General features: G+C 42.3%; 2 protein-coding genes and 1 long non-coding RNA gene across 3 annotated transcripts; 1 reads left to right on the top strand and 2 right to left on the bottom strand.

Annotated features, from left to right (window-relative positions):
- Positions 1 to 7,464: 7,464 nt before the first annotated feature.
- LOC126213299 (60S ribosomal protein L18a) lies at positions 7,465 to 17,099 on the bottom strand. The gene is made up of 4 exons (XM_049940975.1): positions 16,966 to 17,099; positions 16,415 to 16,594; positions 15,049 to 15,225; positions 7,465 to 7,696 (listed from the first exon to the last, which is right to left on the bottom strand). The coding sequence occupies exons 1-4, from the start codon at positions 16,981 to 16,983 to the stop codon at positions 7,538 to 7,540; spliced, it is 534 nt and encodes a 177-aa protein (XP_049796932.1). The 5' UTR covers positions 16,984 to 17,099; the 3' UTR covers positions 7,465 to 7,537.
- An 11,748-nt stretch (positions 17,100 to 28,847) lies between these two features.
- LOC126212959 (cation-dependent mannose-6-phosphate receptor-like) lies at positions 28,848 to 120,504 on the bottom strand. The gene is made up of 7 exons (XM_049940487.1): positions 120,483 to 120,504; positions 107,593 to 107,744; positions 95,440 to 95,597; positions 73,015 to 73,130; positions 57,741 to 57,868; positions 34,835 to 34,961; positions 28,848 to 30,086 (listed from the first exon to the last, which is right to left on the bottom strand). Exons 2-7 carry the CDS (start codon positions 107,742 to 107,744, stop codon positions 29,952 to 29,954), a joined length of 816 nt encoding a protein of 271 aa, XP_049796444.1. The 5' UTR covers positions 120,483 to 120,504; the 3' UTR covers positions 28,848 to 29,951.
- Positions 120,505 to 121,364: 860 nt separating this feature from the next.
- On the top strand, positions 121,365 to 127,518 carry LOC126212960 (uncharacterized). Its single transcript, XR_007541014.1, has 2 exons — positions 121,365 to 121,457; positions 127,415 to 127,518. It is a non-coding gene; the product is annotated as an uncharacterized LOC126212960 (long non-coding RNA).
- The last annotated feature ends 16,661 nt before the right edge of the window (positions 127,519 to 144,179 follow it).

Raw genomic sequence — 144,179 nt, 5'->3', positions numbered from 1 at the left:
ATATGTCATTTTTGAAGAGATAGCCTGACAGTTTTTTCACGTATACTGCAACAGCGTAGTCTGTTAATTTGCGAACTCAGTGCTAGTCGCAAACATGGCGGCCGTGCTACAGAAGGGGACAGCTGTTTCGTGAAATGGCCTCCCGATTCACTCTGTGAGTTTTTGTCTGTGGGGACACATTAAAGATCTGGTGTATGTACCGCCTCTACCATGTAATGTAGCAGAGCTCCGGGAGATAACACGGCATGTGAATGCCACAATCGACGATGCCATGCTGGGACAAATATGGCAACAATTTGATTACCATACTGACGTCTACCAGGTCACTCGTGGTTCACATATTTGCAAAAAAAAACTTTCAGAGTTTCTCTTCAAAGTGCAATATGTATGACATCTGTAAAATGTTTAGTTCTTGTGCAATAAATAATTGAAAGTGTTCCTGGACTTTATGTACATCCTGTCACGCCTGGTAACAACGCTAACGTGAACAACACTAGCACACCCTGGTGGTCACTACATGTCACAGAAAACTGCTGTCCTAATCATTTACATACCTGCCAAATCACTGTACGAATGGCGAAAAACCTTAAGAAATCACGTAAATGGCCAGCACAATGCCTTATTTTCCACTAACTGTAAAACTGCCTCATTCCATGTCGTAACAAAACATGGCTATTACGATCCATGAAACATACTGCAAATAACTAGGACGTATGCACTGTGGTGACAAAAGTCATGGAATACCTCCTAACATTGTGCTGGACCTCCTTTCACCCAGTGTAGTGCAACGCGATGTGGCAGAGACTCGGAGTCATTGGAAGCCCCCTGCAAAAATAATAAGCCGTGCTATCTCTAAAAAAATGGCTCTGAGCACTATGGAAATTAACATCTGAGGCCATCAGTCCCCTAGAACTTAGAACTACTTAAGCCTAACTAACCTAAGGACATCACACACATCCATTCCCCGAGGCAGGATTCGAACCTGTGACCGTAGCAGTCGCGTGGTTCCGGACTGAAGCACACTAGAACTGCCCGGCCACCACGGCCGGCGTGCTGTCGCTATGGCCATCTGTAACTACAAACGTGTTCTTGATGCAAGAATTTGTGCAGGAACTGACCCTGTGACGGCTCGACCGCTTCAATTCTTTACTTGTTGTCCTTGGTATCGATGTACTGGCTGGAAAAAAAAGGGGTGGAAGTGCAACTACTGTCTACTGTAAATGATGTAACCATCAGGTGCACAGTTGTGTCTCACAGTCTTTTACTTTCACTGTTCACAACCCCTCAATAATACACAGTTATATATGGCCAGTGCACTGTTGTTTAAACTTTCCATAAGCCTCATTAATAATTTGCAGCCGAGCATCCACATACTGTTTGAATAGTTAAGTGTTGTACATCTGCTAGCAGTAAAAATCTAACCATAAAGTTCAAAGTTCTTGATGAATGGAAAGGTGCGTGTGGGGCAGACACTGTCATTGTTTTAACACATGGGCTAATCGTGTAACATTTATTTCACAGTTAAGATGAAGCGTTGTTGTTGCTCTAACCAACACAGGTTTCTGGTCTGAAGCTTGGCCGTGGACTGACTGTCTCTGGACCAAAAACCAGGTCCTTATATACCCTCACAATAATAGGTACTGAAACTACACATTGTTCGAAGCTAAATTTGCAGAAATTAATCAAAACTTAACTCTTTAAATTAACTGAATACATCAAAATATAGGTTCTTTTTAACAGTTTCTTCTACTACACGGGTTAAGCCGAATTATTTGTTTAAATGATGAAACTAACATATAGTCACGTAAACAACACTTTTGACAAAACTGTTAATTACTTTGGAATTAATTAACAGCTGGATTTGCTAACATGTTTTTGAATAGAGCCAAAGAAGTACTTAAAGAATGCTAGTGTTTCAATTTCCAAATATTTATAATTAGTACAGAATTTATATTTGTTTATAAGTCAACTAAAGAATGTAAGTTACAAAACAATTACTAATTTCAATCTATAACAAAAGATGTTAACTAGGAATGGTCAAAATGAATTAGGAAATTACATACACAAAACTAAGCACAAAATTAGATCTGGTGCTATATTCTTTAAAACTGAGGGCCAACCTTTCTCTTTCTCGAAACTGAAGATTATACACACGTATGTTAATAGTAATTAGTGAAAAAAAACAACCAAATTTAAGGAGGCAAATGGCAAAACAAAAGGGAAAGTAAAAAAATATCCCAGCTTGCTTTGTCACAACCCCTCATCCCACAAATGTTTGATGGGATCCGTGTCAAACAATCTGGGTGGCCAAATCATTCACACGAATTGCCCACGATGTTCTTCAAACCAGTCATGAATAATTGTGCCCCAGTGACATGGCACACTGTCACCTACAAAAATTCCATTGTTGTTCGGGAACACGAACTCCACAAATGGTCTCCAACAAGCGAAAATTACAATTTCCAGTCAATGATCAGTTCGGTTGGAAAAAGAGGACGCACTCCATTCCATGTACACACAGTCCACAGCATTGTGGAGTCACCACCTGCTTGCACAGCATCTTGTTGACAACCTGAGCCCAGGGTTCTTCACCAGACTCAAACCCTATTATCAGCTCTTACCAACTGAAATCAGGGCTCATCTAACCAGGGCACAGCTTTCCAGTCATGTAGGATCCAAACGATATAGTCACGGGCTCAGGAGAGATGTTGCTTTGCTGTTAGAACAGCACTTGTATGTCTTCTGCTGCCATAGCTCAGTAATGCCAAATATTGCCACACTGTGGGACATTCACTGTGTCTCACATTCACTTCTGTGATTATTTCACGCAGTTTCTTGTCTGTTAGCACTGTCAATTCTATGCAAATGTCGCTATTCTCGGTCGTTAAGTGAAGGCTGTCGGCCACTGTTATTGTCCACGGCGATATTTAACACCCAAAATTTGGTAGTCTCGGCACACTCGACACTGTGGAAAGTGCTACTCTACTCTGGGTGGGTTGGTCGATTTGGAGGGAGGGGTCCAAACAGCGAGGTCATTGGTCCCACTGGATTACGGATAGAAACAATACGGATTCCCCTAACAATTCCCAAAATTAAATTCTGATGCATCTACCTCCAACTACCATTCCATGTGCACAATCTCAATTCCCATAGTACGGCCATAATCACACCGGAAGTCCTTTCATGTAAGTCATCACCACAAATGGCAGCTCCGCCAACACACTGCTCTTTTGTGCCGTGTGTATGCGATACTACTGCCATCTGTATATGTGTATGGTAGGGCATATATTTCCTGTGAGACTTAACATACTCCTGTGTTATGAAAACCAAGTGCAGGACATTAAATTAATAATAATAATATTATCAGTGATCGCCAAACACTCCTGTGTTATGAAAAAACTAAATTTCTGCACATGCAGCCATGTCTCTCAGAGTGTACTTCAGTCAGTAAATGGCCATATTTGTTATGTTTTCACTTTTTCAAGAAGTAACTTTTCTCATGCACTTTCTTCTGTGTTATATTCCTCAGAGTTGCACATCTCATTTCATTTCCTTAAAAATGGTGAACATATATCTTCCTCCCCTGTTTTGTTTGAATTCACATATGTACTTCAAGCTTACCCAGCAGTGGCTGTGCAGCCTATTTTTAAACTATGAGCAGGTAGTAGCTCAAACCATTCTTGACTGAACAGCAAACAAGCATCCTGTGTTATTCAGTCTTGTTGAAGTTATCTGTGTGCAATATATTTCAGAAAAACTGCCTACAGTGAAAAAGTATTCAAGTGAAATTACAACAGTTCATACCTCAATGTGGTAAGAAAGTATTTTCACCTGACAAATGATGTAAACTACACAACGTAATAGTAACTGCAAGGAAGTCAGTCAACATTCAGAAGCACTGGGCAACAGAAAACAAACATGGAGTACAGTGGATCGAAAATGGAAAAACACAACAGGAAATGCTTTTAGGGGAATCCCACCAGTCTTATTCAACACAAAGTTAAGAACTTTATGCAGCTTTACTTAGTGCCAACATACACAGACTGAACCATCAAACATTTAATGAATTCTTAGATAAATACATATGAAAATCTCCCTCAAGCTACAAAAAAAGCAATGAAACAACTCAAACAACGGGTTGCAAATAAAAGAATATGGACATCAACTAATGAAACCACATAGTTTATGGGATGATGTATTGCATGTAGGAACTTTGGAAGGAGATGCTTCAGGTGAAAAGTTTCTACTACACTGAATATTTAGAAAAATTAAATTTTTCCACTATTAGTAAATTGTTTGACTGGTCTATGGTTGCCATATGACCCAAGGCATTAAGCATGAGAATACACTACTCTTCTACATCTACACTCCAATTCTCAATTAAGTGCCTGGCAGAGGGTTCATCAAACCCACTTGAAGCTACTTCTCTACTGTTCCACCCTTAGCAGCACACGGGAAAAGTGAATACTTGAACCTTCCCAAAAGTGCTCCAACTCTTACTTTATTATGATCATTTTTCTCTCTGTGTGTGGGCACCAACAAAATATTTTCACACTCTAAAGACAATGTGATTGCAACTGAAATTTCACAAAGGTCCTGCCACAGCAAAAAACTCCTGTTTTAATGACTGCTATCCCAATTATTCATAATGAATGCTGCACATTATATGGTGAAAGCTGTTAAGGAAAGCTTTATACAGTACAACAGTGTCAGCTAAAGTAGAATGAAGTTTCTCTTCCAACGTACAAGGCTCTGAACATATAACTACATGTTGACAAGAGCACATCTTTTTTATCTGAAAATTTGCACAAGGTATTAACTGTGTACTGCACATCAGATCTTATAAATTTTAGTAACAATGAAGGAGATTGAGGGGGGAAGGGGGTCGAGAGAGAGAGAGAGAGAGAGAGAGAGAGAGAGAGAGAGGTGTGTGTGTGTGGGGGGGGGGGGGGGGGGGATGGGCAGATAAGGGGAGGAGGTGATTACGATGTGTTGCAAATTCCTACACATATTTACCAATTGTAGGTTCACTAAGATCACATAAATACATAATAGGAACTTCAAGATAATAATTTTGCTTCAGTTCATTACTGCTTACCAGCTTCCACCTTGTGGGTTAGTGACACGCACTGATGCCCAAAGAGTATGTGTTAAATACTTTAATTTTATTTGAGAGAAAGGGAGAAAATTTGGTTTTCTCATTTCTGCGTGTATAAGTGACATAACCCCAAGTGGAGAAAGCTAGAGCTAATGAATGCTTTCAATTCTGACTGCTGATTATGTCAAGAACGAGGGGAGCTGACTATCACTACACCACAACTCCTTTGGTTATTCACTGACAAAAATTTTCACTAACATTATTAACAGTGCTCCTCACTAATAGGGCTCTTGACATTCACAGCATACATGGAGAGGCATATTGCTTAAAACCACAAATATCTTTGACACATCCAAAGATACTAGTGACTGTTCCCACTTGGGAAAACATAACTAACAGCTCTACGAAGGGAAAACAAATAACAGCTCTACAATCATCTGCAATTAATGGTCAATACCAAGAAAAGTTATCAAAGATCCTTGAAAGAGGAACAGTCTAACAACATTGAGGATCAATGGGAAATTATAAATTGTGCACTGGAGATGTCACAAAAGAAACACAGGGAACTGAAGCAAGGTACATAAGATCTCCATAGTTTGACATTGAAAGATATAGGAACAGTGAAGAGCAAAGCATGTAGAACATTCCAATCAAATTGCACAATAGTAGTGTGGGACTTTATGATGAAAAAAGATTGAAAAGCACATTCACCAACAAAGAGTGTGTGTGAATGAAAGCAAACATCAAAGAACTGGAGCTTATGGAGAGCCAGACTGAGCTGAGGAAATTTTGTAATAAGGTAACTGCTGCCCTTTTGCCTTTAGTGGAAGAACGAGCCTGGTGACGGATGAAACAGGAAAAATCGTAAGTGAGGGGATCTGTGAACGATGGCACTGACATTTTTATAAAGTCAGTGTACCAGATGGATACCAAGAGATCAAACTGACATGCAAGGATTAAATGATTCCAGAAGAGATAACTGCTCTGAAGAAACTGAAAATCTGTAGGTCACCAGGAACAGATAACATTCCAACATAGCTGTTCAAGCAAGGTGACACTCAATAGACTCTCCTAAACCTGTTCCGTTTCAATGTGGGATGAGAAGACAATGCCCAGCAGTGGAGAGATGGAATTATATGCCGTGTACAAAGAAAGACGATATGTTTTGAGTTCCACATTTCAGGAACTAAACTGCTAAACTTGGGAAGCACAGTATTATCCAACAAACTGTTTCGTTGTCTCCTATCAACTGTTTAGAGAGACTGGCTCACACCAATGTAGATTTCTCCCAATAGCTCACATCTTTACCCTGACAAATTTTAGAAAAAAATAATTGAATTTGGAGTTAGTTTGCATCACCTTTTTGTCGACTACAGGCCACTAAATTATAGCATAGACAGAGAGCTACTGTACTGTGCTCTGACTGAACTAGGAACACCTGGAAAATGGTTAAGACCTGTTAGAATGACAATGAATTAGTTACAGAGTACTATCAGACTGGAAGAAAGTGTCTGATCCACTGGACATAAGAAGCTCATTGAAAGCAAGATGGTGTGTCTAATGTTGCCTTAGAAAACATAGTTGCAAGAATTGTGAAGGCTATGAAGGAGATATTCATCACACTTCAGCAGGCCAGGACCAAAAAAGAATGAAAATATGAGTGCTGTTAAGAAATGCCACCCTCAGTAACTTTGAGAAAGTATGTTTTGTAGAGAATTTAGCAGTTTAAGTATCTGGTATGAATAGTCAACCACTCAAAATGACACCTCTTATGAAATCAAACAGAGTAATAGCAGCCAAAAGAGTTTATTTTGTATTAAACTATTTTTTGAACTCTTATGGCCTAACTATTGTTTGTAAATCTACACTAGTACTTAAATATGCCTAAAAATTTCATCATTAACATCAGAAGACACTTGAATGCCAGATGCCTTTGAAGGAAATATACATTGTGATTTTTAAGACGTCTTAAATACTTACACAAGCTGTGGAGCACCAAGCATATAATATTTTCACTGCATCACTAAATTTGTTGGAGACCTGAGCATTATCTAAGTTACTTTATTGACTACACCTTGCACTTTCAATATTTATAATGAAAAGTGCATTAAAACACTAAGGGAAAAAAAAATTGGCTACACTACAGATCACAGTTACTACCAACCTTTATGTGGTATTCGTATTTGTTGGCTTCAACTCTCAACTGAATTATCTATTTACAGTATAATCTAGAGCTTGCATTGTGCTGCAGATCAGTGTGTTCACAATCAAGATTTTGATACGGGTGCTAATATCACAGTAGCTCACTGAATCTCTCACATAATATGCACATTCTGCTTCAATAAAAGGTAGTAAAAATTACACCATTTATTCTTACAGTATAACTTTATTGTTTCACATCCAAAACTCAGAAACCCACAACAAATGTCCACAATATGTTTACATATAGAAGGTCCTGGGTTTGCGGACTGAAAACTTGTTCATGAGGTGGCGCTGCTGGATCCTCTTGGGCAGTGGGAAGCGGATCTTTGAGTCGTGGAACTGCTTCACCTGAGGTCGCCGGCAGTTTGAAGCCTTTACCTGCTCCACCTTGATTATCTGAGAACAGGAAATTAGCCGTTAAAGAAATGCAACAGGCTAAAGTGAACTTATGATGCAGCTTTTTCATCATTAACCACTGTTGATAATTCATTACTATCATTTGTAGCCAATGGGAATCACTCTGTCTTATAATCTTGGTTGTCACAAATATTTGTTTTTCCAACTATGCCACAATTTCATGGTGGTCGTTAGTTTGGGGGCAAATAGCTCAGCTTCAACTGCAGCGAGTGAAACAGAACACCCTTAATTTCATCTATTAATCATAGGAAATTACTAGTGAGCAATGCCATTGGCTACCCACACCTGATTCATGGTCCCTTGTGTTCACTTCCAGTCATTCATCATGCAAAGCATTAATAACAATACCATTCAACAGAGAACCCGTGGTACATGATAAGTGCACTTTTTCCAAGACATACTGTAGATATATAACTAGCATGAACTGAAAATACGAAGCTTGGAACTTTAATAGTGGCAACTATCTATTTACAGCTCCTACAAAATAGGTACGTGTTTCAAAGTTTTAGTGACCAAGAAGTCACCAGCATTGTGTATAAACTGTTGCCAGCAATGTGGAAGTCATAGGATACTCTTAGCACTGCCAGCTATGTTGACAGTTTGAGCAGTGTGGTCTATTGCCTGACAAATTTGTAGCAGTTCTGAAGCTAATGCTGTGAAGTGTTTCCTTCAGTTTAGAAATCGAGTTGAACTCACGAGGGCTCAAGTCAGGGGAGTGCAGTAGGTGGTATAGCACTTAGCAGCCCCACCAGTCAAACAAATCAGTAACAGCTTGCACTGTACGTGCTTGAGCACTTCCCTGCAAAATGACTAGGTCCTGCAGAAAGTGTCATCACTTCTGTCTCTAAGCTGGTCGTAGGCTGTGTTCCAAAAATGAACAGCACAGACACAGAAGTGACGACACTATCTGTAGGACCTGACCATCGTTTTGCAGGACAAAAGTCAAGCGCGTACAGTGGAAGCTGTTACTGATTTGTTTGACTGATGGGGCTGCTAAGTGCTATACCACCTATTGCACTCCCCTGACTTAAGCCCTCGCGAGTTCAACTATTTCTAAACTGAAGGAAACACTTCACAGCGTCCGCTTCAGAACTGCTACAAATTCATCAGGTAATAGATCGCGCTGCTCGAACTATCAACACACATTGCTGGCAACATGTTATACACAATGTTGCTGACTACTTTGAAGGTCAGCAAAAGTTAGAAATACGTATCTATTTTGTACAAGCTGTAAATAAATCATTCCCAGCTTAAGAGGACAGGCAGGAGATGAGTCACATAGCCAGCCAGCCAGAACGAAGAACCCCCACAATGTAGTGAAGTAGAATCTGAATCAGTACTACCAAAAGTTCAATGATCTGATTCAAAATGCAACAGTAGCAGATGTTTCTTTGAGTAGCTCTTCCGATCACATTTCCACAAATTCTGCTAAACGCACACAGAAATACTACTTTCCATTGAATAATCTTTAGTTATCAATACAAATACCAACCACACATACCTTTTTTTTAAATTTAGACTTCTTAAAATGTCATTTTAATGCTCTTCTGTGTATTTTATAAGTGCGAACAACACATTCGTACTGGTAAAAAAGAAAGTTCTATCTTACATCTCAAAATTCATCATTCTAGTTTGTCTTTGTCAGAAGTACCATGACTACTGTCACAAATCAAGGACTGCATATGTCTAGTAAAAAGCTGAACAGCATTGGGAAATTGAATGATTTCATTTAACTTAAGTCTGAAGATGAAAAACACTAAATCATTACAATTAAAGTAAAATTTTACATCTGGAAATGTTGGAAACTGAAGCTGCAGTAAGTGGAGAAATAAAACGAACAGGAGAAGTTTGACTTTGACGGGTATTACACCAATGTTAGGTTTCAAAACAGAGGAAGAAAAACTACTTATTGAAAGCAAAGATTCATTTAAACAGACTCCAATGTTCAAAATTCCATTACATAATTAGGTTTAACCTTAGATACAAGAAGACCTTTGATATAGCCAAAAGATTCTTCCTACGGGACATTATTATTAAATAAGAATATCCTCTGTATCTGTGTATGCCAAAAAGTTTATACTGAGGGGAGAAAAATAAAGTACCTGTGTACCAACTACAGAACAGTAATCAAAATTATGGCTTATTCCCCGTACTTTAAATATTTGCATGGCTGACAGAGTGGCAACTCAGACCAGGCTCGCAAATTCAAATAAATGAAGGCAAACTCTTAAATACAACACTGCACAAATTATTAATTTCTTACTTCAGAGATGTATTACCTTCCACAGGTCTTTGAGTGTAACATGAAAATATCAGTGAGAAAGAGGAAGCCTATAGCTTATAGAGGCAAATAAGCAGCAGGAGGAGAAAAGAAGAGGTGACTTCACAAATTAATGTAGTTTCAGAAAATTCAGAACCGAATTCTCACCAAGATCATTTCATACAACAAAACTTTTTGCCTGTGAATTCTAGTAGACCCTAAATCATAGCTCCACTGCACTCAAGGCGAAAGTAAAGGTGCACACAACAGTATCCACAGCAGCTGCATTGAGTGCCAATGTTAGTAATGACTTGCGTGATGAAAAACTGGAACTGAATACATGCCAAGAAGGCTTCCTGTAAGCGACCCGTGAATAGGTTGGCGTATGAAGGGGCCATCCTGGTACCCATGGCTGTTCCCTTTAATTGTTGGTATGTCTGGTCTTCAAAAGTGAAGAAGTTGTGGGTCAGGATGAAGCTGGCTAAGGTAATGAGAAAAGAGGTTTTAGGTAGGGTGGCAGGTGATCGGCGTGCAAGGAAGTGCTCCATCGCAGCGAGGCCCTGGACGTGCGGGATATTTGTGTATAAGGAAGTGGCATCAATGGTTACAAGGATGGTTTCTGGGGGTAACAGATTGGGTAAGGATTCCAGGCGTTCGAGAAAGTGGTTGGTGTCTTTGATGAAGGATGGGAGACTGCTTGTAATGGGTTGAAGGTGTTGATCTACGTAGGCAGAGATACGTTCTGTGGGGGGCTTGGTAACCAGCTACAATGGGGCAGCCGGGATGATTGGGTTTGTGAATTTTAGGAAGAAGGTAGGGGTGCGGGGTGTCGGTGGGGTCAGGAGGTTGATGGAGTCAGGTGAAAGGTTTTGTAGGGGGCCTAAGGTTCTGAGGATTCCTTGAAGCTCCGCCCGGACATCAGGAATGGGATTACCTTGGCAAACTTTGTATGTGGTGTTGTGTGAAAGCTGACGCAGTCCCTCAGCCACATACTCCCGACGATCAAGTACCACGGTTGTGGAACCCTTGTCCGCCGGAAGAATGACGATGGATCGGTCAGCCTTCAGATCACGGATAGCCTGGGCTTCAGCAGTGGTGATGTTGGAGTAGGATTAAGGTTTTTTTAAGAAGGATTGAGATGCAAGGCTGGAAGTCAGAAATTCCTGGGAGGTTTGGAGAGAGTCATTTTGAGGAAGAGGAGGTGAGTCCCGCTGTGACGGAGGACGGAACTGTTCCAGGCAGGGTTCAATTTGGATAGTGTGTTGGGGAGTTGAATCATTAGGGGTAGGATTAGGATCATTTTTCTTCGTGGCAAAGTGATACTTCCAGCAGAGAGTACGAGTGTAGGACAGTAAATCTTTGACGAGGGCTGTTTGGTTGAATCTGGGAGTGGGGCTGAAGGTTAGGCCTTTGGATAGGACAGAGGTTTCGGATTGGGAGAGAGGTTTGGAGGAAAGGTTAACTACTGAATTAGGGTGTTGTGGTACCAGATTGTGTTGACTGGAATTTTGAGGTTTTGGAGGGAGTGGAGCTGGAAGTGGGAGATTGAGTAGATGGGAGAGACTGGGTTTGTGTGCAATGAGGAGGTTGAGGTTTGCTGGAAAGGTTGTGAAGGGTGATTGAGTTGCCTTTCCGGAAGTGGGAAACCAGGAGATGGGATAGTTTTTTGAGGTGAAGGGTGGCATGCTGTTCTAATTTGCGGTTGGCCTGTAGGAGGATGCTCTGAATAGCCGGTGTGGATGTGGGAGAGGAAAGATTGGGGACTTTTATTAAGGATAGGAGTTGGCGGGTGTGTTCATTGGTTGAGTTGATGTGTAGGTGAAGGATTAGGTGGGTGAGGGCAATGGATTGTTCAGTTTGGAACTGGTATAGGGACTGATGGAAAGAAGGGTTACAGCCAGAGATGGGAACTTTAAGTGTGAGGCCTTTGGGGGTAATGCCAAATGTCAGACAAGCCTGAGAAAATAAAATATGCGAGCGTAATCTGGCTAGGGTGAAGGCATGTTTGCGGAGGGAATGTAAATAAAACTTAATGGGGTCGTTGTGGGGATGTTGTGAGGGTGACATGGTATTAGAAGGTGGAAAGTGTAACATGAGGTTGAAATGAAAATAACTGGAGAAAGTAACTGGAGATCTGTTGCGAAAAAAGGCGAAAAAGTATTGGTTTAAGCTGGGCTATGTTGATCCTGTGGTGAACTTGGGTTGGTAGACAACGATGTGCACAAAGGTTAGGTGGTTGCGTTGCCGCCAAAACACGTTAAGGGATGGAGAAATTCGGGAAAATTTCGAAAAAACTGCTAGTAAATGTATTAAAAGGCGTGGTTTTGTGGTGGCAGATTATGAAAATGAGGCTAACAATTGTCTGGCGAAGTAATAATGACGTTAAAACCCGTGGGAATCTGCTAAAAATTATCAGTGATGTGCGAAAAACGGAAATGGAAAGAAAGCGAAAGTTATCAGAACTAGACGCAATGGTTGTTTAATAGGTGAAAGGAACTGTTTGTGGACTAGACACGGTGGATTTTATAGCAGCGGTAGTGTTGAAAGCGGAAAAAAATTTTTTTTTCTTTGTTATGGTTTGGAAGTGGGTGATGTATTGTTGAGTATATATAGGCGGGATAAAATTGTATACTAGATTACGGTAAAAAGGAGAAGGTGAATACAAAGTGAAACTACTGGCAAAAACAAAAAGAGAAAATAAGACGACAGAAAAGACTGCGAAATGCAACAGTGACAATAACAAATGTAATTGTTGGGTTCAAATTAATGATATGAATATAATAGAAGGAAACATTCCACGTGGGAAAAATTATATCTAAAAACAAAGATGATGTGACTTACCAAACGAAAGCGCTGGCACGTCGATAGACAAACACAAACACACAAAATTCAAGCCCTCGCAACAAACTGCCGCCCCACCAGGAAAGACGAAAGGATGTGGGTTTTAAGGGAGAGGGCAAGGAGTCATTCCAATCCCGGGAGCGGAAAGACTCACTTTGGGGGGAAAAAAGGATAGGTACACACACACACATATCCATCCGCACATCCGTCTGTGTATGCGCGGATGGACATGTGCGCGTGTGCGAGTGCACACCCGTCCCTCGGGTCGATGGACACGCGGACAAGCAGAGGCATGCACGCGGAGTTCGGGCTTTCGCAGCAGACTGTTGCCTCGTCGGGGAGGGGGGGAGTCGTTCCGGTCCCGGGAGCGGAGGGACTTGCCTTGGGGGGAGGGAGGGACGGGTGTGCACTCTCACACATGTCCATCCGCACATACACAGACGGGTGTGTGTGTGTGTGTGTGTGTTTTATATATATATATATATATATATATATATATATATATATATATAGAAAGATGATGAGACTTACCAAACAAAAGCGCTGGCAGGTCGATAGACACACAAACAAACACAAATATACACACAAAATTCAAGCTTTCGCAACAAACTGTTGCCTCATCAGGAAAGAGGGAAGGAGAGGGAAAGACGAAAGGATGTGGGTTTTAAGGGAGAGGGTAAGGAGTCATTCCAATCCCGGGAGCGGAAAGACTTACCTTAGGGGGAAAAAAGGACAGGTATACACTCGCACACACACACATATCCATCCACACATACAGACCAACAGAAGGAGGAAATAAGACGACAGAAAAGATTTCGAAATGTAACAGTGACAATAACAAACGTCATTGTTGGGTTCAAATTAATGATATGAATATAACAGAGGGAAACATTCCACGTGGAAAAAATATATCTAAAAAGAAAGATGATGAGACTTACCAAACAAAAGCGCTGGCAGGTCGATAGACACACAAACAAATACAAATATACACACAAAATTCAAGCTTTCGCAACAAACTGTTGCCTCATCAGGAAAGAGGGAAGGAGAGGGAAAGACGAAAGGATGTGGGTTTTAAGGGAGAGGGTAAGGAGTCATTCCAATCCCGGGAGCGGGTAAGTCTTTCCGCTCCCGGGATTGGAATGACTCCTTACCCTCTCCCTTAAAACCCACATCCTTTCGTCTTTCCCTCTCCTTCCCTCTTTCCTGATGAGGCAACAGTTTGTTGCGAAAGCTTGAATTTTGTGTGTATATTTGTGTTTGTTTGTGTGTCTATCGACCTGCCAGCGCTTTTGTTTGGTAAGTCTCATCATCTTTCTTTTTAGATATATTTTTTCCACGTGGAATGTTTCCCTCTGTTATATATATATATATATATATATATATATATATGTCCTTTTTTCCCCCCAAGGTAAGTCTTTCCACTTCCGGGATTGGAATGACTCCTTACCCTCTCCCTTAAAACCCACATCCTTTCGTCTTTCCCTCTCCTTCCCTCTTTCCTGATGAGGCAACAGTTTGTTGCGAAGGCTTGAATTTTGTGTGTATGTTTGTGTGTCTATCGACGTGCCAGTGCTTTCGTTTGGTAAGTCACATCATCTTTGTTTTTTTATATATATTCAAGGATAATCTAAACATCAACCCATTACAGCAATGGTATTTTTATGCTGAGCATTTGCCAGCTTTGGCACCTCAAACTGTCACATTAGAACCTAACCCAGGCTTCTGGCTACCAGAACAACTAGTTCTTTCCATTCACACTGTAAACCATGTAATCAATTTGTATCTTCCATCAAAACAAAGCATCAGGTTTAGTGGTTCTCACTGACTATCATATACAACACCCAGTTGTCTGACACCAACATCAACAAACTGTCAACATCAGCACACAATGAAAGAGTCACAGGCACTGAACACACTAACGTTGTTAACAATCTGTCAATTTTTTTAAAATAAAAATCTGACAGTACTGGGGAACTTTTATGAAAGTTGGAGTGTTATTCTAGTTTTTTATACAAGATTTTGCAGAGATCTATGATCTTTTAAAACAAGCCTTGAATGCGGTAACATCATAGCATTATTAATGACAATATTACTCAAATGTTTCATAGCATGATTAGTAACAAATGGTTGTTAGGTGGTGCTCTACCGAAAGGACTACTGCTGCTCTCTGGCAATCAAAGGATTCTAAAAGCTGACAATCAACCCAATACAATTATACAAGTATCCTCACCTGAATGGAATGCGCTCTCGCTCTGTGGCGAGCGCCCATATCCCGATAGCACTGAGTGACTGCACCAGAGACACTCAGGTCCCTGTACTCACGGTACATGTTGTGGGTGCCAGATCGGGAGTCATAGCGTAACCAGATACCAAAGTTCTTAATCTTAATTGGGGACTTCTCAGGAATCTGTAGGAAAATGAGTCATTAATACATGCAAATTCATGTCGAATAGTAAAATCAAAACAAAAGATAAACAAGAATCCCAAATGGCAATACTTGACTATGCAACGATCAAAATAAAAAGCAGATTGTCATAATTGTTTGCAGGACAGCTACCAGAGCAACAAGTAAAAATGAGCTTGGTCACACTTTACATTCTATTCACTATCGGCATAGGCCACTGCTCTGCTATACTGGGCACCAACCATTACTCTGTAATACGACAACTGTTATTCGCTTTCATTTACTCTTGGTGCAGCGTGTTTATTTTGTGTGACACTGCCCTGTAACTAGTTGGGAAAGTGCAAAAAAAAGAAATGTCTTACCATCCTGCTAAGCACACCCAATCAAGAATGTTAATGGGCAGCGTGTGAGCATATCCTGAAGGGAAACGCTTAGCTGTTGCTGCCTCAGCAATATTATGTGCGCACACACCACTCACTCCCATCATTAACTGTCAATCACTGTTATTTTAATCATTTAATCAGAGTACAATCGGTGTGGCTTTATCTACCTTAGTCCTTCACTTCTGGAAATTAGATTCCCTAACCCATTCTTTGGGGTGCCTATTTCTTTCAGAATACAGAACTTCACTATATTTCCTCACACAATTTATACGAAGATACTAATAATTTATGAATTTATTCATTTCATGAATTTATAACCAACAAGTACAGTGGAAAAGTCTCAGTATTTGAAAACCAATGAATTTACAAGTAAAAATAAATAGTTATGACATGTGTCCGATCATAAAATTACAGGACCAAGTTTCCAATTACATAAATGTTATGGATTAACACATCTTAAGAATTGGTGCATAGATGTACATCATTTATCAACGTGTGCAAACAACTGCATACACATTCTTGTCTTGCACTTCATACTTCTCACAGAATACAAACTTCACCTTAGAGTGTTATCTGCATAACATGGCAGAAATGGGCAATTCTTTTCTGACCTAATTTCCTTGCAAATGCCTTGCTGCAAACACACAACTCATCAAAGACGTTTAAATGTTTGACTGGCAGTAACAGCATGCAAGTATTAATGTGGGATACTCTGCTTTAAACAGTAAGGACCACTTGTAAAACAACACCTATTACTGTTCACCCACAGAAGCAACACTTTGCAAGGAGCTAGCGGAGTTCCATCTCACCTGCTTGATTGATACAATTTCCCCAGTGGTCTTCTTGAACTTCTTTAGTTGCCGCAGGAAATACCAGAAGCGGGATTTTGCGACAATGGAATCTGGTGCAAATATTCTCATTTTGTATAGTGGAGTCACCTTCTGTTTTTCTGATGGTAACTTCCGGCCGATAACCTCAAATTCCTTCAACTGTAAACACCAAATAATTTTTGTTTTAGTAGGTAGATTACTGAAATACTGAATAACATTAACAAGGTTGCAGTCACCAAAAAAAACATTTGCACACTCAACACAAACTGCATGTCTATGAAATAGGTTAAAAATATTTTTTCACTGATGGATCGTGTTCTATAGACTCAAGTGTATATCATAACAACTTCTTCCACACGCTGACACTGCTGCCGGCGTTATATTCACTTAACAGACGTGTTACTATGACTGATACCAATATTAGGTTAGCAAATTAACTATTACATTACATGTACCACGTCAATCTCACAAACGAATTTTTCAACATATTGTTGAAACAGTCATGATAATTGTAAAAATGTCATTATTACCTCTCCCTTGGCTTTCATTTTCGCCTAAATACGCGCACGTGTATTCCCAATCCAATGGCAACTCCGGAAGGACCCTGTCTTTGGACGCAAGCACCTTAAACAAAGATATTATCATGGTTACTGTCGAAAAATAATCGATTAAGATTTTCAAATCGAGTTTATACCATAGAAAATTTATACAATACAAAATTTCACACCTTTCAAATTGCAAAATTGTGTTTATGTTCAACAAAAAATTTAGTCTGAAATTCAGATATGGGTTTACAAAAGCAAATATTTATTGAGAGGGGAAAGAAGTGCTGTAGAGGAGTGACCCAGTATCACCTTTTACTAGATTATTTCTTTATCTATTAATTTATTGTTAGAATAATTCAAAAAGTTTGGATGAAACAATTTCAAATGTTGGATAAAATAACTTATCGGGAGAAAAGCAGTAAGCGATATCGAAGCTGAAGTGGTTTACTGTAATGCTGTCTTCTTTGGGCGGCTGCGTTGTTTTGCTAATGCGTGGCAAGGAGGCATGTTGCAGCCTGCAGGTAGCCTTTAGCCGACTACCGAGGGATGGCTAAGCGTCTGCGCTGGAGAAATGCCTTTTTTTCCCATTACAAATGAAAATAATGTTATCAGTATAATATTAAAGCATTAAGCGGTCAACTGGATTAATATTTAGCAGCAAAGTCGCGAACTTCTGTCTCATACATTATCAATCGAACACACTGCTTCTCCTACACCAAGAAAATTAGAATAAATCATAAAAACGTGTAACTAAGATACGTTGGAAATTTGTGAACCACGATTTCAATCGAATTGTGTGTATAACTAGTGATGCACTGACTTCATTTAGACGTGTAGAGCAGAGTGGTAGAATTCTTGTTCCTAACGCGATGATGTAGACTGCAATGGGGAAAATAAGGCTATACAGGTAACAGAAACACAAACAGTTTGATTGTAGCTCATCTTTAGCAACAACAAAGTATATATACAGTATATGCTGTCAAACAAAAGTAGGGCCTACTACTGTATATATTTTTACACATATACCTCATGTTAGAAACAAATAGGCTTGCTGTTCCACAGCTGAGTGGACGACTCAATTGTAACAAAATGAAATACTCAATTTCACATAAAATTGTATTTGGGTGGGTGGTGGTAGGGGGAAAGGATGTACTAATTCCCTAGTCTGCAGGCACTGTCACTCTGTAGAGGCATTTACAAACAGCACAAAGGATATTTAATTCCAAAACCTTGCTGTCCGATTGTATGTACCACTGTATAAATAATCTGAGGATTCTTATTTTGCAAATGTTGCAGCTCTCACGTTGTTGACACCATGCAGCTTATTGGAAGGGTACTGCGGCTTCCCTTCAGTAAGCAAAAGATATAGAAATTGAGTGTATGTTTGGCAATCACTGATAATATTATTATTATTATTATTATTATTAATTTAATGTCCTGCACTTGGTTTATCATCTAATACCTTCTTGCTTCCCACTACAATTATGTTAGTCTGAATTACGAATAATTTTTGATACAATTTTAAAAGTTCTTTGTTCATGAGTGCACCAATTTTATGACACAGCACACATTCTGGAGACAACAGTATGAAGATCTTATGCAAGTGGGCTGCTAGTTTTAGTCAATTGGAATATGGCTACTGCTTCTCTTCTTGGTCCATCAGGTGCTGCTGAGTTGTCCATGATGTTTTTTTCAGATCTTTCCCTCTTATGGAATTTTGTTGGATCTTTTCAATTGTTCTTAAAATACCTTGTTAATAATGTAATTCACTATAAACTATAAAACGTTAGGATTTTTTTCCCCAATGTGTTTAATTTCTGTGCAGATTTTTCATTACCATCCAATACACAGTGAGATGGTATCCAATGATTTGGAGTTTTCTTGTTCTTCTGTAGTAGTAGTGTAATTACTTCCTGGACAACTTGAATGATATTTAGGTCTTGTGTGTTGATAAATGCTGATATTTTTGCTATGGAATCACAAAATATGACTGCTTTGTTGAATGTGTGTAAACAGTTGTTTTGCTGACTTATTGCTATTCTGACAGCTTCAGCTGCACTTACGAAATTGGAGTTGTATGGATCTTAAGTTTGATAGAAAGAGAAAATGTTGATTGGCAAGATGGGACTTAAGTGTAACAGATGTTCTGGTGCTACTGTATGTAATCACGTCGTGATGTTGTACATTGTAATATACTTTAAATGTTAATACAATTTATCAGAGTTATCTAGAGCCCAATGTGCAGAGATCACTAATTGCTTACCACTGTGGTTACCACAAATGCCCCTTAACTACACTCTCTGACATAAAGTTAATCTCCTAGAAAGAGAGCTAAGGAGCTGGAAAGGACTTTCATGCATTGAGAGGTTTTGTGGTTTTATTTAAATGATTACAAAATCAAGTTAAATGAGCCATGAAACTGGTGGTACAATCACATTGCTAGTCCATTAATAGCTGGCCACATAAGAGCAGATTTTTGCAACAGGGCAGAACCGAGAGCCGATTCTGTGGATGTGACTGATCCAGCCTGCCGATCTCGCACCTTTCATTTGCCACTAATGTGCATGCACAATCCATCAAATCTACAAATGTTCTGTAATCAACATCTCTTGCAGCCATCTGGATGAATTAATTTTTTTATTTGTGAATAAGTAAAAAATGTTGTTTAGTAACCATCAGATCTGGTGTCTCAAATTTGCACAGTGGCTGGGTCTCTTCATGTGTGGGGTAAACCGGCAGCTTTTCGTGAATTATCTGCAGGCCCAGGACTGCGGTGCATGCTCAACAGGCCACAGGCTGCAGATGTCCGATTTCAGGAGTTGTGACCGTGTCTCAACAAAATCATATAACACAGTGCAGTGTTTTTAAGGAATATTTTAGTGTCGTTTATTTTTGGGTTTTGATACTCTTTTATATTGTCAAGAGAAAGTGTGGATGATAATAGGAGAAAAATTGTGTAGGCCGTCGGTGGTCTGTATGCTGTGTATTCATATTTTTCTTGAAACAAAAATTGCACAAGATGGGCCAAAGAATGGATTCCCAAAAGGCAACATTTCAGCTGTATGGCTCTGGTTGAGAACTATGCATACTCCTCAGAGAATCATGAAAGTTTGATGTGCTAGGAAAAGGATGTGCTTGATCCTTTGTAATGTACAATGATTTGTATTATCTATAAAATAATGGATGTAACATCATTATGGATTACACAACAATGACCTCAGTACAGGCAACTTTTTACTGCCACTCACTATAGTGTTGGTTTATACATTTCAGCCTCCTGTCTGTTTTCCACTTCTTTTGGAGGCCTCCATCTTCCTGAAATCTATTTAAAATTTTGTGGCTTAGTTTTTATAACACATTGGTCTGCAGTTGGAATACCATATAACATGTGTTTCAACCATCTCTTCATATGCCCCACATACATTCTTGTTCGTGGAAAGTTCATTGGTCAATTTCCATAACCAAGAGCTTTTGCAGTACAACTATATAAATTATTTGACACAATCACAGGTCCACACCTTCACCATACTTGAAATAAATAGCACCTGCTGTCACGTGAAAACAAGCTCACGGACTTTGTGCACGTGGCCCATCAAAGAAACTCGCTTGCGTGTGGACAACAGGAGTGGCGGAATTGCCAGTTCCAGCCTGAATGTTGCGTCTCCACTAGTGCCACAGGTAGGGCCTATAGGTTTTCCAGAATCTGTCACCTGTCGTTAAAACCCACGTGTGTGGCCAGCTATTGGTAGGATGTTGCATGTCCCCCCTCCTCCCCTGGGCCTTATAGCATGCACTGATTTGGGTGTATCACCTCCTGAAACAAGTCAGCCTACAATTATGTTAAGTGACCACTGGTATTCTGGATATTGGCACTGGGACAATGCCAACATCCGAGACAGTCTTTACGTATTCTGTCAGGGGGCTCTCACTGGCTGCAGGAGTAACTCAACGTAACACAGGCAGTTCATAGACACAGATGATTTGTGTGGTTGAATGTTAGATACCAGGACATTGTCTCGTGACAAGTAACACATGAAGACAGAGGATGCCTGTGATGTACTGCTATGCCCCCAGAGCTTCCCAAGTCATTCACAGACATGGACTGAAGTCGCAGCCAGTTGTTTCTCACATCACATCGCAGGCATAATGAGACCAGGGCAAATGGGGTAGTGCCCGGGAGACCTTGAGATGAGGGACTCCCTGGCAGTGGGGGAAAAAAAATTAAGAAGCATTAAAGTTTTTTTGTCATTCTCTTCACAGTACTCACTTTCACCAGGCCACAATTAAATATTCTGTACACCAATGCCTCTTCTAACATTTGGCGAGCATTCTCTACTGATTTTAGATATTCCAATAACTTACTTGGGGAAAATGCAAAGAGAAGGTGGGAAAAATGAACAGAGGAGCAACTGCCCAGCAAGAAATAGATAAATCAGTTGAAATGGGACACCCCTTGCAGTGGGAAACCACAATGTTCTGTCAGATAAGACCTAGGATCTGGCTACCACAGGCAGATACTGCAGTACATTGAACAGACAGAGGTTACTACTCGAGTAAACCATTTTATTCTCAAAGAGGAATGTGTCAGCCTCAATGATAACTGTTTTTTGTTGCAAAGAGGGAATGCACCAATGGTGAATATACAGAACTTTTTTCTTGATGCAATAATTTACCAACAGCTGTATGTATTGTAGAAATTTATTTTATGAACTACTTATGTGCTACCAGTTTCGGCATTACATTGATGTCATCTTCAGGCCCCACAGGTCATAGTCATAAAATAACTATACACGGAAGGAGCCATATAACTGGATCCACGAATCAAATCGTTATGCAACAGCTGGCGCCACATAAGAAGTTCATAAAATAAATTTCTACATTACATACAGCTGATGGTAAATTACTGCATCAAGAAATACATGCCAGCCCCTGTCCCACAGTCCATAATGGATCAACAAAGATTATACAGAACTTGATTGACCACAGCACGCTACAATGACAGACTTCAAAAACTTGTGCTGTTATTTTAAAGATAATGTTAAAGCCAGTAAACCTAATACATCAGCCTGGGATATGATATCATCAATGTGCTTAAAGAAATATTTGTTGACTTCTTATGATTCTAGTAAATATAATTGTTATGAGTAAGAAATGTGATGAACAAAGTCTGTCCCAAAAGAAAAGAAAATTGTAGAGCTTTGTTACCCTTTTAATATTTCAGTGTAAAGCACTAGAAAAAATCAGTATCAAAGATTATGCAGTCTGAAAGTAAGGGCATGCAGTTGCATATAACCTCTAAGTGTACTATTAGAAACAACTAGTGTGAAAGGATCGTTTGACAAACTCCTTGATGAAATTTTAGACATCTGAGAAATGTATAGTGCTGAGGGTATTTTCCCTAATTAATAATAAAAGGTGTAAAGAGGAAAAGCAAAGGTAGTGGGCTGGATATGTGCCGATATAGCACAAAGAGAGAGAGAGAGAGAGAGAGAGAGAGAGAGAGAGAGAGTGGGTGTGTGAGTGTAATTTTTTGTAGTTAGCTGATTTCCAGCTGTTTGCTTCAACCACTTTCCATACTGTTGACAGTGACACTGGCTCCAGAACTCCTTTGACTTGGGGTGATTATCTATGCAATGTGAGCAAGAATCCCCAAAAGGAATTTCCACCTGCAAAGTTAGTACAGTCGTTGTCCCCCCTTGAAGACACACATTGTCCCACAAGATGACCCACCACATGAAAACAACAAACATACACTGAAGCAACAAAGAAACTGGTATAGGCATGCGTATGCAATGCAGATATATGTAAACAGGCAAAATATGGCGCTGCAGTCGGCAACACATATACAGGGTGAGTCACCTAACGTTACTGCTGGATATATTTCGTACACCACATCAAATACTGACGAATCGATTCCACAGACCGAACGTGAGGAGAGGGGCTAGTGTAATTGGTTAATACAAACCATAAAAAAATGCACGGAAGTATGTTTTTTAACACAAACCTGCGTTTTTTTGAATGGAACCTCGTTAGTTTTGTTAGCACATCTGAACATATAAACAAATACGTAATCAGTGCCGTTTGTTGCATTGTAAAATGTTAATTACATCCGGAGGTATTGTAACCTAAAGTTGACGCTCGAGTACCACTCCTCCGCTGTTCGATCGTGTGTATCGGAGAGCACCGAATTATGTAGGGATCCAAAGGGAACGGTGATGGACCTTAGGTACAGAAGAGACTGGAACAGCACATTACGTCCACATACTAATGCCTTTTTATTGGTCTTTTTCACTGACGCGCATGTACATTACCGTGAGGGGTGAGGTACACGTACACACGTGGTTTCCGTTTTCAATTACGGAGTGGAATAGAGTGTGTCGCGACATGTCAGGCCAATAGATGTTCAATGTGGTGGCCATCATTCGCTGCACACAATTGCAATCTCTGGCGTAATGAATGTCGTACACGCCGCAGTACATCTGGTGTAATGTCGCCGCAAGCTGCCACAATACGTTGTTTCATATCCTTTGGGGTTGTAGGCACATCACGGTACACATTCTCCTTTAACGTACCTCACCTGCACATTCCGCAATTAACACTAGGCTGGTCCTTGACAGGATGTTCGACGGGCGTTTCATAGGACGTGGAGGACGCATAAATTGGCCAGCCCGTTCTCCTGATCTTACACCTCTGGACTTCTTTCTGTGGGGTGCGTTAAAGGAGAATGTGTACCGTGATGTGCCTACAACCCCAGAGGATATGAAACAACGTATTGTGGCAGCCTGCGGCGACATTACACCAGATGTACTGCGGCGTGTACGACATTCATTACGCCAGAGATTGCAATTGTGTGCAGCGAATGATGGCCACCACATTGAACATCTATTGGCCTGACATGTCGCGACACACACTATTCCACTCCGTAATTGAAAACGGAAACCACGTGTGTACGTGTACCTCACCCCTCACGGTAATGTACATGCGCGTCAGTGAAAAAGACCAACAAAAAGGTGTTAGCATGAGGACGTAATGTGCTGTTCCAGTCTCTTCTGTACCTAAGGTCCATCACCGTTCCCTTTGGATCCCTACATAATTCGGTGCTCTCCGATACACACGATCGAACAGCGGAGGAGGGGTACTCAAGCGTCAACTTTAGGTTACAATATCTCCGGATGTAATTAACATTTTACAATGCAACAAACGGCACTGATTACGTATTTGTTTATATGTTCAGATGTGCTAACAAAACTAACGAGGTTCCATTAAAAAAAAACGTAGGTTTGTGTAAAAAACATACTTCCGTGCATTTTTTTATGGTTTGTATTAACCAATTACACTAGCCGCTCTCCTCACATTCGGTCTGTGGAGTCGATTCGTCAGTATTTGATGTGGTTTACGAAATATATCCAGTGGTAATGTTAGGTGACTCACCCTGTATAAGACAACAAGTGTCTGTCACAGTTATTAGATCAGTTACTGCTGCTACAATGGCAGGTTATCAAGATTTAAGTGAGTTTGAATGTGGTGTTATAGTCAGCGCACAAGCGATGGGACACAGTATCTCCAAGGTAGCAATGGAGTGGGGATTTTCCCATACTACTATTTCACGAATGTACCACGAATATCAGGAATCCGGTAAAACATCAAATCTCTGACATCGCTGGGACTGGAAAAAGATCCTGCAACAACAGGACTGACAATGACTGAAGAGAATTGTTCAGTGTGACAGAAGTGCAACCCTTTGCTGCAGGTTTCAATGGGCCATCAACAAGTGTCAGCCTGCAAACCATTCAAGGAAACATCATCAATATGGGCTTTTAGAGCTGAAGGCCCACTTGTGTACCCTCGATGATCGCAAGACACAAAGCTTTACGCCTCACCTGGGCCCATCAACACCGACATTGGACTGTTGGTGTCTGAAAACATGTTGCCTGGTCAGACGAGTCTCCTTTCAAATTGAATCGAGCAGATGGATGTGTACAGTTATGGAGACAACCTCATGGACCCTGATATCAGCAGGGGACTGGTCAAGTTGTTGGTGGCTCTGTAATGGTGTGGGGCGTGTGCAGTTGGAGTGGTATGGGACACCTGATACGTCTAGATACGACTCTGACAGGTGAGACGTGCGTAAGCATCCTGTCTGATGACCTGCATCCATTCATGTCGACTGTGCATTGCAACGAACTTTGGCAATTCCAGCAGGACAGTGTGACACCCCACACATCCAGAATTGTTACAGTGTGGCTCCAGGAACACTCTTCTGAGTTTAAACACTTCCACTGACCACCAAACTCTCCAGACACGAACACTACTGAGCAAATCTGGGATGCCTTCCAATGTGCTGTTCAGAAGAGATCTCCACTCCCTCATATTCTTAAGTATTTAGGGACAGCCCAGCAGGATTCATGATGTCAATTCCCTCCAGCACAACTTCAGACATTAGTCGAGCCCATACCACGTCGTGTTGCGGCACTTCTGTGTATTCGTGAAGACTCTACACGATACTAGGAAGGTGTATCAGTTTCTTTGGCTCTTCTTTTAATATTTCAGTGTAAAGCACTAGAAAAAATCAGTAGTATCAAAGATTATGCAGTCTGAAAGTAAGGACATGCAGTTGCATATAACCTCAAGTGTGCTGTTAGAAACAACTAGTGTGAAAGGATCGTTTGACAAACTGCTTGATGAAGTTTTAGAATCTGAGAAATGTATAGTGCTGAGGGTATTTTCCCTAATTAATAATAAAAGGTGTAAAAAGGAAAAGGAAAGGTAGTGGGCTGGATATGTGCTGATATAGCATCCAGCTGTTTGCTTCAACCACTTTCCATACTGTTGACAGTGACACTGGCTCCAGAACTCCTTTGACTTGGGGTGATTATCCATGCAACGTGAGCAACAACAAACATACACTGAAGCAACAAAGAAACTGGTATAGGCATGCGTATGCAATGCAGATATATGTTTGCAGATATAAGTTTGACGGGAAGCCTAAGCTTTGAACGGTTGTGTTGTTACAGACGGTTGATCAATGCAACTTAAGCAATGCAGTCATTGAATTCTTGACAGCAGAAGGTGTCACCCAAAAAGGAGATTCAGCAGAGAATGAAAGCAGTTTAGGGTGATTGTGTTGATGTGAGTACTGTGCGTCATTGGGCGAGTAATTTTAAAGATGTTGAGACGGGAACATCTGATCTGCATGACAAACAGAGTTGGACATCCTGTGACAGCAACCAGCGAGTTTCACAAGCAAAATGTTGACAGATCGATTCAGGGGGATCGTCGTATCACTCAGAGAGAAATTGTAAGCACAATCGGCATATCACAAGAACGTGTGGGTCGCATTATTGCTTTCCTTGGATATCTGAAGATATGTGCACGATGGGTACCCTGGATGCTGACTCCTGAAATGAAAGCGCACAGACTTGAAATTTGCCAGGAACTCCTCCCGCATTACAAGAATGAAGGTGACACCTTCCTCCATTCGATTGTGACATGTGACTAAACGTGGGTACACCATTACGACCCAGAGACGAAACGTCAGTCTATGGAATATCGACACAAAGACTCGCCCCAGAAAAAGAAATTCAAGACACACCTCTCAGCTGGAAAACTCGTGGCCACAGTGTTCTAGGTAGCAGACGGTGTTATCAATGTCGATTTCCTCGATCGTGGAACACAATAAATTCAGAGCATTACAATGCTGCGAACTCTGAAACGATGGCTAACAGGGGTCCGAAAGGAAAAGGGAAATGTTTTCCTGCAGCATGACAATGCCAAACCACACATTTCACGTGCCACCACAGCAGGACTTCAGAGATTGAATCTCACCACCATACGGTATCCTCCAAACAGTCCAGATTTAGCACCGTCCGACTTCCATCTGTTCCTGATAATGAAACACCATTATGCTTCTGATGAAGGCATTGAGAGAACTGTAAGACTGTGGTTGCGGGAACAGAGTGTCGACTTCTTCCGTGACTGCTTCAGAAAACTTGTTCATCGTTGGCAGAAATGTATCCAATTGGCTGGTGATTATGTGGAAAAGTGAATATTGGTAATTAAGTATCACATTGTAAGAATTATTTCTGCATTTGATTTATTAAAATATCCTCAATCCAAACCCAATTAATGAAGGTGGAGGCATTACTTTTCATTCAACCCTCGTACATTATCTACCCTATCAAAAATACGCAGACACCCTATGTAGTGCAGAACTGACCACTAGATGTCACAAGCGGCAGACCTGCCAGTATGGAGGGAGGTGAAGAGTACTGTGTTATCAATGGAGAAGCAGTAACAGCAGAACAGAAGGGCTGAGTGACAATGCAGATGGACTAGTCATTGGATGGCAGCTGAGTAACAAATCCATCAGGGACGTTTCAACCCTTCCAGAACTGCGCAGCTCTATCATTGATGATGCAAGTGTGAAACATGAAAGAACAACCACAGCTGAAATGAGACCCGGCATACCACATGTGCAGATGAAAAGAGGGTGGGCGAAAAGAGAGAGAGAGAGAGAGAGAGAGAGAGAGAGAGAGAGAGAATTCAGTGGAAGGGAACGTGTGTGTTCCAAAGTGTTACCAGCAGTCCAGCTAGCACAATGACTGTCAGGGGGTTTAAAAAAAGGTACAATGGCTGAGCAGCTTGTCATCAGCTGTGCATGTCAGGATGGTAGCAGGTGGGCATCTGGGGTGTTTTCCCTACATGTAAAACGATAAATGCCAGGATTCAGGGAAAAATGGGTTTTATTCTCAAGAACTACCACTAAGGGAGACAATGTTCGTGAAAACTGGCGACGGCCTCGGAATGAACCATACATGGTATGGAAAGGGCATTTTGCCCTCGATAGGAAGGACTGGTGGACACATCCAGAGGGTGAGGAAGCTGGCAGGCAAGAGAGCGACCTGTCGTCGGGGCCACTACCTCGCCGATCCGCGTGGTACGGGAAGGGCATTTCGTCCTCAATAGGAAGGACTGGTGGACACGTTCAGAGAGTAAGCAAGCTGGCAGACAAGGGAGCGACCCGTCGTCGGGGTCACTACCTCACCGATCCTCTCACGGGACGGCACCCGGTCCTCCCACTGGCGGGTTTGTGGCAGAAAGTTGGTGTCTCTCACTTGGCAAAAACGTGGTGGCGTCCGTAGCTCAGTGTAGTAGCCGGCCGGAAGTACTGCACAGTAGTTTACCTAACTGCTCGCGCCACTGCCTGAGGCTACGTTAAAATGATGGAAGTAGAATACAATAAAATTTGTTTACCATTTTTACCCGTTACCGTGTACTATTCCACAAATTTCTGTAGTCACTGGTAAGTGCCATTTCAAGTGTTGTAAGAGGCCGTCAGCAGAGTACTGGAAATGAGTGATTTGGAGTAATGATTCATGCTATACACTTTGGGAATCTATTGGAAGGTTTTGAGTTTGGCAAACGCCTGGAGAACGTTATCTCCCACCATGTGCAGTGTTGACAACATAGTTCAGGGTGGTGGTGTTATGACTGATTTAATCGGCATGACAATGCACTCCGTCACGAAACAGGATCTATGAGACAATGGTTTGTGGACGACATCCCTGAAATGGACTGGCTTGCCCAGAGTCGACCTGATCCCAATGGAACATCTCTGGGATGAATTACAACACGACATCACTCTACGTACCACTGTACAACATCACTAACTTACCTGGTTTTGGCTCTTCTGGAAGAATGGGCTGTCATTCCGCCAGAGACATTTGGACACCTCAGCGAAAGCATCTTAGAGGTGACGGGTTGACACACCCACATTAATTTCCACTGATAGGGACGGGGCATTTCTCTAAGGAGTCCTCAGATTAAAAGCTGTTGCCACACAACAGCAGGTAATGCACAGTAAATCCTTCGCTTCAACATTTTACGCTTTATTGAAAAGTACACATCAATAACATACAATTTATTTGTATTTGTACAACGCAAAATCAGGTTCAACACGTGCAGTGTGATATTAATTGGAAAAAGAACATGATATATTAATATGATTCCTTGTGCACAGGCATGTAAATTTTAAACGGGCGGAATTGTACGCACAGGCTCGATAAATAATGTCAAACTTTAAAATCTTACATGTTGTACAAAGACCAGTACAATACCAAAACAATAAATGCTTCATAGATTTGAAAATGAGACTTATCAACTGATTTTCTATACACACACTACACACAGAAAAACATGTTCTACTCTAAATGTAATGCAGAAAATTCTGGTAACATAAATAAAAGCTCATTATTTTATTCTCACACTTAAGCAATCCTGAACAACAAATCTGCAATGTGCACAGACTCCAGAATTTAAATTAAGCCTCAATTTGACAGGATAAACCCAAACTCATCTTTCACAGTAGCACAATTATTGTAAGGAACATCAAGCATGCAGATGCACGCAAAACACACACACACACACACACACACACACACACACACACACTTATCAGTCAATTATGAGATCATTAATGTACAGACAAATAGCAACATAACTGAAAATATTTTTCTCAAGAGACATTTCTTTCCAACAGAGCAATAGCTACTAATTACAAGCAAGCAATAATTACGAAGCAAAGTGCAAAACAAATGAGGTACTCTGAAATTACTGTCAAATGTTTTGTATAAAAAATCACATATATGGAATTGTAAGTAACATTTCCTCTGAAATACTACACTGAAAAGTAGGCAGAAAAAGTTACAGCATTCTTCATCTCGGACACATGTCCAACCACAAAATTTAGATGTAAACACCGAAGCTAAAAATGTGGACAGAGAATCTGTATTTCTGTCACTTTTAAGACACCCATATGATAGGAATACTAAGAATGAGATATGTGGGACACGGCCAGGTTTCCCTTCCGTGAGCAGTAAGCTGTAAAAGAAGAAACTGAGGGTGGCGTAGCAGTGGATCCGCCAGGTGACCTGGCAGAAAACACAGGACTAGACAGACAAGCACAGCAACTGTCATGGCTGGAGCGGCGCGTCGTCCCTGTCCGAGTCAGTGAAGCTGCCGCCGGCAATCTGTTGCCAGCCGTCTGAGCGAGACAGGCTGCGGCCGTCTGCAAAGTCACCACGCCGGCACACCAGGTTGCACCCGTCCTAATAATAATAATTATTATTAACAACAATAAACAAATTGCTTCTTGACAATATCTGGAAAACAGAAAAGATTCTAATAGAATGGAAAATATTATTAATCCACTTGTTACATAAAACCCAAAGAAAGCGAGTGTTGACAGATGTGAAAATTACTGAACTATCAGTTTAATAAGTCACGGCTGCAAAATAGTAACATGAAAGTACCACCATTAGACTGTTTTTTATTTGCAATGTTACATTTACACGATCACGATTTCGGCTTCAGAGTGACATTATCAAGTATTTTCTAGTAAAGCCTACTGCTTTGTTTTATCACTGAGTATACCATCATGAGTGAACGACAGTTGGCTAAGCCATCAGTCATTCAGTGACGATGGTTGAGCCACGATAAAAATTGTTGTTTTGAAGAGCGCACCGCAGTGCGTAGTGTGAAGCAGTCGCCCTCCATTTCTGGCGGTGGCGCCACTGTCGCAACGCAGCTTTGGTGTCTCCCTCTGGTGGGAAAGGGGAAAAGGTTGCCTGTTCACACGCATTTAAGGGGCACTATGAGCTAGCCAGTCGGTCAGTCGGAATGAGTCTGGGTCTGCTTCTCGTCCGCATTTTGAGAGGCGTTTAGTGTCTGTCTTTCGTTCGGATCAACCTTTAAAGCCGGCAAAATGAGAGTCTTTCGACTCTGCCAGTAGAGAACTCAGCGAGTGGTCGCCCGGCCAGGGATTAGTTCCTGCATCTGAGTCTGCGCGTTAGGCCGCGAGTCTGCTCGAGTTGCTCAGGCAATGGTCATTGCCGGTCGGATCGATCGGTTGGTCGGTCGCGCACTGAGACACGAGATGACTTGTCCGCCTCGAGCATCGGCGCATGTAAGGACACCACGTGAGTCCAGTGGGCTGCGCCGAATAGCAAGGGGAGTGGTTTCGCGGTCGACACGAGAGCAACAGGAGTCAACTCACGACATCAATCGCGCTGGTGTGAGCTGCGATGCCGTGGTGTAACTGGTTCTCTGAGTGCTTCTGGGCCCCTTCGGTTACCATCTTGTGGAGCTTGGCTCGGTCCTTTCCTGGTGCAGGGATGTCGTTTTGCCAGGGCGCATGTCCTCTGCACGGTTTGGTCCGACCCAGTATTTCCGCCGTCGCGTGCCTGAAAGCGAGTGGGAGACGCACCAGCAGTGCAGTCGCGACGGAGCAGCAGTCACAGACGGAGCAGCGGGCAGTCGGTTGGTGTGGACCAGGAAAGACGGGAGATTTTCGCGCCTTCCTGCATCTGTTGAAGCAGCTGGCAGTGGACGGTTCGTGAGAGCAATTTGGGGGTGCTGGGCCGCTCTTCTCCAGAAAGTGCAGTTTATTAGAAGTTAAGTGATTGGTGATATGTTGTGTGATTTACTCATGTTAAATGCTACCTGTTTTCTCGGTCAGTCTCTCATCCCCAGCTTGCTTGTCTGTCTCTCATTCGCATTTGTTAGGCAGTTAGTGTCTGTCTGTCTGTCGTTCGGAGCTGCCTCTGTCATATTTGTCGGATTCGGTGTGATAACGAATTTATTGTTGGAGTGTAACACCGTAATGCCTGAAATATATTTTTATCTTGCCTATCATTTTGAGAGGCAGTATATGTGTACTGTAGAGCATGTTAAATCGTTTGGCCAACCTTGTATAATTTTATAGAAAATTGCATTTCATGGGCTTTTATTTAAATGGTCATTTTAGTATATAAAGTTGCCACCCTTCCACCGTAAGACTTTTCTTAGAAGTTAAAATCAAGTTGCACCTTCAGTCTTTTAATTTTAGTGTTTTGTACCATTTCTATCCCTCCTACGGGGTGCACAGTTTGTGTGCTTGTGTGAATTGTTAAAACTTTTACTTTAAGGTAATCTGGTGTGTTGCAGATTTGCACCAGTGTGGTCTTTGAGAGGTTGTTGTGAGCGGTCGTGACTACAGCCGTGTCAAAAGGGAGTGGCCAGGTTCTCAGCCCGAAAGCTCATACGCTCAAAAATTTGTTTCTTTCGGCCTCTCAATAAATAGTAACTTGATACTTAGAGGGTGCTTTCTGCTTATAATTTTAAATCTGTTTCTTTAAAAAAATAAAATAAAAAAAAAGGCTTTTAGGAATGAAATTCCCATTTGTTAAAAGCAATTTCATTTCGATTTCATCAGTTACTCCCTGGCAACTACTTCCACGCTCACATAGTGTGATTAAATGTGTTAATGTTCTTGATGAATCGCTAGTAAATAAAGTAAATTCTTAAGAAAAAGTTTTGAAAGTAAATTCAATGTTCAATGGTATGCTCAGTGATAAAACAAAGCAGTAGGCTTTACCAGAAATACTGAACTTACACAATATGTCTAATAGTGTATTTTAAATACAGCAGTATGCCATATTAGGCACTGTATAACACTTAAAACACTTGATAATGGCACTTTAAAGCTGAAATCACGATCGTGTAAATGTAACACTGCAAATAAAATACAGTCTAACGGCAGTACTGAGAACCTAGCGTAAACCGTTGTGGTGTCACGGTAATTGGAATCAGTTTGTATTGCACAGTCTTCGTCCTAAAGCCTGTAACACATTTTGGTGTTGGCAGATGCTTGTGTGTGCACTGTGTTTTGTTGTTGGAAATGGCACATTTCCTTTGCAACTTAAGTTTATTGTGGTTTTCTTTCCCTCGTTTATGTTTTATTGTTGCAGCATTATTTTGCAGTAGCAGGCTAAAGTAAAATTCTTTGTTAGAGCATCGGACTTACAGTCAAAATTACAAAAATTTAACTGATAACTACCACAATGAAAAATTTCTGGAATTCTAAAAAATTCCCGTGTTTTTCCCAGTTTTATCCCGGAAAAAATTCCTGGGTATCTCCCAGATTTCCCGGTTGTCCTGGGACGTATACACCCTGATAGTGAAACAGTGTCACCAATTTGATCAAGGCCACAGCCACAGGTGAAATGTACAGGCAATCAAGGAACTAATTCATAGTAATTGCAGATTTTACATCAAAGAGAACGTTCACACAGCGGTTCTCAAATGGCTGCACGACCAAAAAGCAAATTTCTATTGGCGACAAACTGTACAAGAGATAGAACGTTCGGACCATAGTTTAGAGAGGCTCGGTGACTACCATATTTACTCGAATCTAAGCTGCACCTGAAAAATGAGACTCGAAATTCAAGGGGAGAGAAAAGTTTTAGGCCACACCTCCAAATCGAAACAAAGTTGGTCCATTGTAATATGAGACACAATTTAGATCGAATGAATGATGATACAGCTACAGTAGTTTGGTTCGAGTCGTAAGCTTAGCAGTTAAGCTTTACCAGGTAGCCATTGCTATGCATCAGAAGCTCTGTCCGTATTTATACGGATATCCTTCCTTTTTCGCGTGCTTCGTCTGGTTTGAATTGATTGCTTATTTTTCTTTGATCTGATAAGTGCCATTCTCTTTGTTATAGGTATTTACGTGACTCTAAGCTGAAAATGCATTACTGTACTGTGTCATGCATTGTTTGTAGCATTCGCCACTCATGGCAAGGCTAGAGAGAGAGAGAGAGAGAGAGAGAGAGAGAGAGAGAGAGAGGAATTGTCTCATTAGCCAGACAATGGCAAGAGACTGCTATTTGTTGTTACTTACACGGCTGCTTTCTTTGATAACCATCAACAAGAACCAAATAATAGACTGCGTATGATAGAACATGTTCTGAATGAGAGTTTAGCGAACACTTTTCTCCATTTGAAAATCTTTGCAGACACCTCTTTAGTACATTACATTCTGCACAGAAATTAGTCATCTTAGATTTAAAAATCTAGTCAATTGCCGTGCTTCATTTCTGACTGGATCACTAGTAGACATAAGAATAATACGATTATAAACATGACATGATATGTATATTCTTACGTGTTTGCTGTTGTCTCACTCTAGTTTCGTAGTTTATTAGGCAGACAGGATTTAAATGAGATAGCAGCAAACACGAAAGAATACATGGCAAAATGTTTATATTCATATTATACTTATGGTGAAGAGAATACTGCATGTGATTCACAATTCATAAAGTTCCTATTAGCAACCATCTCTTCTCACAGGTAGGAAAAAATTAAGAACGTAGAGTTGGCTATATTGACAAACATCCCAAACAGTCTTGCTAGTCAGATTTTCATAGTACATTGAAATGCTGCGACATTCGAAGATGAACAATACGGAATTTATATTCACTCCGTTGGATAATGTATGGAAATGCAGTGGTCGAAACTCGAGGCGGAGAAAAAAGCTTGTCTTCCACCTTTTTTTTTTTAATTTATTTACTGACGCAGAGGTTTTGGTGCCAGTATTTATCTTTGTGTCTGCAAAGTATGCCTGTCTAGCGCTACATATACTCGACGGTAGAAGTTAGTTGTGGCGGCACCTACCAACATTTTTCAGAACTTCCGCTTACTTTGCACTCGATTCTAAGTCGCAGGCGGTTTTTTGGATTACAAAAACCGGAAAAAACGTACGGCTTAGATTCGAGTAAATACGGTATATGCTGGAAAATAGCCAAGTATTTGTCACTTTGAAGAGTAGTGCAGGCTTTAACGACAGTTATACGGCCTGCCGCAACAATGTTTAACTTTCGTTCTGAAGTCTCCCCGTAGATCATAAGCTGTCCCGTTCCTTAGCATCATGATACAAATCAAACAAACCGTCCGTAGATTGTGGAACCAACACTAACCATTACTACAGTTGTTTTATTAGTGAGAGCACTCTACTGGGCACATTACTATTACTCACAGCTTGCAGATGTCCTAAGTTAATCCAGAAGTCTTTGTTGGGAATCTGGTCAAAGCCTTTGGCGCCACACACCAGCCGTCTATAACCGACACCGATAAGCAAATACGTTCCAGCTACTGCGGCAAACCTGCAAAACCACAAAATGTGACATGAAAATTTTGAAAAGTTCCTGCAGGACATAGCGGACTGCATAGGACAAAGGACAACAAAATACAAATCCATTGCAGTACAGATGTGTAGAAACAACTGCAAATAAGTAAATGAATAAAACAAAACACACACACACACACACACACACACACACACAAAGAACCCTTTATTTATTACTCAAGGGCTTGCAGCAACCACTTGAATTTTCAATATCAAATTTGTATTAATATCTTTTATCATTTTCACACCATCTATGGAAGGTTCACACAAAGTTTTATGTAATAAACAAATCATAGGACAACAGTAGTTTCAATTTAGTATCACAAAACTGGTCATCAACTGTATTTTTACTGGAAGTCAAAACATGTACTAATTCTGCGGTATGATAGTCTGCAATTTTAGATTTGATTTTTGGCTCCAGGCTACAGCGGAAGGCGTGGAACAGTACAGTAAAAACAAATAGTGAAATTCTGCTATATTTACTTTTTTCATGAGCAGATTTATCCAGCTATACAAAGGAAAAAGTGCTTCCAGTGAAATGCTTTTTCTCAACAACTACATACTCCTTTTACCATCAACATGGTTAATAAAGTTGATGTACACAAAGAAGCTGTGCACTGCTACAATTTAAATTTTCAGTTATCTGACTTAATTTTTACCCCTGTTCAAATTATGCCTACAAGAGCATTACAGATAATTGACTTCAGAAGTGTAATTTCTACTCAGCTTACTACACATTACGCTCGGATACTATTACGAACACTATATATCAGAAGTATATATCATGTCCATTATAATTATCCGGGCTGTTATGCCATGGTCGGTTGATGAATTCTGTGTCAATTCCCAACATTTGGTCCCAGTCTGCAGAGGATATCTTCAAGGGGGTCCGTAGCTCGATGGAAGGTGCAACACACCCACTGGCTCGCTACTGACTGCCGCTAAATTCCGTGTCCGCACGCTCCCGCGCCGAGGTGTGACGTCACGTGTTTTGAAAACGTCAGTGCAATTGGCCGCTGTCTGCTGCCGTCGATCGCTGTTGCCATCACCCAGTGGTGGACGGGTGGCACACATCTTATTCAACACTGGCATCCATATACCGTTTAATTTCACGCCCTCCTCCTTTCGATTGAAATTATTAGGGTGTCTGGCAATTTCGATCGCCTCCCTGTAGAGCCTTTCATAATATCCGCTTATGGCCGCTAGTACTTGCGTCTCCTCGAAATGAATATGGTGGTTATCTGACTGGAAAGCATGCTCCACAACAGCTGACCGTTCTGTTTCCCCTCTTCTACAATTGCCCTTGTGCTCTTCCAAACGTTTTGAAACAGTTCTTTTAGTGGTACCCACATAAACATCTCCACAGCTGCACGGGATCCTACACACTCCAGCTTTTTCCAATGGTTTGCGAGCGTCCTTGGCAAGCTTAAGGTATTCCTGTATCTTCCTGGTGGGCTTGTAAATTACGGCAATATTCCACTTCGTCAAGATCCTCCCTATTCTTTCCGTTACATTTTTAACAAACGGCAGGAAAACCTTAGATTTTGCAGTTGCCTGTACGTCACTATGGTTTCTGCGTGGCTGTCTCAACGCACGTTTTATTTTGCCGTACGAATATCCGTTCTTCATTAGTGCTTTGTGGAGATGTTCTATCTCAGTGTCGAGCAACTCAGGTTCACAAATATTTCTAGCTCTGTCCGCTAACGTCTTGATAACACCCCGCTTCTTTTGTGGGTGGTGGTTCGAATCCCGGTGCAAATAACGGTCCGTGTGCGTGGGTTTGCGGTATACTGAGTGGCCCAAACTATGATTTTTGTTCCTAAAAACAAACACATCGAGGAAATGTAATTTGCCGTCTACCTCCTCCTCCATTGTAAACTGAATTCTCGAGTTTATACTATTCAGATGTTCGTGGAACCGGCTTAGTTCCTCCCTGCCATGTCTCCACAGCACAAACATGTCACCCACGTATCGGAACCATACATTTGGTTTTTTGCTGGCAGTGCCTAAGGCCTGTTCTTTGAGTTTCTCCATAAAGAAGTTTGCAATTACGGGACTTAGGGGGCTTCCCATAGCCACACCATCTGTTTGTTCATAAAACTGTTCATTCCACCTGAAGTATTGTTTGACGAAACAACACTTAAACAGTTTTGAAATATCGGTAGGAAAAATTCGATCCAGCTTTTCCAATACATCATTAAGTGTAACCATGGTAAACAGCGATACCACATCGATGTGGTGCGGGACACGGAATTTAGCGGCAGTCAGTAGCGAGCCAGTGGGTGTGTTGGACCTTCCATCAAGCTACAGACCTCCTTGAAGATGTCCTCCACAGACGGGGATGAAACATTGGGAATTGACACAGAATTCATCAACCGACCACGGCATAACAGCCCGTATAATTATAATGGACATGGCATTTCCGGCCGTGAAAGTCTACATTTTAGTAGAAGTATATATTTAAAAAACACGATGCTATTCGACTACATCTTTTCCAATTGTCTCATACAAAACACAATTACATACCACTACCTCCTTACATAACACTAAATGAAAGAACCAATTACAGAAACAAATTTTTCTTTTACATGAAACATTAGATTATTCCTCCGAAATTAACTAACAGGAAAGTCTTCTAATTTAGATTATTTTTAAAAAAGTCCTTTCCTTTCTTTTTCGCCAAATGGTGTCCACCAAAGCTATATTATTCTTTTTATCACAGTTTATTTCTTTTAACATCTCTTTATATCACTGCTTAACATTGCACCCCACATACCGCCATCAGTCTGAAAATGGCTACAATGCGTCCTTCAAGCTTATCGTTACAGTTCCAATCATTGCCTACACAAGGCACTGCAAAAATGTCGCAGGTCCAGCACCAAAATATGACCTTAACTGGAGGGGAGGAAAAACCATAGCTTGTTAGCATAAAAAAATAAAAACATAATATAACTGTCAGTGGACAATACTGGTCCGTCACAATAGGATATTTTCAGCTCAAGTGATACTTCAGGTGGAAGGGCTTGCGTCCTGATCACTTGTTGAGAACAGTCGTGCTAGGGAGAACTATTCATATGCTGGCCACACCAGCTCCTTGCAACACATCTGATTTCGAGTCCACAGGCGGCATTGGCAAACCGTGTTCAAGTTGCGTAAGCCAAGGCAGAAATTGATTAAGAAACACATAACAAAGAGTGCCTTCCCCAAACATTCAAGTGTGCACCCCAAAATAAGGAGAACTGTTTTACAAAAAAATGTATATGTGACAGAACATTTTTAAAACTTAAACGCCTTCAAAATAGTGTCCGTCAGATATCAAACAATGGAAAATCCAGGATGAAATGTAACAATATTATGAAAAGGACAGTTGCCACTCACCATATAGCGGAGATGCTGAGTCGTATATAGGCACAACAAGAAGACTGTCACCAAATGAGCTTACGGCCAACAAGGCCGTTTGTTGAAAAAAAGATAAAAACAAACAAACACACACACACACACACACACACACACAAACATAACTATCCTTTTCATAATACTGCCCATCAGATATAATATAATGTATAATATAATATAATATATAATATAATATAATGTAATATAATATAATATAATGTTTTATTCCAGTGGTGGAAACAGTTTTTAAATATGTCTGAAATTATGCTGTTTAGTGCCTCCAGCATAATTTAACTCCCCCCCCCCCCCCCCACTTCTTCTATGTCTTGAAAATACTTCCCTTTCAAGTTTCTTTTCGTCAGTGGCAATAAAAAAAGTCACAAGGGGGCTAGGTTTAGTAAGCAGGGTGGGGGGGAAACTGTCATCATTTTCTTTTTGGTCTAAAACTGTCTCTTGTTGTGGTGAAAAAGCCGATCTCCTGAGTGCCACAATGTGGGTCTTTTCCTCTCGCCACTTCATTTCGAGGTAGTAATGCTGGTTAACTGTGGTACCCTGAGGGACAGATGCATGGATGACAACATCTATATCTACATTTATACTCTGCAAGACACCCAACAGTGTGTGGCGGAGGGCACTTTACGTGCCACTGTCATTACCTCCCTTTCCTGTTCCAGTTGCGTACGGTTCGCGGGAAGAACGACTGCCGGAAAGCCTCTGTGCACGCTCGAATCTCTCTAATTTTACATTCGTGATCTCCTCGGGAGGTATAAGTAGGGGGAAGCAATATATTCGATACCTCATCCAGAAACGCACCCTCTCGAAAGCTGGACAGGAAGCTACACCGCGATGCAGAGCGCCTCTCTCGCAGAGTCTGCCACTCGAGTTTGCTAAACATCTCCGTAACGCTATCACGCTTACCAAATAACCCTGTGACTAAACGCGTCACTCTTCTTTGGATCTTCTTTATCTCCTCTGTCAACTCGATCTGGTATGGATCCCACACTGATGAGCAATACTCGAGTATAGGTCGAACGAGTGTTTTGTAAGCCGCCACCTTTGTTGATGGACTACATTTTCTAAGGACTCTCCCAATGAATCTCAATCTGGCACCCGCCTTACCCACAATTAATTTTATATGATCATTCCACTTCAAATCGTTCCGTACGCATACTCCCAGATATTTTACAGAAGTAACTGCTACCAGTGTTTGTTCCGCTATCATATAATGATACAATAAAGGATCCTTTTTCTATGTATTCGCAATACATTAAAATTTGTCTATGTTAAGGGTCAGTTGCCACTCCCTGCACCAAGTGCCTATCCGCTGCAGATCTTCCTGTATTTCACTGCAATTTTCTAATGCTGCAACTTCTCTGTATACTACAGCATCATCTGCGAAAATCCGCACGGAACTTCCGACACTATCTACTAGGTCATATGTATATATTGTGAAAAGCAATGGTCCCATAACACTCCCCTGTGGTACGCCAGAGGTTACTTTAACGTCTGTAAACGTCTCTCCATTGAGAACAACATGCTGTGTTCTGTTTGCTAAAAACTCTTCAATCCAGCCACACAGCTGGTCTGATATTCTGTAGGCTCTTACTTTGTTTATTAGGTGACAGTGCGGAACTGTACTGAATGCCTTCCAGAAGTCAAGGAAAATGGCATCTACCTGGGAGCCTGTTTCTAATATTTTCTGGGTCTCACAAACAAATAAAGTGAGCTGGGTGTCACACGATTGCTGTTTCTGGAATCCATGTTGATTCCTACAGAGTAGATTCTGGGTTTCCAGAAATGACATGATACGCGAGCAAAAAACATGTTCTAAAATTCTACAACAGATCGATGTCAGAGATATAGGTCTATAGTTTTGCGGATCTACTCGACGACCCTTCTTGAAGACTGGGACTACCTGCGCTCTTTTCCAATGTCGTAAAAACAAACCGACACTGTCTTGATGTGGGATCTCACTGTCTTGCTTTCTTAGATCTTGGTGGTGAAGGCTGGATTCTTCCTCAGTTTCTGTTATATCTGTGACACAACGATTCGTCACCCGTGATGACTTTTGCATCAAAATCTGAATCAATTTCTAATTGTTCTTTCAATTCCAGGCACATATGCGAAGGACTGGTCATCAGAAAGCACATGCAAGATGAATTTTGCTGCAACATGTTTCATCTTCAGATCTCCAGTCAAATTCACAGAATGAACTCTAGGATATTTCAGTCATTTCCACCAATTCATCAACTGTTCTATGACAACCAAATATGACCGCAATACACAGTTTTTCTACGTTTTCATCTCCGTAATTCAAGGGAGGGGGGAAACACATTTTGGAAAGATCGTTGGTGTGCAGCAACACGTACGCTGCATTTCTTCGTTTTACGGAGGTATAAATTCGAATTCCACCAAACACTGCATGTTACTTTCCGAAGCAATGAAATCGAGATTACGACGCGCTTTTGTAAGCCAGTCATAGCTCACGTCATGTGATCTCACCAGCTGATGACAGCATAGGGCACGTGATGTAGTCAGCCAATAGCAAGATCACTCTTAAGTAGCGCGAAAACACAAAAAGAAAAGTTAATGGTTTAAATTAATGCACATAGTTTTGCTAGAAGAGAAACAAAGCTTGCACAAACAATATTGGTCTCTAAGATTAATAAGCTGTAAGAGAAGCTACGCTTCCACATATAATGCTGAACATCTGGCGCGTGTTTCACTTTAAGATACATCACACAAATGTGCCAGTAAAATTTTTAATAACGACGTAAATGTCTGGTCTTCTGGGCTCGAAATTCTTCTAGATGGTCGTCCTCAAAGAGTTGCTTTTTAAACGAGAGTCAAACGGTCTGTGATTTAATAATTTCATCGTACATTCTCGCACCTAGTTCATCTTAAGTAAAAGGAAATTTACTTTGAAAGTAACGCTTTTCAAACCACCATTCGCAATGTTTTCCCGTGACCTGTTAGAAACAGGTTCATTTCAGCAGTTGCTAGAGAGTGCCAGATAACAGGTGTCACTGCGCCTGCGCAGCTACGATGACACAGGAAGCACGCATGTTCGTAGGTGTAAAATATTAAAAGATCTTTCATTATGTCACAAAAGAAACAAGACATCAAAGGATACTTCAGGAGCATCGGAATTTTGTGAACTATACTAAAATGCATAATTCGGCTTAAAGTGCACAATCGCATGTCCGGATTCGGATGTAAATTTTCTGGAGTACCAGTACTGTTTTATCTCATGTTCGGTTCTTTATTATGGCATAATGCCATACGAGCTAGAAGATGAAAAACATGCACTTGAAATGCAGCGAACAGTTGAAACTGGCCAACAGTGTGAAATTAAACACTTTTTTTCAAATTAATTGACTGCCTCAGCGCAAAATATTAATAAAAGCCAGACATCATTAGCAAACCGACAAAAATAACTTCATTGTTCTGCAAGGTGATTAATGCTCGACTGTCAGAAAGGTGGAAATAAAACCTGAAACCAACAACATATTTTAGCCTTCCGTAATTATGCGAACATATTTTAATTCATTTGGTAGCTCCTGGCCACAGAAATCAGTTTTGTTTTCATTTAATGCGACAGCAATAAACGAAGAGGAAACAGCAAAATCACTAAACGTAAACACAGCTCACGTGGAGACTACCCTCCTGCAGACTACAATTCAGACTGCTCGGTGCGTCAGCCCTGGATCTACGATATTTCTGAACTGGAGCAATTTAGAAGGTGGCGCCCAGCCACACTATATCCAGAAGCGGGAGAAGGTACTACTAATAGGCGACTCAACTGCGCATGCGCAAGAGCCCGCCCGAAACTGCTCAAATGAATCGAATGTAAACAGCTGTCAGTCACGCTCATCGGAGGCAATTTGTTGTTAGGAAGCACTGCATATTCTTCCTAAAGCCTTTGAGACACTTTGGTTGGCAGACACTTGTATGTGCACCGTGTTTTGTTGTTGTATATGGCGCATTTCCTTTGCGACTTAAGTTTTATATTTTTTTTTTTTTTTTCTTTCTCTCGTTCATGTTTTTTTGCTGCAGCATTATTCTGCAGAAGCGAGATACAGTAGTATCTTTCATTAGAGTATTGGTTCTTACCAGCCAAAATCACAAAAATTTAACCTGGTAACTAAAACAAGGATCTCCCGGGTCATATACACCCTGACATTATAATTAACTAACAACACTGTTGGAGATGAAATTTTCTGCATGGAGTGGCCGTGTGCTTTGAGGTGCCATGTCACAGATTGCGTGGTCCCTTCCCATTGGAGGTTCAAGTCCTCCCTCGGGCATTGGTGTGTGTGTTGTTCTTAACATAAGTTAGTTTAAGTAGTATGTAAGCCTAGGGACCGATGACGTCAACAGTTTGGTCCCTTAGGAATACACACACACACACACACACACACACACACACACACACACACACACAGATGAAATTTCATTATTGTACGCGTCATTTCAGGTTGAACGACTAGAAGTGGGAAATGTGCCGTATTACTGAGAGGCCAGACTACTGAGGGCCATATCAGTGAGAGTTTAGTGTAAAGGCAAACTCGTCAGTATCTAGATAAACACCCATTAGGGCTTCAAAGATTAAAATAAAACACTGTATAAACCACAGACTTCAAGAAGAATATAATAATTCCAATACCAAAGAAAGCAGGTGTTGACAGATGTGAAAATTACCGAACTATCAGTTTAATAAGTCACAGCTGCAAAATACTAACGCAAATTCTTTACAGACGAATGGAAAAACTGGTAGAAGCGGACCTCGGGGAAGATCAGTTTGGATTCCGTAGAAATGTTGGAACACGCGAGGCAATACTAACCTTACGACTTATCTTAGAAGAAAGATTAAGGAAAGGCAAACCTACGTTTCTAGCATTTGTAGACTTAGAGAAAGCTTTTGACAACGTTAACTGGAATACTCTCTTTCAAATTCTGAAGGTAGCAGGGGTAAAATACAGGGAGCGAAAGGCTATTAACAATTTGTACAGAAACCAGATGGCAGTTATGAGTCGAGGGGCATGAAAGGGAAGCAGTGGTTGGGAAAGGAGTGAGACAGGGTTGTAGCCTCTCCCCGATGTTATTCAATCTGTATATTGAGCAAGCAGTAAAGGAAACAAAAGAAAAATTCGGAGTAGGTATTAAAATTCATGGAGAAGAAGTAAAAACTTTGAGGTTCGCCGATGACATTGTAATTCTGTCAGAGACAGCAAAGGACTTGGAAGAGCAGTTGAACGGAATGGACAGTGTCTTGAAAGGAGGATATAAGATGAACATCAACAAAAGCAAAACGAGGATAATGGAATGTAGTCAAATTAAATCGGGTGATGCTGAGGGGATTAGATTAGGAAATGAGACACTTAAAGTAGTAAAGGAGTTTTGCTATTTAGGGAGTAAAATAACTGATGATGGTCGAAGTAGAGAGGATATAAAATGTAGACTGGCAATGGCAAGGAAATCGTTCCTGAAGAAGAGAAATTTGTTAACATCGAGTATAGATTTAAGTGTCAGGAAGTCGTTTCTGAAAGTATTTGTATGGAGTGTAGCCATGTATGGAAGTGAAACATGGACGATAACCAGTTTGGACAAGAAGAGAATAGAAGCTTTCGAAATGTGGTGCTACAGAAGAATGCTGAAGATAAGGTGGGTAGATCACGTAACTAATGAGGAGGTATTGAATAGGATTGGGGAGAAGAGAAGTTTGTGGCACAACTTGACTAGAAGAAGGGATCGGTTGGTAGGACATGTTTTGAGGCATCAAGGGATCACAAATTTAGCATTGGAGGGCGGCGTGGAGGGTAAAAATCGTAGAGGGAGACCAAGAGATCAATACACTAAGCAGATTCAGAAGGATGTAGGTTGCAGTAGGTACTGGGAGATGAAGAAGCTTGCACAGGATAGAGTAGCATGGAGAGCTGCATCAAACCAGTCTCAGGACTGAAGACCACAACAACAACAACAACAACAACAAACAGTTTCCTCAAAACCAAAGTGATGTAAATGGTAGATTAGGTTATATTCTGATAGATTTACACATCCTAACAAGGGCGTTACGTGAATGCGTGTGTTGTAAAATATGTGGAGGGCCAGTTAGTTTACATGAAGAGAGTGAGGTATCAGATGGGCTAGCCCGGAAACTTATCATTAATTGTGCCAGTTGTAAATATACTCATTCATTAAGGAATTCTGATAAGTGTACAGGTAATTATTTTGAAGTAAATGTTAGGCGGTTTTATGGATTGAGAGCTATTGGCAAAGGACGCACTGCAGCAGAAACAATGTGTGCCGTGATGAACATGCCACTCCCACCTTGTAAAATTGACAAGAATGCAGAATTTATTGTAGCTGCTGTGGAATCTGTTGCATGTGAGTCAATTAAGTGTGCTGCAAACAAAGCTGTTGAAATAATTGATGGTATGACTGATATACCAGCAGCTTTTGATGACACTTGGCAGAAGCGCAGCTACAGTTGTAAGAATTCTGTTGCTGTGGTGATCAGTGTGGATACTGGAAAGGTAACAGATTTCCAGATTTTAACCAAACATTGTTATAAGTGTTAATCAGGGAATGAAGAATGACGTATCTGTGACACACAATCATGAAGGAGCAAGTGGTGGTACGGAGGCCTCTGCAGTTACTGAAATTTCGATCTGTGAACGAAAGGGGAGTGTGTTACAAGAGTTCTTAGGTGAAGGAGACTCAAAAGCATATAACAGTACAGTAAGCTGCTCAGCCTTATGGTGAGAATATTAGCACAAAACTGAAATGTGTTGGTAATATCCAGAAGAGGATGGGCACCAGGCTGAGGAAGTTGAAACAAAGTTTGAGAGACAAGATACTTTCTAATGGTAAAACCATAAGAGGCAGGCTGAAAGACAAAATGACTGATGAACTGCCAGTACTATGGGATGGCCATTAGAAATAATACTGAGGATTTGTTGAAAATGAAGCAGACAGTATGGGTTACCTTCTTCCATGGACTGTCAACTGATGAAAAACCAGTACACCAACTTTACCCTCCTGGACCTGATTCATGGTTCGATTACTGCAATGCCCAGTACTCAAACTGTTCATACAGCCATAATCATTCCATCCCAGAAGCAGTTGTGGATATCATAAAACCTATTTACAGAGACTTGGCAAATCCTGAATATGGGAATTAATCCTGGAGCAAACTGCATCAGGGAACTCAAAAGCATGGACAAGGTTCGCATTGATAAAGTAGAGTATGCAGCACAGTTGGCCACTAAGAAGTCCAGAAAGAAGAAAAACTTGGAAAAAGATCCACAGGATGATATACAGTATGGTGCAGGGTGCTTCAGAGTGACTAAAAATAAAAATAAAAAAAAAAAAAAAATAAGCATATATTATGTGGGTTACAGTCTTTTGAAACTTTAGAAGCCGTTCCTGAAAATTTACATTTTCTGTTGCATTTTTACCCAAAATCTCTGAAACCGTTTATAGCGGATTATTCTAATTTTCAGGGAGTAATAACATACATACAGGGTGGTCCATTGATCGTGACCGGGCCAAATATCTCACGAAATAAGCATCAAACGATAAAACTACAAAGAACGAAACTCGTCTAGCTTGAAGGGGGAAACCAGATGGTGCTAGGGTTGGTCCACTAGATGGCGCTGCCATGTAAACGGATATCAACTGCATTTTCTTAAAAATAGGAACCCCAATTTTTTATTACATTTTCGTGTAGTACGTAAAGAAATATGAATGTTTTAGTCGGACCACTTTTTTCGCTTTGTGATGGATGGCACTGTAATAGTCACAAAAGTATAAGTACGTGGTATCACGTAACATTCTGCCAGTGTGGACGGTATTTGCTTCGTGATACATTACCCGTGTTAAAATGTACCGTTTACCAATTGCGGAAAAGGTCGGTATCTTGTTGATGTATGGCTACTGTGATCAAAATGCCCAACGAGCGTGTGCTATGTATGCTGCTCCGCATCCTGGATGACGTCATCCAAGCATCTGGACCGTTCACCTGATAGTTACTTTATTTAAGGAAACAGGAAGTGTTCAGCCACATGTGAAACGTCAACCACAACCTGCAACAAATGATGACGCCCAAGTACGCGTTTAAGCTGCTGTCGCGGCTAATCCACACATCAGTAGCAGACAAATTGCGTGAGAATCGGGAATCTCAAAAAGATTGGTGTTGAGAATACTACATCAATATCGATTGCACCCGTACCATATTTCTATGCACCAGGAATTGCATGGTGATGACTCTGAATGTCGTGTGTAGTTCTGCCACTGGGCACAAGAGAAATTACGGGACGATGACAGATTTTTTGAATGTGTTCTATTTAGCGACGAAGCGTCATTCACCAACAGCGGTAACGTAAACCGGCGTAATATGCACTACTGGGCATTCGAAAATCCACGATGGCTGTGACAAGTGGAACATCAGCGACCTTGGCAGGTTAATGTATGGTGAAGCATTATGGGAGGAAGGATAATTGGCCCCCATTTTCTCAATGGCAACCTAAATGGTGCAATGTATGCTGATTTTCTACGTAATGTTCTACCGATGTTACTACAAGATGTTTCACTGCATGACAGAATGGCGATGTACTTCCAACATGATGGGTGTCCGGCACATAGATCGCGTGCGGTTGAAGCGGTATTGAATAGCATATTTCATGACAGGTGGATTGGTCGTCGAAGCACCATACCGTGGCCTGTACATTCGCTGGATCTGACATCCCCAGATTTCTTTCTGTGAGCAAAGTTGTAGGATATTTGCTACCGGGATCCACCGACAACGCCTGATAACATGCGTCAGCGCATTGTCAATGACGTGTGCGAACATTACGGAAGGCGAACTACTTGCTGTTGAGAGGAATGTCATTGCACGTATTGCCAAGTGTATTGAGGTCGACGGACATCGTTTTGAGCATTTATTACATTAATCTGGTATTTACAGGTAATCACGCTATGACAAGTTCACAAAGGTACACGTCTCACATTGGAACAACCGAAATAAAATGTTGAAATGTACCTGCGTTCCGTATTTTAATTTAAAAAACCTATCTGTTACCAACTGTTTGTCTAAAATTGTGAGCCATATGATTGTGACTATTACAGTGTCATTTCTCACAAAGCGAAAAAAGTGGTCCAACTAAAACATTCATATTTCTTTACGTACTACATGAATCTGTAATAGAAAATGGAGGTTCCTATATATATATATATATATATATATATATATATATAAAAACAAAGATGATGTGACTTACCAAATGAAAGTGCTGGCAGGTCGACAGACACACAAACGAACACAAACACACACACAAAATTCAAGCTTTCACAACAAACTGTTGCCTCATCAGGAAAGAGGGAAGGAGAGGGAAAGACAAAAGGATGTGGGTTTTAAGGGAGAGGGTAAGGAGTCATTCCAATCCCGGGAGCGGAAAGACTTACCTTAGGGGGAAAAAAGGACAGGTATACACTCGCACACACACACATATCCATCCACACATACAGACACAAGCAGACATATTTAATATGTCTGCTTGTGTCTGTATGTGTGGATGGATATGTGTGTGTGTGTGCGAGTGTATACCTGTCCTTTTTTCCCCCTAAGGTAAGTCTTTCCGCTCCCGGGATTGGAATGACTCCTTACCCTCTCCCTTAAAACCCACATCCTTTCGTCTTTCCCTCTCCTTCCCTCTTTCCTGATGAGGCAACAGTTTGTTGCGAAAGCTTGAATTTTGTGTGTATATTTGTGTTTGTTTGTGTGTCTATCGACCTGCCAGCGCTTTTGTTTGGTAAGTCTCATCATCTTTCTTTTTATATATATATATATATATATATATATATATATATATATATATATATAAAGCAGCTGAATTCCGTTTGACCTATGACAGTGCCATCTAGCGGGTCAACCATAGTGCCATCTGGTTTCCCCCTTCAAGCTAGACAAGTTTCGTTCTTTGAAGTTTTTTCATTTGACACTTATTTCATGAGATACTTGGCCCGGTCATGATCAATGGACGGACCACCCTGTATACTGAGTCTATTGAATTAAAAGAAGAACACAATATTGGTTTCAGTTCTCTGAGACTGCAGATGTGTGTGCAAGTTGCGTTTGTGTGTGTGTGTGTGTGTGTGTGTGTGTGTGTGTGTGTGTGCTGCTGACAAAGGCCTTAATGGCCGAAAGCTATAACTGTGTGAATCTTTTTGTTGTGCCTATCAAGACTCAGCATCTCCGCTATATGGTGAGTAGCAACTTTCCTTCTCTGGTAGTGTTACATGCAATCCTGGATTTTCCATTGTTTGAAGAACATAATGTTATGTATAATGGAAATTATTTTGGATGATGTAGAAAAAAAGCACACAAAATTTTCTTTGTGTAATTACAAAATCGTATTTCCGAAAGCAGTGGCAGAAATGTAATTATTTTAGTTCAGTAAAGTTAAAACATACAGTTTGTCCTGTAAAAGTTTCATGTCAATGGCTACAGTGGTTCCTGAAATGCAGGGAAGCCAAGTCATTAAATTTAACACTGTCGGGATAGGCCGTTCCAACTCCCCTTAAGCCTATTGCACACGGTAACATATTTTAATTATAATATGATTTTCGCCTTGACAAATGTTACACTGTCAATAATCGGGGTGGGGGGAACTGCTCACTTTAGACAAAAACAATTTATATATTATTGGTGAATAATTTAGTCAAGACTACCCTTTGTAACTCACCCATTTTTATACATACTGCTTGCAAAATGTTGGTTGGTTTAAAGGCGGGAGAAGGGACTAAACTACGAGGTCATCAGTCCCTTGTTCCTAATAAAACACTACCACAAGTGTGAGAATAAAACGGACGAAACATATAACACAAAATGGAACGAAAGGAAAAGCCACAAGAACGAAGGGAAGCCAACGAACACTAAAAGGAACAGAAGGACAAGAAAATAACAGAGAGACGCTAGAAACAGAAGAGAGTAAAACGTGAAAGCAGATTACAGTGGCTGACCAACCACAAGAATAAAAAGGGAAAGCCAGCCACTCTGCAACACATTTAAAACCTCCACCCTAAAAGCACTAGGGTGGCGAACACACAGGGACAAAGGACACGCGCTAAAACCTACATAGAAGCATAAAACCCACTCTCGTGGAAAAAACGTAAAACTAAAGCTGCTAAAGAGGCACTGTCACCCAACACTGAAGGCAGGGTGCTGGGAAAGTTAAAAGTCTGCCGCAAAGTGGCTAAAAGTGGGCAGTCCGGCAAGAGGTGGCAGACTGTCATTTGGGAGCCACAGCGACACAGAGGTGGGTCCTCACGACGGAGTAGGTAATCACGCGTTTGCCACGTATGACCAATGCGGAGCCGGCAGAAAACAACTGATTCCCTGCGAGAGGCCTACATGGAAGACATCCACACATTCATAGTCTCCTTAATGACACACAGTTTGTTGTTTGTGCTGTTATGCCATTCCGTCTCCCCAAGCTGGAAAACCCTGTGGTGTAAGGAAGAATGCAGGTCAGCTTCAAAGTGCCTATCTCCAGAAGTGGTTTCCACGTCGCCTGTTTGGCCAGCCTGTCGCCAAGTTCATTGCCGGGGATTCCGACGTGTCCTGGGGTCCACACAAATACCGTGGAACGACAGCGGGACTTTTCCAGGAAATAGATGGACTCCTGAATAGACACTACCACAGGGTGGCGAGGGTAGCACCGGTCGGTAGCTTGTCGGCTGCTCACCGGGTCAGTACACAGGAGAAATAACTCGCCAGGGCACGAGCGGATGTACTCGAGAGCAAGAGATACGGCCATCAGCTCTGCAGTGAAAACACTGCAGCCAACTGGCACGGAGTGCTGCTCAATATGTCCTCCATTAACATACGCGAAGCCTACGTGACCGTCAGTCATCGAGCCGTCGGTGTAAACCATTTCAGAGCCCCGGAACACGTCAAGAATCGAGAGGAAGTGACAGCGGAGAGCAGCGGGGTTAACGGAGTCTTTAGGGCCGTGCGAAAGGTCCAGAGGAAGCTGAGGCTGTGGCCAAGGTGTACACCACGGAGGCGTACGTGAATGGACCGGAAGTAGATGTGGTAAAGTGAAGGACTCCAGTTCAGAGAGAAGGAACCGCACGCGAACCGCAATCGTTAGCGCAGATCTGGGCCACCGATACGGGAGATGGACTGCCGTGGGCGGGAAAAGGAGACGGTAATTCGGATGCTCAGGAGAACTACGAATGTGTGCTGCGTAACTGGCGAGCAGTTGCGCACGTCTGATCTGCAGTGGAGGGACACCAGCCTCCACCAGTACGCCAGTCACCAGACTCGCTAATCGAACCCCACAGTGGTGCACACGTCTGAGTAAATGCAATGTTGAAGGCACTGCCAAACCATAAACCACACTCCTATAGTAAGTTTGGGATTGGAGAAGGGCTCTGTAGAGCTGCAGCAGCGTACAGCGATCTGCACCCCAATAGGTGTTGCTCAGGCAACGGAGGGCACTGAGGTGCTGCCGCACTTCTGCTTAAGCTGACGAAGATGAGGGAGCCAAGTCAATCGAGCGTCAAAAACCAGTCCTAGGAATTGATACGTCTCCACTACAGTGAGTGGATTGTCACTGAGGTAAAGTGTGGGTTCCGGATGAACCGCACGATGCCGACAGAAGTGTGTGACACACGACTTTGCGGCTGAAAACTGGAAGCCGTGAGCTAGAGCCCGTGACTGCACCTTGTGGATGACTCCCTGGAGGCGCCGCTAAGCAACAACAGTACTGGAGCAACAGTACGAAATGCAGAAGTCGTCTGCGTACAGAGAAGGTGAGATGGAGGGCTCGACAGTAACTGCTAGTCCGTTAATGGCCACTAAAATTTGAGACACACTCAATACAGAGCCCTGCGGCACTCCATTATCCTGGATATGAATGAAACTATGGGAGTCACCAACTTGGAGAAGGAAAGTACGGAGCGACAGGAAGTTTTGGATAAAAATCGGGAACGGTCCCCGGAGACCCCACCCGTACAATGTGGCAAGGATATGATGTCGCCAAGTCGTGTCGTATGCTTTACGTAAGTCAAAAAAGATGGCAATCAGGTGTTGGTGTCGAAAAGGCTGTTCGGACGGCAGACTCAATGGACACAAGATTATCAGTGGTAGAGCGACCCCGGCGGAAGCCGCCCTGAGCCAGCAAGCCACGTGACTCCAGGACCCAACCCACCCGCCGATATACCATACATTCCAGCAGCTTACAAAGAACGTTGGTGAGGCTGATGGGCCGATAGCTATCCACATCAAGTGGGTTTTTACCGCGTCTGAGCAACAGAATGACGGTGCTCTCCCGCCATTGCGACGGAAAGACGCCATCGCACCAGATCCGGTTGAAGATGGCGAGAAGATGTCGCTTGTAGTCAGATGAGAGATGTTTAATCATCTGGCTGTGGATGCGATCGGGCCCAGCAACTGTGTCGGGGCAATGTTCAAGGGCACTGAGGAGCTCCCACTCTGTAAATGGGCACTGCAGCGTGTAGTGAATGAGAGGACATTCACTTGCAGCCGCCGGTTTAGTGTGCGAAAGGCTGGTGGGTAATTCTCCGATGCATAGGCTCGAGCAAAGTGCTCGGCAATTGTGTTTGCGTCGTTACATAACTCGCCATTTATGGAAACACCAGGGACAGCTGTTGAGGCCTGGTGCCCGAAAAGACATTTGATCTTTGCCCAGACTTGGGAAGGTGATGTGTGGCACCCAATGGTGGAGATGTTTCTCTCCCAATACTCCTTCTGTTTTCTGATAAGGTAGTGAACACGGACACGGAGCCGTCTAAAGGCTATGAGGGGCTCCAGGGAAGAGTGCTTATGCTGCTGTAGAGCTCACCGACACTCCTTAATTGCTTCTGAGACTTCCGGCGACCACCGAGGGACTGCCTTACGCCTCGGGCACCCTAAAGAGTGAGGGATCGCGTTTTCTGCTGCAGAAACAATTGTGCTAGTCACCTGCTCAACCATCACATCGATGTTACCGTGTGGGGGAGATTCAGCGGCGACAGCTGAGGTGAAAGATCCCCAGTCCGCCGTGTTCAGAGCCCATCTGGGCAGGCGCCTGTGTGCTTGACGCTGGGGCAGTGACAGGAAGATGGGGAAGTGTTCACTACCACACAGGTCATCATGTGCTCTCAAATGGATAGATGGGAGAAGTCCTGGGCTGCAAATTGATAAATCGATGCCCGAAATGTGTGGCGGCCCCAGTATTTAAGAGGCAGAGGTCAAATGGCGACAGTAAAGTTTCGACATCTCTGCCTCGGCCAGTAAGCACGGTACCACCCCGCAAGGGGTTATGGGCATTAAAATCTCCCAGAAGTAGGAAAGGTTGGTCAATCAGTGCAGCCAATACATTCAGGGGTACTGCACCATCTGGAGGAAGATATACATTGCAGACAGTTATTTCCTGTGTCGTCCTTATTCTGACAGCCACAGCTTCAAGAGAGGTTTGAAGGGGCACAAGTTCACTACAGACCGAGTTTAGGACATAAACGCAACTCCACCTGACACTCGATTGTAGTCGCTACGGTTCCTGTAATATCCCTTATAGCCACGGAGGGCAGGGGTCCGCATTTCTGAGAACCAGGTTTCCTGGAGGGCCATGCAGATAGCAGGTGTAAAGCTTAACAGTTGCCGTAGATCAGCCAGGCGGTGGAAAAAACCGCCGCAATTCCACTGGAGGATGACATCGTGAGACTGGGAAGGCATGGAACATTCAATGAGGCAGTTTATGCCTCAGAGTCACCTGCTGCCACCGATTTATTGCCTGAGCAGTCTATATGCATTGTGTCTGAGGGTATAGTTAGATCTAGGTCCTCAGCAGACGCCAAAATCTCCATCCCATCCTCAGCCACAGAGCTTGTAGGTAGTGGTGGTGTGGGTGCCACCGCAATTTCCTCGGTCTTAAGGGTTTTATTTTTGGATTCCTCTCACTGCTCCTTGCATTTCCCTGGCTGGGAGGACTTCACTGACTCAGTCTCCGGGCCGGGACTGAGGATGAGCGCGAAGCCCTACGACCAGCTGCTTTTGGGCTCTTCAGCCACTGGCAGGTGTCGTCTTCCCCACTAGAAGAAACCTGGGAAGGGAGTGACCCAAGGGAACCCTTCATAGTGAGGGAAGCCGAAAAAGACTTATGCTTCTCTGGCTTAGAAGTGGGGACAGATGTCCACAATATTTGGGGGGGGGGGGGGGGCTGTTGCTCCCAAAGTAGGTGGTGCAGGAGCAACAGGGAGGGAAATGCCCCCCACCATCAGGGGGGCAAGTGTAGTCTTTCGGCTCTGAGAGGTGACCTCGGTTGGTGGAGTTGATGGTGCCAGAACTGTTTTATTGGCGACATAAGATGATGATATACGCACAGGATGCAGGTGTTCAAATTTTCTCTTAGCCTCAGTGTAGGTCAGTCTGTTCACGATTTTCCTTTCTTTCTGGAGAAACCTGGAGTCGGGCGAGAAATGTGAATGGTGCCCTCCGCAGTTGAGACAGATGGGAGGCGGGGCACATGGATAATGGGATGTGACGGGTGTTCGCAATCTCGGCATGTGACACTGGAAGTACAGCGGGAAGACGTATGGCTGAACTTCCAGCACTTAAAGCACCGCATCGGGGGAGGGATATAGGGCTTTACACCACACTGGTAGACCATCACCTTGACCTTCTCGGGCAATGTATCACCCTCAAAGGCCAAGATGAAGGCACCGGTGGCAATCTGATTATACTTCGGATCCCGGTGGACATGCCGGACGAAATGTACACCTCGCCGCTCTAAACTGGTGCGCAGTTCATCGTTGACTGCAAAAGGTCTCTGTGAAATATGATACCCTGAACTGTATTTAAGCTCTTATGGGGTGTGATGGTTACAGAAACATCCCCCAGCTTAAGCGAGTAACTCCCGTGACTGGCCAGAGGATGCTGTTTTGATCAAGACTGACCCAGATCTCATTTTGGACGAGCCCTCCACCTCCCCGAACTTGTCCTCTAAATGCTCAACAAAAAACTGAGGCTTCATCGTCATGAAAGATTCCCCATCAGCTCTCGAACATACAAGGTACCGGGATGAATAAGATCAGCTGCCATCCTTAGCCTGACATTCCTCCCACGGTGTGGCCAGGGAGGGGAACGATTTGGGGTCATACTTCTGTGCGTTGAATTCAGCTCGTGATTGCTTAGAGACTGCTGGTGTTTCACCACCAGCAAGAGATGACAGACTACTTTTCATTGTGTGTCATCCTCCCTGATGCCACCCACTCCAACCAGGGGCTCTCCCCACGGGCGCCATCCAGCCGCAGCAAAGGCCACCTGGCAGGATGGCCACTACCGGGAGTCCCGATGCCCCAGTGAAGGATGGGCATCTACCCCTCGGCACACGCGGGGAGTTAACGGCGCAGGCATCAGCAGAACGATCCCTTTGTGTACAGGAGCCTACAACCAACAGGGTGCATGGCACCCCCAACACAACTGAATGGCTACTGTGCCGGATATCAGGTGCAAACAAGTCCACGGTCATCGTCGACGCAGAAATCGACACAGCACAGTGCACGGTAGAAAACGCACCCGGGAAGGTGTCCTCGCCCGAGAGATGGAGAATGGGCAGGACTGCAATGTGATGATGAGCAAGTGGGCTGAAGATCTCAATGCGCGATGGACACGATGCATCTTGTAAGGTGCCCTTCCCCAATTGGCTCGCTCTTCGGGAAAATTTTGGAGAATGGAGGCCAAACCCTCCACGAGACCATCACATAAAGGCCGAAACGTGTGAAACTCCTTTTAGTCACCTCGTACAACAGGCAGGAATACCTCGGGCCTATTCTAACCCCCAGACCCACAAGGGGGGGGTGGGGGTTCAAAATGTTCTCCATAACAACATACACTTATATCTCACTAAATGACAGAAAAAAATGTCACATTCAGGTTTTTTCATTCTTTTAAAGTGAGTGGCTCCACCCACCTGGTATTGATGTTGTAACACATACTCTTCATGTGAAATATGGTAAATTACGACAAAAGGATATCAATTAAAGCATACAAATACATTAGGGTCTAACTTGTAAGGCAGCTATAAAAGCAAGATACGGCATACATATATTGTCATCGAGGACCTTGCAATATCTCATACGCCTCCCCTCTTGATGGCAGGAATGGATTGGTTATTAGGTACTCAGTTTGTCACTGACATAATTTTTTTATGAAAAAATTTTTATCCCTGGCTTTCTCTGGGTGGGAGGGACTTTTTGACTGGTGGAGAGGGTGTGGTGGGGATGGGTGAGGTTGTCTCACCTAAATTATTCACCACTAATCCCTATTTGTTTTATGTTTAAAGCAAGCGGCTGCACCGCCTTTGTAAAAATATATTTTAACATCATATGTAACTCGCAAATTTTCAGGCAAATGAAGTATTTCACTGAACTGCCATTTCTAGTAAGCTGTGCTACATCTATTTACTAAGTACTGATGCAAGGAAATTATTACTGTCACATTGAAAGTGGGCCTGACAAAGTTATATTTGGGGATGTGGTGGGCGGCTGAAAGTAACAGAAGGTAACAAGTTGGCCATAAGCAGAACCAAACTCTAATTCTGCACCTGCTTCAAGGGTATGTACTGTAATGTAATAGAATGAGATCCCCAATACTAGTGCACAATGCATCCTTTTTGTATACTTCACAATACGTAATATCTTTCATTGTGCCATTTTATATCTACCTTTGTGCTAATTCCTACCACAGTTATTATCCATTGTCTAGTGCTATTTAGAATAACTAAATTCATTTAAATAACGAGTTTGTTATACTATTTCATTTATGAAGTTATGGAAGTTTGGAATTTCATGTATGCAACATCCGTAATTTATTAAAAAATTACTGTCTAATCATTCAAGGGACACACTTTTGTAAAATTAATGAATGGAAAGTTCTATAAAACTACTATGTAATGTTATGAGGCATTACTAAAACTAAATACTTCAGTACATAACAATATTTAACATGTTCATAAAATAATTGGTTCTACCTAATAATATAACTTCAGCATTGACATATTTGGAAATGACAGCAATTAAAATAATTAAGCACATTAGCATCAATTTGCATATTTATATAGAAATTGTTAGATTTATTTTACAAAATTCAGCACAAAAAATTACTTAACAAAACTATTACTTGAAAACATACTTATATCTACATCTACATGGATACTCTGCAAATCACACTTAAATGCCCAGCAGAGGGTTCATCACAATTCTCTATTATTCCCTTCTCGTATAGCGTGCGAGCTCTGATTTCCCTTATTTTATCGTGGTGATCATTTCTCCCTATGTAGGTCGGTGTCAACAAAATATTTTCGCATTCAAAGGAGAAAGTTGGCGATTGGAATTTCGTGAGAAGATTCCGTCGCAACGAAAAACGCCTTCCTTTTAATGATGTCCAGCCCAAATCCTGTATCATTTCTGTAACACTCTCTCCCATATTTCACAATAATACAAAACGTGCTGCCTCTCATTGAACTTTTTCGATGTACTCTGTCAGTCCTATCTAGTAAGGATCCCACACCGCACAGCACTATTCTAAAAGAGGACGGACAAGCGTAGTGTAGGCAGTCTCCTTAGTAGGTATGTTACATTTTCTAAGTGTCCTGCCAATAAAAGGCAGTCTTTGGTTAGCCTTCCCCCAACATTTTCTATGTGTTCCTTCCAATTTAAATTGTTCATAATTGTAATACCTAGGTATTTAGTTGAATTTACGGCTTTTAAATTAAGACTGATTTATCTTGTAACTGAATATCTTCTTGCTCTTGGTGTCATATGCAAAATTATTTGCATTAATCTAAAAAGCAGATTCAAATAATACCCAAGTTTATTAATGATAATGTCATAATCTTCTATAAGTAACTGGATGGCTTTTTGGTTATTCACTAAAAAGAGTCAAACTTTGAGGCAGCGGACGTGCTATTCAGTTTCATAAAAAAAGGATAACTTTAAAATGAGCTGATTCATTACTTTCCGTTACACAAAATCCTCAAAATCAAACAAGGATATGAATCACTCCAAGGTATAGATGGGACTTCTACAGCAGAAGTAATTAATGTTTAAATACGTCTGATAATTCTCAAAACCTCTTTTTCAATCAGATGAGTATCAGAGTATTAGTAACTCTTTCCCACTCCAAAGTTCAATTCATCATTTTGCAAGAACTACAATATCAGACTGTGGATACTGGAAATAATTAAATTTAATTAACTGAAATTATTGATGTAATGCTGGAGGTCCACATTTTGAAGAATACTCCTCATAAATTTTTCTTCTGGCCACAGCCCTGATACTCGAGGATACTCACAGTATGCAGAAGACGGAGCCGTGGCTGAGCCCGGGCACGATTTGCTGGTGCGATGACACGCAAGACTGCGGCGTCCGTAACTCCATCGTCAGCGTGCAGTTATCGGCCTGCACCACACTCAGGGATTCCTGCACAGAACAATTTACCCTTCACTATGACCATTGCTTCAGTCCTTATAGTGTAGCAACCAATACTTCCAACTAGGGAAGTAGTTGATACCATGTGGCAAGTACGAAAATGTTTCATAACGACTGCTAACATTTTGTCATTCATTATTCAATGTGATGTGAAAGTACACATTATCAGGCTCAGAAGTATTTATTATTATTATTATTATTATTTAAAATTTGTGATATGAAAATCACTCTGGAAAACTGTTTAACAATGTATTCAAACTGTATTTCGATAGCAACCACTGTAAAATGTTAAATACCTAAACAAGCTTAAATACCTAAACAAGCTTTTTTAAAAAGGTTCAAATGGCTCTGAGCACTATGGGACTTAACATCTATGGTCATCAGTCCCCTAGAACTTAGAACTACTTAAACCTAGCTAACCTAAGGACAGCGCACAACACCCAGTCATCATGAGGCAGAGAAAATCCCTGACCCCGCCGGGAATCGAACCCGGCAAAAAAACAAGCTTCTGTGAAAATTTTAGAGATCATCATTACATTATTAAACTACAATTCAAGATCAATCAAAAGAAACAGTTAATAGAATATCATTTTTAAATTCATGTTCTGACAATGCACACCAACCAACTTCTTAATTACACTACTGGCCATTAAAATTGCTACACTACAAAGATGACGTGCTACAGACGCGAAATTTAACCGACAGGATGAAGATGCTATGATATGCAAATGATTAGCTTTTCAGAGCATTCACACAAGGTTGGCGCTGGTGGTGACACCTACAACGTGCTGACACGGGGAAAGTTTCCAACCGATTTCTCATACACAAACAGCAGTTGACCGGCATTGCCTGGTGAAACATTGTTGTGACGCCTCGTGTAAGGAGGAGAAATGCGTACCATCACGTTACCGACTTTGATAAACGTCGGATTGTAGACCATCGCGATTATGGTTTATCGTATCGCAACAATGCTGCTCCCATTGGTCGAGATCCAATGACTGTTAGCAGAATATGGAATCGGTGGGTTCATGAGGGTAATACGGAACACCGTACTGCATCCCAACGGCCTGGTATCACTTGCAGTCGAGATGACAGGCATCTTATCCGCATGGCTGTAACGGATCGTGCAGCCACGTCTCGATCCGAGTCAACAGATCGGGACGTTTGCAAGACAACAACCATCTGCACGAACAGTTCGACGACGTTTGCAGCAGCACGGACTATCAGCTCGGAGACCGTAGCTGCGGTTACCCTTGATGCTGCATCACAGACAGAAGCGCCTGCGATGGTGTACTCGGCGACGAACATGGGTGCACGAATGACAAAACGTCATTTTTTTGCATGAATCAATGTTCTGTTTACAGCATCGCGATGGTCGCATCCGTGTTTGGCGACATCGCGGTGAAGGCACATTGGAAGGGTGTATTCGTCATCGCCATACTGGCGTATCACCCGGCGTGATGGTATGGGGTGTCTTGGTTACACGTCTCGGTCACCTCTTGTTCGCATTGACGGCACTTTGAACAGTGGGTGTTACATTTCAGATGTGTTACGACCCGTGGCTCTACCCTTCATTCGATCCCTGCGAAACCCTACATTTCAGTGGAATAATGCACGACCGCATGTTGCAGGTCCTGTAAGGGCCTTTCTGGATACAGAAAATGTTCGACTGCTGCCCTGGCCAGCACATTCTCCAGATCTCTCACCAACTGAAAATGTCTGGTCAATGGTGGCCGAGCAACTGGCTCGTCACAATAAGCCAGTCTCTACTCTTGATGAACTGTGGTATAGTCTTGAAGCTCCATGGGCAGCTGTACCTGTACACGCCATCCAAGCTCTGTTTGACTCAATGCCCAAGCGTATCAAGGCCGTTATTACGGCCAGAGGTGGTTGTTCTGGGTACTGATTTCACCCAGATTCGTCGTCGAGTACACCACTGCAGGCACTCCTGTCTATGGTGCAGCGTCAAGGGTGACCACAGCCACGGTCTCCGAGCTGATAGTCCGTGCTGCTGCAAACGTCGTCGAACTGTTCTTGCAGATGGTTGTTGTCTTGCAAATGTCCTTATCTGTTGACTCAAAAGACGTAGCTGCACGATCTGTTACAGCAGTGCGGATAAGATGCCTGTCATCTCGACTGCTAGTGATACGAGGCCGCCGGGATCCAGCACGGCGTTCCGTATTACCCTCCTGAACCCACCGATTCCATATTCTGCTAACAGTCATTGGATCTTGACCAATGCGAGCAGCAATGTCGCGATACGATAAATCGCAATTGCGATAGTCTACAGTCGGAAATGTGATGGTACGCATTTCTCCTCCTTACACGAGGCATCACAACAACGTTTCACCAGACAATGCCGGTCAACTGCTGTTTGTGTATGAGAAATCGGTTGGAAACTTTCCAACTTTGTGTGAATGCTCTGAAAAGCTAATCATTTGCATATCACAGCATCTTCTTCCTGTCGGTTAAATTTCGCTTCTGTAGCACATCATCTTGGTGTAGCAATTTTAATGGCCAGTAGTGTAGTTTTTCCAATAATGTACTACAGAATTTAAATTATCAGGAAGAGATTAGAGTATTTTTCATTCGGATTTAAATAATGACTGCCAATTTTTTTTAAGTCTGTTGATACTGAGTGATCTTTTCCAAACAGACAGCAGCTACTTTTATGGCAAGGGGCATCCTCACTTTCGGCACATCAGACCTCGCTGCCAGTCGGTAGCACTGTTGCATTTACACTGCAGCCTTACCGCTTGACAAGAGTAATTACCCTGCAGCAGTTCACATAGCAGTGCTGCCAAATGCAGTGTCGGTTGAGTGACCTCGAACCAGCCAATGAATCGAGGATCAAGTTTCAGGACACATGGTGAGAGTCGCAGTGCAAAACACAAACTGGTATCACCTGAGAAGGATCGTAGCGAGCATTGGAGAGGGGGGAGGGGGGGGGGGGTCGGTCTGTTACGGTGCAGGTTAAATAGACCAATAAGATGCAGTGGTTTTATCGTCACCAGGCGGTGCGGTGAGCAGTGGTGTGGCAACTTAAATGCACCCTTAATGCTGCCCCTCGGAATGCCAGTTAAGCTATGTTTAGCAGAGGTTTGGGGCATGGCCCCTACGGAGAGCAACTCTTTAAAGGCTTACAGCAGGCTAAAGTATTTGTGCCTATGGAAAATGACAATACAGGGTGTACATAAAGTACGGAATCACTTTCAATTATTTATTGCACAAGAATCAAACATTGTACAGATATCATACATATGTCATTTTGAAAAGAAACCCTCTAAGGTTCCCCCCCCCCCCCCCCCCCACGTATACTGCCACAGCGTAAATTGGTAATTTGCCGATAGTCAGTGCTAGTCACAAACGTGGCGAGTTCAGGTGCAGAGCGAGCTTTCTGTGTGTTGGAGTTCTACAAAAACAAGTGTGCTACAGCTGTTCGATGGATTAGAACCAAGAATGGTAAGAAGACACCAACAAGGAAAGCCATTAACCACTGGCACGATAAATTCGTTAAGACGGGTTGCTTGTGCCCGGCGAAGAAGAGTAGACGTCCCAGTGTGAGTGAAGCGAATGTGGAGTGTGTACGAGAGACATTTGCAAGGAGTCCAAAGAAATCAGCGATTCATGCATCCCGTGAACTCGAAATGGTTCTGATGACAGCGTGGAATGTCCTGCGACAGAAGCTGTCAATGAAACCATTCAAATTGGAGCTAGTGCAGAAGCTCAATCGCAACGACAAAGACAAGCGTTCTGAATTTTGTTCACAGTTGCGACAATTGAATGAGGATGGCGATGGCGTTGTTGATCGCTTAAGTTTTAGTGACGAAGCCACTTTTCGCACAAACGGGAAAGTGAACAGGCATAATTGTCAAATCTGGGGTACAAAGCATCCACACGAATGCACTTAATTTGAGAGCGATTCCTCAAACGTAAATGTTTTTTGCGCCTCGTCACGTCAAAAACTGTACGGGCCATTCTTCTTTGCCAAGAGTACTGTCACTGGATATTCGTACTTGGACATGTTGCAGCAATGGCTGATGCCTCAAATGCAATCGGACTCTCCATTCATCTTTCAGAAAGGTGGGGATCCACCCCATTTTCATCGTGAAGTTCGTGGGTACCTGAACAAGGAGCTGCCGCATCAGCCGTGCTACAGAAGGGGACAGCTGTTTCACGAAATGGCCTCCCCGATCACCAGATCTCATTCCATGTGACTTTTTTCTGTGGGGACACATTAAAGATGTGGTGTGTGTACCGCCTCTACCACGTGATGTAGCAGAGCTCCGGGAGAGATTATGGGAAGCGACTGCCACAGTCAATGATGCCGCGCTGGGACGCGTACGGCAAGAATGCGATTACCTTATTGACATCTGCCGGGTCACTCATAGTTCGCATATCAAATGTCCATAAAAAAAATTTCAGAGTTTGTCTTCAAAATGCAATATGTATGACATCTGTACAATGTTTAGTTCTTGTGCAATAAATAATTGAAAGTGCTCCCGGACTTTATGCACACCCTGTATTATTAAAAGGAACGGCTACTCACCACAGAGCAGAGATGATGTACTTGCAGATAGGCACAACAAAAAGACTGGCAAACAGCTTTCGGCCAAAAAGGCCTTCATCTGTATTACACACACACACACACACACACACACACATTGTCTAATTAGACCTTTTTGGTCAAGAGCTTACTTGTTTGACAGTCTTTTTGTTGTGCAATGTGTGTGCTATACAGTGAGTAGCAATCTTCCCTTTCTGTAGTACTGTTGAGCCATGTGCGGCTTGTGTTCGTGCCATCTCTCATTTAACATCTTGTTTTTTTTGTTTTTTTTTACTATACTGCCACCGCATTATGTTAATTTTCAATTACTGGAGTCACTGAATTGCTACCTTGTCTGCCCGTGAGCAGCAGCAGCAGTGCTTATCAATATAGGCCCTGCTGTATTATCTTTGCTGGACTGCTATTACTTCACGGCCATTGTGTGTCTTGAGTTAGTTCGGACCTGGCACTGTTTGAGACGGCACGCGGCACAAGTTCAGTCCGGGCGTGGCAGCAGTGAGGTCCGGACCGCCACGACTCGCCCGACGGTTGCCGACACACAACGCGAGTGGGGACGACTTTGGTCGGTCGTCTTGTCGGACGACGTGTATTTGGCTGGCAATCGCTTACGGGTTGGCTGTGTGTGCTGAGTCATGATTTGTCCCTATTATTGTACAGTCACTGTCATTAGCATTGTCTAGTTCTTTGGGCAAGTGTTCGTGAAACTGTGTGTAGTTTGTGTGATTCTGACTGACAAGTTATTCTGAATGTTATCGGCGTACTGGCTCCGAGTCAGTCAGTTGCCACGGAGCAGCGAGGAATTGTCGGCGGGGCGTAGTTTGGCCGGGCCTGCTGGCCGTCTCTACGTGGTGTCGGAGCGTGTGGCGCTGTTCCCATTGCTACGAGCTCCGTGGCTCACCGACCCTGGAGACGAAAGTTGAGTTTTGATTTAACCTACCAGCAAGTCAAGACTGTTCACATTGTGTCAATTGGAGTTCATTGTTGGCTGTTGGGATATTCCTGCGAGCAACAATTTGTTTTTCAAGTTGGAAAATTCTAGCCACCCTTCATTGGAGTTTCACTGTATTTGGTTATTTGAATTGAAGTGCACCAGTTGAATCTTCTGCCTTGTGGCCATTAACGTTCCGGTTACCTGCCCTGGCCGTTGACGTAAATTTCAGGCAGTGTAGCTTCCTCGTCGTGTTGTTGCTGTCCAGCACCGTACGTAGTTTGACAGCTCCACGTACGATTGGTTGCGGGTGCCAATATCTTCTACGTTGTTCTGTTGAACTCCCTGTTGTGGTGCCCTGGTCGGGTGAAGTGGAAGTTATCTTGTTGGCGGGTCCGTGATTGTCGGTCGGTTGGATTCTCATCGGATCGTCAATGGTTTGCCCGACTGCATGTCTCACCCAAGCGAGCATTATTTGAATTCCAGGCCGAACATCTGAGCACCATTGGGTGTACTGTATTTTTTAATTTGTTCTTGTTGTTTGTACTTCCATGGCTTCTAGCCATTTTTTAAAATTAGCGTTGTTTTGCTCTTAAGGCCTTCAGCCTAGTTTAAAGAACTGTTTCACATTAAGACCTTGGCTTTTTAAAGGTTTTAATGTTGTTGAGTTTTAGGTGTTGGCCTTCAGCCGATTTTGAATTTGAGTTGTTGTGCTCTAAAGGCCTTCAGCCTAGTTCAAAGAACTGGCCTTTGGCATTTAAAAAAATTTTAATGTTGTTGAATTTTAAGTCTTGGGCCTTCAGCCGATTTTGAGTTTGAGTTGTTTCTAATGCCTTCAGCCTAAATTAAAGAACTGTTTTAAGATAAGGCTTGCCTTTAAATTTTTGATTATGCTTGCGTTTTAAGTTATTGGCCTTCAGCCGTTTTTAAATTAAAGTGGCTTTCAGTCGGTAATTAAGTCCCAAAGATTAAAGCTGTGTGTGTGTAAAAAAAAATTGGGACCTTGTAATGTTTGACCAAATAATAAAGTTGTATGTTCAAAGTGTAACTGACAGCACCTTATTTTGGCACCTTTCCACAACCTACTGTGTGTCCTGTCCTGTGGGATTAGCAGGGCATTTCATCTAGATGTTGCACTGTTTGATTGTGCCCATGGGTGTCATACCACCCTCCACACAATTTTAACATTCGTTTACGATGGAGAGGAACTGAGAGTGGCTGAATCTTCACTTTCCAATGCCTACCACTCCACCTCTTTATCCCGCTTTTATGAGTCATTAACTGTTGCTCAGTATTAATGATTCAATGGTGTCAAAGATACTTCTGTATTTCTGGCACTGGAAATTGGATCCACTGTAGTGAACACAGGCTGTCTTCTCAGAGTGCAGCAGAATCCTTATCTTAAGTGTCACCACATACTGAGAATTTCAAAAAGATTGCACACAATAAGAGCATGAAATGTGTTGTTACTTTCTGTAGTTACCATGTTCCTCACTTAAATGGTTTTACTAGATTAAGTGTGTTACTTGCAAGTTTCTTTTTATTATTATCTGAGATGTATTTTGGGGGTTTTGACAATGTATGTCGGATACAAAAAATAACACCCCTGCCCGAGTTATCAAACATTGGATAGCCTGCGTAATTTGCACATCAATTTAAGAAGAGAGAGGTTTTTCACCAGTTTCAAAGTTTACGGTGTCACATATTCCAAACACTGTGTCGTACAACAATACAATTTTGCAGGTAAATGCACTGGTATACATGGATGTTGTCTGCTAACTCTGTTGTGAATAGAGTTAGTAGTAAAGCAGTGATAAATTGTCATGCCTGAAGCTGAAGTTTTACTGCAAGAACGGTGAAAATGTAGTAAACGATTATTCTGTGGGTGCTGTCAGTGAGAAATAGTTTCATAAAGGTTTGATATTGTGTGTAATGTTTGTTAGAAGTCGCTAAGTGAACTCATTTTCAAATACTGGATGAATATAGCCTGGGTAGTTTGTGCATTTTGATTTCAGGGGAGCCAAAACATATACATAGTTTCTAACTTTAATACTTGTTGTATTATGTTAAACCTTCAACTTACATTCCTACCTTGTAAGGAGTAGATTGTGACAGCATTTTAAATTTGGTCAATAATTATATAAAATACACAAGAAGCAATGTTTGTTACCCCTGGAAGACCTTAGATTGGCAACCTGCAACTGGAACTGAGTGACCATTTTCGACACTCAGTAATACAGACTACCGAACACAGGTATCCTGACACACACACACACACACACACACACACACACACACACACACACAGAGATTTTGGGGGGGGGGGAAGAGTGGTGGTGGTGAGGGAGGGGGAGGGGTGGGCAGTGAGTCATTACGTCTCTCTGGAGCTTGATAATATTACCACACTGGTATAAGATTCACAGACTTCCCCAGTGTGGAAACCATAAGTCGCAACTGATATGTGTCATTAGCTTTGCACTATGTGACTGTATTTCAATTAAAATTAGTCTGTGAATGATATTTTGGTGGGCCAGCTGTCAGTCAATAGCAGTTCTTTCTTGAGTCAAGTGCCACACACTCACTGGGTTTCCCGTCACATTTTCTACTTCCCCACCACACCACCGATCGCCCGACATGAGCGCAGTTAACAAAGAACTTGGCAAAATGAGTCCACTTATCACTATAACACTTCACTCCCCTCCGGCTTGAATGCAGGCATTGACAGCACCACCAATCGCCCGACATGAGTGCAGTTAACAAAGAACTTGGCAAAATAAGTCCACTTATCACTATAACGTTTCACTCCTCTCCAGCTCGAACGTACGCATTGATTTGGTTCAGCAGGATGTCATACTGCCGTGGAAGCCTCTCTTGAAGCAACCTGTTATAAATGGTCCTTCCTATCCACGACATTGCCACTGGGATGGACATCCGAACTGGTCTCACACAGGTTCAGCTGGGGACTGATCTGGGAAGCTCATTGTCCACAGATGTACCTCAACATCACGCAGTCAGTTCACAGAGACACACGCCAGCTGTGAACGATCACCGTCCTCTCGAAAAATGACATTCCAATAATGTCGCACGAGAGATGACACGTGACAACTCGACACGTCTGTGAGGTACCGTTGAGCCGTCTGAGTTTTCACAATCACTACCAGCCGATCTGAAGTCGTACCTGACAGGTCCTGCCACTGCAATGCAGAGAGTAACAATGCTGTGCCTCTCTGGAACATTAGAAGACTGGATCCTCTCCCCAGATCACTGACACGGTCATCAGGGGACAGTTCGGAGCTGCAATTTGTTGCTGAACGTACTGCAACACGATTCATCAGCAGTTCACTCTTTCCACGCACTACTACAAACACAAGCATTTGTGTTGTGGGGCTAATGGCGATTCCCCAGTACAGCTGCTGCTAGTGGGGCCAATGGTGCAGCATGACACAATGTTGCACGCAGTCCACTATTTGTTCTCAGACCACAGACACAGATGTGTAGGGGCAACAATGTGCTCTGTGCACAATATGGCAATCCTCCATTGTGGTCATCAGATTGTGACGTTCACCTGCTTTATTTCTTCGTCAATTGTTCTCGGTATCGACGTACTGCGTTGCTACACTAGCTGAAAAATGGAGGGGTGGGGTTTGGGAGGGGGGGGGGGTGGACGTCGTTCAACACTGACTACTTTAAATGATGTAGCTGACAGGTGCACATTTGCATTTCATGGTTCTTTACTTTCACTGTTCACAACCCCCCAAATAATACACAGTTATATGGCCAGTGCACTATTGTTTAACTTTTGATAAGCTTCATTAATAGTTTGCAGGCAAACATCAACATACTGCTACAATAGTTTGCTGTCTAACATCCACAAGCAGTTAAAACCTAACCATACAGTTCACAGTTATTGTAGAATGATACGGTACATATTGAACAGACACTGTCATTGTTTTAACACAAGGCCTAATTGTGTTCCACTTATTTCACAGTTAATTTGATGCATTGTTGTTGTTCTAACCAATACAGGTTCCTCATCTGAAACTCAGCTGTGGTCTGACTGTCTCGGGACCAAAAATCGGGCCCTTATATATCAGCACAATAATAGGCACTGAAACTACACACTGTTTGATGTTTCATTTACAGAAATTACAATTAAAACATAACTCATTAAATTAACTGAAAACATCAAAAAATTCCATCTTTTTACCAGTTTCTTCTATTACAAGAGTTAAGGCGAATTCTTTGTTTAAATGATGAAATTAACAGATATCGTTAGGCAAACAATATCTTTGACAAAACTGTTAATTACTTTGGAATTAATTAAGGGCTGGCTTTGCTAACATGTTTTCTAATAGAGCCAAATAGATCCTTTAAGAATATTAATAGTTGTTCCTCTAAATGTTTATAGTTGGTACAGAATTTATATTTGTTTATAAGTCAACAATAGAATTTGAGTTACGAAACAATTACTGATTTGACCCCATAACAAAAGATATTAACTAGGAAGAATCAAAATAAATTAGAAAATCAATTACATACATAAAACTAAGCACAAAATTAGATCTGGTGGTATATTCTTTAAGACTAAGGGCCAACCTTTCTCTTTTATGAAAATGCAGATTATACTCATGTATGTTAATGGTAATTAGTAAGACATGGAAAAATGAATTCCAAGGAGGCAGATGGCAAAACAAGAGTGGAAGTAAAAATACCCCAGCTTGCTTCGTCACAAGACGTGTCTGACCGGAATCTTTGTGAGGAGTGTGCCTGCCCCACATTCCCGTGCGGTCCAACACGGGGCCAGTGTCACATCCACATGCCCCACATATCTGGATATTCCAGAATTCAACCGACCCACAAAATGGAGACCCACATCGAGTCCCTTTCAAACTGCGAGATGCTGATAACGCTGTCTCACACGAGTATGCAGCACCTCCGTGTTCTTCACGGTGATCACTCGTCATCTGTCACTGTTCGTGCCCTACCGGGCCTGGTAACAACATTAAACATGAGCAACACTCGTGCATCCTGGTGGCTGTTCTACCTGTCACAGAGAATTGCAACTCTAATCATTAACATACCCACTGATGGTCTGAACATGTACAAAGATACAGTGACATCTGACTGTTGCCTGGGTGCTTTAGTTGTTTTCTCAGGCAGTGTAACTTCTGAATATATTTTTTTTTTTATTTTAATTACTGGTTGTGGAAATGTAAATTAAAATTTGATACAGACATACCAAATGCTTAACTTAAAAAAAATTACATAAATAATTCTGATCAATCTCTAGAAATAAAAAAGATTGTTTTGTAAATAAAACTGCTTTTTCCTGCTACTAGTAGCAGGAAAATGCAGTTTTAGTTACAAAACAAGTATTTAGATGGTTGCTGCAGAGGATGGCCACACAAACAAACTTGTTAAAAAAGTTTGTATTTCCAGTATGATATTTTGTATTTCTGCACAAAATTTTAATTTATTGTAAACACACATGATTAATGACTAATATTTCCATTTGTTAATTAACAAAGAACTTAAATAAAAGCAAAAAGGGGTCTCTACTAGCGAGATACCAATTCACACGTTTATAATTACTAGGCTTTTAGCCTACTATGTTATTTAGTTCCAAACATGTTCTACTAAACAGTGCTCAAAAATATTCTAACCCACAAAGGTAACTTTTATTGAGTTCTCTTGGGAATTGCACTGTACTGATTTGTGGGGAGAGTTGGGTGGTGGTGGTGGTGGTGGTGGTGGAGGGAGGGGGGGGGGGGGAGGGAGCTATCCATAAGGGCCCTATAAAATCCTTTAGCATTTCCTTGGCATCCGTCCATCGTCCAATGGCAACCTTTTCCTGTAAGCTATGGCACCATCAATGAGAAATCTTATAGTCTCGCTGGTCCTATCTGATAAAACATTTATGCAAATAAGGTAAGGAAACTTATGCAAGATTATAACTAATTAGGAGTAAAGGAGAAAATCGCAAAATATTAGAGGCATTGAGTTGTTGACAGGCACATGGAAACGAATAAAATCTTTGCTTTTGGACGGGACGGAAACAAACATACACACACACACACACACACACACACACACACACAAAAATAATGTACATACAAGTGTGTGTGTGTGTGTGTGTGTGTTTTTCCCATCCACCCAAAACTAAAGATTTCATTTTTTTGCTGGTCTGTTGAGAGTGTGCTGGAAATTAATACCTTCGAATTTTTTATTCTGTTCTCAACAGACATTCAAATGTGTGTGAATGCCTAAGGGACCAAACTGCTGAGGTCATCGATCCCTACTCTTACACACTACTTAAACTAACTTATGCTAAGTACAGCAACAACAACAACAAACACACACACACACACACACACACACAAGGGAGGACTTAAACCTGCAGCTAGAGGGGCCGTGCAATCCATGACATGGCGCCTCAAACTGTGCGGCCACTCCGTACGGCATTCTGGTCTCAATATCAATAGAGCTATTGCATGTCATGCGTATTACTCATCAGCTTTCCTGCTCCGCTGATGGAAGTTACAACCCTCTGCCGTTAGAGGGATCCGAATTGTAGCGTGGAACATGGCGCTGTGTAACGTAACTATTACCGTGTACTGTGGGACCCTCAGAAAACTCAAAATACAAATTCAAGGAGTTCGTCTATACACTGAGCATCCTCTTCTTCAGCACGATGCAGCCAGACCACAAACGAGTACTGTGACATCTGCAACAATCTGACACCTGGGGTTCATTGTCGTCGATCTTCCTCCATACAGGCCCGACTTGACCACATCTGATTTCCATCTGATAGTGATGAAGAGGTGCAAGCAGAGATGAGGTTGTGGCTCCATCAATTAAGTCAAACATCCTACAGTGATGATATCAACAGACCAGTATCTTGCTGGGACAAATTTGTTTCTCAGCATGGTGACTATGTTGAGAAATAAATACGTAGATATGAGGAACAAAGATGTACAGCATTAATTAAGTTTGAGTTTTCATACAGAAAATTCAGAGGCATTACTTTTTGACACACCTTTACATTATTCAGTGAGCTGTCTCCTTTACTCTTAATTTTTTTAGAAGTAGTTTGTTGTATACACAAGTCTGTTCAGAAAATAACCAAACTTCATTATTTTTAAATTTATTATTAATTTTATGTTGGGCACACTTACCCTGTTCCCAGACCTTTCCCACCACTATTTCCATTTTGCAGTCAGTCCTGGATAACTTAATTCAAGGGCGCCTTTAAGGTCTGTGACAAATTTGTTTTGATGTCATCAATAATCTGAACATGGCATCCTTTCAGCACAGATTTTAATTTCAGGAATGAGAAGAATTCGCAAGGAGCCATGTCTTGTGAGTAACGAGGCGGTGGGAGGACAGTGACTTGATTTTTAGCACCAAACTGACAGACTTGAGCATGCAGACATATTGTGCATTGTCGGGGTGCAAAAGTCACGAGTTGTGTCATCACAATTTTGGCCTCTTTTAGCAGATTTTTAACATTATCATTGCAAAATGGTAAATCGATGACCTGTGTGTATCAGATTATTGTTTTCCTAAATACGTGACTCGTAAGTTGAAGTGGATGACCTTCTCGGCCGAAGCTGACTTTCAACTGATTGTTGACCACATCTGCATCATTTCCATAAACTTGTTTCAAAAGTTGAAACATTTCTATAAAGTTTTACCCAGTTTCACAAAAAAATTTTGTAGCATCATTGCTCCAGAAAATTGTTGCTGTTGTCGTGGTCTTCAGTCCTGAGACTGGTTTGATGCAGCTCTCCATGCTACTCTATCCCGTGCAAGCTTCTCCATCTCCCAGTACCTACTGCAGCCTACATCCTTCTGAATCTGCTTAGTGTATTAATCTCTTTGTCTCCCTCTATGATTTTTACCCTCCATGCTGCCCTCCAGTACTAAATTGGTGATCCCTCGATGCCTCAGAAGGTGTCCTACCAACCGATCCATTCTTCTAGTCAGGTTGTGCCACAAACTCCTCTTCTTCCCAATCCTATTCAACACCTCCTCATTAGTTATGTGATCTACCCATCTAATCTTCAGCATTCTTCTGTAGCACCACATTTCGAAAGCTTCTATTCTCTTCTTGTCCAAACTACTTATTGTCCATGTTTCACTTCCATACATGGCTACACTCCATACAAATACTCTCAGAAACGACTTCCTGACACTTTAATAATCTATACTTAATATTAACAAATTTCTCTTCTTCAGAAACACTTTCCTTGCCATTGCCAGTCTACATTTTATATCCTCCCTACTTCGACCATCATCAGTTATTTTGCTCCCCAAATAGTAAAACTCCTTTACTACTTTAAGTGTCTCATTTCCAAATCCAATTCCCTCAGCACCACCCGATTTAATTCGACTACATTCCATTATCCTCGTTTTGCTTTTGTTCATGTTCATCTTATATCCTCCTTTCAAGACACTGTCTATTCCGTTCAACTGCTCTTCCAGGTCCTTTGCTGTCTCTGACAGAATTACAATGTCATCGGCAAACCTCAAAGTTTTTATTTCTTCTCCGTGGATTTTAATTCCTACTCCGAATTTTTCTTTTGTCTCCTTCACTGCTTGCTCAATATACAGATTGAATAACATTGGGAATAGGCTACAGCCCTGTCTCACTCCCTTCCCAACCACTGCTTCCCTTTCATGTCCCTCGACTCTTATAACTGCCATCTGGTTTCTGTACAAATTGTAAATAGCCTTTCGCTCCCTGTATTTTACCCCTTCCGTCTTCAGAATTTGAAAGAGAGTATTCCAGTCAACATTGTCAAAAGCTTTCTCTAAGTCTACAAATGCTAGAAACATAGGTTTGCCTTTGATTAATCTATTTTCTAAGATAAGTCGTAGGGTCAGTATTGCTTCACGTGTTCCAAGATTTCTACGGAATCCAAACCGATCTTCCCTGAGGTCGGCTTCTACTAGTTTTTCCATTCGTCTGTAAAGAATTCGCATTAGTATTTTGCAGCTGTGGCTTATTAAACTGATAGTTCGGTAATTTTCACATCTGTCAACACCTGCTTTCTTTGGGATTGGAATTATTTTATTCTTCTTGAAGTCTGTGGTTATTTCGCCTGTCTGATACATCTTGCTCACCAGATGGTAGAGTTTTGTCAGGACTGGCTCTCCCAAGGCTGTCAGTAGTTCTAATGAAATGTTGTCTACTCCCGGGGCCTTGTTTCGACTCAGGTCTTTCAGTGCTCTGTCAAACTCTTCACGCAGAATCATATCTCCCATTTCATCTCCATCTACATCCTCTTCCATTTCCATAATTTTGTCCTCAAGTACATCGCCCTTGTATAGACCCTCTATATACTCCTTGCAGAAAATTATACATATCAAAAATCACCACCAACACTTAAACACATTGTACTCAAATAACAATATCACAAAAAGTGAGCAACATACCAACACTTGAAAACCACACGATTACAAAGGAGGTAATGCGTAAGGTAGTGCTGCCAACTCCATATCACTAAATATTTCCGTTTATATGTAATTCAAAATGTTCAGTTATTTTCTGAACAGATGTCATACTGAGATAGTTGATATGCCATAGTGAGTGCAGAAAAGCTGTTTCTCTGGTAGTGGGTTCCAGGATGGCAGCCCCACCTGAGCGTCGCACACAATGACGAGCGAAGTACTGCGGCTTCCCGAAGCGCCGTTGGCGCAGCTCACGTTCGGCATGTAGCTGTCCCCTCCGTGGTACTGCAGCAGCGTCCAGTGCTCTGTCAACAGTATATCTCAGTATGCACATGTAACTTGAAACAAAGCAGTTTATAGAGTCTTAACACTTGCTCTGCTACCACTCCTACAGAAAAGAAGTGCTATTATTTTTCTTTTTCACAAGTCACTTTTAAACAACAACTACCTCTTAAATACCAAAATTTCTTCCCAGGTTATTTTTTCCAAAAAGTAAGTAGTGTTCAGCTGTAAAAAATATCAGCAATTTGTTTTTATTTGCATTTTGTTACAGAAAAATCTACACACGTTAAACTTCTTTTGACATCTTCAACAAGATAATTAAGGCACAAGTCATATCTCAGCACTAATTGTAATGTGTTGACAGATGTGAAAATTACCGAACTATCAGTTTAATAAGTCACAGCTGCAAAATACTAACGCGAATTCTTTACAGACGAATGGAAAAACTAGTAGAAGCCGACCTCGGGGAAGATCAGTTTGGATTCCGTAGAAATATTGGAACACGTGAGGCAATACTGACCCTACGACTTATCTTAGAAGTTAGATTAAGGAAGGGCAAACCTACGTTACTAGCATTTGTAGATTTAGAGAAAGCTTTTGACAATGTTGACTGGAATACTCTCTTTCAAATTCTTAAGGTGGCAGGGGTAAAATACAGGGAGCGAAAGGCTATTTACAATTTGTACAGAAACCAGATGGCAGTTATAAGAGTCGAGGGGCATGAAAGGGAAGCAGTGGTTGGGAAGGGAGTGAGACAGGGTTGTAGCCTGTCCCCGATGTTATTCAATCTCTATATTGAGCAAGCAGTGAAGGAAACAAAAGAAAAATTCGGAGTAGGTATTAAAATCCATGGAGAAGAAATAAAAACTTTGAGGTTTGCCGATGACATTGTAATTCTGTCAGAGACAGCAAAGGACTTGGAAGAGCAGTTGAACAGAAAGGATAGTGTCCTGAAAGGAGGATATAAGATGAACACCAACAAAAGCAAAACGAGGATCATGAAATGTCAAATTAAGTCAGGTGATGCTGAGGGAATTAGATTAGGAAATGAGACTCTTAAAGTAGTAAAGGAGTTTTGCTATTTGGGGAGCAAAATAACTGATGATGGTCGAAGTAGAGAGGATATAAAATGTAGACTGGCAATGGCAAGGAAAGTGTTTCTGAAGAAGAGAAATTTGTTAACACCGAGTACAGATTTAAGTGTCAGGAAGTCGTTTCTGAAAGTATTTGTATGGAGTGTAGCCATGTATGGAAGTGAAATGTGGACGATAAATAGTTTGGACAAGAAGAGAATAGAAGCTTTCGAAATGTGGTGCTACAGAAGAATGCTGAAGATTAGATGGGTAGATCACATAACTAATGAGGAAGTATCGAATAGAATTGGGGAGAAGAGAAATTTTTGGCACAACTTGACTAGAAGAAGGGATCAGTTGGTAGGACATGTTCTGAGGCATCAACGGATCACAAATTTAGCATTGGAGGGCAGCGTGGAGGGTAAAAAGCGTAGAGAGAGACCAAGAGATGAATACACTAAGCAGATTCAGAAGGATGTAGGTTGCAGTAGGTACTGGGAGATGAAGAAGCTTGCACAGGATAGAGTAGCATGGAGAGCTGCATCAAACCAGTCTCAGGACTGAAGACCACAACAACAACAACAACAATTGTAATGGACCCACTTTGTAGAGTTTGGCCACTTGCGACGTGAAACAGTTTTTAGAAAATCACCAAACAGTTGTATGTTTCCAGATGTAGGTGTTTTATGTAGACAACCAGTTTCAGCGTCCCATTAATGCCATCTTCAGGCTCCTTTGCACTCCATATATAGAGAATCCGATAAATTGATGCATGCATAGTTGGAACCATCAATACCTGGAATAACAACTTCTGAAAACATATGGCTGTTTTGTGATTTTTCTTTGGTAAATTCAAGGTGTACAACTTTGCTTCCGCCGTTTTTTCCCCCAATTCTGAGGCTTTAATGAAAGGAATTGGTTACACATGTATCATTCAAAGTATTTTCCATAACTGGCGCTACTTTCTCCCACCTTTCGGGCAGTGTACGAAGCGATTGTTCGTCTTTTGAAGCGATCCACGAATCGATCCAATTTGTGACTTCTTTAGGAGATCGTAAGTGTTGGTCATCCAGGCCATGCAGCATTGATCTAAACAGGTGAATAGTCAGTGGGAGCAATGTCTGGAGAATAGGGCGGGTGGGGTAGGACTTCCCATTTTAACGTTTCCGAGTACGATTTGACCTCTTTCGCAATGTGGGGTCGAGCGCTGTCATGCTGCAAAATCACTTTACTGTGCCTCTCGCTGTATTGCAGCCGTTTGTCTTTAAATGCTCTGCTAAAACGCATTAATTGCATTCGATAACGAGCACCTGTGGTTGTTTCACTTGGTTTTAACACTTCATAGTACACGACGCCGAACTGGTCCCACTAAATGCAGAGCACGATGTTGGAGCCGTGAATATTCGGTCTGGCTACCGACGTGGAAGCATGGCCGGGATGTCCCCACAATTTTTGGCATTTAGGGTTATCGTAATTGAACCCATTTTTCGTTCCCGGTCACAATGCAATGTAGAAATCCTTTCCATTTTTGCCTCTGAAGCAACTGTTCACAAACACCCAAACGCCATTCAACGTCTCTCGGTTTCGGCACACACGGGACCCAATCTCCTTCTTTCTGAATCGTGCCCATAGCCTTGAGATGTTTTGAAATGGCTTGCTGTGTCACTCCTACTAATCGTGCCAATTCTTCTCGAGTTTGACACGAGTCTTCACTTGGCAATGTCTCCAATTCTGCAGCTTCAAAAACATTCTTTCTTCCACCATTATGCCGGTCTACGACATTAAAATCACCGTTCTTGAAGCGTTGAAACCACTCACGACACATTCTTTCACTAATAGTGTCCTTACTGTACATACTTGATAGCATTCTATGAGACTCAGCCACTGTTTTCTTCATATTGAAACAAAACAGTAATACCTCCCGCAAATGACAAGAATTGGGCCTGTAAACTGACATTTTCAATTGAGAATAACTTTATGATGCAGACACAAATCGACTAATGTTTGAATGAGGTTATGTTGACAGAGGTCCAAGCTAACCGCCTGATGTTTGCGATCTGCTTCTTCCGATCGCTACTTACTGTTGTCGCCACCTATTGGCAAACAGCGGAAGCAAAGCTGTACACCTTTTATCTGACTGGCCACTGTCCCATATCTATGGCGGACCAACAGAGACTGAACCAGTTTTGGACATTTACCTTGATCTCCTCATCACTTGCAAACTGCTGACCAACAAATTTCTTAAAGTGAGAAAAAAAATAAAAGTGAGATGTCCAGACTGTAAGTAGAGTAACATAATTTTTCCTAGTGAAATGAATCAAAGCATTGCTGCTGTTACACCTGCAGTATGTGGTCACTCACTAATTGTCATGTTCAATCACAATATAAGTCAGTAGTCCACATCTATTGTTCTGTATTGTGCACCATAATTCCTTCAATGTCTCATAGTAAACTGTAGTGTCGATTGTTGTGCCTCGTTCCAACCAATCCACTAACAAAATTTGCCGGGAGTCCCAAATCACAGTGCACACGATTCTCTTAAGAATAAGGTGGCTTTGCTCGCTCGGGTTTCGACGAACTAGTGTGCTGCCATTCCAATAGGTGTCTTTTCGATTCAAGTGTCTCAAAATAAAAGCATCTCTCATTGCCTGAGAAAATTTTTTTCAAAAAATCAATTTCTCCTGTTGCATAACGCCGCAGTAACTCCACAGCTGCTCCCTGCATTTTCGTTTTTGAATGTCAATTTGTGTTTTCAATACACACTGTGCTGCCAAGCATTCAGTTGCAATTTCATGTAATGGAGATCATGAAATGTTTTGAAAATGCATTGAAAATCAGAAATCATTACTCACCCATTGGAACAAATTTGTTCTTTGATGCAGTGCACAATTTCTTTAGTGATCAATGACAGGTGTTCATTGCGTTCCTCGTCGTGTGAACATTTTGCGTTCCTTCATTAAACATCTGAAACCCCGTTTGCACCATACCTTCACTCATCACATTCTCTCTCTAAGTTTCAATTATCTGACAATAACCTCATTGGCTCGAACATTTCTTGCAATAGGAAACTTGATAACATCTCTCACTTCACAGCTTGCAGGCCGATCAATTGTTTTAAACATGATTACCAACAAACAATGACTTAAGACATCAATGTAATGAAATAAAATAACTACACTGCTTAGTTCTCGAGTTGAAGGATGTAACTACTCATGCAGTCAGATGCATGGGAGATATGTGGAACTAGTGCTTACTTTCTGGGTCAGTTTTGCATTATTTATCATTGGCTGAGAAATTTTCAGAGCACAAGAGCTTCGTGTTTAGAATCTTACTGTTCCCAATGCTCTAAGAAATTCTGACACTGTTGATAAACTTTAGCTGGAATGTGCAACTGATATGAAATTTAAATGAAGGGCCCTTTAAATGCGATCTGGTTTGGAATCACGTAGTATACTTTTGTTGAGCACATTGTCGTAGGCCATTTTGGTTTCCATAAAGATTCAAATCGATGCTTCAATCTGAATTTATCTCATTTCTTCATTTTGCGGCTAATTGTGGAGTAGTGTACTATTGTGTAGTGTATGCTAATTGTGAAAATGTTTTTTTTTAGAATGGAGAAAATTGTGCAGCGACTATGAGATATCACTGCACAATTCCAGGGTGTAACGAAGCACCGAATGAATTAACAGTTCACAGACGTACTGTAAAGATCGATGAAACTACTTCAACAGTGAATGTTAAAGGCTTCTTGGCATCCTTGTTCTGTCGAATTCGTGCTAAACATTGCAATGTTTCGTGGCAGTGGAGACGTTAATCCAGTGAATCCATTCTTTGCTCTTCCCAAGAATGGGGCATATGATATTCTTATTCTTCAGTTCGACAAATTTTATGGTATGATCTCTGTTACCACCTTTACAGCAAATTTTATGGTGTGATCTCTGTTACCACCTTTACAGAAGTAAATTATGGACAAGATGAAGGTAGCCAATAGTGAGAAAAGGCGACTTGACTGATTTCTGAGGAGACAACGGTATTGTGAGGATCATCATTTCTAGCGACAAGATGGATTTCCATTTAAATGAATTTGTGAATGAACAGAACTGCATATCTAGAGCTTAGATAAACCACACACAGTTCAAGAGAGGGGAAACCATTGACAGCAAAGGGCTGTTAGGCACGGCAGAAACATCTCCACCCCCCTCCCCCTTTTTTTTCTTTTTTTTTTTTTTTTTTAATGAGGCAGAAAAAGCTGTGGCAGTTAATGGAAACTGATTCTGTGCAATGACAAGGGTTTTTGTGGCCTCATTTCAATGGAATGGTCCGCCAAAAGTTGTGGTGTCAGAACTTAACCCCTTTATGATTTTTATTTTCCTTACAGATATTTTAAATCATTGGGTCTATGTCAATAAAACCTGAAGCTTCCACGAGTTAAAGCAGGAAAGTTAATAAGTTGTTGGCAAAATGCAAGAGCAGTCTTCCCAGGCACTCATGGCAGATTTCACAGACAAGAGTTCTTGCATGCCAGAACAGTAGAGGTGGTCATATGCCTGACAGTTTCCAAACTTGAACTGGGAAGGTATGACGTTTGTGTATTTTGTTGGTGTGTTTTGAAAAAAATAAAGCTTATGTTTTTATATACCAAAACTGGAACACTTTTAGGACGACCCTACCGTATTTACTCGAATCTAAGCCGCACTTTTTTCCGGTTTTTGTAATCCAAAAACCTGCCTGCGGCTTAGAATCGAGTGCAAAGCAAGCGGAAGTTCTGAAAAATGTTGATAGGTGCCGCCACAACTAACTTCTGCCGTCGAATATATGTAGCGCTACACAAGCATGCTTTGTGGGCACAAAGATAAATACTGGCGCCAAAACCTCTGCATCAGTAAATAAATTAAAAAAAGGTAGAAGACGAGCTTTTTTATCCGCCCCGAGTTTCGACCACTGCATTTTCATAGATTATCCAACGAAGTAAATACAAATTCCGTATTGTTCATCTTCGAATGTAGCAGAATTTCAATGTACTACGAAAATCCGACTGGCAAGTCTGTTAGGGATGTTTGTCAACTTGGCCAACTCTACGTTCCGAGTTTTTTCCTACCTGTGAGAAGAGATGGTTGCTAATAGGAACCTGATGAAATGTGAATCACATGCAGTATTCTCTTCACCATAAGAATAATACGAATATAAACATTTTGCCATGTATTCCTTCGTGTTTGCTGCTATCTCATTTAAATCCTGTCTGCGTAATAAACTACGAAACTAGAGTGAGACAACAGCAAACGCGGAAGAATATACGTATCGTGTCATGTTTATATTCGTATTATTCTTATGCCTATTAGTGATACAGTCAGAAATGAAGCACGGCAACTGACTAGATTTTAAATGTAAGATGACTAATTTCTGTGCAGAATTTGATGTACTAAAGAAGCGGCCGCAAAGATTTTCAAACGGAGGAAAATTTTCGCTAAACTCTCGTTCAGAACATGTTCTATCATACGCATTTGGTTCTTTTTGATCATTATCAAAGAAAGCAGCAGTGTAAGTAACAACAAATAGCAGTCTCTTGCCATTGTTTCGCTAATGAGACGATTCCTCTTTTTTTTTTTTAAAAAAAAAAAGCGGCGGTAGCGCGCACAAAAGCAAGTCATGCCGCGAGCGGCGACAGGCCGTAAACACGCACTATCAAAATGCGACAAACAATGCATTACACAGTAAAGTAATGCATTTTCAGCTTAGAGTGACGTAAACACCTATAACAAAGAAAACGGCACTTATCAGATCAAAGCAAAATAAGCAATCGATTCAAACCAGACGAAGCACGTGAAAAAGGAAGGGTACCCGTATAAATACGGACGGAGCGCCTGACGCATAGCAATGGCTACCTGGTAAAGCTTAACTGCTAAGCTTACGACTCGAACCAAACTACTGTAGCTGTATCGTCTTTCATTCGACCTAAATTGTGTCTCATATTCCAATGGCCTAACTTTGTTTCGATTTGGAGGTGCGGCCTAAAACTTTTCTCTCCACTTGAATTTCGAGTCTCAAATTTCAGGTGCGGCTTAGATTGGGGAAATTTTTTTTTCCTTATTTCGAGTCTCATTTTTCAGGTGCGGCTTAGATTCGAGTGCGGCTTCGATTCGAGTAAATACGGTATGTTTCATCGGCGGAATGTGCTGAGAAGTAACATTGGTGGAATGTGCTGAGAAGTAACTGTAGCATCTAAAGTTCCTTATACCTAGTTGCCTTTCAAATAGACAGAGTTTGTCTACAATGAATTAATTTCATCGTTGGCTAAAATGCACTTACAGTGTCAGCAGATCTCCTGCTGCACACTAGGGTTGGCAATTTGTTTCCACTGGTCATAACCAATAGGTGATAGTACACAGCAGCCAATGAAAATTGTTGGACCTAGTTAGTTGTTTCGGCAGAAGATACAAACTGATTTTCGACACGGACTGCACGACACTGAATATTATTAAGATGTCTATTATTGATTACAAAGCTGGTTACTAGTTTATGGTCGTATTTCTTGTATTGTATCTTTCTTGGAATATGACAGGATTTATTGGGATATTGTTTCATATTCCAATGTTATAGCATGTTTGCGAGCTGTCAAAGCCAAAAAATGTGACCGGAGGAAAACTGGCTGTGGTGCTGAACTGACCTGTAGTGTAGCCAGAGGTCCAGGTCCTGTTAAAATATCACGGTTTGGTTGCAAGCTGGTAAAGCCAACAAATATGAAGGGATGAAAAACTAGCTATGGTAATGGATGGATCTGCAGCATGGCCCAATGATCATTTCAGAAACTTTGCAGGGTATGTTCAAAAGTCCTGATTTCTGAGGTTGTCTTTATGCAGAAACCTAAGAGTAAATTTTACAGAGCATACTTCTTTTTTTTTGTAAGCCCTTTTGCAGTCAGCCGTTTTGAGGGGTGAATGCTAAAAATGTCATTTGTTTTTACACTGCCATGCAGTGTTCTGTTTAAAATGCCATATATCATGCCACATTCAACTTAAAAATATGAAAAAATACTACTACTACTTAACAACATTACGAAAAGGATAGTTACTCATACAGTGGAGATGCCGAGTCATAGATAGACACAACAAAAAGATTGTGAGAAAATGAGCGTTTGGCCAACAAGGCCTTCACTGGTGGTAGTGCGCGCACACCCACACCCACACACACAAAAGCAACTCCCACATACATGACCACAAGGAAGGGGGAGGGGAGTACCATGTTACATCTACATCTACATCTACATCTATACTCCGCGAGCCACCTTACGGTGTGTGGCGGAGGGTACTTATTCTACCACTATCTGATCCCCCCTTCCCTGTTCCATTCACGAATTGTGCGTGGGAAGAATGACTGCTTGTAAGTCTCCGTATTTGCTCTAATTTCTCGGATCTTTTCGTTGTGATCATTACGCGAGATATATGTGGGCGGTAGTAATATGTTGCCCATCTCTTCCCGGAATGTGCTCTCTCGTAATTTCGATAATAAACCTCTCCGTATTGCGTAACGCCTTTCTTGAAGTGTCCGCCACTGGAGCTTGTTCAGCATCTCCGTAACGCTCTCGCGCTGACTAAATGTCCCCATGACGAATCGCGCTGCTTTTCGCTGGATCGTGTCTATCTCTTCTATTAATCCAACCTGGTAAGGGTCCCATACTGATGAGCAATACTCAAGAATCGGACGAACAAGCGTTTTGTAAGCTACTTCTTTCGTCGATGAGTCACATTTTCTTAGAATTCTTCCTATGAATCTCAACCTGGCGCCTGCTTTTCCCACTATTTGTTTTATGTGATCATTCCACTTCAGATCGCTCCGGATAGTAACTCCTAAGTATTTTACGGTCGTTACCGCTTCCAATGATTTACCACCTATGGCATAATCGTACTGGAATGGATTTCTGCCCCTATGTATGCGCATTATATTACATTTATCTACGTTTAGGGAAAGCTGCCAGCTGTCGCACCATTCATTAATCCTCTGCAGGTCTTCCTGGAGTACGTACGAGTCTTCTGATGTTGCTACTTTCTTGTAGACAACCGTGTCATCTGCAAATAGCCTCACGGAGCTACCGATGTTGTCAACTAAGTCATTTATGTATATTGTAAACAATAAAGGTCCTATCACGCTTCCTTGCGGTACTCCCGAAATTACCTCTACATCTGCAGATTTTGAACCGTTAAGAATGACATGTTGTGTTCTTTCTTCTAGGAAATCCTGAATCCAATCACAAACCTGGTCCGATATTCCGTAAGCTCGTATTTTTTTCACTAAACGTAAGTGCGGATCCGTATCAAATGCCTTCCTGAAGTCCAGGAATACGGCATCAATCTGCTCGCCAGTGTCTACGGCACTGTGAATTTCTTGGACAAATAGGGCGAGCTGAGTTTCACATGATCTCTGTTTGCGGAATCCATGTTGGTTATGATGAAGGAGATTTGTATTATCTAAGAACGCCATAATACGAGAACACAAAACATGTTCCATTATTCTACAACAGATTGACGTAAGCGAAATAGGCCTATAATTATTCGCATCTGATTTATGACCCTTCTTGAAAATGGGAACGACCTGCGCTTTCTTCCAGTCGCTAGGTACTTTACGTTCTTCCAGAGATCTACGATAAATTGCTGATAGAAAGGGGGCAAGTTCTTTAGCATAATCACTGTAGAATCTTAAGGGTATCTCGTCTGGTCCGGATGCTTTTCCGCTACTAAGTGATAGCAGTTGTTTTTCAATTCCGATATCGTTTATTTCAATATTTTCCATTTTGGCGTCCGTGTGACGGCTGAAGTCAGGGACCGTGTTACGATTTTCCGCAGTGAAACAGTTTCGGAACACTGAATTCAGTATTTCTGCCTTTCTTCGGTCGTCCTCTGTTTCGGTGCAATCGTGGTCAACGAGTGACTGAATAGGGGATTTAGATCCGCTTACCGATTTTACATATGATCAAAACTTTTTAGGGTTCTTGTTTAGATTGTTTGCCAATGTTTTATGTTCGAATTCGTTGAGTGCTTCTCTCATTGCTCTCTTTACGCTCTTTTTCGCTTCGTTCAGCTTTTCCTTATCAGCTATGATTCGACTACTCTTAAACCTATGATGAAGCTTTCTTTGTTTCCGTAGTACCTTTCGTACATGATTGTTATACCACGGTGTTATCACTTGAGAAGAAGTAACAGTGGAATTCGTTGGCAACTACGATCATTGACTAGTCACCACATGTCACCTAGAATATGGCAGCCGATGCACAGTGACCAGTTTTTATCCAAAGTGATGGGAGAGTTCATTCGTTTGTTTGGAAAGGGGAGGCCAACAGCGTGTGAAATCTTTGCACCAGTCGGCAGTGACAGAATCAAGATGCGTGCTCTACTATCTGTCTTAAAAGATTTCACAGAAAGTATTCCGTAAAAAAGTTTGTTTTTGCTTTACTTTTAGCTTTATACGTCAGGTTCATAATGGTGTGCCTATCATTTCATTAATGGTCATACTTATTGTGCAGCAGAAATTCAATGGAGAATGAGCCTAGTGTACAGCAATAACTTCGTGACCGACGGTGTTGTACGTGAATGGCGCCGAAAGTTTAAAGACGATACAGGGGGCCGAGGACGCAAGTCTGTCGTTACAGCCGACCTAGTCGAACGAGTTGACAGAATGGTTAGAGAAAATCGTAGGGTCACCATAACTGCTTTGTCTATGTAAATTCTGGAAGTTTCAAGATCTGTCATACACTCTATCGTTGCTGAACATTTAGGCTACAAAAAACTTTGTGCTCGTCGGGTTCCAAAAATGTTGACGTACGCCCACAAGAGTCGCCGAATGGCGTCAGCTTGAATTTCCTTGACCGTTATCACAATGAAGGAGAGAACTTTTTGAAATCAGTTGTTATTGGAGATGAAACTTGGATCCAATATGACACACCGGAAACAAAACGACGATCACAACAATGGATGCATCCAAATTCACCAAACAAACAAACAAACAAACAAAATTTGAACAAACATTCAACAACAGAAAGGTTATATGGCTACCGTGTTTTGGGACCAAAAAGGTGTATTGCTTGTAGAGTTTACACAGCCCAGAACCACTATCAATGCAACCGCTTATTGTGAAACTTTACGACGTTTGCATAGAGCCATTCAAAACAAACAAAGAGGAATACCGACTTCAGGAATTGTGCTGATCCGTGACAACGCTTGTCCACACGCTGCTGGCACAACCCAACAGCTCCTCGAACAATTTCAATCGGACATTTTCGATTATCCGCCGTACAGTCCTGACCCCAGTAACTTTTACCTTTTCCCTGAACTGCAGACTTGGCTAGGAGGGCACACTTTCAAATGAACGAAGATCTTCAAAACAACGTCAAAGCTCATTTGTTGGTGCCAACAGTTTTTGAAGAGGGTATTGCAGAGCTTGTCTACAGGTACAATAAATGCCTCAATCTTTTCGTAATAAAATAATTGTTTTTTTATGAACATGTCTTTTATTTACAGCCTATCAAAGGTTGATGGAAGAGAGAGAGAGAGAGAGAGAGAGAGAGAGAGAGAGAGAGAGAGAGAGAGAGAGAAGGCCCTCGTATGTTGCTGTGTATGAAATTTAGCTAACATACTAAATTTTTCTTTAGACCTGGCTAGAGGTCTCTGTCACCAATCTCGAGAAAATTGATCGGAGGTAGCACACTCATTTGCAATCGCGCCACCCCAGTGATAAAGCCAGAGTGAAATATGCACAACATTCCTCATATTTCATAATTGATGCGAGATACAGAAACGAGATTTTGGAAAATAATAGCACGCAAAGAGGAGAGTATTTTACTGTACAGTTATTACGCAAAACTTCATTATCTACCATGTTATTGCACTAACTACAGAGATTTTCAATGAAAGTACGCGATTTTTGAGGGCCATCAATAGCTGTCGAAATGAGAAATGCTACGGGTTTTGGAACAACATAAGTGAAGACATTAGGTGTTTATTTTGTACCGAGAATGTGCTTTTTTTGTAAGTTACTGACCTAACATTTTGTCAGTTTCTTACTTAATAAACCACGTTTTCAGAATTCTTTTGCAACTACGTCTGCACAACATGTTATGAGGTGAGACAGTGTAAACTCCACTGTTGTTTTGGCAAAATAAGCAAATTTTAACGGGGCAAGCACAGAAATGTGTACATTTTATTCAAAATTAGCCACTCCTGATGTTTCTCATGAAGTTACAAATGGCTAACAAGGCAGGCAAAAATAAACGCTGCATTTTCAGAGAAATTCTTTTTAGATACTAACCAAAGAAGAGGAGACATTATTTCGTTTTGAACGGCCACCGTGCAAGTGTGGGTGTGGATGTGGCCCGCTTAGTATTTACAGAAAATGTGAGCTTCGGCTTCAGTTTAGAACAGCAGTTCCCCACTAGCACCAGGCATTTCTCCTACAGCGCCTGTCCGTAAACTCCACCACTACCACTCTCGCTAAGTGTGTCCTGCCCTCTGCACATCTAGCAGCAACGGGATTTTGCACGCACTATAATGTGGTCGTGATGTGGAAATGTGAAGGAATAACCACGGATAAGTCAATACCGGGCAGACATCGTGTACTCGTGGACAGGGACACACTAGCACTGTGGAGGGCAGTTGTAAGAAATAATCACATAAAAGCAGCACAAGAAACCACTCACTAGTTCCAAAGTGTGGTACTGTCCACCAAAGATGACAGTGCCACACCACAGTTGTGTACACGGATGCCACAAACATTAGTGATATCTCACTGCAATCCGCAATGATGAAAGGGAGAGGTTAAAGAAGACCATCTCTCTCAGCACAGCTGCACCCTCCATAGAGCTGAGCGTGGAAGCGCTAAATTCTCGACCACAGCTGAAGCAGTCATCATCGAGTAGGACTAAAGCGTTATTCGAGTCTCAAAAGGAAATGTATTTCTGTAAGTGCTAGCATTGTACTTCAAGAGAATAGTTTGACAATTAGTGCATCACGCAATGCTTTAATAGTCAATGACAGTAGTACACTATCAAGAACTGCTGTCGGAAAGGATTGTAAACCTTTTCATCATTCATACAATTAAGTAAACTAATATTTCATGTGTTGTAGCTCCGATGTGCTATTTCTCAGAGCAGTGTTTTTCAACCTTTTTGAATACACTACCCCTTTCCAAGTAAAAATATTCTGGAAACCCCTGGAACCATAATAAAAGTGTGTCTGCAATTTCAAAGGCAACGTATTTTATTTCCTTTCTATCAATACTATGCTGATCGAGAAATCGAGTGCAAAGTGAAAGACTCCGCAGGCAGAGATATATTCTTTGCCGCGGTAGAGGCACGAGGGTGAGAAGGGGGTCAGCACATTTTCGGTCACAACAATCAGTTGTCCAAGTACGTCAGCAAGTACGGATGTGAAACTTCCTGGCAGATTAAAACTGTGTGCCGGACCGCGACTCGAACTCGGGACCTCTGCCTTTTGCGGGCAAGTGCTCTACCGAATGAGCTACCCGAGCACGACTCACGCCCCGTCCTCACAGCTTTACTTCTGCCAGTACCTCGTCTGCTACCTTCCAAACTTTACAGAAGTTCTCCTGCGAACCTTGCAGAACTAGCACTCCTAAAAGAAAGGATATTGCGGAGACACGGCTTAGTCACAGCCTGGGGGATGTTTCCAGAATGAGATTTTCACTCTGCAGCGGAGTGTGCGCTGATATGAAACTTCCTGGCAGATTAAAACTGTGTACCTGACCGAGACTCGAACTCGGGACCTTTGCCTTTCGCGGGCAAGTGCTCTACCATCTGAGCTACCGAAGCACGACTCACGCCCCGTCCTCACAGCTTTACTTCTGCCAGTACCTCACCTCCTACCTTCCAAACTTTACAGAAGCTTTCCTGCGAACCTTGCAGAACTAGCACTCCTAAAAGAAAGGATATTGCGGAGACACGGCTTAGTCACAGCCTAGGGGATGTTTCCAGAATGAGAAAGTACGGACATGCTTACTATCTCCGTGCTTCGCTCTGTATGAACGTAAAATGGACAAGTCTTTTTTACTACTGCTATTGCGACCCCCTGAGCAAGGTTTTGCAACCGCCCAGGGGGTCACGACCCACAGGTTGAAAAACAATGTCTTAGAGCAATCGGAGACCCCGCCATTATGTCTGGACAATTGTGGTTTTGTCTGGTCATAACACAAAGTGCTACCAGTAGTCCAGGTAGTACAATGACTGCATGTTGGGATTTAAGACGAATGTGGTAATACGGTCAAACACCTTCTCATAAAGCACACATTTCCGGAGTCAATGCCGAACGACGCTCCAGGTGGTGCAACGAGCGATACCGGCAGATGACTGAAAACGAGTGATTTGTACTGATTAACACGCTATACCCTGCAGTTTGGGTTTCGCAAAAACCTCGAGAGTGTTACCTGCCATAGCGTGTAGTGCCAATACTGAAGTATGGAGGAGGAGGGTGTGTTTATCACGTTTAGGGAGTGGTCCCCTTATCGCGCATCAGAAAACGCTAAATGTGGAAGGATATGAGAAAATTTTAGAGACTGCCAACTGTGTACAGTAGGCCGTTTGTATCGGCAGGACAGTGCATCCGGTCCTGAAGTAGTATCTGCGAGGTACAGTAACACTATCGAAATGGTACGGCCTGGCCAGAGTCCCGACCTTCACCCAGTGGAACAACTTTGGGTTAAGTTGGAACATCATTCCAGCAACACTGCCTTCTCTGTAAGAATTGGCAGCCATTCCTCCACAGACACTGAGACACCTCAGTGAAAGTGTTCCCAGCACAGTTCGAGCTGTCACAAAAGTGAAAGGTGAAATATAGCGCGTACTTCAATGCGAGATGCTTTTAATAATTTCCACAACGAAACTCTGTCTCAAAATCTGGCAGAAAACCCGAAGAGATTCTGGTCGTACATAAAGAACACCGATGCAACTGATACCTTCACTGCACGATAACGACGGTGAAGTCACTGATGACAGTGCCACTAAAGCAGAGCTACTAAAGACGGTTTTCCCAAACTCCTTCACCAAAGGACACGAAGTAAATATTCCTGAATTCCAATCGAGAACAACTGCCAAGGTGAGAAACGTAGAAGTAGATATCCTCAGTGTAGCAAAGCAGCTTAAATCACTTAATAAAGGGGAGGCCTCCGGTCCACATTGTATACAGGTCAGGTTCCTTTCAGAGAATGCCGATACAATAGGTCCATATTTAGCAATTATATACAACCACTCGCTCACAGAAAGATCTGTACCTGAAGACTGAAAATTTGCTCAAGTCACACCAATACCCAAAAAGGGAAGTAGGAGTAATCCGCTGAATTACAGGTCCGTACCACTAACGTCAATTTGCAGTAGGGTTTTGGAACAAATACTGTATTCGAACATTATGAAGTGCCTCGAAGAAAACAATTTATTGACACATAGTCAGCATGGTTTCTGAAAATATAGATCTTGTGAAACACAACTAGCTCTTTATACTCATGAGGAATGAGTGTTATCGACAGGGGATGTCAAATTGAATCGATATTTTTAAATTTCCAGAAGGTTTCAGACACCGTTCCTCACGAGCGTCTTCTAATCGAACTGCGTGCCAATGGAATATCGTCTCAGTTGTGCGAGTGGATTCGTTATTTCCGATCAGGAAGACCACAGTTCGTAGTAATAGATGGAAAGTCAACAAGTAGAACAGAAGTAATATCCAATGTTCCCCAAGGAAGTGTTATAGGCCCTCTATTGCTCCTGATCTATATTAACGACATAGGGGACAATCTGAGCAGCCGTCTTCAGATTGTTTGCAGATGATGCTGTCATTTACCATCTTCAATAGTCGTCAGATGACCAAAACAAATAGCAAAATGATTTAGATATCTGTATGGTATGAAAAGTGGCAATTGACCCTGAATAAAGAAAAGTGTGAAGTTGTTCACATGAGTAAGAAATCCACTAAATTTCGATTATACGATAAGTCACACAAATCTGAAGACTGTAAATTCAACTAAATACTTATATAATAGAAAGAAACATTCCACATGGGAAAAATATATTAAAAAACAAGATGCTGTGACTTACCAAACAAGAAAGCAACCGTGGGTTGCGAAAGCTTGAAATTTGTGTGTGTGTTTGTGTTTTTTTTATTGTGTATCTACCAGCGCTTTCTCGTTTGGTAAGTCAGAGCATCTTTGTTTTTCAACTAAATATTTAGGGATTACAATTACAAATACCCTAAACTGGAACAATCACATAGATAATGTTCTGGGTAGAGCAAAGCAAAGACTGCAATTCATTGGCAGAACACTTAGAGGGTGCAACAGGCCTACTAAAGAGACTGCTTACACCACGCTTGTCCGCCCTATTCTGGAGTACTGCTGTGCGGTGTGGGATCCTCATCATGTGGGACTGACGGATGACATCGAAAAAGTACAAAGAAGGACAGCACGTTTTGCATTATTACGAAATAGGGGAGATAGTGCCACAGACATGATACTTGAATTGGAATGTCAATCATTAAAACAAAGGCATTTTTTGTTAAGACGGGATCTTCTGATGAAATTTCTTCTCCTCTGATTGTGGAAACATTCTGTTGGCACCCACCTACATCGGGAGAAATGATCAACATGATAAAATAAGAGAAATCAGGGGCTCACACAGAAAAATGTACGTATTTGTTTTTCCCATGTGCCGTTCGAAAGTGGATCGGTAGAGACAGCTTGAAGGTGGTTCATTGAACCTCTGCCAGGTGCTTTATTGTGAATAGCAGAGTAATCACAGGATATAGATGTACCCCATATCAATGTTCACTACTAGGTGTCTGGATGCTTTTGATCAGATTATGTACAACCACAAGCTGCTTTTTAAGATTACATTTAAAATCAAGGTTTTCCTTTATATTTCATAAAGGTTCAAAGTGCATTCCATCAGTCGCTCAACGTGCATCCAAATGACAGTCTAACTTGTCCTGTACTTTTGTGGGCATGTCTGAAGTTGCTGCTTCCACTACTATCTCAACAGGGAATCATAAAAAAATTTATTTACAGCGAGGTCAGGCATCCTTGCAGGCTGACAGTGAAATGCGAGATCCCTATGATATTTGTGGCCAACCCATTGTTGAGGCAGCTCATTGTTAAGAGACATACACATGTGCAGGCACCACTGTGGTACTGCTCTGCCACACTGAAATTTTTTTTGGCTTGTTCTCACACAGGGTGTATATAAATACGAGGGGGGACCCAAAAGTAACCGGAATCGTACTACTGCACATCGTGTACTTGTAGTAGCAGGTTGCGCCGCCTGAGGGTCGTAGTAGGAGCTCGGCTGAGTCATTCTGCCACGCGGCGTTACCCGACAGTGAGAAGTGTGGTTTCTTTGGCAGTTCTCTGAGTGTGCGTACAGTGCACACGTGACACGAGGAAACGGCTAGTTCTTATGAACAATGTGCAGCAGTGAAGTTTTGTTTCTTGCTCGGCAAGAACGCAGCAGAAACTGTTGCGATGATTCAGACAGCCTACAAAGACCGTGCTCTTAGTAAAACGCAAGTGTACAAATGGTTTTCTCAGTTTATAAAGGGAGAAATGGTGGTCGAAGATCAGCCCCGTTCAGGTCAACCTTCAACTGTTCGATGTGAAGACGACATCGACAAAATCCGGGATCTCATCAGTGAAGATCGACGCAGGACAATCGACCGACTCGAGAACTTGTCCGGGTTGTCCTGGAGCTCAATTCAGCGCATCTTGACCATCGATTTGGTGATGCGAAGAGTGGCAGCAAAATTCGTGCCACAGCTTCTTACCGGAGATCAAAGGGATCGCCGCGTTCGAGCCTGTCTCGAAATGAAGGATGCATTCAAACATGATCCACATTTTTTCAACAAAATCATTACAGGTGATGAGTCACGGTGCTATGGGTACGGTCCAGAAAGTAAACAACAATCAGCACAATGGAAGTCACCTGGCTCACCTCGACCAAAAAAAAGCTCGACAAGTGAAATCGAATGTGAAAACCATATTGATCTTTTTTTTTTTGACATCAAAGGGATCATACACTCTTAATTTGTCCCTGAAAACCAGACAGTAAACAAACAATTCTATTAGGAGGTTATGAAATGGTTCAGCAGAAGTTTGTTGCGAAAACGTCCGGCTTTGTGGGATTCTGGCATTCCTGCATCACGACAACGCTCCCGCGCACACGGCTCTCAGCTTTCACAAGTTTTTGGCCTCAACGAAGACTACTACCTTGACCCACGCGCCCTATTTGCCGGATTTAGCACCCTTGGAATTCTTCTTATTCCCGAGGATGAAAAGAGACTTGAGAGGAAAGCGTTTTGTGGATGCGGAAGACGTAAAAAGTAATGTCATGAAAGTGCTAGCAGGTATCAAAGAGGACGAATTTAAAAGGCGCTTCGAACACTGGAATGAATGTTTGGACAAGTGTATTAATGCTTCAAAGGAGATTAAGGTTGTATTTGAAAAACATTAAAGTATATGCTTTCTAGAAAGAAATTCCAGTTTTTTTGGGTCCCCCCTCGTACACTTATCACGGATGAAAGTACATTTTTTCATAATATAATTTTTCTTGGAGCTGTAAAACTTACCAATCCTTTGGATGGTAAAGATTTTATACACTGTCTTAGAACTTCCGGCACTTGAAGTGATAAAACCCAGCAAAAAACAATGTGTTTTAGAAAGATATTTGATTAACACTGCATATTTCAATATCACAAAAGTATAAATACCGTTTCCACCAAATGTAGCACAGAAGCTTCTGAAGCACTGAAATCGAGATGGTGCTGTGCAGTGCTCTATTGTCAGCCAACCACAGGTCACGTCACGTGATTTCACCAGCCAATGACAGCAGATATTCAGGGCACAGGACACACGATGTAGTCAGCCAATAGCAACATCACTTAAGTAGCGTGAACACACAAACGTGAAAGTTATCGGTTTAAATCAATATACAGGTGCTGCCTTCTGTTGTCTAGTTACAGAATTATTTTGAGAGAAGCAGTAGCAAACATTAGAGCAATTTGGGTCACAGTTTGGAGAAGATGAGGCACTTCACTGGCCAAACAAGCAGAAAAGAAGCAAATTGGTATTGTTCTGATTGCAACATGTCTCTTTGCATGCCATGACAGTTTGACTTTTCAATAGAAAAGCCAATTATGTGTGATATTGCTCAAGAACTTACCTCGCACTTTTTTTAAAGGGTAATTACACTTTTTGCCATCATTACAGCACAATTTGTAATACATGAAAGAACTGAAATAAATTTGTAAAATTAACTTGAACCTCAGTCTTTTTTAGCGTGTTTCCCTTGAAGTTATATTGGTCACAAACTTACCAGTAAAACTTTACATAATGGTGTAAATGACTGGTCCTCAAAGTGTTAATGTTTTGAATAAAGGTCATAAGCTCTGTGATTTACGAAATCCACTCCACATTCTCTCTCACATAACATAATTCACCTCGCCTAAAAGGAAATGCTTCTCAAACCACCATTCACAATATTTTCCCACGATGTATTACAAATGTTAACAGTTGTGAAGTCATGCTCATCAAAAGAAGTTCGTTGTTATGAAGTATTGCACAGTCTTCATCCTAAAGCCTTTGACATATTTTGCTATCAACAGATGTTTGTGTGTGCAATGTGTTTTGTTGTTGTAAATGGTGCAATTTCTTTGCAACTAAAGTGTTATTTTGATGCTATTTTCTCCTTTTTGTCTTACTGCTGCAGTGTTACTCTGCAGTACGGGCTAAAGTAAAATTCTTTCATTAGAGTATCAGTTCTTACCAGAAAAGAAAACTGAAAAGGGGAACGCTGAAAAAATTGCAGAACACTAAAAACTTTGTTTGTTTCCCCCCCCCCCCCCCCTCCTGGATGGAAAATTCCCAGATTTCCCAGAGCATACACACCCTGTCACAACTATGGAAAAGCCAACTTGGCCTGCTGCAAGTTAGGTAATGAATAAGCAAGGCTGCTCCCCCAGAGAGACCCCTACTGGCACTTCTGTGAACTGGCATCTTACTACTGGTGCCTCAGTACACTTTTAGTTTCAAAAATTTAGGGTTCAGGAAGGTGAGATCTTGCACAGATAACATATTTAGCTTAAAACAGATACTGGAGAGGAGAAAATGTTGATTATGTAACAGTTTTTGGTGTGATAGATAGGGAGCAGCTACGGATCATAAACAAAAAGAATGGATACCCCAAAACACTTGATCCAAGATACGTACGTAAAGACAAAAATTGCTTTAGATTTGCAGTATAAGTTAATTGAAGAAACTATAATTAATCAATGAGTATGCCAAGGTTAGCCCGTGCGGCTAGCAGGAAGGCGTGCCAGGCCCCAGCACGGATCCGCCCGGAGGATTAGTGTCAAGGTCCGGTGTGCTGGCCAGCCTGTGAATGGTTTTTAAGGCGGTTCTCCATCTGCCTTGGCGAATGCGAGCTGCTTCTCCTTATTCTGCTTCAGTTACGTTATGTCGGCGATTGCTGCACAAACACTGTCTCCACATACTCCTACACCACAATTACTCTACCACGCAAACATCGGAGTTACACTCATCTGGTATGAGATGTTCCTGGAGGGGGTGGGGGGTGTCCACTGGGGGCCGAACTGCACAATAGCCTTGGATTCAGCGTGGGGCGGCAGTGAGTTGGGTGGACTGCTGTGGCCTGTTATGGGGTTGTGAACCAGTGAAGCACCGAGGGCTACAGCGGGGCGAAGCCTCCCCGTCATTTCTAAGTCCCGGGTTCAATACACAACACACACAATGCCACGGTTACAGCCACTCTCCAACACTTTTCACTCTTTGATATATGTACAGCATGGGAAAGAAATCCCCACACCCTCGTAACCCCTGTTTAATATCAAATGCCACTTCTTACCAATTGTTGTAATTCATGTAAACATGTTTTCACAGTTGCAGTTGACTTTTAATCAGTAGCCATGGCAAATGTGAGCAGTCATAGTACACTATTGAGTAGCACTTAGTGTCAAGTGTGTGGATGCACAAACAACAACACAAAGAGCCCACAGATTATGGGAATATTCCAGGAAAGATTTAATAAGACTCCACGACAAAAGGCAATATTTCTGTACTGGGAAAGACGTGCTGTTGGTTTTGGCAGTGTTAAAGACAAACTGTGGGGTGGAAGGGAGAAGACGCAAGGAGGAACAAGTGTCGGAATCTCTGCTTCGAATAAACAATCCCCTACAAAGTTAACACACAAATGTGTTTCGGAACTCAGCATACCGAGGGCAACAATACGAGGTCACACCAAGAAAGACCCTAAGGTCAGACCCTTTTGACCAAAGTTCATAAATCAGTTAACAGATACAGACCAGAATGAGCACATTTTATCATGCCTTGATTTGTTAACTCAATTTCCAAACGCACTAAACTGTGCCAAGGTTATGTTTTCAGATGAATGTACCATTTATCACATTTCACGTGCTAGAAAGATGGTCGTCTGGACCGAAGAGAACCCCCATTACACAGTCGAGTTAGAAAAGAACTCATGTCACATCACGAAATGGGGAGTGATGACATCACAATATCTGCTCGGACTGTACTTTTCTGAAGGGACCGTTCATAGTGCAAATTATCTACACGTTTTATGAATGTGGTTAATACCTCAGCTTGAGGAAAATGGCCTCCCTCACAGAACGCATACAGTTGCAGCAAAACGGAGTGCCTCTTCTCTACACTCTTGCAGTGGGCCAGTTCCTAAATGTACACTTTCCCGGACGACGGATAGGTCGTGGTTCATCAGCAACACCAGCTCCCTCGAGATGGCCATCAAGAAGTCCCGATACCATCACATCTGACAACTCATCACGGGAAGTCATTACAGCACACGTGCCTGCCATCGTCACGCTACAAATGAAAGAACTGTGCAATGCTGCAGAGGATATATTTCGCACTATAACACCAGACATGCACAAAAATATGTCAAGAAAAACATGGAGGCGTAAGGAAATGTGTTTACAGCATGATGGGAAACATACTGATACACCCGTAAGTAAGTACTTGTGCTAAAACAAATTAAATCAATTAGCATTTGATATTAGGAGATACGGGGATTTCTCACCCACTCCGCTCTCTCTCTCTCTCTCTCTCTCTCTCTCTCTCTCTCTCTCTCTCACACACACACACACACACACACACACACACACCTGTTTTTGAAACAGCCTGTCTGTAGGAGCTCTCCCAATGTAGATTCACAACGGCGAGCTACAATACTTACCAGTTAGCGCGAGGTGGCTGCAATTCCTACGTCCGTAGACGGTTGCCTTCTTGCTGCCAGAGACTGGTGTCGCCTCCACACTGGCATTAAAGTCCCGCGGTGTCACGTTGCAGCACACACAAATGCTGTACTTCACACTGTCGTGGGTGATGGCATACCTGTGGCGAGACAGATGGGACATCAGGTTGGGGAGACGAAGACAGTCATTCCGTAAGCTATACACTGTAGGTAAAACTTCTTGAATATGATGTGAAAGGAGCCAGCATACCAGCTATCATCCCATGATTTGTTTTTGTTCCTGGCTGCATTACTAAATAGCAAAGTTACTTAAAGTTACTAAACATGACAGTAATTAGTCTTTTATCAGATTTGTTTCTGTAAGGAAACAGTTGTGCCCCGCGACTGTATTCATTTCGAGTAGTAAAGGATACCGCAACCGGTTGCAACGATGTTTATTTCATATCTAGTGTGAACTCTACCCCTAATGTCCAGTTGGGACTATGTGCTTATATTATTCTGCTCACAGTGTTACAACCCTGCATCTGTCTTAGCCTCTTCAACAATTTTCCTTCATTCTGCCCACTCTAATGGAGTTCTCTACCATCCCCTAACTCTGAGAGATTAATATCTTCTTCCACATCATCTATACACCGCTTTCATGGCCTTTGTCTTCTTTCAGTTGGCCTACATTCAAATGCCCTCTAGTTGTTTGTCCAGCATCCAACCTGAGGACATGTCCAAGTTAGGCTATTCTCCTATTATTTATTGTACATACATCAGCAGCTCCTTGTATGAGGCGATCCAGCTCAGTGTTCATTCTAGATCTCCAGAAAACAATGTTATCCTGAACTGTCCCATAGATCTTGCACAGAACCCTGCATTCAAATATCATGAGCTGCTGCTCATCAGCATTCAGGTGTTCTTGTATCAGATCCACAGATTACAGCTGGCCTGATCATGACCTTATAAATTTGAAGTTTCAGTTGTCTATTTAAAAAACTAGAGGCCAAAAGTTTCTTAAACACACAGAAGCATCTATTGCCACAGAATGTGTTGTTTTATTTTAGTTGGCATGGAATTTGTCCTACTAACATTAGATCCCCAATAATCAAAGTTCTGCACATTTTTTAAAAATTGAAACCAGCTGCTGATAGTTTATTCAAGTTGTTATTTCTCAAATTGGTAAGATTCATGTATTTAGTCTTCTTTCCATTTTCGCTAGATAGTGAGACTTCTTTCAGCTCACGTATTATTCTCTCTAGTGAAGCTCTTCTTCTGATAATAACTGCTGCATTATCAGCATAGGCACATACATACACTAAGTGATCAAAAGTATCCAGACACCCCCAAAAACACATACATTTTTCATATTAGGTGCATTGTGCTGCCAGGTACTCCATATCAGCGACCTCAGTAGTCATTAGTCATTGTGAGAGAGCAGAATCGGGCACTCTGTGGAACTCACAGACTTCGAATGTGGTCAAGTGATTGGGTGTCACTTGCGTCATACATCTGTACGCGACATTTCCACACTCGTAAACATCCCTAGGTCCACTGTTTCCGATGTGACATTGAAGTGGAAACGTGAAGGGACGTGTACAGCACAAAAGTGTACAGGCCAACCAAGTCTGTTGACTGACAAGAGATTGCTGACAGTTGAAGAGGGTCGTAATGTGTAACTATCCAGTCTGTCACACAGGAATTCCAAACTGCATCAGGATCCACTGCAAGTACTATGAGAGTTAGGTGGCAGGTGAGAAAACTTGGATTTCATGGTAGAGCAGCTGCTCATAAGCCACATATCACGCCCGTAAATGCCAACAACGCCTCACTCGGTGTACGGAGCGTAAACATTGGACGACTGAACAGTGGAAAAATGTTGTGTGGAATGATGAATCACGATACACAATGTGGCGACCCGATGGCAGGGTGTGGGTATGGCGAACGCCCACTGGACGTCATGTGCCAGTCTGTGTGTAATACCAACAGTAAAATTCGGAGGCAGTGGTGCTACGGTGTGGTCGTGTTTTTCATGGAGGGGGCTTGCACCCCTTGTTTTGCGTGGCACTATCACAGTACAGGCCTACATTGATGTTTCAAGCACCTTCTTTCTTCCCACTGTTGAAGATTAATTCACAGATGGTGACTGCATCTTTCAATATGATTGAGCACCAGTTCATAATGCAAGGCCTGTGGCAGAATGGTTACACGACAATAACATCCCTGTAATGGACTGGCCTGCACCGAATCGTATAGAACACATTCGGGATGTTTTGGAATGCCGACTTTGTGCCAGGCCTCACCGGCTGACATCGATACCTCTCACCAGTGCAGTGCCATTCCTCAAGAAACTTGAAACATTGAAAGTATGCCTGCAAGAGTGGTAGCTGCCATCAAGGCTAAGGGTGGGCGCCGGCGGAGGGCGCCGCTAACTTGTGAGTCATTTTCAGCCACGTGTTCGGATAGTTTTGATCACATAGTGTGTCGTGGTTGACTGTGTGTGTGTGTGTGTGTGTGTGTGTGTGTGTGTGTGTGTGTGTGTGTGTGTAACCAGGTATTTGAAGGTATTGAACGACTATTCAAGAGTCAGATTAAAAAGTAGTGTGGAAAAGACATCACCTTGTCTGTCTCCTTTACTAATGCTAACGGCCGAGTTCTCCATCCACTCGTACTGCAACCTTGGCACCAGCCAATGTTGCCCGGATAAGTGAAACATACTTAGATGGTATACCAAGCAGTAGCTAATCGTTTAGCATTTCTGCCCTATCAAGGCTATCGAAGGCCTGCTTGGAGTCTACGTAGAGGTTATGAAGCTCAATATTACACTCTTTTGCCTTTTCATCTATTTTCCTCAGCGCAAATATGTGATCTGTTGTTGACCTATTAGACAGAAATCCACACTGATATTCTCCCAGAATCTCTTCTGCATATGGAACTAGCCTGTTGTAAATAATACTAGAAAGAATCTTACAGGTTACATCCAGCAGGGTAATTCCTCAGTAATTTGAAGAACAAGTCTTGTCTCCTTTCTTATGGGTTAGTAAGATTACCCCCTAAGGTCCACTTTTCTGGGATTCTTCTCTGGTTCCATATCAGTTTAATAAGTTTGTTGTTTTTCTTATAGAGACCAATTCACCATTTTTAACAGTTCTGCTGTTATTCCATCAGTTTCTGGTACTTTGCAGTTTTTTAAGACATCTCCTCTAAGCAGTTTTTTAAATGTTACACTACATTCTGTACCTCCTCTAATGTGGGTTTTTCTATCTCCGGATCTGCTGTGTAGTACAGTGGCTGCACACTCCTGCTAGGATTGCCCAGAAGTACTCTCTCCATCTATCCACATCATCTTGTTTATCTGTCAACATATTCTCCTCTTTCCCTTACATGCTGTTATATACGGTCCATATTCCTGAGTTACTACTATAATTTTCTTATAAAACTTTCTGCTCTCATTCCTTGCTAGTGCTCTTCCATCTCTATCTTTCTCCTTTTGGCTTCCACTTTTTTTCCTACACACCCTTGCTGCCTCTGTTCTCTTTCCGTTATATAATGCCTGATTTGATCTTGTATTTTGCTGTAAGCACTTCAGTCTTGCTTTCTTTTTCTGTTCACCACAGGAACAGTTCTAAGGAACAGTCTTAGCCATTTTGCACTTCCTGTTGATCTAATTTTTGAGACATTTGTATTCCTTTTTGCCTGCTTCATTTACTGCATTTTTATATTTTCTCCTTTCATCAATTAAATTCAACATTTCTTTTGTTACCCAAGGATTTCTACTAGCCCTCGTCTTTTTACCTACTTGATCCTCTGAATCTGTCTAATTTTAGCTCTACATCATCTGACCAGGGAAATTTAAAACTGTACCCTATGTTTTTAAACACTCTTATTGATCAATTATTTGAATATCTAGAAACGTTTTGGCTTCTATGGGTTCCAAAGCTTAAAATGCCATCACTTTTGTTTTATCTGTGGAGTTGGCTAGTTTCCCTTCAGACACATCACAGGTGACGGATAGGGGATGCTCACCATATAAAATAACTAGTGTGGACCAAAACTAACACAATGGGAGACCATATATCAAAGTAGTTGAGAAGCCAATCTGCTTAGGGCAGATCAAGTCTGAAATAAAATCAGCTGGGAAGGAAGATAAAAGATGACAGCCCCATTGCTGTCCTTACCCTGCGCAGCATTTAAAATGGGGTCAGGTGACACTCAAACTACAAAAAATCCAAACAAAATTTCACACCAAGAAGTTCAGCTATGAAAAATGAACTGCTACATTTAGCAGCAGTGGCATTTTCTCTCTCTTTCCCTACAGGTACTAGCAAAAAATAAATTACAAAATACAAAAGATCAGAATTCTAATTTACTACACTTGTTTTGAAATGTTTTTCCTGGGAACTCTATATTACTTTACAGAAGATATCACTTCTTCATTCAATGCCATGTGGATTGCGGACATTTTTCCAGTGTGCTAAATCAGTTTGTTTTTCCACTTCTTAGTCCTCAAGTCCTCTTTCATCCATTAGACATATAGTTTAACCGCAAATATTTACACAATTTGTGCAAATATTTACACAATTTGTTTTCCAATCTCAATGTGTCTATAGGAACACTGTCAATAGCAGCATTGCTAATTACCATAACTCTTCTTACAAATTGTAGCGACAACGGACTCTAGTACAGCTGTATAATGGACTTGCCCACATTTGAATTAAAATATCCACTTAATATTATGGTATGCCACTATATTTAGAAGTCAAAAACTTTAATAATGCCCGTAAGTGTTTCACAAATAACTCAAAACCATCAGACAGAGCCCAGTGTATTTTGCCTATTCTATGAACTTCCCATCAATTCTGCATCTACAATAGGAGGTTCGAAATGCTTATCACTGCAAAATCACGATTATTTTCTATTATTTCTTAATATAAAAGGCATTTCACTTCTCAGAGTGATTTGTGGCCTCAGAATAACTACAAATTGTAACAAAGTTCTTACTCCATATGGGCAAAGCGAAACAACACAAAACTACACAAGCACGCTTTATAACCAGACAAACGAGTCGCAGCCAGGCAACAGTACTGCCACACATTGCTGCTAACCAACCAAGCAATCTTACTGCACGCACAAATTGCATATGCGATCCATCAGATTGCCTGGGATTCCCACACAACCGGCAACCAATCTCTGCGATTTGCCCACACTTGTGAAATCTATGAAGTGATCACAACTGCCCCAGCCACTGATTGCTGCAATCCTTTGCTAGAGTGTGGAGTCCTAGTTTTATAAAGGGTGTCCCGTAAAGAACACTATTTACAAAAAGCCTACCATTTCTGTTATAGTAAATTTACAACACCGAACATTGCACGATTTTTGTTTACCTCCTTCGTGGTTAGTAACAGAGCAATTCGCAATGGAAAAGTATGTTGTGATAGTGAAAACTTATAACAAATGTGGTGAATATCGTACAGACTATTCACAAATTTTGTGGAGTGTTTGGCCGACATAATGCACTGAATAAGTAGACAGCATGAAACTGATTGCTTCATTTGAGAAAACTGGTTCAGCTGTGGACATTAAACTCTCTGACTCCTTGAATTAGTCATTCTGCAAAAAAGTCCCCATCATGAGCTGTAACGTTGCTGTTAAGGCTGATGAAATCTAATTGCCAACATTCACGACAATTGGATATTCCCAGAAACAGCATGCAATGAATTCTGAAAGATGATCTGAACCGTTGGTCCTGTAATATCCATATGACACTGGGAATGAAGCCAATCAATCATGAAAAGCACCAAGCATTTGCGAAATGGGTGTTTGAGAAATAAAGACAAGACAACGCTTTCATCGATAACATAATGTTCGCTGACGAGATGCACTTTCTGGTGGATGGTAAAATTATAAGATTTGAGACAGAAATCCTTGACTAATTATGGAGAAACTAGTATATTCATGAGTGACTGTGTTTTATGATATTTGAGCAGAGGATGTAACTGGGCTGTACTTCTTCGTAGGAGGCATTAACAGTGAACAGTGGATGCTACCACTACACGTTAACAGAGTTTTGTGTTCCAAACTGGAATATGTGGATGCCAAATAGGTTTGGTTTCAACATGCTGGTGCAACCTGTCACACACTGTTTGTAACTGTGACCTGTTATGTGTTAAGTTCCCTGGCTCAGTGATTTCTCAACCAATTTTGTGATGTGACATCATGTGGCTGTTCTCTGTAGGGGTATTTGAAACCTCACGTGTACCCCAACAAACCACTTCTGGAGCTCAAGGCTGAGATTCAGTATGTACGAGGGTGGATCAAATATAAACGGGATTTTATTTTTTTATTTAAATTCATTTATTGAAATACTCAAGGCAATTATAATTTATTTTTCCACAGTCTCCTGCTTTGGAAATGCATTTGTCCCAGCGTACGGGCAGCTTTTTTTGATGCCCTCATCATAAAAAGAACTGGGTCGTGTCACCAGCCAGTCGTGCACGAAGTCTTCCGCACTCTCGTCATCTTCAAATTGTCGCCCTCCTAGAGCATCTTTAAGTGGTCCGAATAAATGGAAATCGCAGGGCGATAAGTCTGGTCTGTAAGGAGGATGATCAAGTGTAGTCCAGTGCATTTCCTGTAGCTTGGAGACAGAGCTGCCATACGGGTTCGCGCACTGTCGTGAAGGAGGATGACCTGTCGAATCCATTGGCCTCGTCTTTTGCGGCGACATGCAACTCTCGCCTTGTTCAACAGTTCGCTGTAGTAAGCATCACTGATTGTGCATCATTCATGCAAAAAATCGATCAGCAAAATCCCTCACTGATTTAAAAAAAAAGGGGGGTTGAAAGAACCTTGCCAGCTGCCAGTCGAGTCTTGGCTTTCACTGGTGCTGCTCCCCTTTCCTTCGCCACTCCTTAATGCCTTTTTTGGATTCTGGGGTGTAGTGGTGGACCCACGTTTCGTCGCAGGTGACGATCCGACTCAAAAATGCATCACCTTCTTCCTCAAACCTTGCTGTAAGCCTCTGACAAACCTCCAAATGTCTCAACTTCAGCTTTTTGGTCAAAAGTTTAAGGACCCACCTGAAACACACTTCATGGAACTGTAGTTCGTTTGTGATGATTGCTTGACAGCTCCCATAACTGATTGCGATTTTTTGTGCAATTTCTGATACTATCGCCCGGTGATCGTTGTCAATAATGTCTTTAATCGCACGAATGTTTTTGTCTATAATGCTTGTCCGAAGACGGCGATCGTGTTGCTGATTTTCCATACATTCTTGTCCTTCCTTGAACTTTTTATGCCAGGCAATCACACGTGCCCTTGATAACATTTTATCACCGAACCGAGCAGTCAATCTTTGGCATATTTCCACTGCTGTAACTCCTTCACGAAAAAGAAATTTGATAATTACGCGTTGTGCAACGGAGGGGTGCACCTGTTGCTCAGACGTCGTGAGCATTAATGACAAAATGGCAGGAAATATCTAACAGCACACTCTCCTCACTTCTAACCGTTTCGCCTAAGCATATCACGAGTGCGGGGCCAGTCCTATGTTCAGGAGCATAAATCCCGTTTTGATCCCCCCTCGTAATTTCATAACTAGAGGTGCATATATGCTGAAAAGATACAGAAAGTTTCACCAAAAGAACAGGAGTGTGCCACAGAATTGTGAAGGGCATTTGAGTAGTATCGTACTACAACATAATCACATGTAGCAGCATACAGTGTAATGATGTGAATTAGGGTGGTGCACAAGTTCGTAGTGTTTTTCCATAAGTTTAATAAACACAACACATACACATAAAAGAGACTTTATTCATCAATAAGTTCTCCTTCACTATTTACAACAGTGTGCTAATGCTGGGGTAACTTCCTGATTCCCCAATTAAAGAAGTCACTCGGTTTTTACGTGAAGAATTCACCGAGCCGCGCTCAGAGCACATTTTCATCCAGAAAAGGAGACCCTCGAATTTGTTCGAGAGAGGGTGTGAAAAGTGAAAATCTGAGAGGGCAAGACCAAATGAATAAGGGGGATGCGGAATGACTTCCCCACCCAACCCACGTATAGTGATTTTGTCAGTCTAGCAGAATACAGGCAGGTGTTATCATGGAGTAGCATCACTTCTTGCAGTCTTCCTGTTCTCAGATTGTGTCTGTAAGATGTCTCACTTGTTGACAATAAATGTCAGTTGTGACTGTTACACCTAAGGGAAGCAATTCGTAGTACACCACACAGTCGCTGTTCCACCAGATGCATAACATTATCTTTTGAGGGTGTGCCCAGGTCTTCATATGGTGAGTCAGTCCTTTGTTTGGGCTCAATCATTTCTCTTTCTTATGTCAGCATGTAGGCACCATTTCTCATCACCAGTAACGATACAAGATAGGAATGGTCAGTGTTGTTTACGAGCCACCTGATGATGTATAAGCAGAAAGGCGCATATGACCACCCTCTGATTTACTCGAATGTAAGCCACACTCGAATCTAATAAGCCGCACCTGAAATTTGAGACACGAAATTCAAGGGGAGAGAAAAGCTTTAGGCCGCACCTCCAAGTTCGCCTATTGTAATATGAGACACAATTTAGGTCGAATGAATGACGATACAGCTACAGTTGTTTGGATCGAGCCATGAGCTTAGCAGTTAAGCTTTACCAGGTAGCCATTGCTATGCGTCAGGCGCTCCGTCCGTATTTATACGGGTACCCTTCCTTTTTCATGTGCTTTGTCTGGTTTGAATTGATTGCTTATTTTTCTTTGATCTGATAAGTGCCATTCTCTTTGTTATAGGTGTTTACGTGACTCTAAGCTGAAAATGCATTACTGTACGAGTCATGCATTGTTTGTTGCATTCTGATAATGTGTGTTTACGGCCTGTCGCCGCTCGCGGCATGGCTTCCTTTTGTGCACGCTACCGCCACTTACAATTTAAAAAAGAAAGAGAGAGAGAGAGAGAGAGAGAGGAATCGTCTCATTAGTGAACCAATGACAAGAGACTGCTATTTGTTGTTATTTACACTGCTGCTTTTCTTTGATAAAGATCAACAAGAACCAAATAATAAACCGCGTATGATAGAAGATGTTCTGAGCGAGAGTTTAGCGAAAATTTTTCTCCATTTGAAAATCTTTGCAGACGCCTCTTTAGTACATTACTTTCTGCACATAAATTAGAGTCCTCTTGGATTTAAAAATCTAGTCAATTGCCGTGCTTCATTTCTGACTGTATCACTATTAGGCATAAGAATAATAAGAATATAAACATGACAGGATATGTATATTATTCCGAGTTTGCTGTTGTCTCACTCTACTTTCGTAGGTTATTAGGCAGACAGGATTTAAATGAGATAGCAGCAAACACGAAAGAATACATGGCAAAATGTTTATATTCGTATTGTTCTTATGGTGAAGAGAATACTGCATGTGATTCAGATTTCATCAGGTTCCTATTAGCAACCATCTCTTCTCACAGGTAGGAAAAAATTCAGAACGTAGAGTTGGCCATATTGACAAACATCCCAAACAGTCTTGCCAGTCGGATTTTCGTAGCACACTGAAATGCTGCTACATTCGAAGATGAACAATACAAAATTTGAATTTACTTCGTCGGATAATGTACCAAAATGCAGTGGTCGAAACTCGGGGCGGAGGAAAAAAGCTCGTCTTCCACCTTTTTTTTAATTTATTTACTAACACAGAGGTTTTGGTGCCAGTATTTATCTTTGTGCCTACAAAGCATGCCTGTGTAGCGCTACATACACACCTGGAAATTGAAATAAGAACACCGTGAATTCATTGTCCCAGGAAAGGGAAACTTTATTGACACATTCCTGGGGTCAGATACATCACATGATCACACTGACAGAACCACAGGCACATAGACACAGGCAACAGAGCATGCACAATGTCGGCACTAGTACAGTGTATATCCACCTTTCGCAGCAATGCAGGCTGCTATTCTCCCATGGAGACGATCGTAGAGATGCTGGATGTAGTCCTGTGGAACGGCTTGCCATGCCATTTCCACCTGGCGCCTCAGTTGGACCAGCGTTCGTGCTGGACGTGCAGACCGCGTGAGACGACGCTTCATCCAGTCCCAAACATGCTCAATGGGGGACAGATCCGGAGATCCTGCTGGCCAGGGTAGTTGACTTGCACCTTCTAGAGCACGTTGGGTGGCACGGGATACATGCGGACGTGCATTGTCCTGTTGGAACAGCAAGTTCCCTTGCCGGTCTAGGAATGGTAGAACGATGGGTTCGATGACGGTTTGCATGTACCGTGCACTATTCAGTGTCCGCTCGACGATCACCAGTGGTGTACGGCCAGTGTAGGAGATCGCTCCCCACACCATGATGCCGGGTGTTGGCCCTGTGTGCCTCGGTCGTATGCAGTCCTGATTGTGGCGCTCACCTGCACGGCGCCAAACACGCATACGACCATCATTGGCACCAAGGCAGAAGCGACTCTCATCGCTGAAGACGACACGTCTCCATTCGTCCCTCCATTCACGCCTGTCGCGACACCACTGGAGGCGGGCTGCACGATGTTGGGGCGTGAGCGGAAGACGGCCTAACGGTGTGCGGAACCGTAGCCCAGCTTCATGGAGACGGTTGCGAATGGTCCTCGCCAATACCCCAGGAGCAACAGTGTCCCTAATTTGCTGGGAAGTGGCGGTGCGGTCCCCTACGGCACTGCGTAGGATCCTACGGTCTTGGCGTGCATCCGTGCGTCGCTGCGGTCCGGTCCCAGGTCGACGGGCACGTGCACTTTCCGCCGACCACTGGCGACAACATTGATGTACTGTGGAGACCTCACGCCCCACGTGTTGAGCAATTCGGCGGTACGTCCACCCGGCCTCCCGCATGCCCACTATACGCCCTCGCTCAAAGTCCGTCAACTGCACATACGGTTCACGTCCACGCTGTCGCGGCATGCTACCAGTGTTAAAGACTGCGATGAAGCTCCGTATGCCACCGCAAACTGGCTGACACTGACGGCGGCGGTACACAAATGCTGCGCAGCTAGCGCCATTCGACGGCCAACACCGCGGTTCCTGGTGTGTCCGCTGTGCCGTGCGTGTGATCATTGCTTGTACAGCCCTCTCGCAGTGTCCGGAGCAAGTATGGTGGGTCTGACACACCGGTGTCAATGTGTTCTTTTTTCCATTTCCAGGAGTGTATATTCGACAGCTGAAGTTAGTTGTGGTGGCATCCACCAACATTTTTCAGAACTTGCGCTTGCTTTGCACTCGATTCTAAGCCGCAGGCAGTTTTTTGGATTACAAAAACCGGAAAAAAAGTGCGGCTTAGATTCGAGTAAATACGGTACACTAAAGTGGATCATTGTGGGTTACTCCGTTTAAACAATCTTCATCATACTCGTACGATCTTCCAGATGTGGAGAGCCACTGATGTCAAAACGAGAAAACCATTTTCTTGCTGTGCTCTGTCCAGTGGCATTATCTGCACACGCAGTGCAAATATTTCTCGCTGTCTCCACAGCTTTTACCTTTCTATTGACCTCAAACAGAAGAATGTCAGAAATTTCCTGATTTCTCTGATTGCCAAATCATTTTCTAGCACCTTCAGCTTCACTCACTACCTCCAAATGAGAATATGTAAACTCAAATAGCAACAGTACACTACAAATAAAATATAACAGTCTATAAATAAACCCATAGCAATTGGAACACCAACATGCAAAACAAAAATGCCACAAACTTATGCATCGACCTAATACATTAATTCATTCAGGAAGTGAAAGATCACTACTTGCCATGAAGATGACACATTAAGCAACTTAACGTGTCATCTTCTGGTAAGTAGCAATCTATCTTTACTTACATTGTTGATATTCCAGCCTGGAGTTTCCATTGTTTGATATTACTTAATTTCACTGATAAATTTTTATCTTATTATGCACTCAAAAGCTACATCTTCATGTGACATCCTTTTACGTATCTACTGACAGTACTATATGTGTCACTTCCTGGTAATTAATGGTCAAAAGTCTCATACTTTATTAGTACTCAACCTAAATGAATGCAACTTTAAACAGTTACAATGTAATGTGCACAATAAAGAGTTAGAATAAAAGAGTAAAACAATGTCTTAATCTCATTCTGGAAATGTCTTATCTGTGTAACGTACTCACCAGCGTCCCACTATCTCCGTAAAGTTTGAGATGTTTGTGCCTGCTGGCAAATCTACGTAGCACCCGGGCAGACTGTTAGTAGCAGACACACTGCCCCACTGAACCGATGCGACAACGCACACCGCGGCCACTTTCAGAAGCATCTCAAACATCTGCAATTCAAAACACATACATCACATTCTGTAGCCATACAGAACAACAAGACATGTTTGTAAAGCTCCCAGGAAACCACCTAATAATAATAATAATACAGCAGTTAATAGGGGAGTATCAGACAGGGTTTCGCAGAGGTCGATCTTGCATCGAACAGGTATGGAACTTAAAAACAATTTTGCAAATGAGAAGATGTAGAAATACTGTGATAACTTTTGTCAATTTTAAAAAGGCTTACGATTCAATCGACAGACAAACATTATTCCACACTTAAGAGGAGTTCAGGATTGACAGGAAAACAAAGTCAGTTATTCAACAGGCATTAACAGATACAACCTACAAAGTTAAATTCACGGGAGAAACATCAGAAGCATTTCATATCCATACTGGTGTTCGCCATGGAGATCGAATGTCCCCCCTTCTATTTAACATGGTTCTGGAAGAAATTGTGAGGACATGAGAAAAGGAAATAAAAGGAATTCAGCTTGGGATTAAAAAAGACCAGAGAATCAGGGTGAAGTGTCCGGCTTTCGCGGACAATCTTGCCATTCTAACGAACAATAGAGAGGAAGCCAAACTTGCATTGGAGAAACTACACGAAATCTCACAGAAAATTGGGCTACAAATCTCCAACAGAAAACACAGTACGTGGAAAACAAACCTGTAGATAATCTCCTCATTACTACTCAATATGGGAAAGTGGCGCAAGATACCCACTTCAGATATGTGGGTGAGATAAACCAACCATCAGGACTGAACTCAATAGCCAATAAATATAGAATCTCCAGATTACAAAAAGCATACAAGCTCACTTGGAATCACTACCAGGTGTACCGGTATGAAATGAGCGTTTTTTTTTTTTTTATGAAAATGAAACACTAATTTTGAATTGAAACGTAAAAACATTTTATTCAAAGTACTGACCATTGCTTTCTATACATTTTGACCATCTTTCTGGCAATTTGTGGACACCACACCAATAGAAATGTTCGTCTTTTGAAGCTAACCAATCAGACACCCAATTTTCAACTTCTTTGTAGGAATCGAAGTGTTCCTCAGCCAATGCGTGTCCCACTGATGAAAACAAATGGTAGTCGGAAGTGGCCAAGTCTGGTGAATACGGCGGGTGGGGTAGCAGCTCCCGGCCAAGTGTTTTGATTGTATCCTGAACCAGTTTTGCTTTGTGTGCAGGAGCATTGTCGTGTAAAAAAATTACTTTGCCATGTCTTCTGGCCCATTCTGGTCTTTTTTCGATCAATGCATAGTTCAAATTGATTATTTGTTGCCTGTAGCGATTAGTATTCCCAGTTTCACCGGGTTTTAGAAGCTCATGATACACCACACCTTTCTGATCCCACCAAACACACAGCACTGTCTTCCTGCCGAATCCATCTGGTTTTGCAGTCGATGTTGATGGTTGTCCCGGATTAACCCGTGATTTTTCCCATTTAGGATTCTTAAAATAAATCCATTTTTCATCACCAGTAACAATTCGATGGAAAACTGATTTTCTTTCATGTCTTTGAAGCAAAATTTGACAAATGGTTTTTCGGTTTTCGATCTGTCTTTCATTCAATTCATGTGGCACCCATTTTCCACACTTTTGGATCTTCCCCATAGATTTCAAATGGTCAGAAATTGTTTGTTGTGCAATATTTAGCATTGCTGCCATTTGGTTCTGACTCAAAGTATCATCTTCATCCAATATTGCTCGCAATTCGGCATCTTGGAACTTTTTTGGTGGTCTTTCACATTCTTCATTTCTTACATCAAAATCATTATTTCTGAACCGTTGAAATCATCTTTTGCATGTTGCTTCTGATAGAGCACGATCACCATATGCCTCAACAAGCATTCGATGCGACTCTGCAGCACTTTTTTTCAAATGAAAACGAAAAATTAATGCTTTCCACAAATCATCACTTTCTGGTACAAAATTCGACACTGTTAACACGATGAAAACATATGATGTTGTTTGTTCCATGACTTGATGTATACTAAATACTTTGACAGATGTCATACCAACCAAACGAAAAAAATTTAAGGCTCGTTCACAACAAATGCTCCCTATCGACACATTTGTATCTTAACGCTCATTTCATACCGGTACACCTGGTATAATAAGAAATCTATTTCTGTCAATGCAAAACTAAGTCATTACAACACAGTAGTCCTACCAGAAACACTTTATGCTGCAGAAACTACATCGAATTATGGTCATACGAAGATCAGAGAGATTGAAAAGCAGGAAAGAAAAATTCTGAGGAGAATATATGGACCAGTGTTTCGGGAAGGAATTTCAATGAAGAGGCCAACGACTTACAAAGGCACAGAAACAATAACAGACATCATTAGAGAAGGATGAAGTTTTATGGACTTATCAGCAGGATGAATAAAACCAGGTTCACAAGGCAAATCTTTGAGATAGTAAACAAGAGCAAAAACAAGAGAAAGTGGACCACTGAAACAGAAGAAGGCATTAAAGAACTGAGAATCACACAAGACAACATAAATAATAGAGAACAGTTCAGAAACATCATAAAGAAACACACACTTAAACAAGAACACACAGAGAACAGAATGAGAGAAAGATGGTTGGAAGAACGCAAGAGAGAACACAGTGAACGTATGAAGAGAATTTGGGAAAAAAGAAGAAGAAATCATGACCACTCAAGTTCAATCGCACTCTTGAAAGGAAATAATCGAAAATAATAATAGCAACTATTACAGCCACATCTACATACATACTCCACAACCCACCATAAAGCGTGTGGTGGAGGATGCCCTTTCTTTTCCTGTTCCACTCGCAGATAAGGTGTGGGAAAAACGATTGGCTGTATGCTTTCATACAAGCCCTAATCTCTCTAATCGTACCTCCTCAGCCCTTAAGCAAAATGTACACTGGTGGCAGTAGAATCGTTCTGCAGTCAGCCTCAAATGCCAGTTCTCTAAATTTTCTCAACAGTGCTCCAAGAAAAGAACATCGCCTTTCCTCCAGTGATTCCCATTAGAGTTCCCGAAGCATCTCCGTAAAACTTGCATCTCGTTCGAACCTACCAATAACAAACCCAGCAGCTTGCCTCTGAACTGCTTGCACGTCTTCCTTCAATCTGACCTGGTACGGATCCCGAACACTTGAGCAGTACTAAAGAATACGTCCCACCAGCGTGCTATATGTGGTCTCCTTTACAAGTGAACCACTCTTTCCTCAAATTCTCCAACAAAGTGAAGTCATCCATTCACCTTCCCTGCCACAATTCTCACACGCTCGTTCCATTTCATATCGTTTTGTGACATTACGCCTAGATAATTAAACAATGTGACTGTGTCATGCAGGGCATTAGTATAGCTGTATCCGAACATTATGGGTTTGTGTTCCCTACTTATCCACATTAACTTACACTTTTCTAGGTTCAGAGCAGCTACCATTCATCATACCAGAAATTTTGTCCAAATCATCATATATCATCCTACAGTCACACATCTTTTAACACCTTCCCGTACACCGTAGCATAACCTGAAAACAACCGTGGATTTCTGCCCACCCTGTCTACCAGGTCATTTACCCATATAGGACAGTGGTCCTGAAACTTCCTGGCAGATTAAAACTGTGTGCTGGACCAAGACTCAAACTCGGGACCTTTGTCTTTCGTGGGCAAGTGCTCTACCAACTGAGCTACCCATGCACGACTCACGCCCCGTCCTCACAACTTTACTTCTACCTTCCAAACTTTATAGAAACTCTCCTGCGAACCAGGACGGGGCGTGAGTCGTGCTCGAGTAGCTCATTTGGTGGAGCACTTGCCCGCGAAAGGCAAAGGTCCCGAGTTCGAGTCTCGGTCCGGCACACAGTTTTAATCTGCCAGGAAGTTTTGTATCAGCACACACTTTGCTGCAGAGTGAAAATCTCATTCTGGAAACAGTGGTCCTATCACACTTCCCTGGGACATTGCTGACGATACCCTTGTCTCTGTGAACACTCACCGTCAATGACAACATACTGGGTCCTGTTACTTAAGAAGTGTTCGAGCCACTCAGATATTTGGGGACTTATTCCGTACGGTCGTAGCTCCATTAACAGTCGCAGTGTAGCACCGTGTCAAATGCTTTACGGAAATCTAGGAATATGTAATCTGCCTTTTGCCCTTCATCCATAGTTCACAGTATGTCGTGTGACAAAATGGTAAGTGGGTGCTTTCTAAAACCACGCTTCGAAACATAAGCTCATCGGTCTCTACGAAACTTACAGGGTGATTCAAAAAGAATACCACAACTTTAAGAATTTATAACTCTGCAACGACAAAAGGCAGAGCTAAGCACTATCTGTCGGCGAATTAAGGGAGCTATAAAGTTTCATTTAGTTGTACATTTGTTCGCTTGAGGCGCTGTTGACTAGGCGTCAGCGTCAGTTGATGCTAAGATGGCGACCGCTCAACAGAAAGCTTTTTGTGTTATCGAGTACGGCAGAAGTGAATTGACGACAGTTGTTCAGCGTGCATTTCGAACGAAGTATGGCGTTAAACCTCCTGATAGGTGGTGTATTAAACGTTGGTATAAACAGTTTACAGAGAATGGGTGTTTGTGCAAAGGGAAAAGTTCTGGACGGCCGAGAACGAGTGACGAAAATGTAGCACGCATCCAGCAAGCATTTGTTCGCAGCCCAGGAAAATCTACTCACAGAGCTAGCAGAGAGCTGCAAATTCCACAATCGACTGTACGGAGAGTCCTACGAAAAAGGTTAGTTATGAAACCTTATCGTCTGAAATTGGTTAAGCACTGCCTGCAGCTGATAAGATTAAAAGAATCGATTTCTGTGATTTTATCCTTGCTCAAATGGAAACAGATGAATCTTTCGTTTCAAAGATTGTGTTTAGTGATGAAGCAACTTTCCACACTAACGGGAAAGTCAACCGTCACAATGTCTGTATACGGGGCACTCAGAATCTGCGGGAAACAACTCACTATGAACGTGACTCGCCTAAGGTGAACGTTTTCTGTGCCATTTCAGCCAATAAAGTTTTTGGTCCCTTTTTCTTCGAAGGTGCTACTGTAACTGGACTACAGTATCTGGAGATGTTAGAGAATTGGCTGTTCCCTCAGCTCGAACAAGAAGCACAACAATTCATATTTCAGCAAGATGGAGCGCCACCACATTGGCACTTATCTGTCCGTAACTACCCGAACGTCAACTACCCGAGGCGACGGATCGGCCGCCAGGCAGCCCGTGACAGAGCACTTCATCACTGGCCTCCAAGAAGCCCTGATCTTACCCCCTGCGATTTTTTCTTATGGGGTATGTTAAGGATATGGTGTTTCGGCCACCTCTCCCAGCCACCACTGATGATTTGAAATGAGAAATAACAGCAGCTATCCAAACTGTTACGCCTGATATGCTACAGAGAGTGTGGAACGAGTTGGAGTATCGGGTTGATATTGCTCGAGTGTCTGGAGGGGGCCATATTGAACATCTCTGAACTTGTTTTTGAGTGAAAAAAAACCTTTTTAAATACTCTTTGTAATGATGTATAACAGAAGGTTATATTATGTTTCTTTCATTAAATACACATTTTTAAAGTTGTGGTATTCTTTTTGAATCACCCTGTATTATATTCAAACTCATAATAGAAGTCTGCAGCAAATCAATGTAAGGGATATTGGTCCGCAACTTTGCGGGTCGGTTCTTTTACCCGTCTCGTATACAGACGCAGACTGCATTTTTTTCCAGTTGCTACGGACTTCGTGCTTGGCGGGAGATCAAAACAAATGCAGGCTAAGTAAGGGCCCATTCCAAAGAGTACCCTCTGAAAAATCGAGTTGGGGTTCCACCCAGACCTGGCGACTTGTTTGTTTCCAACTCTTTCAGTAGTTCGTCTAGACCAGTGATGCTTGTTCCTATGTTGTCCGTACGGGTCTCTCTACAACGGTCAAACTGCAGGAAATTATTCACGAGAGTGTAAAGAGCAAAAAAGGTCATACAGACAGAAATGCACAGTGTCTATGCTACAAGGAAAGCAAAGTTCTGTCATTCTGCCCAGAATGGTGAATTGGACCGACCGACCAGTGTGTCTTCCTCAGCCAGTGGTATCACTTTGGATGCGGCACAGAAGTAAATGGGACCAGTAAAATGCTCTGCTGGCCACTGTCGGCTGTGCAGACCTCTGAGCTGCTACTTCTGATAATTTTTCTGTATTGTGCCTATCTGCAATAGAGCATCTCCGCTATATGGTGAGTAGCAACTATCCTTCTCATAATATTGTTAAATTCCACCCTGGATTTCCCATTGTTTGATAAATACCTTGTAGCAAAGAGGCCAGCGGCCTTGCTGCACTGGTAACACTGGTTCCTGTCAGGTCACCAAATTTAAGCACTATCAGGCTCGGCTAGCAGCTACCGTATTTACTCGAATCTAAGCCGCACTTTTTTTCCGGTTTTTGTAATCCACAAAACCGCCTGCGGCTTAGAATCGAGTGCAAAGTAAGCGGAAGTTCTGAAAAATGTTGGTAGGTGCCGCCACAACTAACTTCTGCCTTTGAATACATGTAGCGCTACACAGGCATGCTTTGCAGGCACAAAGATAAATACTGGTGCCAAAACCTCTGCCTCAGTAAAAGAATTTTAAAAAAAAGTGGAAGACGAGCTTTTTTTCTCAGCCCAGAGTTTCGACCACTGCATTTTCATACATTATCCGACAAAGTAAATACAAATTCCGCATTGTTCATCTTTGAATGTAGCAGCATTTCAATTTACTACGAAAATCAGATTGGCAAGACTGTTTGCGATGTTTGTCAATATAGCCAACTCTACGTTCTGAATTTTTTCCTACCTGTGAGAAGAGATGGTTGCTAATAGGAATTTTTATGAATTGTGAATCACATGCAGTATTCTCTTCACCATAAGAACAATACGAATATAAACATTTTGCCATGTATTCTTTCGTGTTTGCTGCTATCTCATTTAAATCCTGTCTGCCTAATAACCTACGAAACTAGTGTGAGACAACAGCAAATGCGGAAGAACATACGTATCGTGTCATGTTTATATTCGTATTATTCTTATGCATAATAGTGATACAATCAGAAATGAAGCACGGCAATTGACTAGATTTTTAAATCTAAGATGACTAATTTCTGTGCAGAATGTAATGTACTAAAGAGGCGCCTGCAAAGATTTTCAAACTGAGAAAAATTTCAGCTAAACTCTCGTTCAGAACATCTATCATACGCAGTCTATTATTTGGTTCTTGTTGATGGTTATCGAAGAAAGCAGCAGTGTAAGTAACAACAAATAGCAGTCTCTTGCCATTGTTTCGCTAATGAGACGATTCCTCTCTTTTGTTTTTTAAATTGTAAGCGGCGGTAGCGTGCACAAAAGCAAGCCATGCCGCGAGCGGCGACAGGTCATAAACACTCATTATCAGAATGCGACAAACAGTGCATGACACACTACAATAATTCCTTTTCAGCTTAGAGTGACATAAACACCTATAACAAAGAGAATGGCACTTATCAGATCAAAGAAAAATAAGCAATCAATTCAAACCAGACGAAGCACGTGGAAAAGGAAGGGTACCCGTATAAATACGGACGGAGCGCCTGATGCACAGCAACGGCTACCCGGTAAAGCTTAACTGCTACGCTTACGACTCGAACCAAACTACTGTAGCTGTATCGTCATTCATTCGACCTAAATTGTGTCTCATATTACAATAGACCAACTTTGTTTCGATTTGGAGGTGAGGCCTAAAACTTTTCTCTCCCCTTGAATTTCGAGACTCAAATTTCAGGCGTGGCTTAAATTCGGGAAAATTTTTTTTCCTCGATTTCGAGTCTCATTTTTCAGGACCGGCTTTGATTCGAAAACGGCTTAGATTCGAGTAAATACGGTATATTGGGAATTTAAGCCACGTCCTCTGCATGGCAACCATTTACACTGACATTAGCTACGGAGATAGACTGTCTATACTACAACTTTAAATCTGAGCAATCCTCAAGAAGGCCCTTCGGTATCGAATGACCGCAATCAGTCGACAGGCGTCACTGGATGCAGATACGGAGGTGCGTGTGGTCAGCATATTGCTCCCACAGCCGTTGTCAGTTTTTGTGACCAGAACAGCTACTTCTCATTCTAGTAGCTCTTCGACTGGCATCGAGAGGGCCGAGTGCATCTAGCTTGCCAATAGCACTCGGCAGACCCAGATGGTCACCCATCTGAGTGCTAGCCGAGCCAGATACTGCTTAAATTTGGTGACCTGACAGGAACCAGTGCAGCAAGGCCACTGGCCTCTTTGCTACGAGGTATTTATCAAACAACAGGAAATCCAGGGTGGTATTTAACAATATTATGAGAAGGATAGTTGCTACTCACCATATAGCGGAGATGCTCTATCGCAGATAGGCACAACAAAAAGACTCTCACAATTAATAATTCATCACACCTGTACAGTTCACAACATGCTGTGACGGGATCACCATTAGACAAGGTGCTCAATGTGGCTCCCGTGGGCCTCCGAGTGTGCCCGACTTATGCAGGCATTCGATTGTGCCATCTTGCAACTGAATGACGTCACAGGCAGTACAAACACATTGTTCCAGTATGTGCAACACATCTGGGGCGTGCTCTGTATACAAATGTGATCAAAAAATAACAGGAATTTCTTTATTTCAAATGCTTTATACATCCTATTTTCAATTTTTTATTTCTGATCTTGTTGGAACAAGTGTTCCTGATGCATGATTGCATTTTCAGCTGTTTTGAAAATTTAATTTATTGCTGACAGTCATAAAGGTTGGTAATGATTGCTTCACAGCCTGTGCCACCTGGATCCTTCCCAGCCACACAGGTGGGAACTCTCCCTGCATTATATCTTACATTCCTGTAACCCTCCGGGCCTTAATCTTCATTAATTATTGTCCTTCACTCACCTATTCCCTTCCCTGTTCTCACTCCACAGCCTTCTATTCCACAAGTACACTCATAGTCTTTTTACTTCTCTCCTTTTCCAGTGCCCCCCCCCCCCCCCCCCTGCCATCTGTCAACCTCCCAACTACACTTCACTGCCCTACCTTCTCTTTACCTCCTCCCTATATGCTCCCACAAGCAGCGCTGTATTGTCCCCCCCTCCTTACCACCACCACCCAGAGTGCTTCTCCCGTCATTTGCAGTTGCTTGCAGTCTGGCCCCCGAAGCCAAACACAGTGCCCATGTGCGTGTGAGGCATTCTGGCCACAAGCTTGTGTTTAGTAGTCTTTGTGTTGTGCCTATCTGCAACTCAACAGCTCCACTAAATAGTGGGTACCAATCAGTCCTTTTCACAATATTGTCATTATTCCACCCTGGATTTACTATTTTCACAGATCCCAACACAATCGAGTAAATGTTAAACTATCAGTGGACAAAAAACGGCAGCTCATCAATAGGAGTTATACCTTACCTGGACAAAATTGTGTGAAAATCAAAGAACAATGTACAACTGGGACCAACGGAATGAGGCAGTACAGATGTTAAGACACTGGCCTCATATTTGGAAAGATACGAGTTTGTTCTTGTAAGAAAATGAAATTGCTACAGGTGCCCTTATTATTTTATTTATTGTGTAGCTACCAGGTTCTACATGTATCTGTGATGTCTCACCAACCATCAACTGTCAACAGTTGAGCTGGCAGTTAATGACTGGCGAGACAATATCACACTTACAGTCTGTGTAAACCAGTTAAATTGGCCACTGATGCATTGTATATATGGACTGTGATAACCCCTTCAGCATCAACTAAGGCCCGAAGATGGCACATTGAAGTGCCGTGACTTGTACATCTACATCTACATGACTACTCTGCAATTCACATTTAAGTGCTTGGCAGAGGGTTCATCGAACCACAATCATACTGTCTCTCTACCATTCCACTCCCGAACAGCGCGCGGGAAAAACGAACACCTAAACCTTTCTGTTCGAGCTCTGATTTCTCTTATTTTATTTTGATGATCATTCTTACCTATGCAGGTTGGGCTCAACAAAATATTTTCGCATTCGGAAGAGAAAGTTGGTGACTGAAATTTTGTAAATAGATCTCGCCACAACGAAAAACGTCTTTGCTTTAATGACTTCCATCCCAATTCGCGTATCATATCTGCCGCACTCTCTCCCCTATTACGTGATAATACAAAACAAGCTGCCCTTTTTTGCATCCTCTCGATGTCGTCCGTCAATCCCACCCGGTAAGGATCCCACACCGCGCAGCAATATTCTAACAGAGGACGAACGAGTGTAGTGTAAGCTGTCTCTTTAGTGGACTTGTTGCATCTTCTAAGTGTCCTGCCAATGAAACGCAACCTTTGGCTCGCCTTCCCCACAATATTATGTATGTGGTCTTTGCAACTGAAGTTGTTCGTAATTTTAACACCCAGGCACTTAGTTGAATTGACAGCCTTGAGAATTGTACTATTTATCGAGTAATCGAATTCCAACAGATTTCTTTTGGAACTCGTGTGGATCACCTCACACTTTTCGTTATTCAGCGTCAACTGCCACCTGCCACACCATACAGCAATCTTTTCTAAATCGCTTTGCAACTGATACTGGTCTTCGGATGACCTTACTAGAAGGTAAATTACAGCATCATCTGCGAACAACCTAAGAGAACTGCTCAGATTGTCACCCAGGTCATTTATATAGATCAGGAACAGCAGAGGTCCCAAGACGCTTCCCTGGGGAACACCTGATATCACTTCAGTTTTACTCGATGACTTGCCGTCTATTACTACGAACTGCGACCTTCCTGACAGGAAATCACGAATCCAGTCGCACAACTGAGACGATACCCCATAGGCCTGCAGCTTGATTAGAAGTCGCTTGTGAGGAACGGTCTCAAAAGCTTTCTAGAAACACGGAATCAACTTGAGATCCCCTGTCGATAGTGGCCATTACTTCGTGCGAATAAAGAGCTAGCTGCGTTGCACAAGAGTGATGTTGTCTGAAACCGTGCTGATTACGTATCAATAGATCATTCCCTTTGAGGTGATTCATAATGTTTGAATACAATATATGCTCCAAAACCCTACTGCAAACCGACGTCAATGATGTAGGTCTGTAGTTAGATAGATTACTCCTACTACCCTTCTCAAACACTGGTGCGACCTGAGCAATTTTGCAATCTGTAGGTACAGATCTATCGGTGAGTGAGCGGTTGTATATGAGTGCTAAGTACGGAGCTATTGTATCAGCGTGATCTGAAAGGAACCTAATCGGTATACAATCTGGACCTGAAGACTTGCCCGTATCAAGCGATTTGAGTTGCTTCGCAACCCCTAAGGTATCTACTTCTAAGAAACTCAAGCTAGCAGCTGTTCGTGTTTCAAATTCTGGAATATTCCATTCGTCTTCCCTGGTGAAGGAATTTCGGAAAACTGCGTTCAATAACTCCACTTTAGCAGCACAGTCGTCGGTAACAGTACCATCGGCACTGCGCAGCGAAGGTATTAACTGCATCTTGCCGCTTGTGTACTTTACATACGACCAGAATTTCTTCGGATTTTCTATCAAATTTCGAGACAATGTTTCGTTGCGGAACCTATTAAAGGCATCTCGCATTGAAGTCCGTGCCAAATTTTGCGCGTCTGTAAATTTTAGCCAATCTTCGGGATTTCGCGTTCTTCTGAACTTCGCATGCTTTTTCCGTTGCCTCTGCTACAAAATAAGTAAGATCATAGAGACGGCTTCAGGCATTTCCTTTTCTTACAATAGTGAATGGCCGTGGTCCCCCAGACCTCCAGTCAAAAGGATAGACATACAAAAAGAGTCTGTTCTGTCCGGGCATCCTGATTTTGGTTTCCAATCATTTTCCTAGCTCATTTACTGTCCATACAATTTCTTCCAACACCACATTAAATTATCTGTCACATCCTCTTAAAAGCATACTGATATATTGGATGAAAACAACAAGTTTACTGTTACCAGTCACTGTGTTTTTATCTTCACAATGCATTTTAAAAGGTTTAAACCTCGTTCATTTGGAGGATTTATGCATATTATGGCATGTGTGTGTTGTGTTATGACTTTTGGGGTAGCCCATGGCACAATCTCCAGTCTTTCACACACACACACACACACACACACACACACACACAAATCTACCTGATGACAGAAGCTTCAACATTTTAAATGCATTGTGGAAAAGAAAAATCATGATTTTTAATAGTAAACTTGTTGTTTCAATCAGAGTAAATAACAGTCACAATAAAGGCAAACCTAAAATATTTGCATTTAAAAACATTTATATATTATGTGGGTATACATTTTAAGCTATTTGTTTTCATTTTATTGTGATGACAAATCCTATATCAATGTGAGATAATTACTGGATGAATAAATATGGAAGCAGCAATTTTTTCCCCAAGATAGTAGATTTTCCTCTAATTCCTCTACATTTGGCTGATAAAAGTACAAATAGTATTTAGTAGCACAGTAATTAGTTTTTTGTTAATACAGTAGAGATAAATTTTTTGTCTGCTCCAGTGAACAGTGGTTCTGAACTAACTAGGACCATCTGTATCCCATTCTACTTGAAGAAGTCACTAAACACATGGAAAACAGTCAATGGCTGTCAGTTCAGTTGAATATGTGGTTTAGATAGCACTTGTACCAGTTCTATTGACAGAAGATGGAGAATGGATTTTTCAGATTTTGAATTGCAAGTTCAACCTGTGAGTCCTGCCTACACCAAATAATACCACAAATTACTCACCACAACAAATAAAATGGCCCAAGTCTCAAGTACTGGTTTCCAGACATACCATTATAGGATAATTTTGAAACACTCTGTATAGACACAGTGGTGTGCCATTCTCTTTCTCCCAGCTTCAAACTGACTTTCACATCCAGTTATAGGGACACTTACAGTTTATTGTATGCTGGAACAAACGACAGTGGAATTCAGCAATTTCCAAATTAACAAACATTGCTAGAGGTGAAAGAGAGTGAAGAGTGATGGATTAAAATACCAGGACTGACCAGGGATCAAACCCAGGAGCTTTGGAACCATAGTCTGACACTTTACAAGTAACAGTATTTTACCAGGTTAATGAATGTGTGCCTCACTACAAGCCAAAACTAAAAGTTTAACTTGTTCAATATTATTAACATAAAATACCACCCAGCCAATCAAAGTTTCATTTCCTTCCCTCTTGCATTTGTTAATTTTTTTCAGATGATATATTTCCGGTTAAGAAATAAACAAACACACCTTTATTGAAGAGACCAATTCCACTCAACTTTTCGTTAACCTTTCTTCTGTGTGGATTGATTATTAAATGAAAAATAAAATTATACCTAAAGTCGCATGTTGATGAGCTTGGAGTCAGTTTTCAGAACTGACAGGAAATAGTACAAGGGGCATAGCGGTATGTTCATGGTCCAGAAGTAACTGGTTGGTGTTACTTGTGTCTTCAGTGATGGGGTGCAAAACCATGTTTGATTAAGGGAAATACGGAAGCGTCCGATCCCGCCCGTCTGCTTTGACCCATGACGTCACAAATATGGCGGAAACAAAAACAAACACACACACTTTCCACAAGAAGCCTAATGACACTAACGGGACAAGCGCGGGAAATGGGGTGTTTTGGGTGCAGGGCAAACTAAATATAAACAAATTTAGACGCCTTGCGTAGCTACAACGTGTAAGTGAAGACAGCCATGCATGAATACCCACCCACCTCCCCAGGTGTCGTAACCCCTGCAACCCATAGAAGATAAAGATGCTTCAGTAGCTGATTAGTGTTTTTTGTCTTTTTAAAAAAAAATCTCACGGGATAGAACGAACAGATCAGAAAGATAAATATAATAAATTAAAACAGAAATTGGAGGAAACAGATAATTAAAATAAGTAATAAGTGTTTTTAAATTAAAAAAAAAAAAATCTCACGGAATGGAACGAACAGATCAGAAAAGTAAATAAAATAAGATAAAACAGAACTGGAGACAGCCACACTCAAACCAAACTCCGCGCTGTCATGACGTCACACACGACAACACCCTTATGTCACGGGTCAAAGCCGACACGAGGGATCGGACGCTTCTGTCGACCCTGATTAAGTTATTTGAAGCACGTTGTGTGTTAAAGAGTACTGTACAAGAGAGACCAGTTGAATGGTGCTGAGGATTGCAATGCGATATACTGTGACTTTTGCAGTCACCGTATGTCTTGGATTTTAAGGCTGTCAAGCTGTTTGTGTGAAATCGTATCAGTTATATGGTAGGGCTTCAGTTTTGGCACTGTTCTGCAGTCAAGATGAAAGCTAACCCTTACACAACACTCCTGTAACAGAGAACCCGATCTCGTCTCTGTCACTTGGTTGTTAATGAGCTACAAAACGTGACACTTCCAACATCTAGCACAGTATGAACACGGTTGCATTGTAACAGGCCTGACACCATTCCCAATTCCCAAAAGAACAACCCATTTGCTTACACATATCTTAATCTCGACAGTAAGTTTGCAGCCGATCCATCGAGGCTTGCTGAGACTTCACTCTGTTTTACAAAGCTGAATGAGTGTAGTAGTGTATGAAGAACAGTCACACTATACCGTAGGTGCAGTTACCTATACTACACCTGCGGGCTGAAAACAAAGAAAAAAATAAAATTTCTGCACTCGATGAGAAGGAAAAATGGTGAAACATCGAGGGCAAAAAGGTATATGAGGTTCTTAAAGTATACGAGGTGCAACCCTGTGCAACATCCACTACAGAGTTACGAGTTCTTTAGTCCAGTTGCCATGTTTACACAATAATATACCAAACCAGACAGACAAAGGCCATTTTGGTTGAGTACTACTGACCAATTTGACAATTGTTTTCAAAGATTTCCTGTATCCATTTCCATATTATAAAAATATGTAATTTGGATATACTAGTGTAATGTGCTTACCTTTAAGGTAAGACATAACAAACGAGGGGGATTGGAGTAGGGGCGTACACATGCTCTGATTTTATCACCTAGTGTGCTACATATATCCAACAGTAATGAAGACAAACAAGTGGAATATATGTTCGTAGAGATCAAGACCCTTAACAGATAGTGCCCAACACACGTCCTCTACGAACCTCCTAAGGCAGTCGGGTTTGCCTGCTTCGAAACTGCTTTTCCGAGTCTTGAAGGGCGTACGAGCATATAATTATACCTGGCCACACTAACATAAATTTTCTATACAACAATCCTTCCAATGTGAAATTTAAGCAGAGCTTTTCACCATCAGACGTATCTCTACTTCCGTTTGCTCCTACCTGTCATACAAACTGCAGCCACACATATATTTTCAATGAAATCTTTAAACATAGTAATTCATACCTTTCAAATATCTGCACTTGGCACATCCGCCCTGTTCCGGCGTAACGACAAGCGCCGACACGAAGATCGAGAATGTAACCACAGGGAAGGCAGTGAGAAGATGACAGCCAATAGTACGCTGACTAGGACCACACCACGACAGGAGCGGTTTCTATCTGAAGAGAATATAAGTGCCGCTTCCACCAGCCTCGGCTGCGCGCTAGCAGAACCGGACTAGAAGAGTCGTGACTTGTGATCCATATCCATTACTTGCACGAACATTGTATATAGTGAAAGACATTGATTATTCGTATGTCACCCATCGCTTGTGACAACTTGTAAATACAAAGTTAAGTACTGTCAATTCATTTACTGTAATAAACTCCATTAATATGATTTGCTTGTATGTTGTCTAGCTATACAAGAAAACAGTTTCCTAGGCACCCTATTATAGACACGAGTGGGCAGGAAACCACATGCCCGTGGCGAAATCTTCGTAATATACTCACTAGAGTGTCCCAGGAAGAAACCACATCTGACTCCATACAATGACTTCAAACATTAATTTATCTGAATTTTCAACTGCGGCACAAGAAATAGTTTGGGGGGATGTCTTCTATTCCCTTCTCGGATATAAACAAACACCTTTGTGGAATTACTAACAAACTTACTCAACCATATGACACACATGCTCCCCTAAAGACCAGTAAACTAAGAAGGAAACTTGCACCTCGGCTAACTGATGGACTAAAACAGCTTGTGAATCACAGATGCTGCACATCAGGCATACATACGGCACCCCACTCCTGAAAATCGTACTGCTTACAAACAGAAGTAGAACAAAGTCAGTCAAGCTGTGAGAAGTGTAAAACTCAGGCATGTCCATACATTAATTGTCAAGAGAAGTAGACCAGCTACCCTATGGAAAAATCTGCACGGTGTTGACATACGCAGAGTAAAAGCTGAAGTTGATCCCACTGTCCCAACTGAAGAACTGAACCGGTACTTCACATTACCGATAACCACGATTTAACCACAAACAAAACAGAGACTCACTGATTACTCGGTTGAATTTACAATGAAATCCAGACCATTAGCTGCTTATAGGGGCTGATAGTATCAACGGGGAGATTTGAAAATGTGTGCCCCGACTAGGACTCGAACCCAGGATCTCCTGCTTACATGGCAGACACACTATCTGACTGAGCCTCTGAGGATAGTGCGACTGCAGGGACTTACTTCTGGCAAGTTCCCTGTGAGACACATACTTCCATCTTATTGTCCGCAAATTAAAGTTGTAGTACTCATTACTCGCGGCCGTCAATCTACCGATTCCCGTAAGAGTCTGAGCAATGTGACTGCATCTGCACTGGAGAAGACCACTGGCCAGTAAGCCTTATATATATGAAAATGGTATCCGTTCTTTCGGACATGCCCAAAAAAATAGATACCATTAGTGATCTTGCAACTCTCGAAGAATGAAATTACAATGACATCCAGACCATCAGCTCCTTACTGCCGTCGGTGAATATCAACGGGGACAGTCGAGTATTTGTGCCCCGATTGGAACTCAAACCCGGGACCTCCTGCTTACACGGCAGACACACTATCCGACTGAGCCACCGAGGACACAGAGAATAGTGTGACTGCAGGGACTTATCTCTGGCATGCTCCACATGAGACCTACATTTCCAAATTATTGTCCACACACTACATTTGTAGTGCCCCTGCCCACTATACTCATTACTCACAGTAGTCAATCTACCAATTCCCGTAAGAATTAGAACAGTGTGAATGTACTCCTCACACTGAAGAAGTTTGTCCGATAGAACAGATACCATCTTCATATACTAAGGCTTACTGGCCAATGATCTTCTTTAGTGCAGTTACACTCACATTGCTCAAACTCTTATGGGAATCGATAGATTGACTACTGTGAGTAATGAGTATAGTGGGCAAGAGCATTACAAATGTAGCGTGTGGACAATAAGTTGGAAGTGTGGGTCTCAGAGGGAGCGTGCCAGATATAAGTCCCTGCACTCGCAATATCCTCTGTGTCCTCGGTGGCTCAGTCGGATACAGCACCTGCCATCTGCACCTGCGGGTGAAACATAAAACCAGGTCAGCCGCTTTGGCATCATCTGCTGGCAACAGAGGTAGTGTGTCAGGAAGTTTAAGGTATCACCACACAGCAGCCAAACTTTGGCTGTCTAGAAGGCTGTGGGCCATCACTGATTACTTTATGGGAGTAAACGACTGAAGACAAAAAAATTCTATGTAATTTCTGTTATTTGCAACACTATGGAAAAACATATCATGTACGAGGGCAGTTCAATAAGTAATGCAACACATTTTTTTTCTGAAACAGGGGTTGTTTTATTCAGCATTGAAATACACCAGGTTATTCCCCAATATTTTAGCTACACAACACTATTTTTCAACGTACTCTCCATTCAATGCTACGGCCTTACACCATCTTGAAATGAGGGCCTGTATGCCTGCACGGTACCATTCCACTGGTCGATGTCGGAGCCAACGTCGTACTGTATCGATAACTTCTTCATCATCCGCGTAGTGCGTCCCACGGATTGCGCCCTTCATTGGGCCAAACATATGGAAATCCGACGGTGCGAGATCGGGGCTGTAGGGTGCATGAGGAAGAACAGTCCACTGGAGTTTTGTGAGCTCCTCTCGGGTGCGAAGAATTGTGTGAGGTCTTGCGTTGTCATGAAGAAGGAAAAGTTCGTTCTGATTTTTGTGCCTACGAACACGCTGAAGTCGTTTCTTCAATTTCTGAAGAGTAGCACAATACACTTCAGAGTTGATCGTTTGACCACGGGGAAGGACATCGAACAGAATAATCTCTTCAGCGTCCTAGAAGACTGTAACCGTGACTTTACCGGCTGAGGGTATGGCTTTAAACTTTTTCTCGGTAGGGGAGTGGGTGTGGCGCCACTCCATTGATTGCCGTTTTGTTTCAGGTTCGAAGTGATGAACCCACGTTTCATCGCCTGTAACAATCTTTGACAAGAAATTGTCACCCTCAGCCACATGACGAGCAAGCAATTCCGCACAGATGGTTCTCCTTTGCTCTTTACGGTGTTCGGTTAGACAACGAGGGACCCAGCGGGAACAAACCTTTGAATATCCCAACTGGTGAACAATTGTGACAGCACTACCAACAGAGATGTCAAGTTGAGCACTGAGTTGTTTGATGGTGATCCGTCGATCATCTCAAACGAGTGTGTTCGCACGCTCCGCCATTGCAGGAGTCACAGCTGTGCACGGCCGGCCCGCACGCGGGAGATCAGACAGTCTCGCTCGACCTTGCGGCGATGATGACACACGCTTTGCCCAACGACTCACCGTGCTTTTGTCCACTGCCAGATTTCCGCCAAAAGAAACTCGATCACTGCCCGTTGTTTCCAACGCACATCCGTTACAGACGGCATTTTAACAGCTCCGTACAGCGCTGCCACCTGTCGGAAGTCAATGAAACTATACGAGACGAAGCGGGAATGTTTGAAAATATTCCACAAGAAATTTCCGGTTTTTTCAACCAAAACTGGCCAAGAAAAAAAATGTGTTGCATTACTTATTGAACTGCCCTCGTATATTAGATCAGCTCTACTGGACACAATGGCATCAAAGTCCAAATGATGAAGCTCATTACTGACTTACTACTGCCCACTATAACAGGTATCTTCAACCACTCATTAACTACAAGCATTATCCCCGAGGCCTGAAAAATGGGACTAACTAAGCCACTACATAAAAGGCTGCCGCACCACCTTTTGGTTATCGATCTATCTGAATTCTTCCCGTGCTGTTCGAGGCCTTAGAATATATGGCCCATGACCAGCTAAGAAACTACCTAACTACAAACAACTTAGACTAACACCAATCAGGTCTCTGCAAACACTGCAGCACACCATTTGTTCTAATAAATGTAACAGATGGCCTGAAGCTTGCCTTGGATGCACAATCATGTGCTTTCAAGCAAAGCCTTTGAAATTGCTGACTTTGAGATTTTATTTCCCAAGCTTAGCACCCTAAACGTCTTGCCAAGTGCAGTGCAACATTTTCACTCATACCCGACATCTCACCAGCATGGAAATACGGAAGCGACCGATCCCGCCCGTCTGCTTTGACCCATGACGTCACAAATATGGTGGAAACAAAAACAAACACACACACTTTCCACAAGAAGCCTAATGACACTAACGGGACAAGCGCGGGAAATGGGGTGTTTTGGGTGGGGGGCAAACTAAATATAAACAAATTTAGACGCCTTGCGTAGCTACTACGTGTAAGTGAAGACAGCCATGCATGAATACCCACCCACCTCCCCAGGGGTCGTAACCCCTGCAACCCATAGAAGATAAAGATGCTTCAGTAGCTGATTAGTGTTTTTTGTCTTTAAAAAAAAAAAAAAAAATCTCACGGGATAGAACGAACAGATCAGAAAGATAAATATAATAAACTAAAACAGAAATTGGAGGAAACAGATAATTAAAATAAGTAATAAGTGTTTTTAAATTAAAAAAAAAAAAAATCTCACGAGATAGAACGAACAGATCAGAAAAGTAAAATAAGATAAAACAGAACCTGAGACAGCCACACTCAAACCAAACTCCGCGCCGTCATGATGTCACACACGACAACACACTTACGTCACGGGTCAATGCCGACGCGTGGGATCGGACGCTTCTGTCGACCCACCAGCATTGCATCATGTCCAGCACCACAGAGTCACAATGGAGGCAGACAGTATCAGGTGTCTCCCAGCATTCAGTATGAGGTCCTATACTCTTTTCACCATACATAAATGATATGTCGTCAGTTTTGTCCTACTGCAAATACCACATGTAAATTGATGATCTCCAGTTGTATCTAAGTGCAAAACCAATTATCCTAAAGACAGTTATCATGAATCTCAATACCGGACTGTGTGGACTATCAAAATGGGCGCAGAAGGTAGGATTACAGCTCAATTCATCCAAAACCCAAGTGGTACTGACTGGTCATTCTAGGCCACTTTGTCCGAAATATTGGGAATCCCTCCCATCTTTAGTCCTAAATGGGACAAATATCAACTTCCCTTTCTTGGCAAAGAATCTAGGAGTAACAACAGATGAAAATCTAAATCGTACTGAGCATGTAACTGCATTACGCAAGAGGGTATCAGCGTCTCTCCACGCCCTAGAAAAATATAAAAAGCTCTTCCCTATTGATCTCAAAAATAACATAAGATATTTCCATATCCTCTGTCGTCTCCGCTGTATTTTCAACAACCACTGTCCGTCGTATCTCTCCTCAGCCTTAACACTCTTATCCGAACTACAAGGCAGGAACACCCATTCCTATCAGAGCAAAATCCTTTCAAACCCACTCCACTGTTTAGCCACTTTCTCGAAGTCCTTCTCAGTAGCAGGAACCTAACTCTCGAATAACCTCCAGCATTGTATTTGAGAACTGATTACCGTGTCCAGCCCCAGAAGACAATTTATGACATATCTATTAACCATGTACATCCTTCTTTCCAATCAGATCTTCCTCATTTCCCAACATTGATGCTGATGCAGTCTCCTTAAATTTCCTTACTCCAGAACTTGCTTTATCAGAAAACATTTGTTTCGTATAGCTGTAAATTCTTTTTATATCTGCCACTATCATTATTGTTATTGTTATTATTATTATTAATGTTACTATTACCACCATTAGTGGCAGCAGAAGTCCTGCCAGTATTAACTTTAGGACCCACTCACAAACCAAACTCTGCGCCGTCATGACGTCACACACGACAACACCCTTACGTCACGGGTCAAAGCCCACACGTGGGATTGGACGCTTCTGTCGGCCCTAACTTTATTAGTTCACAGTCAGTATTATTTACTCACACTGTCTCTATAGACATTCAAATAAATACTATTTCTCACATTAAAATTAATTTTTTGGTAACTACGATTACAAAACGGTACTATATGTGCGAAACTCGGGTTTGATGTAAGAGATGGCCCATATAAAGTAAGGTTAAAAAGTAAATTAATTAATAAATAAGTAAAAGAAGTAATAATATCTCTTTAAAAAATTTCACTGGATAGCTCTCTAACATTCAAGATACAGTCAACTTCATGTCAAGTTTATCTCTTGGGGCACAACATATTGCCAAATTCAATTAAACAGTTGTATCAAAAATGGAACTTTTGGAATCTTGCCCCCTCTTAGACAAATATATGTGGGCATCCACAGTGTGTTGGGTCAACGGAAGCGTCCGACTCCACTCGTCAGCTTTGACCCGTGACGTAAGGCTGTTGTGGTGTGTGACGTCACGACGGCACGGAGTTTAGTTTGTGAGAATGGCAAGTTTGTAAGTCTTGTTTTGATGTGATTGGTGGTGCTCAGAGTTTCCATTCAAACATTTCATGCTTCCTCTCAAAAATTTATATGGATAAAGGATGGAAAAAAATGGTCACTAGAGGTGAGACGTTGCTGTTGACTCTGGCAAACATAAAGCAAGTACAGTCACCTGTTGCTGGGCATACTGACCTGAACATGATCTTGGCATTGAAATAAAGCATATTCATAAAGGGATCATTTTACACTAATATTGGATATCTCAGTTTAATACAAGGAGAAACATAACCATATAGCATATGATGTTGTTTTTACTGTCCTCACTTAGAAGACAGGTTTGATTCAGGCCTCCAACTTAGTTTATCCTGGGCAACCCTCTTCATCTCTGCATAACTATGGCATTCTACATCCACCAACAAACCCAACTATTAAATATGAAACAGTTCCAAAATTCTAATGACATTACAAATGAGTTATGTGTTAACTATTTGATGTTAATCATGCAAGTGAGAAACATTTTAGAGAAGGTTTGAAATTATGTTTAAAGTCTGTTAGAAAGTGCTCTACTATTATTATCAAACACTGGATGAGTATATTCTTGGTAATTTGGACTTTGAAGCAAAAGCTAGTTCTCCATGCATCTCAGTCTTTATGATTTGATATCATCTGAACGACATGTCGTGAAATAATATAAATTTGCAGGTACATCCACCAGTATGTGAAAATACTGTCTGCAAAATGCACTGTGAATACACTCGACAGTAAATAAGTAATAAATTAAAATATCACGCCTGATGTTGAACCTGTACTGCTAGAACAGCGATTAAGTGATACACTTTTTTCCTTCCTTCATTTTGTGGTAGGAGTCAGTGAGAAAATTTTTGTACAGGTGTGAAGCTGTGTGTACTGTTTGTTGAAAGTCACTTAAAAAGGAAGGAACAACAAAATTTTGTACTGTGGACATTCACAGCTGTACAACTGTATCATGATGCCACTGTATATTGATCAATCCTTAAGTAATTATATGTTTATGGAAACGTGCGCTATAAAAATTGAAGAAAGAAACTAACACATCTGAGCAGTTCGCTACAACATATGAATTGAGTAATTTTATAAAAAATACACGCACAGTTTCTTTCTTCAACTGTTAAACAATTCCACTGTAAACAGTTTGTGTACTTTCAGTGAGAAAGTGACAAACAAAATCTGCAGCACACATATTCTCCAGCTAAAACTCTCCTAAATTTCGAAAAGTATAACTGATAACTGCTACTTTCGAACGCCGAGAGAACTTACATGCATTGTTTCAGATAAATTTCAGTAATATTAATCCTCTCAGACACACGCCTCCAACAGGCTTCAAGTACCAAAACAAAGACTCGACATGTAAACATGTGAGTGATTCAGAACAACTGACAGCAGCAATATTTACCGGCATTGCCTAACTGTCACAAGTCGCCCATCCATAATTTGAAGATCATCACATAAGACGAATTAACAGCGCCTCTTCCCATACCGCATCCAAAATAACATTAAACGCATGTGCAAATTCTACAAATTACGATTCCTGCCTTTCTACACTGCATCGTGTAGATTCTAATGGTTGACGCTCGAACTGCTATTATAAGTTGTGAATCCAATTGAATATTTCAGGTAATATATTCAGCACTACATATTCATGCACACTGTAATTACCTTGTATGAATAATAAACACTTTGCACACACTATCGTGCTCTTGATTTTTAATTGTTGCTGCAGACACTAATTGTCGTATGTAGGTAACAACTGCAACACAAACATTGTAACCGCCATAATATATCCGTCATAACGGCGCACTGAACCACCCAGCGAGTCATCTGTTAATAATTCGCAGATTCCGAGATAAGTGTTAAATTTATCGGTCGGCAATTGTCGCAAACTTCAACGTCTCTTTCCGGAGTATGGCATCTTACCAAGTTGTCATGATCTCCGCTAGGGGCGTTAGTTTACCTGCTTCGTGGTGCCATCTCGCGTCGTTTCGCTGCGTAATTTGTAAATGGAAGGATGGGTTTCGTACTGCACAGAAAACGAGATGATCGTAATTCAGACTGCGCAATAGGTTGATTATTGTAGAACACTTCTCCGTGTAGCATTCAGTGACTACAGTAAATACCGAACAGGCGTTTCATGTTTGTCTCTAAAGATAGAGTTCTAACAATGAGAGAAAACTGCAATCAGTTACGCTTTCATTGAATGGACGATTTGTTTACCCTATATACGTAATATAGTTTCGGACCTAGCCGTGTCTGACGCTATCACCAGCGATGAACAGAGGTATAGTTAACACTGTGCAGAATGAGCAAGTGATGGTGGTTGCATGCCCTTAAAAAATTCCATTTCTCGTCCACTGAGCTTTCTAATTTTGGTCTGGCACATGCCACACAATCAGAGCCGTACCGAAGTCATTCTGAGCGACTGGGAGAACTGTCAAAGGTGCCACCCCTCATTATAACTGTTGTTGTGGTCTTCAGTTCGAATACTGGTTTATTGCATCTCTCCATATTCCTCGTTCCTGTGGAGCCCTAATCTCCCAGCAACTACTGCAACCTACATCACCCAAGATCTGCTTACTGCATTTATCTTTTGGTCACCCTCTACAGTGATTCCTTGTCTCAGAATGGGTCCTACTAATCGATCCCTTCTTCTAATCAGGTCGCACCACAAATTTCTTTCTCCCCAATTCTATTCAGTACCTCCTCATTAGTTACGTAATCTTCAGCATTCTTCTGTAGCATCACATTCAACTTCTGTATCATCATTTCAAAAGCTTCTATTCTCTTCTTGAATAAACTGTTTATCGTCCTTGTTTCACTTCCATAGGTGGCTACAGTCCATACGAATACTTTCAGAAAAAAACTTCCTGACACTTACCTCTACACTCGATGTTAACAAATTTCTCTTCTTCAGAAGTCCTTGTCTTGCCATTGCTAAGTCCACATTTTATATCCTCTTTACTTCGGCCATAATCAGTTATTAAAGCTGCCTAAATAGTAAAAACTATCTACTACTTTAAGTGTCTCGTTTCCTAATCTAGTTCCCTCAGTATCACGTGATTATAACTATACACTATTTTTCTGCGCTGGTTTAGCGAATTTTGTACGTATAATTAATAAAACTGAAGCATTATTGAAAATGTTACTAAATATATTAACAAAAATATTGCTCACAACAGATTAAATGTTTCTTAGAAAATATATCAACTACCTAAAAAAATTCATAGTAAAACAAAATCGATATCTTATTATTTATAGTATTGGTTTTATTGTGATATATATTAGGTTGCTGTATAAGTTCATAGTGTTTTTTCGTAAGTTTATTAAACACATTAGATATACATCACAGACATTTCAGCCGGCCGGAGTGGCCTAGCGGTTCTACGCGCTTCCGTCCAGAACAGCGCGACCGCTACGGTCGCAGGTTCGAATCCTGCCTCGGGCATGTGTGTGTGTGATGTCCTTAGGTTGGTTAGGTTTAAGTAGTTCTAAGTCTAGGGGACTGATGACCTCAGATGTTAAGTCCCATGGTGGTTAGAGCCATTTGAACAGACACTTTAACCAGCAATAATATAGTCTTCTTCATTATTTACAACAATCAGCCAATGCTGGAGTAACTTGATTTCTCTACTTCATAAATCACGTGGTTTTGAGGCGAAGAACTTAACGAGGCACATTCGGATCGCATGTTCATCCAGAAAGGAAGATGTTCGACAGGAAATGGAAAAGGTGAAAAGCTGAAGGTGCAAAATGAATAGTGTTTTTTGTCAATCTAGCACAATGCAAGCGGGCGTTATCGTGGAGTAACATCACTTGAGGCAATCTTCCTGATCGTTGTTCTCCGACTGCGTCTGCAAGACGCCTCAGTTCAAAAAATGGCTCTGAGTACTAAGGGTATTAACTGCTGAGGACATGTCCCCTAGAACTCAGAACTACTTAAACCTAACTAACCTAAGGGCATCACACACATCCATGCCCGAGGCAGGATTCGAACCTGCGGCCATAGCGGTCGCGCGGTGCCAGACTGTAGCGCCTAGAACCGCTCGGCCACTCCGGCCGGCGACGCCTCAGTTGTTGACAACAAATATCAGCAGTGATGTTTACACCCCGGGGACGCAATTCGTAGTGCACTACACGTCGCTGTTCCAGAAGATGCATGGCATTATCTTTCGCGGGTGCATAAAGGTCTTGTACGAGGTGCATTCAAGTTCTAAGGCCTCCGATTTTTTTTCTCCGGACGGGAAAGAGATAGAAACATGCGCATTGTTTTAAAATGAGGCCGCGTTCATTGTCAATACGTCCCAGAGATGGCAGCACCGTACGGCAGATGGAATTTTACTGCCGGCGGCGAGAATGAGAACTGTTTTAAATACTTAAAATGGTGACGTTTTCCTTACTTGAACAGCGTGCAATCATTCGTTTTCTGAATTTGCGTGGTGTGGAACCAATTGAAATTCATCGACAGTTGAAGGAGACATGTGGTGATGGAGTCATGGATGTGTCGAAAGTGCGGTCGTGGGTGCAACAGTTTAATGAAGGTGTGACAACAAACCAAAACAATCTCGGGCTCGCACAAGCCGGTCTGACGACATGATCAAGAAAGTGGAGAGAATTGTTTTGGGGGATCGCCGAATGACTGTTGAACAGATTGCCTCCAGAGTTGGCATTTCTGTGGGTTCTGTGAACACAATCCTGCATGACGACCTGAAAATGCGAAAAGTGTCATCCAGGTGGGTGCCACGAATGCTGACGGACGACCACACGGCTGCCAGTGTGGCACGTTGCCGAGCAATGTTGACGCGCAATGACAGCACGAATGGGACTTTCTTTTCGTCGGTTGTGACAATGGATGAGACGTGGATGCCATTTTTCAATCCAGAAACAGAGCGCCAGTCAGCTCAATGGAAGCACACAGATTCACCGCCACCAAAAAAATTTCGGGTAACCGCCAGTGCTGAAAAAATGGTGGTGTCCATGTTCTGGGACAGCGAGGGCGTAATCCTTACCCATTGCGTTCCAAAGGGCACTACGGTAACAGGTGCATCCTACGAAAATGTTTTGAAGAACAAATTCCTTCCTGCACTGCAACAAAAACGTCCGGGGAGGGCTGGGCGTGTGCTGTTTCACCGAGACAACACACCCGCACATCGAGCTAACGTTACGCAACAGTTTCTTCGTGATAACAACTTTGAAGTGATTCCTCGTGCTCCCTACTCACCTGACCTGGCTCCTAGTGACTTTTGGCTTTTTCCAACAATGAAAGACACTCTCCGTGGCCGCACATTCACCAGCCGTGCTGCTATTGCGTCAGCGATTTTCCAGTGGTCAAAACAGACTCCTAAAGAAGCCTTCGCCGCTGCCATGGAATCACGGCGTCAGCGTTGTGAAAAATGTGTACGTCTGCAGGGCGATTACATCGAGAAGTAACGCCAGTTTCATCGATTTCGGGTGAGTAGTTAATTAGAAAAAAAATCGGAGACCTTAGAACTTGAATGCACCTCGTACCAGGAGTTGCTGCTTTGTTTGGGTTGAACCATTCTTTTCTTTTCCTAATGTTAAAGTAAACACTGTTTCTCGTCACCAGTAACAAAACACGATTGGAATGGTAAGCGTTGTTCACGAGCCATTTGGTGGCAAGCAAGCAGAGGTGTATACACTACTGGCCATTAAAATTGCTACACCACGAAGATGACGTGCTACAGACGCGAAATTTAACCGACAGGAAGAAGATGCTGTGATATGCAAATGATTAGCTTTTCAGAGCATTCACACAAGGTTGGCGCCGGTGGCGACACCTACAACGTGCTCACATGAGGAAAGTATCCCACCGATTTCTCGTACACAAACAGCAGTTGACCGGCGTTGCCTGGTGAAACGTTGTTGTGATGCCTCGTGTAAGGAGCAGAAATGCGTACCATCACGCTTCCGACTTTGATAAAGGTCGGATTGTAGCCTATCGTGATTGCGGTTTATCGTATCGCAACAATGCTGCTTCCATTGGTCGAGATCCAATGACTGTTAGCAGAATATGGAATCGGTGGGTTCATGAGGGTAATACGGAACGCCGTACTGCATCCCAACGGCCTGGTATCACTAGCAGTCGAGATGACAGGCATCTTATCCGCACGGCTGTAACGGATCGTGCAGCCACGTCTCGATCCCTGAGTCAACAGATGGGGACGTTTGCAAGACAACAACCATCTGCACGAACAGTTAGACGACGTTTGCAGCAGCACGGACTGTCAGCTCGGAGACTGTGGCTGCGGTTACCCTTGACGCTGCATCACAGATAGGAGTGCCTGCGATGCTGTACTCGACGACGAACCTGGGTGCACGAATGGCAAAACGTCATTTTTTCGAATGAATCCAGGTTCTGTTTACAGCATCGTGATGGTCGCATCCGTGTTTGGCGACATCGCGGTGAACGCACATTGGATGGGTGTATTCGTCATCGCCATACTGGCGTATCACCCGGCGTGATCGTATGGGGCGCCATCGGTTACACGTCTCGGTCACCTCTTGTTCGCACTGACGGCACTTAGAACAGTGGACGTTACATTCCAGATGTGTTACGACCCGTGGCTCTACCTTTCACTCAATCCCTGCGAAACCCTACATTTCAGCAGGATAATGCACGACCGCATGTTGCAGGTCCTTTACGGGCCTTTCTGGATACATAAAATGTTCGACTGCTGCCCTGGACAGCATATTCTCCAGATCTCTCACCGACTGAAAACGTCTGGTCAATGGTGCCCAAGCAACTGGCTCGTCACAATACGCCAGTCACTACTCTCGATGAACTGTGGTGTCGTGTTGAAGCTGCATGGGCAGCTGTACCTGTACACGCCATCCAAGCTCTGTTTGACTCAATGCCCAGGCATATCAAGGCCGTTATTACGGTCAGAGATGGTTGTTCTGGGTACTGATTTCTCAGGATCTATGCACCCAAATTGCGAGAAAATGTAATCACATGTCAGTTCTAGTCGAATGAATACACGTTTATCATCTGCATTTCCTCTTGGTGTAGCAATTTTAATGGCCAGTAGTGTAGTCACCTGTTGATTTGCGTGATTTTGGCTTAGAGCATGTAAGTCCCATAAGAATTCACACACACACACACACACACGCTTAAAGCATGTGGTACCTATACATCCGATTTTTGAACTTTCTCCACTGCATGCAAACGTCGCACGATGGTCGAATGATCACAGTTCATCACATTTGCCACTTTTCGAGTGCACTGACGTGAATCGTTGTGGATCAATACCTTTAAGCGGTCTTCATCAAACGCCGAAGAAACCGGGCTGAGTTGCTACCCGGTCTAATGGGCCCCTGCCACGGTTCAAGTTAGGTTAAGTATTGAGTAAGCCTAGGGAGCGATGAACTCAGCAGCTTGGTCCCATAGGAACTTACCACCAATTTTTTCCAAACCCCGAAGGTGACCCAGAACGTGGAGAGTCAGTAATGTCAAAACGATCCTCCTGAAAACGAGAAACCCGTCTTCTTGTCGTGCTCTTTCAGATGGCAATATCCCAATACACGTAGCAAATGTTTCTGGCTTCCTTCGCTGCTGTCCCCCTCTGTTGAACACCATAAGAAGAATATGTCGGAAATTTTTCGATTTCTCCATTTGGCACTCCATTTTCTAGCGTCCACAGCTACATTCACTACTTCCCAATGATGAAATGATCAGTGAACAAAGAAAGACAATCGATAAATAACCCATTACAACTGGAATACCAACAAGCAAAAAAAGAAAGAAAAACGCTAAGAATTTATGCATCAACCTAACAATAAAGCAAAGATTCCACTTCCTTCTTATAATTTATGAATTATAAATAAAAGATAAGCGCTGTACCTAAGAGCTGAGAAAATACCTCTTTGCAGGAACTATGTTTTTCTTGTTGTTGTTGTTGTTTTAGTCTTCAGTCCTGAGACTGGTTTGATGCAGCTCTCCATGCTACTCTATCCTGTGCAAGCTTCTTCATCTCCCAGTACTTACTGCAACCTACATCCTTCTGAATCTGCTTAGTGTATTCATCTCTTGGTCTCCCTCTACGATTTTTACCCTTCACGCTGCCCTCCAATGCTAAATTTGTGATCGCTTGATGCCTCAGAACATGTCCTATCAACCGGTCCCTTCTTCTTGTCAAGTTGTGCCACAAACTCCTCTTCTCCCCAATTCCATTCAATACCTCCTCATTAGTTATGTGATCTACCCATCAAATCTTCAGCATTTTTCTGTAGCACCACATTTCGAAAGCTTCTATTCTCTTCTTGTCTCAGCTATTTATCGTCCACGTTTCACTTCCATACATGGCTACACTCCATACAAATACTTTCAGAAACGACTTCCTGACACTTAAATCTATACTCGATGTTAACAAATTTCTCTTCTTCAGAAACGCTTTCCTTGCCATTGCCAGTCTACATTTTATATCCTCTCTACTTCGACCATCATCAGTTATTTTGCTCCCCAAATAGCAAAACTCCTTTACTACTTTAAGTGTCTCATTTCCTAATCTAATTCCCTCAGCATCACCCGACTTAATTCGACTACATTCCATTATCCTCGTTTTGCTTTTGTTGATGTTCATCTTATACCCTCCTTTCAAGACACTGTCCATTCCGTTCAACTGCTCTTCCAAGTGCTTTGCTGTCTCTGACAGAATTACAATGTCATCGGCGAACCTCAAAGTTTTCATTTCTTCTCCGTGGATTTTAATACCCACTCCGGATTTTTCTTTTGTTTCCTTTACTGCTTGCTCAATATACAGATTGAATAACATCGGGGAGAGGCTACAACCCTGTCTCACTCCTTTCCCAACCACTGCTTCTCTTTCATGCCCCTCGACTCTTATAACTGCCATCTGGTTTCTGTACAAATTGTAAATAGCCTCTCGCTCCCTGTATTTTACCCCTGACACATTCAGAATTCGAAAGAGAGTATTCCAGTTAACATTGTCAAAAGCTTTCTCTAAGTCTACAAATGCTAGAAGCGTAGGTTTGCCTTTCCTTAAACTAGCTTCTAAGATAAGTCGTAGGGTCAGTATTGCCTCACGTGTTCCAACATTTCTACGGAATCCAAACTGATCTTCCCCGAGGTCGGCTTCTACCAGTTTTTCCATTTGTCTGTAAAGAATTCGCGTTAGTATTTTGCAGCTGTGGCTTATTAAACTGATTGTTCGGTAATTTTCACATCTGTCAACACCCGCTTTCTTTGGGATTGGAATTATTATTTTTCTTGTAATTTTAAATTGCGTTTCTTTGTTTTGAGCGAAGCAAACTCATTGATTATGTCGTTGAAGTCAAATTTACCAGCTGTGTTGCATTCTGTCGACAAATACACACATCAAAAAGAGTTCTGCATCACCTCGGTTCCAAGAGTTCCGGAACCCATACAGAAAATTGCGATCGAGATCAACATCAAAATCATTTCCGCCCTTTTTATTGCTCATGAAAATCGCACATTGCATGTTGTACCACCATATAGCGAGATCTTCAGAGGTGGTGGTCCTGATTGTTGTACACACCGGTACCTCTAATACCCAGTAGCACAACCTCTTGTATTGATGCATACTATCCACAAATTCGTCAAGGCACTGTTGGTCCAGATTGTCCCACTCCTCAACGGCGATTCGGCGTAGATCCGTCAGAGTGGTTGGTGGGTCATGTCGTCCGTAAACAGCCCTTTTCAATCTGTCCCAGGCATGTTCGATAGAGTCCATGTCAGGATAACATGCTCGCCACTCTCGCCGAGCGATGTCGTTGTCCTGAAGGAAGTCATTCACAAGATGTGCACGATGGGGGCGCGAATTGTCGTCCACGAAGACGAATGCCTCGCCAATATGCTGCCGATATGGTTGCAGTATCAGTCGGAGGATGGCATTCACGTATCGTACAGACGTTACGGCACCTTCCATGACCACCAGCGGCGTACGTCGGCCCCACATAATGCCACACCGAAACAGCAGGGAACCTCCACCTTGCTGCACTCGCTGGACGGTGTGTCTAAGGTGTTCAGCTTGACCGGATGCCTAACGACGATTGTCTGGTTGAAGGCATTTGCAGCTCTCATCGGTGATGAGAATGTGATGCCAATCCTCAGCGGTCCATTCGGCATGTTGTTGGGCCCATCTGTACCGCGCTGTACGGTGTCGTGGTTGCAAAGATGGATCTCGCCCTGGAGGATGGGAGTGAAGTTGCGCATCGTGCAGCCTATTGCGCACAGTTTGACTCGTAACACGACGTCCTGTGGCTGGACGAAAAGCATTATTCAATATGGTGGCGTTGCCGTCAGGTTCCTCCGAGACATAATCCGTAGGTAGCGGTCATCCACTGCAGTACGAGGTGCATTCAAGTTCTAAGGCCTCCGATTTTTTTTCTAATTAACTACTCACCCGAAATCTATGAAACTGGCGTTACTTCTCGACGTAATCGCCCTGCAGACGTACACATTTTTCACAACGCTGACGCCATGATTCCATGGCAGCGGCGAAGGCTTCTTTAGGAGTCTGTTTTGACCACTGGAAAATCGCTGAGGCAATAGCAGCACGGCTGGTGAATGTGCGGCCACGGAGAGTGTCTTTCATTGTTGGAAAAAGCCAAAAGTCACTAGGAGCCAGGTCAGGTGAGTAGGGAGCACGAGGAATCACTTCAAAGTTGTTATCACGAAGAAACTGTTGCGTAACGTTAGCTCGATGTGCGGGTGTGTTGTCTCGGTGAAACAGCACACGCGCAGCCCTTCCCGCACGTTTTTGTTGCAGTGCAGGGAGGAATTTGTTCTTCAAAACATTTTCGTAGGATGCACCTGTTACCGTAGTGCCCTTTGGAACGCAATGGGTAAGGATTACGCCCTCGCTGTCCCAGAACGTGGACACCATCATTTTTTCAGCACAGCCGGTTACCCGAAATTTTTTTGGTGGCGGTGAATCTGTGTGCTTCCATTGAGCTGACTGGTGCTTTTTTTCTGGATTGAAAAATGGCATCCACGTCTCATCCGTTGTCACAACCGACGAAAAGAAAGTCCCATTCGTGCTGTCGTTGCGCGTCAACATTGCTCGGCAACGTGCCACACGGGCAGCCGTGTGGTAGTCCGTCAGCATTCGTGGCACCCACCTGGATGACACTTCTCGCATTTTCAGGTCGTCGTGCAGGATTGTGTGCACAGAACCCACAGAAATGCCAACTCTGGAGGCGATCTGTTCAACAGTCATTCGGCGATCCCCCAAAACAATTCTCCCCACTTTCTCCAACGTATCGTCAGACCGGCTTGTGCGAGCCCGAGGTTGTTTCGGTTTGTTGTCACATGATGTTCTGCCTTCATTAAATTGTCGCACCCACGAACGCACTTTCGACACATCCGTAACTCCATCACCACATGTCTCCTTCGACTGTCGATGAATTTCAATTGGTTTCACACCACGCAAATTCAGAAAACGAATGATTGCACGCTGTTCATGTAAGGAAGACGTCGCCATTTTAATTATTTAAAACAGTTCTCATTCTCGCCGCTGGCAGTAAAATTCCATCTGCCGTACGGTGCTGCCATCTCTGGGACGTATTGACAATGAACGTGGCCTCATTTTAAAACAATACGCACGTTTCTCTTTCCAGTCCGGAGAAAAAAAATCGGAGGCCTTAGAACTTGAATGCACCTCGTAGTAGCCCTCGGGCGGTCTGAGCGAGACATGTCATCGACAGTTTCTGTCTCTCTGTATCTCCTCCAAGTCCGAACAACATCACTTTGGATCACTTCGAGACGCCTGGACACTTTCCTTGTTGAGAGCCCTTCCTGGCACAAAGTAACAATGCGCACGCGATCGAACCGTCTAGGCACGGTTGAACTGCAGACAACACGAGCCGTGTACCTCCTTCCTGGGGGAATGACTGGAACTGATTGGCTGTCGGACCCCCTCCGTTTAATAGGCGCTGCTCGTGCATGGTTGTTTATATCTTTGGGCGGGTTTAGTGACATCTCTGAACAGTCAAAGAGACTGTGTCTGTGATACAATATCCAGAGTCAGCGTCTACCTTCAGGATTTCTGGGTACCGTGGTGATGCAAAACTTTGATGTGTGTAGCTAAAGTTGATTTTGTTCTGCTCACACCCATAGTCGACCTTCGGCAGACTTTTTTTTTTAATCTTTAATTTTCTGAAACTGTATTCATGAAATGAACAGAGTATAGACACAATTCACTAAAAACTCCATTAACATTATTAATCACCCACAAAAGGCTTATATCTGCGTCTACATCTATACTGTGCGTGGCAGAGGGCACATGCCATTGCTCCAGTTATTTGGATTTCATCTTGTTCCATTCCCTTATGGGGAAGGGAAGAATGATTGTTTGAACGCCTCTGTGAGTGCAGTAATTATTCAGTTTCCTCACAATCCTTATGTGACAAATAGGTAGAGGATTGTAGTATAGCGAGGCGAACATCCAGATGACTTTTCCTTGGCAGTGTCAAATGACCATTAGATCTTCACCCGTGTAAAGTGAAATGTGATGTCATGACAATAGTAGTTTTGTTCAGTTAATTTCTTTACTCCAGCCCTGAACTGTAGCACATCAGGAAAAGCTTGGTGGAGCCGGTCGCTGTGGCGAACGGTTCCAGGTGCTTCAGTCCAGAACCGCGCTGCTGCTATGGTCGCAGGTGCGAATCCTGCCTCGGGCATGGATGTGTGTGATGTCCTTAGGTTAGTTAGGTTTAAGTAGTTCTAACAAGGGAACCTCCCCATCGCACCCCCCTCAGATTTAGTTATAAGTTGGCACAGTGGATAGGCCTTGAAAAACTGAACACAGATCAATCGAGAAAACAGGAAGAAGTTTTGTCGAACTATGGAAAAAATAAGCAAAATATACAAATTGAATAGTCGATGTGTAACATAAGTCACATCAAGGACAGTGTTATCTGACGAGCGCCGTGGTCACGTGGTTAGCGTAAGCGACTGCGGTACGAGAGGACTTTGGTTCAAGTCTTCTCTCGAGTAAAAATTTTAACTTTTTTATTTTCTAGCAATTGACGTGTGTCAATTATCGAAGTTCAGGCACTCACACAATCAACTTCGCTCTCGAAAATTCCAGGACATGTTCAGATTTGCTTGGACATATGCAGGATTTGACGGTCTACACGGAAAAAATTGGAAAACGTTAAAAACATATGTTTTGACAGAGCACAGGGAAAACTGTGTGACTGTGAAACTGTTGCATTCATTTGTTGCAGATTATGCGACAAACTCTTTATGTTTTCATTAGTTTTTTGGGAGTTATTATCACATCCACAAGAAAACCTACATCGGGCAGGGTAGAAGAATTTTTTTACCCATTCGCCAAGTGTACAAGTTAGGTGGGTCGACAACATATTCCTGTCATGTGACGCACATGCCGTCACCAGTGTTGTATAGAATATATCAGACGTGTTTTCCTGTGGAGGAATCGGTTGACCTATGACCTTGCGATCAAATGTTTTCGGTTCCCATTGGAGGGCACGTCCTTTCGTCTACTAATCGCACGGGTTTGCGGTGCGGTCGCACAACACAGACACTAAACTTATTGCAGTGAACAGAGACGTCAATGAACGAACGGACAGATCATAACTTTACGAAAATAAATAAAGTAAAATTTTCACCTGAGGGAAGACTTGAACCAAGAACCTCTCGTTCCGCAGTTGTTCACGCTAACCACAGGACCACGGCGCCCCTGAGCTGAAACTATCGTTGATGTTGTATATATTGCACATGGACAACTCAGTTTGTATATTTTGCTTATTTTTTTCATAGTTCCACACAACTTCTTCCTGTTTTCTCGATTGATCTGTGTTCAGTTTTTCAAGGCCTGTCCACTCTGCCAACTTATAACTAAATCTGAGGGGGGTGCGATGGGGAGGTTCCCTTGTAAGTTCTAGGGGACTGATGACCTCAGATGTGCTTAGAGCCATTTGAGCCATGTGTGAAGGTGGTTCGATGAACCCTCTGCCAGGCACTTATGTGTGCTTTGCAGAGTATCCACGTAGGTCTAGATAGATCCCTACACAATTCAGAATGGGCACCAAATGAAACCCCCAATGTAGACTACAACACCGTGACTACGCCCTTCGTTTATGGTACGAAAATGGGCGACAGGTGATCTGGGGACTATTCTTTGGACGGACGAGTCACATTTTACTCTGCACGATACCGCGAATGCACAAAAATATCGAATATGGGGGTCTGCTGTGTGATGCTTGGTGGAGGTATCCTTCTGCCTCTCATGCAAGACAATAGACGTCTGGAATTGCTGACAGCACAAAGAGCGAGGCCGAGAACGGTGTCACTGGAATGCTGGTGTCAGCGACATCTCTGGCTGCGATCGTGGTGACAGCGTAGTGGCACAGCTGGCGGTGGCCGTGAACTTCCTCCGGCGATCTGGCGGCTCCCCTGTGACTCAGGGCAGACTGCCCTGTCTTGTGGTCGAACAGCAGACTCCATACTGCATTCCAGGTGTTGCCCTGCGTGTCACAGGCTCGTGGTGTAGGCTGTGATACTGCGACGAGAATCAATTAGTACGAAAATGCCTAAGTGCTTACACTTTGTGATCAAAAATATTCGGACACTCCCAAAAAACATACGTTTTTCATATTAGCTGCATTGTGCTGCCACCTACTGCCAGGTACTCCATATCAGCGACCTCAGTAGTCATTAGACATCGTGAGAGAGCAGAATGAGCAGCTCTGCGGAACTCACGGA

The sequence above is a fragment of the Schistocerca nitens genome, chromosome 11 (genome assembly GCF_023898315.1).
Source record: "Schistocerca nitens isolate TAMUIC-IGC-003100 chromosome 11, iqSchNite1.1, whole genome shotgun sequence".
Lineage (NCBI taxonomy): Eukaryota > Metazoa > Arthropoda > Insecta > Orthoptera > Acrididae > Schistocerca > Schistocerca nitens.
The sequence above is the reverse complement of the archived record's forward strand: the minus strand, read 5'-3'. Positions and strand labels throughout refer to the sequence as shown.

Bases quoted from the DNA above. Each gene is read 5' to 3' on its own strand.
- LOC126213299 (XM_049940975.1), bottom strand. The intron at 15,226-16,414 runs GTGAGATGGAAC...ATTTTCCTACAG, and splicing joins AAATTGTATCAATCAAGCAG to ATTCCTGAGAAGTCCCCAAT. The intron at 7,697-15,048 runs GTGAGGATACTT...TCCTGTTCTCAG, and splicing joins CGAGAGCGCATTCCATTCAG to ATAATCAAGGTGGAGCAGGT.
- LOC126212959 (XM_049940487.1), bottom strand. From the start codon at position 107,744: ATGTTTGAGATGCTTCTGAAAGTGGCCGCGGTGTGCGTTGTCGCATCG. The intron at 34,962-57,740 runs GTGAGTATCCTC...GTGGTTTTGCAG, and splicing joins GGCTCCGTCTTCTGCATACT to GTTTGCCGCAGTAGCTGGAA. The intron at 30,087-34,834 runs GTGAGTAATAGT...TATTATTATTAG, and splicing joins ACTTAGGACATCTGCAAGCT to GACGGGTGCAACCTGGTGTG.